General features: G+C 41.8%; 1 protein-coding gene across 3 annotated transcripts; it reads right to left on the bottom strand.

Annotated features, from left to right (window-relative positions):
• Positions 1–60,222: 60,222 nt before the first annotated feature.
• On the bottom strand, positions 60,223–125,872 carry LOC307024093 (glutamate receptor ionotropic, NMDA 2C-like). 3 transcript variants are annotated; one of them, XM_079657910.1, is made up of 17 exons: positions 125,130–125,872; positions 111,910–112,282; positions 111,073–111,171; positions 96,483–96,548; positions 95,635–95,823; positions 94,254–94,594; positions 93,107–93,221; positions 83,234–83,445; positions 76,088–76,108; positions 75,505–75,673; positions 73,816–73,969; positions 73,203–73,328; positions 71,881–72,110; positions 68,674–68,834; positions 67,960–68,147; positions 66,280–66,512; positions 60,223–64,922 (listed from the first exon to the last, which is right to left on the bottom strand). In XM_079657910.1, the coding sequence occupies exons 2-17, from the start codon at positions 112,264–112,266 to the stop codon at positions 63,333–63,335; spliced, it is 4,251 nt and encodes a 1,416-aa protein (XP_079514036.1). In that variant the 5' UTR covers positions 112,267–112,282; positions 125,130–125,872; the 3' UTR covers positions 60,223–63,332. The 3 variants fall into 3 exon arrangements, with proteins under 3 accessions (XP_079514036.1, XP_079514037.1, XP_079514038.1); XM_079657911.1 differs by having other exon boundaries at positions 76,088–76,105; XM_079657912.1 differs by lacking the exon at positions 76,088–76,108.
• Between the last annotated feature and the right edge of the window lie 18,307 nt (positions 125,873–144,179).

Genomic DNA, 144,179 nt, shown 5'->3' with positions numbered 1-144,179 from the left:
CTACTGACAAGGTGAAACGCATTAAACCATTCATCACGGTGATACAAAGCAATCACCCCAGATGGGACTCGAAACCACAATCCCTGGCTTCGGAGGCCAGTGCCTTATCCATTAGGCCACTGGGGCAAAATTGTTTTCACCAAATATGACAAAAAACGACGATTTATACTGTGTAGAAAAATATCCCAAATAAAAGCCACATTCGTCAACATTTTAGGAGAAACATTATGGAATAATTCATGCCAAATATAGTAATCCTATGGGAGAATTTATCCTCTTGCACAAGATCACTTTCACTGAAGGGTGTGCTTTAAAACCTCTGAGAAGCTGGCACTTTCTAAACTCCTGCATCACAGTGATACAAAGCAATCACTCAAGATGGGACTCGAACCCACAATCCCTGGCTTAGGAGGCCAGCGAATTGTCCATTAGGCCACTGGGGCAAAAATATCTGAACCAAATATGAGAATAAATGACAATGTATACTTTGTAGAAAAATATCTAAAATAAAAACTACATAATGTCAAAAGTCTAGGAGAAATATAATGGTAAAAAAGCCTGCAATACCATAGACATGCCTATGGGAGAACGTGTCATCTTGCAGAAGGCCACTTTTCATGAATGGTGTGAGTTCAAACCACTGACAAGGTGAAAGGCATTAAACCCTTCATCACAGTTATACAAAGCAATCACCCCAGATGGGACTCGAACCCACAATCCCTGGCTTAGGAGGCCAGTGCCTTATCCATTAGGCCACTGGGGCAAAATTGTTTGCACCAAATATGAGAAAAAACCACGATGTATACTGTGTAGCGAAATATCCAAAATAAAAGCTACATTTGTGAAAAGTTAAGGAAAAATATCATGGTAACATCCCTGAAATACTATAGACATGCATATGAGAGAACGTGTCTTCTTGCAGAAGGCCGCTTTTCATGAAGGGTGTTAGTTCAAACTACTGACAAGGTGAAAGGCATTAAACCCTTCATCACAGTTATACAAAGCAATCACCCCAGATGGGACTCGAACCCACAATCCCTGGCTTAGGAGGCCAGTGCCTTATCCATTAGGCCACTGGGGCAAAATTGTTTGCACCAAATATGAGAAAAAACGACGATGTATACTGTGTAGCGAAATATCCAAAGTAAAAGCTACATTCGTGAAAAGTTGAGGAAAAACATCATGGTAACATCCCTGATATACCATAGACATGCCTATGAGAGAACGTGTCTTCTTGCAGAAGGCCGCTTTTCATGAAGGGTGTTAGTTCAAACTACTGACAAGGTGAAACGCATTAAACCCTTCATCACAGTTATACAAAGCAATCACCCCAGATGGGACTCGAACCCACAATCCCTGGCTTAGGAGGCCAGTGCCTTATCCATTAGGCCACTGGGGCAAAATTGTTTGCACCAAATATGAGAAAAAAACGACGATGTATACTGTGTAGCGAAATATCCAAAATAAAAGCTACATTCGTGAAAAGTTGAGGAAAAACATCATGGTAACATCACTGATATACCATAGACATGCCTATGAGAGAACGTGTTTTCTTGCAGAAGGCCGCTTTTCATGAAGGGTGTTAGTTCAAACTACTGACAAGGTGAAATGCATTAAACCCTTCATCACAGTTATACAAAGCAATCACCCCAGATGGGACTCGAACCCACAATCCCTGGCTTCGGAGGCCAGTGCCTTATCCATTAGGCCACTGGGGCAAAATTGTTTGCACCAAATATGAGAAAAAACGACGACGTATACTGTGTAGCGAAATATCCAAAATAAAAGCTACATTCGTGAAAAGTTGAGGAAAAACATCATGGTAACATCCCTGATATACCATAGACATGCCTATGAGAGAACGTGTCTTCTTGCAGAAGGCCGCTTTTCATGAAGGATGTTAGTTCAAACTACTGACAAGGTGAAACGCATTAAACCATTCATCACGGTGATACAAAGCAATCACCCCAGATGGGACTCGAAACCACAATCCCTGGCTTCGGAGGCCAGTGCCTTATCCATTAGGCCACTGGGGCAAAATTGTTTTCACCAAATATGACAAAAAACGACGATTTATACTGTGTAGAAAAATATCCCAAATAAAAGCCACATTCGTCAACATTTTAGGAGAAACATTATGGAATAATTCATGCCAAATATAGTAATCCTATGGGAGAATTTATCCTCTTGCACAAGATCACTTTCACTGAAGGGTGTGCTTTAAAACCTCTGAGAAGCTGGCACTTGCTAAACTCCTGCATCACAGTGATACAAAGCAATCACTCAAGATGGGACTCGAACCCACAATCCCTGGCTTAGGAGGCCAGCGAATTGTCCATTAGGCCACTGGGGCAAAAATATCTGAACCAAATATGAGAATAAATGACAATGTATACTTTGTAGAAAAATATCTAAAATAAAAACTACATAATGTCAAAAGTCTAGGAGAAATATAATGGTGAAAAAGCCTGCAATACCATAGACATGCCTATGGGAGAACGTGTCATCTTGCAGAAGGCCACTTTTCATGAATGGTGTGAGTTCAAACCACTGACAAGGTGAAAGGCATTAAACCCTTCATCACAGTTATACAAAGCAAACACCCCAGATGGGACTCGAACCCACAATCCCTGGCTTAGGAGGCCAGTGCCTTATCCATTAGGCCACTGGGGCAAAATTGTTTGCACCAAATATGAGAAAAAACGACGATGTATACTTTGTAGCGAAATATCCAAAATAAAAGCTACATTCGTGAAAAGTTGAGGAAAAACATCATGGTAACATCCCTGATATACCATAGACATGCCTATGAGAGAACGTGTCTTCTTGCAGAAGGCCGCTTTTCATGAAGGGTGTTAGTTCAAACTACTGACAAGGTGAAAGGCATTAAACCCTTCATCAAAGTTATACAAAGCAATCACCCCAGATGGGACTCGAACCCACAATCCCTGGCTTAGGAGGCCAGTGCCTTATCCATTAGGCCACTGGGGCAAAATTGTTTGCACCAAATATGAGAAAAAACGACGATGTATACTGTGTAGCGAAATATCCAAAGTAAAAGCTACATTCGTGAAAAGTTGAGGAAAAACATCATGGTAACATCCCTGATATACCATAGACATGCCTATGAGAGAACGTGTCTTCTTGCAGAAGGCCGCTTTTCATGAAGGGTGTTAGTTCAAACTACTGACAAGGTGAAACGCATTAAACCCTTCATCACAGTTATACAAAACAATCACCCCAGATGGGACTCGAACCCACAATCCCTGGCTTAGGAGGCCAGTGCCTTATCCATTAGGCCACTGGGGCAAAATTGTTTGCACCAAATATGAGAAAAAAACGACGATGTATACTGTGTAGCGAAATATCCAAAATAAAAGCTACATTCGTGAAAAGTTGAGGAAAAACATCATGGTAACATCACTGATATACCATAGACATGCCTATGAGAGAACGTGTTTTCTTGCAGAAGGCCGCTTTTCATGAAGGGTGTTAGTTCAAACTACTGACAAGGTGAAATGCATTAAACCCTTCATCACAGTTATACAAAGCAATCACCCCAGATGGGACTCGAACCCACAATCCCTGGCTTCGGAGGCCAGTGCCTTATCCATTAGGCCACTGGGGCAAAATTGTTTGCACCAAATATGAGAAAAAACGACGACGTATACTGTGTAGCGAAATATCCAAAATAAAAGCTACATTCGTGAAAAGTTGAGGAAAAACATCATGGTAACATCCCTGATATACCATAGACATGCCTATGAGAGAACGTGTCTTCTTGCAGAAGGCCGCTTTTCATGAAGGATGTTAGTTCAAACTACTGACAAGGTGAAACGCATTAAACCATTCATCACGGTGATACAAAGCAATCACCCCAGATGGGACTCGAAACCACAATCCCTGGCTTCGGAGGCCAGTGCCTTATCCATTAGGCCACTGGGGCAAAATTGTTTTCACCAAATATGACAAAAAACGACGATTTATACTGTGTAGAAAAATATCCCAAATAAAAGCCACATTCGTCAACATTTTAGGAGAAACATTATGGAATAATTCATGCCAAATATAGTAATCCTATGGGAGAATTTATCCTCTTGCACAAGATCACTTTCACTGAAGGGTGTGCTTTAAAACCTCTGAGAAGCTGGCACTTTCTAAACTCCTGCATCACAGTGATACAAAGCAATCACTCAAGATGGGACTCGAACCCACAATCCCTGGCTTAGGAGGCCAGCGAATTGTCCATTAGGCCACTGGGGCAAAAATATCTGAAACAAATATGAGAATAAATGACAATGTATACTTTGTAGAAAAATATCTAAAATAAAAACTACATAATGTCAAAAGTCTAGGAGAAATATAATGGTGAAAAAGCCTGCAATACCATAGACATGCCTATGGGAGAACGTGTCATCTTGCAGAAGGCCACTTTTCATGAATGGTGTGAGTTCAAACCACTGACAAGGTGAAAGGCATTAAACCCTTCATCACAGTTATACAAAGCAATCACCCCAGATGGGACTCGAACCCACAATCCCTGGCTTAGGAGGCCAGTGCCTTATCCATTAGGCCACTGGGGCAAAATTGTTTGCACCAAATATGAGAAAAAACGACGATGTATACTTTGTAGCGAAATATCCAAAATAAAAGCTACATTCGTGAAAAGTTGAGGAAAAACATCATGGTAACATCCCTGAAATACCATAGACATGCCTATGACAGAACGTGTCTTATTGCAGAAGGCCGCTTTTCATGAAGGGTGTTAGTTCAAACTACTGACAAGGTGAAACGCATTAAACCATTCATCACGGTGATACAAAGCAATCACCCCAGATGGGACTCGAACCCACAATCCCTGGCTTCGGAGGCCAGTGCCTTATCCATTAGGTCACTGGGGCAAAATTGTTTTCACCAAATATGACAAAAAACGACGATTTATACTGTGTAGAAAAATATCCCAAATAAAAGCCACATTCGTCAACATTTTAGGAGAAACATTATGGAATAATTCATGCCAAATATAGTAATCCTATGGGAGAATTTATCCTCTTGCACAAGATCACTTTCACTGAAGGGTGTGCTTTAAAACCTCTGAGAAGCTGGCACTTTCTAAACTCCTGCATCACAGTGATACAAAGCAATCACTCAAGATGGGACTCGAACCCACAATCCCTGGCTTAGGAGGCCAGCGAATTGTCCATTAGGCCACTGGGGCAAAAATATCTGAACCAAATATGAGAATAAATGACAATGTATACTTTGTAGAAAAATATCTAAAATAAAAACAACATAATGTCAAAAGTCTAGGAGAAATATAATGGTGAAAAAGCCTGCAATACCATAGACATGCCTATGGGAGAACGTGTCATCTTGCAGAAGGCCACTTTTCATGAATGGTGTGAGTTCAAACCACTGACAAGGTGAAAGGCATTAAACCCTTCATCACAGTTATACAAAGCAATCACCCCAGATGGGACTCGAACCCACAATCCCTGGCTTAGGAGGCCAGTGCCTTATCCATTAGGCCACTGGGGCAAAATTGTTTGCACCAAATATGAGAAAAAACGACGATGTATACTTTGTAGCGAAATATCCAAAATAAAAGCTACATTCGTGAAAAGTTGAGGAAAAACATCATGGTAACATCCCTGATATACCATAGACATGCCTATGAGAGAACGTGTCTTATTGCAGAAGGCCGCTTTTCATGAAGGGTGTTAGTTCAAACTACTGACAAGGTGAAACGCATTAAACCATTCATCACGGTGATACAAAGCAATCACCCCAGATGGGACTCGAACCCACAATCCCTGGCTTCGGAGGCCAGTGCCTTATCCATTAGGCCACTGGGGCAAAATTGTTTTCACCAAATATGACAAAAAACGACGATTTATACTGTGTAGAAAAATATCCCAAATAAAAGCCACATTCGTCAACATTTTAGGAGAAACATTATGGAATAATTCATGCCAAATATAGTAATCCTATGGGAGAATTTATCCTCTTGCACAAGATCACTTTCACTGAAGGGTGTGCTTTAAAACCTCTGAGAAGCTGGCACTTTCTAAACTCCTGCATCACAGTGATACAAAGCAATCACTCAAGATGGGACTCGAACCCACAATCCCTGGCTTAGGAGGCCAGCGAATTGTCCATTAGGCCACTGGGGCAAAAATATCTGAACCAAATATGAGAATAAATGACAATGTATACTTTGTAGAAAAATATCTAAAATAAAAACTACATAATGTCAAAAGTCTAGGAGAAATATAATGGTAAAAAAGCCTGCAATACCATAGACATGCCTATGGGAGAACGTGTCATCTTGCAGAAGGCCACTTTTCATGAATGGTGTGAGTTCAAACCACTGACAAGGTGAAAGGCATTAAACCCTTCATCACAGTTATACAAAGCAATCACCCCAGATGGGACTCGAACCCACAATCCCTGGCTTAGGAGGCCAGTGCCTTATCCATTAGGCCACTGGGGCAAAATTGTTTGCACCAAATATGAGAAAAAACCACGATGTATACTGTGTAGCGAAATATCCAAAATAAAAGCTACATTTGTGAAAAGTTAAGGAAAAATATCATGGTAACATCCCTGAAATACTATAGACATGCATATGAGAGAACGTGTCTTCTTGCAGAAGGCCGCTTTTCATGAAGGGTGTTAGTTCAAACTACTGACAAGGTGAAAGGCATTAAACCCTTCATCAAAGTTATACAAAGCAATCACCCCAGATGGGACTCGAACCCACAATCCCTGGCTTAGGAGGCCAGTGCCTTATCCATTAGGCCACTGGGGCAAAATTGTTGCACCAAATATGAGAAAAAACTACGATGTATACTGTGTAGCGAAATATCCAAAGTAAAAGCTACATTCGTGAAAAGTTAAGCAAAAATATCATGGTAACATCCCTGAAATACCATAGACATGCCTATGAGAGAACGTGTCTTCTTGCAGAAGGCCGCTTTTCATGAAGGGTGTTAGTTCAAACTACTGACAAGGTGAAAGGCATTAAACCCTTCATCACAGTTATACAAAGCAATCACCCCAGATGGGACTCGAACCCACAATCCCTGGCTTAGGAGGCCAGTGCCTTATCCATTAGGCCACTGGGGCAAAATTGTTTGCACCAAATATGAGAAAAAACGACGATGTATACTTTGTAGCGAAATATCCAAAATAAAAGCTACATTCGTGAAAAGTTGAGGAAAAACATCATGGTAATACCCTGATATACCATAGACATGCCTATGAGAGAACGTGTCTTATTGCAGAAGGCCGCTTTTCATGAAGGGTGTTAGTTCAAACTACTGACAAGGTGAAACGCATTAAACCATTCATCACGGTGATACAAAGCAATCACCCCAGATGGGACTCGAACCCACAATCCCTGGCTTCGGAGGCCAGTGCCTTATCCATTAGGCCACTGGGGGAAAATTGTTTTCACCAAATATGACAAAAAACGACGATTTATACTGTGTAGAAAAATATCCCAAATAAAAGCCACATTCGTCAACATTTTAGGAGAAACATTATGGAATAATTCATGCCAAATATAGTAATCCTATGGGAGAATTTATCCTCTTGCACAAGATCACTTTCACTGAAGGGTGTGCTTTAAAACCTCTGAGAAGCTGGCACTTTCTAAACTCCTGCATCACAGTGATACAAAGCAATCACTCAAGATGGGACTCGAACCCACAATCCCTGGCTTAGGAGGCCAGCGAATTGTCCATTAGGCCACTGGGGCAAAAATATCTGAACCAAATATGAGAATAAATGACAATGTATACTTTGTAGAAAAATATCTAAAATAAAAACTACATAATGTCAAAAGTCTAGGAGAAATATAATGGTAAAAAAGCCTGCAATACCATAGACATGCCTATGGGAGAACGTGTCATCTTGCAGAAGGCCACTTTTCATGAATGGTGTGAGTTCAAACCACTGACAAGGTGAAAGGCATTAAACCCTTCATCACAGTTATACAAAGCAATCACCCCAGATGGGACTCGAACCCACAATCCCTGGCTTAGGAGGCCAGTGCCTTATCCATTAGGCCACTGGGGCAAAATTGTTTGCACCAAATATGAGAAAAAACGACGATGTATACAGTGTAGCGAAATATCCAAAATAAAAGCTACATTCGTGAAAAGTTAAGGAAAAATATCATGGTAACATCCCTGAAATACCATAGACATGCCTATGAGAGAACGTGTCTTCTTGCAGAAGGCCGCTTTTCATGAAGGGTGTTAGTTCAAACTACTGACAAGGTGAAAGGCATTAAACCCTTCATCACAGTTATACAAAGCAATCACCCCAGATGGGACTCGAACCCACAATCCCTGGCTTAGGAGGCCAGTGCCTTATCCATTAGGCCACTGGGGCAAAATTGTTTGCACCAAATATGACAAAAAACGACGATTTATACTGTGTAGAAAAATATCCCAAATAAAAGCCACATTCGTCAACATTTTAGGAGAAACATTATGGAATAATTCATGCCAAATATAGTAATCCTATGGGAGAATTTATCCTCTTGCACAAGATCCCTTTCACTGAAGGGTGTGCTTTAAAACCTCTGAGAAGCTGGCACTTTCTAAACTCCTGCATCACAGTGATACAAAGCAATCACTCAAGATGGGACTCGAACCCACAATCCCTGGCTTAGGAGGCCAGCGAATTGTCCATTAGGCCACTGGGGCAAAAATATCTGAACCAAATATGAGAATAAATGACAATGTATACTTTGTAGAAAAATATCTAAAATAAAAACTACATAATGTCAAAAGTCTAGGAGAAATATAATGGTAAAAAAGCCTGCAATACCATAGACATGCCTATGGGAGAACGTGTCATCTTGCAGAAGGCCACTTTTCATGAATGGTGTGAGTTCAAACCACTGACAATGTGAAAGGCATTAAACCCTTCATCACAGTTATACAAAGCAATCACCCCAGATGGGACTCGAACCCACAATCCCTGGCTTAGGAGGCCAGTGCCTTATCCATTAGGCCACTGGGGCAAAATTGTTTGCACCAAATATGAGAAAAAACTACGATGTATACAGTGTAGCGAAATATCCAAAATAAAAGCTACATTCGTGAAAAGTTAAGGAAAAATATCATGGTAACATCCCTGAAATACCATAGACATGCCTATGAGAGAACGTGTCTTCTTGCAGAAGGCCGCTTTTCATGAAGGGTGTTAGTTCAAACTACTGACAAGGTGAAAGGCATTAAACCCTTCATCACAGTTATACAAAGCAATCACCCCAGATGGGACTCGAACCCACAATCCCTGGCTTAGGAGGCCAGTGCCTTATCCATTAGGCCACTGGGGCAAAATTGTTTGCACCAAATATGACAAAAAACGACGATTTATACTGTGTAGAAAAATATCCCAAATAAAAGCCACATTCGTCAACATTTTAGGAGAAACATTATGGAATAATTCATGCCAAATATAGTAATCCTATGGGAGAATTTATCCTCTTGCACAAGATCCCTTTCACTGAAGGGTGTGCTTTAAAACCTCTGAGAAGCTGGCACTTTCTAAACTCCTGCATCACAGTGATACAAAGCAATCACTCAAGATGGGACTCGAACCCACAATCCCTGGCTTAGGAGGCCAGCGAATTGTCCATTAGGCCACTGGGGCAAAAATATCTGAACCAAATATGAGAATAAATGACAATGTATACTTTGTAGAAAAATATCTAAAATAAAAACTACATAATGTCAAAAGTCTAGGAGAAATATAATGGTAAAAAAGCCTGCAATACCATAGACATGCCTATGGGAGAACGTGTCATCTTGCAGAAGGCCACTTTTCATGAATGGTGTGAGTTCAAACCACTGACAAGGTGAAAGGCATTAAACCCTTCATCACAGTTATACAAAGCAATCACCCCAGATGGGACTCGAACCCACAATCCCTGGCTTAGGAGGCCAGTGCCTTATCCATTAGGCCACTGGGGCAAAATTGTTTACACCAAATATGAGAAAAAACTACGATGTATACTGTGTAGCGAAATATCCAAAATAAAAGCTACATTCGTGAAAAGTTAAGGAAAAATATCATGGTAACATCCCTGAAATACCATAGACATGCCTATGAGAGAACGTGTCTTCTTGCAGAAGGCCGCTTTTCATGAAGGGTGTTAGTTCAAACTACTGACAAGGTGAAAGGCATTAAACCCTTCATCACAGTGATACAAAGCAATCACCCCAGATGGGACTCGAACCCACAATCCCTGGCTTAGGAGGCCAGTGCCTTATCTATTAGGCCACTGGGGCAAAATTGTTTGCACCAAATATGAGAAAAAACGACGATGTATACTGTGTAGCGAAATATCCAAAATAAAAGCTACATTCGTGAAAAGTTGAGGAAAAACATCATGGTAACATCCCTGATATACCATAGACATGCCTATGAGAGAACGTGTCTTCTTGCAGAAGGCCGCTTTTCATGAAGGATGTTAGTTCAAACTACTGACAAGGTGAAACGCATTAAACCATTCATCACGGTTATACAAAGCAATCACCCCAGATGGGACTCGAAGCCACAATCCCTGGCTTAGGAGGCCAGTGCCTTATCCATTAGGCCACTGGGGCAAAATTGTTTGCACCAAATATGACAAAAAACGACGATTTATACTGTGTAGAAAAATATCCCAAATAAAAGCCACATTCGTCAACATTTTAGGAGAAACATTATGGAATAATTCATGCCAAATATAGTAATCGTATGGGAGAATTTATCCTCTTGCACAAGATCACTTTCACTGAAGGGTGTGCTTTAAAACCTCTGAGAAGCTGGCACTTTCTAAACTCCTGCATCACAGTGATACAAAGCAATCACTCAAGATGGGACTCGAACCCACAATCCCTGGCTTAGGAGGCCAGCGAATTGTCCATTAGGCCACTGGGGCAAAAATATCTGAACCAAATATGAGAATAAATGACAATGTATACTTTGTAGAAAAATATCTAAAATAAAAACTACATAATGTCAAAAGTCTAGGAGAAATATAATGGTAAAAAAGCCTGCAATACCATAGACATGCCTATGGGAGAACGTGTCATCTTGCAGAAGGCCACTTTTCATGAATGGTGTGAGTTCAAACCACTGACAAGGTGAAAGGCATTAAACCCTTCATCACAGTTATACAAAGCAATCACCCCAGATGGGACTCGAACCCACAATCCCTGGCTTAGGAGGCCAGTGCCTTATCCATTAGGCCACTGGGGCAAAATTGTTTGCACCAAATATGAGAAAAAACCACGATGTATACTGTGTAGCGAAATATCCAAAATAAAAGCTACATTTGTGAAAAGTTAAGGAAAAATATCATGGTAACATCCCTGAAATACTATAGACATGCATATGAGAGAACGTGTCTTCTTGCAGAAGGCCGCTTTTCATGAAGGGTGTTAGTTCAAACTACTGACAAGGTGAAAGGCATTAAACCCTTCATCAAAGTTATACAAAGCAATCACCCCAGATGGGACTCGAACCCACAATCCCTGGCTTAGGAGGCCAGTGCCTTATCCATTAGGCCACTGGGGCAAAATTGTTGCACCAAATATGAGAAAAAACTACGATGTATACTATGTAGCGAAATATCCAAAGTAAAAGCTACATTCGTGAAAAGTTAAGCAAAAATATCATGGTAACATCCCTGAAATACCATAGACATGCCTATGAGAGAACGTGTCTTCTTGCAGAAGGCCGCTTTTCATGAAGGGTGTTAGTTCAAACTACTGACAAGGTGAAAGGCATTAAACCCTTCATCACAGTTATACAAAGCAATCACCCCAGATGGGACTCGAACCCACAATCCCTGGCTTAGGAGGCCAGTGCCTTATCCATTAGGCCACTGGGGCAAAATTGTTTGCACCAAATATGAGAAAAAACGACGATGTATACTTTGTAGCGAAATATCCAAAATAAAAGCTACATTCGTGAAAAGTTGAGGAAAAACATCATGGTAATACCCTGATATACCATAGACATGCCTATGAGAGAACGTGTCTTATTGCAGAAGGCCGCTTTTCATGAAGGGTGTTAGTTCAAACTACTGACAAGGTGAAAGGCATTAAACCCTTCATCACAGTGATACAAAGCAATCACCCCAGATGGGACTCGAACCCACAATCCCTGGCTTAGGAGGCCAGTGCCTTATCCATTAGGCCACCGGGGCAAAATTGTTTGCACCAAATATGACAAAAAACGACGATTTATACTGTGTAGAAAAATATCCCAAATAAAAGCCACATTCGTCAACATTTTAGGAGAAACATTATGGAATAATTCATGCCAAATATAGTAATCCTATGGGAGAATTTATCCTCTTGCACAAGATCACTTTCACTGAAGGGTGTGCTTTAAAACCTCTGAGAAGCTGGCACTTGCTAAACTCCTGCATCACAGTGATACAAAGCAATCACTCAAGATGGGACTCGAACCCACAATCCCTGGCTTAGGAGGCCAGCGAATTGTCCATTAGGCCACTGGGGCAAAAATATCTGAACCAAATATGAGAATAAATGACAATGTATACTTTGTAGAAAAATATCTAAAATAAAAACTACATAATGTCAAAAGTCTAGGAGAAATATAATGGTGAAAAAGCCTGCAATACCATAGACATGCCTATGGGAGAACGTGTCATCTTGCAGAAGGCCACTTTTCATGAATGGTGTGAGTTCAAACCACTGACAAGGTGAAAGGCATTAAACCCTTCATCACAGTTATACAAAGCAAACACCCCAGATGGGACTCGAACCCACAATCCCTGGCTTAGGAGGCCAGTGCCTTATCCATTAGGCCACTGGGGCAAAATTGTTTGCACCAAATATGAGAAAAAACGACGATGTATACTTTGTAGCGAAATATCCAAAATAAAAGCTACATTCGTGAAAAGTTGAGGAAAAACATCATGGTAACATCCCTGATATACCATAGACATGCCTATGAGAGAACGTGTCTTCTTGCAGAAGGCCGCTTTTCATGAAGGATGTTAGTTCAAACTACTGACAAGGTGAAACGCATTAAACCATTCATCACGGTGATACAAAGCAATCACCCCAGATGGGACTCGAAACCACAATCCCTGGCTTCGGAGGCCAGTGCCTTATCCATTAGGCCACTGGGGCAAAATTGTTTTCACCAAATATGACAAAAAACGACGATTTATACTGTGTAGAAAAATATCCCAAATAAAAGCCACATTCGTCAACATTTTAGGAGAAACATTATGGAATAATTCATGCCAAATATAGTAATCCTATGGGAGAATTTATCCTCTTGCACAAGATCACTTTCACTGAAGGGTGTGCTTTAAAACCTCTGAGAAGCTGGCACTTTCTAAACTCCTGCATCACAGTGATACAAAGCAATCACTCAAGATGGGACTCGAACCCACAATCCCTGGCTTAGGAGGCCAGCGAATTGTCCATTAGGCCACTGGGGCAAAAATATCTGAACCAAATATGAGAATAAATGACAATGTATACTTTGTAGAAAAATATCTAAAATAAAAACTACATAATGTCAAAAGTCTAGGAGAAATATAATGGTGAAAAAGCCTGCAATACCATAGACATGCCTATGGGAGAACGTGTCATCTTGCAGAAGGCCACTTTTCATGAATGGTGTGAGTTCAAACCACTGACAAGGTGAAAGGCATTAAACCCTTCATCACAGTTATACAAAGCAATCACCCCAGATGGGACTCGAACCCACAATCCCTGGCTTAGGAGGCCAGTGCCTTATCCATTAGGCCACTGGGGCAAAATTGTTTGCACCAAATATGAGAAAAAACGACGATGTATACTTTGTAGCGAAATATCCAAAATAAAAGCTACATTCGTGAAAAGTTGAGGAAAAACATCATGGTAACATCCCTGAAATACCATAGACATGCCTATGAGAGAACGTGTCTTATTGCAGAAGGCCGCTTTTCATGAAGGGTGTTAGTTCAAACTACTGACAAGGTGAAACGCATTAAACCATTCATCACGGTGATACAAAGCAATCACCCCAGATGGGACTCGAACCCACAATCCCTGGCTTCGGAGGCCAGTGCCTTATCCATTAGGTCACTGGGGCAAAATTGTTTTCACCAAATATGACAAAAAACGACGATTTATACTGTGTAGAAAAATATCCCAAATAAAAGCCACATTCGTCAACATTTTAGGAGAAACATTATGGAATAATTCATGCCAAATATAGTAATCCTATGGGAGAATTTATCCTCTTGCACAAGATCACTTTCACTGAAGGGTGTGCTTTAAAACTTCTGAGAAGCTGGCACTTTCTAAACTCCTGCATCACAGTGATACAAAGCAATCACTCAAGATGGGACTCGAACCCACAATCCCTGGCTTAGGAGGCCAGCGAATTGTCCATTAGGCCACTGGGGTAAAAATATCTGAACCAAATATGAGAATAAATGACAATGTATACTTTGTAGAAAAATATCTAAAATAAAAACTACATAATGTCAAAAGTCTAGGAGAAATATAATGGTAAAAAAGCCTGCAATACCATAGACATGCCTATGGGAGAACGTGTCATCTTGCAGAAGGCCACTTTTCATGAATGGTGTGAGTTCAAACCACTGACAAGGTGAAAGGCATTAAACCCTTCATCACAGTTATACAAAGCAATCACCCCAGATGGGACTCGAACCCACAATCCCTGGCTTAGGAGGCCAGTGCCTTATCCATTAGGCCACTGGGGCAAAATTGTTTGCACCAAATATGAGAAAAAACCACGATGTATACTGTGTAGCGAAATATCCAAAATAAAAGCTACATTCGTGAAAAGTTAAGGAAAAATATCATGGTAACATCCCTGAAATACCATAGACATGCATATGAGAGAACGTGTCTTCTTGCAGAAGGCCGCTTTTCATGAAGGGTGTTAGTTCAAACTACTGACAATGTGAAAGGCATTAAACCCTTCATCAAAGTTATACAAAGCAATCACCCCAGATGGGACTCGAACCCACAATCCCTGGCTTAGGAGGCCAGTGCCTTATCCATTAGGCCACTGGGGCAAAATTGTTTGCACCAAATATGAGAAAAAACTACGATGTATACTGTGTAGCGAAATATCCAAAGTAAAAGCTACATTCGTGAAAAGTTAAGCAAAAATATCATGGTAACATCCCTGAAATACCATAGACATGCCTATGAGAGAACGTGTCTTCTTGCAGAAGGCCGCTTTTCATGAAGGGTGTTAGTTCAAACTACTGACAAGGTGAAAGGCATTAAACCCTTCATCACAGTTATACAAAGCAATCACCCCAGATGGGACTCGAACCCACAATCCCTGGCTTAGGAGGCCAGTGCCTTATCCATTAGGCCACTGGGGCAAAATTGTTTGCACCAAATATGAGAAAAAACGACGATGTATACTTTGTAGCGAAATATCCAAAATAAAAGCTACATTCGTGAAAAGTTGAGGAAAAACATCATGGTAACATCCCTGATATACCATAGACATGCCTATGAGAGAACGTGTCTTATTGCAGAAGGCCGCTTTTCATGAAGGGTGTTAGTTCAAACTACTGACAAGGTGAAACGCATTAAACCATTCATCACGGTGATACAAAGCAATCACCCCAGATGGGACTCGAACCCACAATCCCTGGCTTCGGAGGCCAGTGCCTTATCCATTAGGCCACTGGGGCAAAATTGTTTTCACCAAATATGACAAAAAACGACGATTTATACTGTGTAGAAAAATATCCCAAATAAAAGCCACATTCGTCAACATTTTAGGAGAAACATTATGGAATAATTCATGCCAAATATAGTAATCCTATGGGAGAATTTATCCTCTTGCACAAGATCACTTTCACTGAAGGGTGTGCTTTAAAACCTCTGAGAAGCTGGCACTTTCTAAACTCCTGCATCACAGTGATACAAAGCAATCACTCAAGATGGGACTCGAACCCACAATCCCTGGCTTAGGAGGCCAGCGAATTGTCCATTAGGCCACTGGGGCAAAAATATCTGAACCAAATATGAGAATAAATGACAATGTATACTTTGTAGAAAAATATCTAAAATAAAAACTACATCATGTCAAAAGTCTAGGAGAAATATAATGGTAAAAAAGCCTGCAATACCATAGACATGCCTATGGGAGAACGTGTCATCTTGCAGAAGGCCACTTTTCATGAATGGTGTGAGTTCAAACCACTGACAAGGTGAAAGGCATTAAACCCTTCATCACAGTTATACAAAGCAATCACCCCAGATGGGACTCGAACCCACAATCCCTGGCTTAGGAGGCCAGTGCCTTATCCATTAGGCCACTGGGGCAAAATTGTTTGCACCAAATATGAGAAAAAACGACGATGTATACTGTGTAGCGAAATATCCAAAGTAAAAGCTACATTCGTGAAAAGTTGAGGAAAAACATCATGGTAACATCCCTGATATACCATAGACATGCCTATGAGAGAACGTGTCTTCTTGCAGAAGGCCGCTTTTCATGAAGGGTGTTAGTTCAAACTACTGACAAGGTGAAACGCATTAAACCCTTCATCACAGTTATACAAAGCAATCACCCCAGATGGGACTCGAACCCACAATCCCTGGCTTAGGAGGCCAGTGCCTTATCCATTAGGCCACTGGGGCAAAATTGTTTGCACCAAATATGAGAAAAAAACGACGATGTATACTGTGTAGCGAAATATCCAAAATAAAAGCTACATTCGTGAAAAGTTGAGGAAAAACATCATGGTAACATCACTGATATACCATAGACATGCCTATGAGAGAACGTGTTTTCTTGCAGAAGGCCGCTTTTCATGAAGGGTGTTAGTTCAAACTACTGACAAGGTGAAATGCATTAAACCCTTCATCACAGTTATACAAAGCAATCACCCCAGATGGGACTCGAACCCACAATCCCTGGCTTCGGAGGCCAGTGCCTTATCCATTAGGCCACTGGGGCAAAATTGTTTGCACCAAATATGAGAAAAAACGACGACGTATACTGTGTAGCGAAATATCCAAAATAAAAGCTACATTCGTGAAAAGTTGAGGAAAAACATCATGGTAACATCCCTGATATACCATAGACATGCCTATGAGAGAACGTGTCTTCTTGCAGAAGGCCGCTTTTCATGAAGGATGTTAGTTCAAACTACTGACAAGGTGAAACGCATTAAACCATTCATCACGGTTATACAAAGCAATCACCCCAGATGGGACTCGAAGCCACAATCCCTGGCTTAGGAGGCCAGTGCCTTATCCATTAGGCCACTGGGGCAAAATTGTTTGCACCAAATATGACAAAAAACGACGATTTATACTGTGTAGAAAAATATCCCAAATAAAAGCCACATTCGTCAACATTTTAGGAGAAACATTATGGAATAATTCATGCCAAATATAGTAATCCTATGGGAGAATTTATCCTCTTGCACAAGATCACTTTCACTGAAGGGTGTGCTTTAAAACCTCTGAGAAGCTGGCACTTTCTAAACTCCTGCATCACAGTGATACAAAGCAATCACTCAAGATGGGACTCGAACCCACAATCCCTGGCTTAGGAGGCCAGCGAATTGTCCATTAGGCCACTGGGGCAAAAATATCTGAACCAAATATGAGAATAAATGACAATGTATACTTTGTAGAAAAATATCTAAAATAAAAACTACATAATGTCAAAAGTCTAGGAGAAATATAATGGTAAAAAAGCCTGCAATACCATAGACATGCCTATGGGAGAACGTGTCATCTTGCAGAAGGCCACTTTTCATGAATGGTGTGAGTTCAAACCACTGACAAGGTGAAAGGCATTAAACCCTTCATCACAGTTATACAAAGCAATCACCCCAGATGGGACTCGAACCCACAATCCCTGGCTTAGGAGGCCAGTGCCTTATCCATTAGGCCACTGGGGCAAAATTGTTTGCACCAAATATGAGAAAAAACTACGATGTATACTGTGTAGCGAAATATCCAAAATAAAAGCTACATTCGTGAAAAGTTAAGGAAAAATATCATGGTAACATCCCTGAAATACCATAGACATGCCTATGAGAGAACGTGTCTTCTTGCAGAAGGCCGCTTTTCATGAAGGGTGTTAGTTCAAACTACTGACAAGGTGAAAGGCATTAAACCCTTCATCAAAGTTATACAAAGCAATCACCCCAGATGGGACTCGAACCCACAATCCCTGGCTTAGGAGGCCAGTGCCTTATCCATTAGGCCACTGGGGCAAAATTGTTTGCACCAAATATGAGAAAAAACCACGATGTATACTGTGTAGCGAAATATCCAAAGTAAAAGCTACATTCGTGAAAAGTTGAGGAAAAACATCATGGTAACATCCCTGATATACCATAGACATGCCTATGAGAGAACGTGTCTTCTTGCAGAAGGCCGCTTTTCATGAAGGATGTTAGTTCAAACTACTGACAAGGTGAAACGCATTAAACCATTCATCACGGTGATACAAAGCAATCACCCCAGATGGGACTCGAACCCACAATCCCTGGCTTCGGAGGCCAGTGCCTTATCCATTAGGCCACTGGGGCAAAATTGTTTTCACCAAATATGAGAAAAAACGACGATGTATACTGTGTAGCGAAATATCCAAAGTAAAAGCTACATTCGTGAAAAGTTGAGGAAAAACATCATGGTAACATCCCTGATATACCATAGACATGCCTATGAGAGAACGTGTCTTCTTGCAGAAGGCCGCTTTTCATGAAGGGTGTTAGTTCAAACTACTGACAAGGTGAAAGGCATTAAACCCTTCATCACAGTGATACAAAGCAATCACCCCAGATGGGACTCGAACCCACAATCCCTGGCTTAGGAGGCCAGTGCCTTATCCATTAGGCCACCGGGGCAAAATTGTTTGCACCAAATATGACAAAAAACGACGATTTATACTGTGTAGAAAAATATCCCAAATAAAAGCCACATTCGTCAACATTTTAGGAGAAACATTATGGAATAATTCATGCCAAATATAGTAATCCTATGGGAGAATTTATCCTCTTGCACAAGATCACTTTCACTGAAGGGTGTGCTTTAAAACCTCTGAGAAGCTGGCACTTGCTAAACTCCTGCATCACAGTGATACAAAGCAATCACTCAAGATGGGACTCGAACCCACAATCCCTGGCTTAGGAGGCCAGCGAATTGTCCATTAGGCCACTGGGGCAAAAATATCTGAACCAAATATGAGAATAAATGACAATGTATACTTTGTAGAAAAATATCTAAAATAAAAACTACATAATGTCAAAAGTCTAGGAGAAATATAATGGTGAAAAAGCCTGCAATACCATAGACATGCCTATGGGAGAACGTGTCATCTTGCAGAAGGCCACTTTTCATGAATGGTGTGAGTTCAAACCACTGACAAGGTGAAAGGCATTAAACCCTTCATCACAGTTATACAAAGCAAACACCCCAGATGGGACTCGAACCCACAATCCCTGGCTTAGGAGGCCAGTGCCTTATCCATTAGGCCACTGGGGCAAAATTGTTTGCACCAAATATGAGAAAAAACGACGATGTATACTTTGTAGCGAAATATCCAAAATAAAAGCTACATTCGTGAAAAGTTGAGGAAAAACATCATGGTAACATCCCTGATATACCATAGACATGCCTATGAGAGAACGTGTCTTCTTGCAGAAGGCCGCTTTTCATGAAGGATGTTAGTTCAAACTACTGACAAGGTGAAACGCATTAAACCATTCATCACGGTGATACAAAGCAATCACCCCAGATGGGACTCGAAACCACAATCCCTGGCTTCGGAGGCCAGTGCCTTATCCATTAGGCCACTGGGGCAAAATTGTTTTCACCAAATATGACAAAAAACGACGATTTATACTGTGTAGAAAAATATCCCAAATAAAAGCCACATTCGTCAACATTTTAGGAGAAACATTATGGAATAATTCATGCCAAATATAGTAATCCTATGGGAGAATTTATCCTCTTGCACAAGATCACTTTCACTGAAGGGTGTGCTTTAAAACCTCTGAGAAGCTGGCACTTTCTAAACTCCTGCATCACAGTGATACAAAGCAATCACTCAAGATGGGACTCGAACCCACAATCCCTGGCTTAGGAGGCCAGCGAATTGTCCATTAGGCCACTGGGGCAAAAATATCTGAACCAAATATGAGAATAAATGACAATGTATACTTTGTAGAAAAATATCTAAAATAAAAACTACATAATGTCAAAAGTCTAGGAGAAATATAATGGTAAAAAAGCCTGCAATACCATAGACATGCCTATGGGAGAACGTGTCATCTTGCAGAAGGCCACTTTTCATGAATGGTGTGAGTTCAAACCACTGACAAGGTGAAAGGCATTAAACCCTTCATCACAGTTATACAAAGCAATCACCCCAGATGGGACTCGAACCCACAATCCCTGGCTTAGGAGGCCAGTGCCTTATCCATTAGGCCACTGGGGCAAAATTGTTTGCACCAAATATGAGAAAAAACTACGATGTATACTGTGTAGCGAAATATCCAAAATAAAAGCTACATTCGTGAAAAGTTAAGGAAAAATATCATGGTAACATCCCTGAAATACCATAGACATGCCTATGAGAGAACGTGTCTTCTTGCAGAAGGCCGCTTTTCATGAAGGGTGTTAGTTCAAACTACTGACAAGGTGAAAGGCATTAAACCCTTCATCAAAGTTATACAAAGCAATCACCCCAGATGGGACTCGAACCCACAATCCCTGGCTTAGGAGGCCAGTGCCTTATCCATTAGGCCACTGGGGCAAAATTGTTTGCACCAAATATGAGAAAAAACCACGATGTATACTGTGTAGCGAAATATCCAAAGTAAAAGCTACATTCGTGAAAAGTTGAGGAAAAACATCATGGTAACATCCCTGATATACCATAGACATGCCTATGAGAGAACGTGTCTTCTTGCAGAAGGCCGCTTTTCATGAAGGATGTTAGTTCAAACTACTGACAAGGTGAAACGCATTAAACCATTCATCACGGTGATACAAAGCAATCACCCCAGATGGGACTCGAACCCACAATCCCTGGCTTCGGAGGCCAGTGCCTTATCCATTAGGCCACTGGGGCAAAATTGTTTTCACCAAATATGAGAAAAAACGACGATGTATACTGTGTAGCGAAATATCCAAAGTAAAAGCTACATTCGTAAAAAGTTGAGGAAAAACATCATGGTAACATCCCTGATATACCATAGACATGCCTATGAGAGAACGTGTCTTCTTGCAGAAGGCCGCTTTTCATGAAGGGTGTTAGTTCAAACTACTGACAAGGTGAAAGGCATTAAACCCTTCATCACAGTGATACAAAGCAATCACCCCAGATGGGACTCGAACCCACAATCCCTGGCTTAGGAGGCCAGTGCCTTATCCATTAGGCCACCGGGGCAAAATTGTTTGCACCAAATATGACAAAAAACGACGATTTATACTGTGTAGAAAAATATCCCAAATAAAAGCCACATTCTTCAACATTTTAGGAGAAACATTATGGAATAATTCATGCCAAATATAGTAATCCTATGGGAGAATTTATCCTCTTGCACAAGATCACTTTCACTGAAGGGTGTGCTTTAAAACTTCTGAGAAGCTGGCACTTTCTAAACTCCTGCATCACAGTGATACAAAGCAATCACTCAAGATGGGACTCGAACCCACAATCCCTGGCTTAGGAGGCCAGCGAATTGTCCATTAGGCCACTGGGGTAAAAATATCTGAACCAAATATGAGAATAAATGACAATGTATACTTTGTAGAAAAATATCTAAAATAAAAACTACATAATGTCAAAAGTCTAGGAGAAATATAATGGTAAAAAAGCCTGCAATACCATAGACATGCCTATGGGAGAACGTGTCATCTTGCAGAAGGCCACTTTTCATGAATGGTGTGAGTTCAAACCACTGACAAGGTGAAAGGCATTAAACCCTTCATCACAGTTATACAAAGCAATCACCCCAGATGGGACTCGAACCCACAATCCCTGGCTTAGGAGGCCAGTGCCTTATCCATTAGGCCACTGGGGCAAAATTGTTTGCACCAAATATGAGAAAAAACGACGATGTATACTTTGTAGCGAAATATCCAAAATAAAAGCTACATTCATGAAAAGTTGAGGAAAAACATCATGGTAACATCCCTGATATACCATAGACATGCCTATGAGAGAACGTGTCTTATTGCAGAAGGCCGCTTTTCATGAAGGGTGTTAGTTCAAACTACTGACAAGGTGAAACGCATTAAACCATTCATCACGGTGATACAAAGCAATCACCCCAGATGGGACTCGAACCCACAATCCCTGGCTTCGGAGGCCAGTGCCTTATCCATTAGGCCACTGGGGCAAAATTGTTTTCACCAAATATGACAAAAAACGACGATTTATACTGTGTAGAAAAATATCCCAAATAAAAGCCACATTCGTCAACATTTTAGGAGAAACATTATGGAATAATTCATGCCAAATATAGTAATCCTATGGGAGAATTTATCCTCTTGCACAAGATCACTTTCACTGAAGGGTGTGCTTTAAAACCTCTGAGAAGCTGGCACTTTCTAAACTCCTGCATCACAGTGATACAAAGCAATCACTCAAGATGGGACTCGAACCCACAATCCCTGGCTTAGGAGGCCAGCGAATTGTCCATTAGGCCACTGGGGCAAAAATATCTGAACCAAATATGAGAATAAATGACAATGTATACTTTGTAGAAAAATATCTAAAATAAAAACTACATAATGTCAAAAGTCTAGGAGAAATATAATGGTAAAAAAGCCTGCAATACCATAGACATGCCTATGGGAGAATGTGTCATCTTGCAGAAGGCCACTTTTCATGAATGGTGTGAGTTCAAACCACTGACAAGGTGAAAGGCATTAAACCCTTCATCACAGTTATACAAAGCAATCACCCCAGATGGGACTCGAACCCACAATCCCTGGCTTAGGAGGCCAGTGCCTTATCCATTAGGCCACTGGGGCAAAATTGTTTGCACCAAATATGAGAAAAAACCACGATGTATACTGTGTAGCGAAATATCCAAAATAAAAGCTACATTCGTGAAAAGTTAAGGAAAAATATCATGGTAACATCCCTGAAATACCATAGACATGCATATGAGAGAACGTGTCTTCTTGCAGAAGGCCGCTTTTCATGAAGGGTGTTAGTTCAAACTACTGACAAGGTGAAAGGCATTAAACCCTTCATCAAAGTTATACAAAGCAATCACCCCAGATGGGACTCGAACCCACAATCCCTGGCTTAGGAGGCCAGTGCCTTATCCATTAGGCCACTGGGGCAAAATTGTTTGCACCAAATATGAGAAAAAACTACGATGTATACTGTGTAGCGAAATATCCAAAGTAAAAGCTACATTCGTGAAAAGTTAAGCAAAAATATCATGGTAACATCCCTGAAATACCATAGACATGCCTATGAGAGAACGTGTCTTCTTGCAGAAGGCCGCTTTTCATGAAGGGTGTTAGTTCAAACTACTGACAAGGTGAAAGGCATTAAACCCTTCATCACAGTTATACAAAGCAATCACCCCAGATGGGACTCGAACCCACAATCCCTGGCTTAGGAGGCCAGTGCCTTATCCATTAGGCCACTGGGGCAAAATTGTTTGCACCAAATATGAGAAAAAACGACGATGTATACTTTGTAGCGAAATATCCAAAATAAAAGCTACATTCGTGAAAAGTTGAGGAAAAACATCATGGTAACATCCCTGATATACCATAGACATGCCTATGAGAGAACGTGTCTTATTGCAGAAGGCCGCTTTTCATGAAGGGTGTTAGTTCAAACTACTGACAAGGTGAAACGCATTAAACCATTCATCACGGTGATACAAAGCAATCACCCCAGATGGGACTCGAACCCACAATCCCTGGCTTCGGAGGCCAGTGCCTTATCCATTAGGCCACTGGGACAAAATTGTTTTCACCAAATATGACAAAAAACGACGATTTATACTGTGTAGAAAAATATCCCAAATAAAAGCCACATTCGTCAACATTTTAGGAGAAACATTATGGAATAATTCATGCCAAATATAGTAATCCTATGGGAGAATTTATCCTCTTGCACAAGATCACTTTCACTGAAGGGTGTGCTTTAAAACTTCTGAGAAGCTGGCACTTTCTAAACTCCTGCATCACAGTGATACAAAGCAATCACTCAAGATGGGACTCGAACCCACAATCCCTGGCTTAGGAGGCCAGCGAATTGTCCATTAGGCCACTGGGGTAAAAATATCTGAACCAAATATGAGAATAAATGACAATGTATACTTTGTAGAAAAATATCTAAAATAAAAACTACATAATGTCAAAAGTCTAGGAGAAATATAATGGTAAAAAAGCCTGCAATACCATAGACATGCCTATGGGAGAACGTGTCATCTTGCAGAAGGCCACTTTTCATGAATGGTGTGAGTTCAAACCACTGACAAGGTGAAAGGCATTAAACCCTTCATCACAGTTATACAAAGCAATCACCCCAGATGGGACTCGAACCCACAATCCCTGGCTTAGGAGGCCAGTGACTTATCCATTAGGCCACTGGGGCAAAATTGTTTGCACCAAATATGAGAAAAAACCACGATGTATACTGTGTAGCGAAATATCCAAAATAAAAGCTACATTCGTGAAAAGTTAAGGAAAAATATCATGGTAACATCCCTGAAATACCATAGACATGCATATGAGAGAACGTGTCTTCTTGCAGAAGGCCGCTTTTCATGAAGGGTGTTAGTTCAAACTACTGACAAGGTGAAAGGCATTAAACCCTTCATCAAAGTTATACAAAGCAATCACCCCAGATGGGACTCGAACCCACAATCCCTGGCTTAGGAGGCCAGTGCCTTATCCATTAGGCCACTGGGGCAAAATTGTTTGCACCAAATATGAGAAAAAACTACGATGTATACTGTGTAGCGAAATATCCAAAGTAAAAGCTACATTCGTGAAAAGTTAAGCAAAAATATCATGGTAACATCCCTGAAATACCATAGACATGCCTATGAGAGAACGTGTCTTCTTGCAGAAGGCCGCTTTTCATGAAGGGTGTTAGTTCAAACTACTGACAAGGTGAAAGGCATTAAACCCTTCATCACAGTTATATAAAGCAATCACCCCAGATGGGACTCGAACCCACAATCCCTGGCTTAGGAGGCCAGTGCCTTATCCATTAGGCCACTGGGGCAAAATTGTTTGCACCAAATATGAGAAAAAACGACGATGTATACTTTGTAGCGAAATATCCAAAATAAAAGCTACATTCGTGAAAAGTTGAGGAAAAACATCATGGTAACATCCCTGATATACCATAGACATGCCTATGAGAGAACGTGTCTTATTGCAGAAGGCCGCTTTTCATGAAGGGTGTTAGTTCAAACTACTGACAAGGTGAAACGCATTAAACCATTCATCACGGTGATACAAAGCAATCACCCCAGATGGGACTCGAACCCACAATCCCTGGCTTCGGAGGCCAGTGCCTTATCCATTAGGCCACTGGGGCAAAATTGTTTTCACCAAATATGACAAAAAACGACGATTTATACTGTGTAGAAAAATATCCTAAATAAAAGCCACATTCGTCAACATTTTAGGAGAAACATTATGGAATAATTCATGCCAAATATAGTAATCCTATGGGAGAATTTATCCTCTTGCACAAGATCACTTTCACTGAAGGGTGTGCTTTAAAACCTCTGAGAAGCTGGCACTTTCTAAACTCCTGCATCACAGTGATACAAAGCAATCACTCAAGATGGGACTCGAACCCACAATCCCTGGCTTAGGAGGCCAGCGAATTGTCCATTAGGCCACTGGGGCAAAAATATCTGAACCAAATATGAGAATAAATGACAATGTATACTTTGTAGAAAAATATCTAAAATAAAAACTACATCATGTCAAAAGTCTAGGAGAAATATAATGGTAAAAAAGCCTGCAATACCATAGACATGCCTATGGGAGAACGTGTCATCTTGCAGAAGGCCACTTTTCATGAATGGTGTGAGTTCAAACCACTGACAAGGTGAAAGGCATTAAACCCTTCATCACAGTTATACAAAGCAATCACCCCAGATGGGACTCGAACCCACAATCCCTGGCTTAGGAGGCCAGTGCCTTATCCATTAGGCCACTGGGGCAAAATTGTTTGCACCAAATATGAGAAAAAACTACGATGTATACTGTGTAGCGAAATATCCAAAATAAAAGCTACATTCGTGAAAAGTTAAGGAAAAATATCATGGTAACATCCCTGAAATACCATAGACATGCCTATGAGAGAACGTGTCTTCTTGCAGAAGGCCGCTTTTCATGAAGGGTGTTAGTTCAAACTACTGACAAGGTGAAAGGCATTAAACCCTTCATCACAGTTATACAAAGCAATCACCCCAGATGGGACTCGAACCCACAATCCCTGGCTTAGGAGGCCAGTGCCTTATCCATTAGGCCACTGGGGCAAAACTGTTTGCACCAAATATGAGAAAAAACGACGATGTATACTGTGTAGCGAAATATCCAAAATAAAAGCTACATTCGTGAAAAGTTGAGGAAAAACATCATGGTAACATCCCTGATATACCATAGACATGCCTATGAGAGAACGTGTCTTCTTGCAGAAGGCCGCTTTTCATGAAGGATGTTAGTTCAAACTACTGACAAGGTGAAACGCATTAAACCATTCATCACGGTTATACAAAGCAATCACCCCAGATGGGACTCGAACCCACAATCCCTGGCTTAGGAGGCCAGTGCCTTATCCATTAGGCCACCGGGGCAAAATTGTTTGCACCAAATATGACAAAAAACGACGATTTATACTGTGTAGAAAAATATCCCAAATAAAAGCCACATTCTTCAACATTTTAGGAGAAACATTATGGAATAATTCATGCCAAATATAGTAATCCTATGGGAGAATTTATCCTCTTGCACAAGATCACTTTCACTGAAGGGTGTGCTTTAAAACCTCTGAGAAGCTGGCACTTTCTAAACTCCTGCATCACAGTGATACAAAGCAATCACTCAAGATGGGACTCGAACCCACAATCCCTGGCTTAGGAGGCCAGCGAATTGTCCATTAGGCCACTGGGGCAAAAATATCTGAACCAAATATGAGAATAAATGACAATGTATACTTTGTAGAAAAATATCTAAAATAAAAACTACATAATGTCAAAAGTCTAGGAGAAATATAATGGTGAAAAAGCCTGCAATACCATAGACATGCCTATGGGAGAACGTGTCTTCTTGCAGAAGGCCGCTTTTCATGAAGGATGTTAGTTCAAACTACTGACAAGGTGAAACGCATTAAACCATTCATCACGGTGATACAAAGCAATCACCCCAGATGGGACTCGAACCCACAATCCCTGGCTTCGGAGGCCAGTGCCTTATCCATTAGGCCACTGGGGCAAAATTGTTTTCACCAAATATGAGAAAAAACGACGATGTATACTGTGTAGCGAAATATCCAAAGTAAAAGCTACATTCGTGAAAAGTTGAGGAAAAACATCATGGTAACATCCCTGATATACCATAGACATGCCTATGAGAGAACGTGTCTTCTTGCAGAAGGCCGCTTTTCATGAAGGGTGTTAGTTCAAACTACTGACAAGGTGAAAGGCATTAAACCCTTCATCACAGTGATACAAAGCAATCACCCCAGATGGGACTCGAACCCACAATCCCTGGCTTAGGAGGCCAGTGCCTTATCCATTAGGCCACCGGGGCAAAATTGTTTGCACCAAATATGAGAAAAAACGACGATTTATACTGTGTAGAAAAATATCCCAAATAAAAGCCACATTCGTCAACATTTTAGGAGAAACATTATGGAATAATTCATGCCAAATATAGTAATCCTATGGGAGAATTTATCCTCTTGCACAAGATCACTTTCACTGAAGGGTGTGCTTTAAAACCTCTGAGAAGCCGGCACTTTCTAAACTCCTGCATCACAGTGATACAAAGCAATCACTCAAGATGGGACTCGAACCCACAATCCCTGGCTTAGGAGGCCAGCGAATTGTCCATTAGGCCACTGGGGCAAAAATATCTGAACCAAATATGAGAATAAATGACAATGTATACTTTGTAGAAAAATATCTAAAATAAAAACAACATAATGTCAAAAGTCTAGGAGAAATATAATGGTGAAAAAGCCTGCAATACCATAGACATGCCTATGGGAGAACGTGTCATCTTGCAGAAGGCCACTTTTCATGAATGGTGTGAGTTCAAACCACTGACAAGGTGAAAGGCATTAAACCCTTCATCACAGTTATACAAAGCAATCACCCCAGATGGGACTCGAACCCACAATCCCTGGCTTAGGAGGCCAGTGCCTTATCCATTAGGCCACTGGGGCAAAATTGTTTGCACCAAATATGAGAAAAAACTACGATGTATACTGTGTAGCGAAATATCCAAAGTAAAAGCTACATTCGTGAAAAGTTAAGCAAAAATATCATGGTAACATCCCTGAAATACCATAGACATGCCTATGAGAGAACGTGTCTTATTGCAGAAGGCCGCTTTTCATGAAGGGTGTTAGTTCAAACTACTGACAAGGTGAAACGCATTAAACCATTCATCACGGTGATACAAAGCAATCACCCCAGATGGGACTCGAACCCACAATCCCTGGCTTCGGAGGCCAGTGCCTTATCCATTAGGCCACTGGGGCAAAATTGTTTTCACCAAATATGACAAAAAACGACGATTTATACTGTGTAGAAAAATATCCCAAATAAAAGCCACATTCGTCAACATTTTAGGAGAAACATTATGGAATAATTCATGCCAAATATAGTAATCCTATGGGAGAATTTATCCTCTTGCACAAGATCACTTTCACTGAAGGGTGTGCTTTAAAACTTCTGAGAAGCTGGCACTTTCTAAACTCCTGCATCACAGTGATACAAAGCAATCACTCAAGATGGGACTCGAACCCACAATCCCTGGCTTAGGAGGCCAGCGAATTGTCCATTAGGCCACTGGGGTAAAAATATCTGAACCAAATATGAGAATAAATGACAATGTATACTTTGTAGAAAAATATCTAAAATAAAAACTACATAATGTCAAAAGTCTAGGAGAAATATAATGGTAAAAAAGCCTGCAATACCATAGACATGCCTATGGGAGAACGTGTCATCTTGCAGAAGGCCACTTTTCATGAATGGTGTGAGTTCAAACCACTGACAAGGTGAAAGGCATTAAACCCTTCATCACAGTTATACAAAGCAATCACCCCAGATGGGACTCGAACCCACAATCCCTGGCTTAGGAGGCCAGTGCCTTATCCATTAGGCCACTGGGGCAAAATTGTTTGCACCAAATATGAGAAAAAACCACGATGTATACTGTGTAGCGAAATATCCAAAATAAAAGCTACATTCGTGAAAAGTTAAGGAAAAATATCATGGTAACATCCCTGAAATACCATAGACATGCATATGAGAGAACGTGTCTTCTTGCAGAAGGCCGCTTTTCATGAAGGGTGTTAGTTCAAACTACTGACAAGGTGAAAGGCATTAAACCCTTCATCAAAGTTATACAAAGCAATCACCCCAGATGGGACTCGAACCCACAATCCCTGGCTTAGGAGGCCAGTGCCTTATCCATTAGGCCACTGGGGCAAAATTGTTTGCACCAAATATGAGAAAAAACTACGATGTATACTGTGTAGCGAAATATCCAAAGTAAAAGCTACATTCGTGAAAAGTTAAGCAAAAATATCATGGTAACATCCCTGAAATACCATAGACATGCCTATGAGAGAACGTGTCTTCTTGCAGAAGGCCGCTTTTCATGAAGGGTGTTAGTTCAAACTACTGACAAGGTGAAAGGCATTAAACCCTTCATCACAGTTATACAAAGCAATCACCCCAGATGGGACTCGAACCCACAATCCCTGGCTTAGGAGGCCAGTGCCTTATCCATTAGGCCACTGGGGCAAAATTGTTTGCACCAAATATGAGAAAAAACGACGATGTATACTTTGTAGCGAAATATCCAAAATAAAAGCTACATTCGTGAAAAGTTGAGGAAAAACATCATGGTAACATCCCTGATATACCATAGACATGCCTATGAGAGAACGTGTCTTATTGCAGAAGGCCGCTTTTCATGAAGGGTGTTAGTTCAAACTACTGACAAGGTGAAACGCATTAAACCATTCATCACGGTGATACAAAGCAATCACCCCAGATGGGACTCGAACCCACAATCCCTGGCTTCGGAGGCCAGTGCCTTATCCATTAGGCCACTGGGGCAAAATTGTTTTCACCAAATATGACAAAAAACGACGATTTATACTGTGTAGAAAAATATCCCAAATAAAAGCCACATTCGTCAACATTTTAGGAGAAACATTATGGAATAATTCATGCCAAATATAGTAATCCTATGGGAGAATTTATCCTCTTGCACAAGATCACTTTCACTGAAGGGTGTGCTTTAAAACCTCTGAGAAGCTGGCACTTTCTAAACTCCTGCATCACAGTGATACAAAGCAATCACTCAAGATGGGACTCGAACCCACAATCCCTGGCTTAGGAGGCCAGCGAATTGTCCATTAGGCCACTGGGGCAAAAATATCTGAACCAAATATGAGAATAAATGACAATGTATACTTTGTAGAAAAATATCTAAAATAAAAACTACATCATGTCAAAAGTCTAGGAGAAATATAATGGTAAAAAAGCCTGCAATACCATAGACATGCCTATGGGAGAACGTGTCATCTTGCAGAAGGCCACTTTTCATGAATGGTGTGAGTTCAAACCACTGACAAGGTGAAAGGCATTAAACCCTTCATCACAGTTATACAAAGCAATCACCCCAGATGGGACTCGAACCCACAATCCCTGGCTTAGGAGGCCAGTGCCTTATCCATTAGGCCACTGGGGCAAAATTGTTTGCACCAAATATGAGAAAAAACTACGATGTATACTGTGTAGCGAAATATCCAAAATAAAAGCTACATTCGTGAAAAGTTAAGGAAAAATATCATGGTAACATCCCTGAAATACCATAGACATGCCTATGAGAGAACGTGTCTTCTTGCAGAAGGCCGCTTTTCATGAAGGGTGTTAGTTCAAACTACTGACAAGGTGAAAGGCATTAAACCCTTCATCAAAGTTATACAAAGCAATCACCCCAGATGGGACTCGAACCCACAATCCCTGGCTTAGGAGGCCAGTGCCTTATCCATTAGGCCACTGGGGCAAAGTTGTTTGCACCAAATATGAGAAAAAACCACGATGTATACTGTGTAGCGAAATATCCAAAGTAAAAGCTACATTCGTGAAAAGTTGAGGAAAAACATCATGGTAACATCCCTGATATACCATAGACATGCCTATGAGAGAACGTGTCTTCTTGCAGAAGGCCGCTTTTCATGAAGGATGTTAGTTCAAACTACTGACAAGGTGAAACGCATTAAACCATTCATCACGGTGATACAAAGCAATCACCCCAGATGGGACTCGAACCCACAATCCCTGGCTTCGGAGGCCAGTGCCTTATCCATTAGGCCACTGGGGCAAAATTGTTTTCACCAAATATGAGAAAAAACGACGATGTATACTGTGTAGCGAAATATCCAAAGTAAAAGCTACATTCGTGAAAAGTTGAGGAAAAACATCATGGTAACATCCCTGATATACCATAGACATGCCTATGAGAGAACGTGTCTTCTTGCAGAAGGCCGCTTTTCATGAAGGGTGTTAGTTCAAACTACTGACAAGGTGAAAGGCATTAAACCCTTCATCACAGTGATACAAAGCAATCACCCCAGATGGGACTCGAACCCACAATCCCTGGCTTAGGAGGCCAGTGCCTTATCCATTAGGCCACCGGGGCAAAATTGTTTGCACCAAATATGACAAAAAACGACGATTTATACTGTGTAGAAAAATATCCCAAATAAAAGCCACATTCGTCAACATTTTAGGAGAAACATTATGGAATAATTCATGCCAAATATAGTAATCCTATGGGAGAATTTATCCTCTTGCACAAGATCACTTTCACTGAAGGGTGTGCTTTAAAACCTCTGAGAAGCTGGCACTTGCTAAACTCCTGCATCACAGTGATACAAAGCAATCACTCAAGATGGGACTCGAACCCACAATCCCTGGCTTAGGAGGCCAGCGAATTGTCCATTAGGCCACTGGGGCAAAAATATCTGAACCAAATATGAGAATAAATGACAATGTATACTTTGTAGAAAAATATCTAAAATAAAAACTACATAATGTCAAAAGTCTAGGAGAAATATAATGGTGAAAAAGCCTGCAATACCATAGACATGCCTATGGGAGAACGTGTCATCTTGCAGAAGGCCACTTTTCATGAATGGTGTGAGTTCAAACCACTGACAAGGTGAAAGGCATTAAACCCTTCATCACAGTTATACAAAGCAAACACCCCAGATGGGACTCGAACCCACAATCCCTGGCTTAGGAGGCCAGTGCCTTATCCATTAGGCCACTGGGGCAAAATTGTTTGCACCAAATATGAGAAAAAACGACGATGTATACTTTGTAGCGAAATATCCAAAATAAAAGCTACATTCGTGAAAAGTTGAGGAAAAACATCATGGTAACATCCCTGATATACCATAGACATGCCTATGAGAGAACGTGTCTTCTTGCAGAAGGCCGCTTTTCATGAAGGATGTTAGTTCAAACTACTGACAAGGTGAAACGCATTAAACCATTCATCACGGTGATACAAAGCAATCACCCCAGATGGGACTCGAAACCACAATCCCTGGCTTCGGAGGCCAGTGCCTTATCCATTAGGCCACTGGGGCAAAATTGTTTTCACCAAATATGACAAAAAACGACGATTTATACTGTGTAGAAAAATATCCCAAATAAAAGCCACATTCGTCAACATTTTAGGAGAAACATTATGGAATAATTCATGCCAAATATAGTAATCCTATGGGAGAATTTATCCTCTTGCACAAGATCACTTTCACTGAAGGGTGTGCTTTAAAACCTCTGAGAAGCTGGCACTTTCTAAACTCCTGCATCACAGTGATACAAAGCAATCACTCAAGATGGGACTCGAACCCACAATCCCTGGCTTAGGAGGCCAGCGAATTGTCCATTAGGCCACTGGGGCAAAAATATCTGAACCAAATATGAGAATAAATGACAATGTATACTTTGTAGAAAAATATCTAAAATAAAAACTACATAATGTCAAAAGTCTAGGAGAAATATAATGGTGAAAAAGCCTGCAATACCATAGACATGCCTATGGGAGAACGTGTCTTCTTGCAGAAGGCCGCTTTTCATGAAGGATGTTAGTTCAAACTACTGACAAGGTGAAACGCATTAAACCATTCATCACGGTGATACAAAGCAATCACCCCAGATGGGACTCGAACCCACAATCCCTGGCTTCGGAGGCCAGTGCCTTATCCATTAGGCCACTGGGGCAAAATTGTTTTCACCAAATATGAGAAAAAACGACGATGTATACTGTGTAGCGAAATATCCAAAGTAAAAGCTACATTCGTGAAAAGTTGAGGAAAAACATCATGGTAACATCCCTGATATACCATAGACATGCCTATGAGAGAACGTGTCTTCTTGCAGAAGGCCGCTTTTCATGAAGGGTGTTAGTTCAAACTACTGACAAGGTGAAAGGCATTAAACCCTTCATCACAGTGATACAAAGCAATCACCCCAGATGGGACTCGAACCCACAATCCCTGGCTTAGGAGGCCAGTGCCTTATCCATTAGGCCACCGGGGCAAAATTGTTTGCACCAAATATGAGAAAAAACGACGATTTATACTGTGTAGAAAAATATCCCAAATAAAAGCCACATTCGTCAACATTTTAGGAGAAACATTATGGAATAATTCATGCCAAATATAGTAATCCTATGGGAGAATTTATCCTCTTGCACAAGATCACTTTCACTGAAGGGTGTGCTTTAAAACCTCTGAGAAGCTGGCACTTTCTAAACTCCTGCATCACAGTGATACAAAGCAATCACTCAAGATGGGACTCGAACCCACAATCCCTGGCTTAGGAGGCCAGCGAATTGTCCATTAGGCCACTGGGGCAAAAATATCTGAACCAAATATGAGAATAAATGACAATGTATACTTTGTAGAAAAATATCTAAAATAAAAACAACATAATGTCAAAAGTCTAGGAGAAATATAATGGTGAAAAAGCCTGCAATACCATAGACATGCCTATGGGAGAACGTGTCATCTTGCAGAAGGCCACTTTTCATGAATGGTGTGAGTTCAAACCACTGACAAGGTGAAAGGCATTAAACCCTTCATCACAGTTATACAAAGCAATCACCCCAGATGGGACTCGAACCCACAATCCCTGGCTTAGGAGGCCAGTGCCTTATCCATTAGGCCACTGGGGCAAAATTGTTTGCACCAAATATGAGAAAAAACTACGATGTATACTGTGTAGCGAAATATCCAAAGTAAAAGCTACATTCGTGAAAAGTTAAGCAAAAATATCATGGTAACATCCCTGAAATACCATAGACATGCCTATGAGAGAACGTGTCTTATTGCAGAAGGCCGCTTTTCATGAAGGGTGTTAGTTCAAACTACTGACAAGGTGAAACGCATTAAACCATTCATCACGGTGATACAAAGCAATCACCCCAGATGGGACTCGAACCCACAATCCCTGGCTTCGGAGGCCAGTGCCTTATCCATTAGGCCACTGGGGCAAAATTGTTTTCACCAAATATGACAAAAAACGACGATTTATACTGTGTAGAAAAATATCCCAAATAAAAGCCACATTCGTCAACATTTTAGGAGAAACATTATGGAATAATTCATGCCAAATATAGTAATCCTATGGGAGAATTTATCCTCTTGCACAAGATCACTTTCACTGAAGGGTGTGCTTTAAAACTTCTGAGAAGCTGGCACTTTCTAAACTCCTGCATCACAGTGATACAAAGCAATCACTCAAGATGGGACTCGAACCCACAATCCCTGGCTTAGGAGGCCAGCGAATTGTCCATTAGGCCACTGGGGTAAAAATATCTGAACCAAATATGAGAATAAATGACAATGTATACTTTGTAGAAAAATATCTAAAATAAAAACTACATAATGTCAAAAGTCTAGGAGAAATATAATGGTAAAAAAGCCTGCAATACCATAGACATGCCTATGGGAGAACGTGTCATCTTGCAGAAGGCCACTTTTCATGAATGGTGTGAGTTCAAACCACTGACAAGGTGAAAGGCATTAAACCCTTCATCACAGTTATACAAAGCAATCACCCCAGATGGGACTCGAACCCACAATCCCTGGCTTAGGAGGCCAGTGCCTTATCCATTAGGCCACTGGGGCAAAATTGTTTGCACCAAATATGAGAAAAAACCACGATGTATACTGTGTAGCGAAATATCCAAAATAAAAGCTACATTCGTGAAAAGTTAAGGAAAAATATCATGGTAACATCCCTGAAATACCATAGACATGCATATGAGAGAACGTGTCTTCTTGCAGAAGGCCGCTTTTCATGAAGGGTGTTAGTTCAAACTACTGACAAGGTGAAAGGCATTAAACCCTTCATCAAAGTTATACAAAGCAATCACCCCAGATGGGACTCGAACCCACAATCCCTGGCTTAGGAGGCCAGTGCCTTATCCATTAGGCCACTGGGGCAAAATTGTTTGCACCAAATATGAGAAAAAACTACGATGTATACTGTGTAGCGAAATATCCAAAGTAAAAGCTACATTCGTGAAAAGTTAAGCAAAAATATCATGGTAACATCCCTGAAATACCATAGACATGCCTATGAGAGAACGTGTCTTCTTGCAGAAGGCCGCTTTTCATGAAGGGTGTTAGTTCAAACTACTGACAAGGTGAAAGGCATTAAACCCTTCATCACAGTTATACAAAGCAATCACCCCAGATGGGACTCGAACCCACAATCCCTGGCTTAGGAGGCCAGTGCCTTATCCATTAGGCCACTGGGGCAAAATTGTTTGCACCAAATATGAGAAAAAACGACGATGTATACTTTGTAGCGAAATATCCAAAATAAAAGCTACATTCGTGAAAAGTTGAGGAAAAACATCATGGTAACATCCCTGATATACCATAGACATGCCTATGAGAGAACGTGTCTTATTGCAGAAGGCCGCTTTTCATGAAGGGTGTTAGTTCAAACTACTGACAAGGTGAAACGCATTAAACCATTCATCACGGTGATACAAAGCAATCACCCCAGATGGGACTCGAAACCACAATCCCTGGCTTCGGAGGCCAGTGCCTTATCCATTAGGCCACTGGGGCAAAATTGTTTTCACCAAATATGACAAAAAACTACGATTTATACTGTGTAGAAAAATATCCCAAATAAAAGCCACATTCGTCAACATTTTAGGAGAAACATTATGGAATAATTCATGCCAAATATAGTAATCCTATGGGAGAATTTATCCTCTTGCACAAGATCACTTTCACTGAAGGGTGTGCTTTAAAACCTCTGAGAAGCTGGCACTTTCTAAACTCCTGCATCACAGTGATACAAAGCAATCACTCAAGATGGGACTCGAACCCACAATCCCTGGCTTAGGAGGCCAGCGAATTGTCCATTAGGCCACTGGGGCAAAAATATCTGAACCAAATATGAGAATAAATGACAATGTATACTTTGTAGAAAAATATCTAAAATAAAAACTACATAATGTCAAAAGTCTAGGAGAAATATAATGGTAAAAAAGCCTGCAATACCATAGACATGCCTATGGGAGAACGTGTCATCTTGCAGAAGGCCACTTTTCATGAATGGTGTGAGTTCAAACCACTGACAAGGTGAAAGGCATTAAACCCTTCATCACAGTTATACAAAGCAATCACCCCAGATGGGACTCGAACCCACAATCCCTGGCTTAGGAGGCCAGTGCCTTATCCATTAGGCCACTGGGGCAAAATTGTTTGCACCAAATATGAGAAAAAACGACGATGTATACTGTGTAGCGAAATATCCAAAGTAAAAGCTACATTCGTGAAAAGTTGAGGAAAAACATCATGGTAACATCCCTGATATACCATAGACATGCCTATGAGAGAACGTGTCTTCTTGCAGAAGGCCGCTTTTCATGAAGGGTGTTAGTTCAAACTACTGACAAGGTGAAACGCATTAAACCCTTCATCACAGTTATACAAAGCAATCACCCCAGATGGGACTCGAACCCACAATCCCTGGCTTAGGAGGCCAGTGCCTTATCCATTAGGCCACTGGGGCAAAATTGTTTGCACCAAATATGAGAAAAAAACGACGATGTATACTGTGTAGCGAAATATCCAAAATAAAAGCTACATTCGTGAAAAGTTGAGGAAAAACATCATGGTAACATCACTGATATACCATAGACATGCCTATGAGAGAACGTGTTTTCTTGCAGAAGGCCGCTTTTCATGAAGGGTGTTAGTTCAAACTACTGACAAGGTGAAATGCATTAAACCCTTCATCACAGTTATACAAAGCAATCACCCCAGATGGGACTCGAACCCACAATCCCTGGCTTCGGAGGCCAGTGCCTTATCCATTAGGCCACTGGGGCAAAATTGTTTGCACCAAATATGAGAAAAAACGACGACGTATACTGTGTAGCGAAATATCCAAAATAAAAGCTACATTCGTGAAAAGTTGAGGAAAAACATCATGGTAACATCCCTGATATACCATAGACATGCCTATGAGAGAACGTGTCTTCTTGCAGAAGGCCGCTTTTCATGAAGGATGTTAGTTCAAACTACTGACAAGGTGAAACGCATTAAACCATTCATCACGGTTATACAAAGCAATCACCCCAGATGGGACTCGAAGCCACAATCCCTGGCTTAGGAGGCCAGTGCCTTATCCATTAGGCCACTGGGGCAAAATTGTTTGCACCAAATATGACAAAAAACGACGATTTATACTGTGTAGAAAAATATCCCAAATAAAAGCCACATTCGTCAACATTTTAGGAGAAACATTATGGAATAATTCATGCCAAATATAGTAATCGTATGGGAGAATTTATCCTCTTGCACAAGATCACTTTCACTGAAGGGTGTGCTTTAAAACCTCTGAGAAGCTGGCACTTTCTAAACTCCTGCATCACAGTGATACAAAGCAATCACTCAAGATGGGACTCGAACCCACAATCCCTGGCTTAGGAGGCCAGCGAATTGTCCATTAGGCCACTGGGGCAAAAATATCTGAACCAAATATGAGAATAAATGACAATGTATACTTTGTAGAAAAATATCTAAAATAAAAACTACATAATGTCAAAAGTCTAGGAGAAATATAATGGTAAAAAAGCCTGCAATACCATAGACATGCCTATGGGAGAACGTGTCATCTTGCAGAAGGCCACTTTTCATGAATGGTGTGAGTTCAAACCACTGACAAGGTGAAAGGCATTAAACCCTTCATCACAGTTATACAAAGCAATCACCCCAGATGGGACTCGAACCCACAATCCCTGGCTTAGGAGGCCAGTGCCTTATCCATTAGGCCACTGGGGCAAAATTGTTTGTACCAAATATGAGAAAAAACCACGATGTATACTGTGTAGCGAAATATCCAAAATAAAAGCTACATTCGTGAAAAGTTAAGGAAAAATATCATGGTAACATCCCTGAAATACCATAGACATGCCTATGAGAGAACGTGTCTTCTTGCAGAAGGCCGCTTTTCATGAAGGGTGTTAGTTCAAACTACTGACAAGGTGAAAGGCATTAAACCCTTCATCAAAGTTATACAAAGCAATCACCCCAGATGGGACTCGAACCCACAATCCCTGGCTTAGGAGGCCAGTGCCTTATCCATTAGGCCACTGGGGCAAAATTGTTTGCACCAAATATGAGAAAAAACGACGATGTATACTTTGTAGCGAAATATCCAAAATAAAAGCTACATTCGTGAAAAGTTGAGGAAAAACATCATGGTAACATCCCTGAAATACCATAGACATGCCTATGAGAGAACGTGTCTTCTTGCAGAAGGCCGCTTTTCATGAAGGGTGTTAGTTCAAACTACTGACAAGGTGAAAGGCATTAAACCCTTCATCACAGTGATACAAAGCAATCACCCCAGATGGGACTCGAACCCACAATCCCTGGCTTAGGAGGCCAGTGCCTTATCCATTAGGCCACCGGGGCAAAATTGTTTGCACCAAATATGACAAAAAACGACGATTTATACTGTGTAGAAAAATATCCCAAATAAAAGCCACATTCGTCAACATTTTAGGAGAAACATTATGGAATAATTCATGCCAAATATAGTAATCCTATGGGAGAATTTATCCTCTTGCACAAGATCACTTTCACTGAAGGGTGTGCTTTAAAACCTCTGAGAAGCTGGCACTTGCTAAACTCCTGCATCACAGTGATACAAAGCAATCACTCAAGATGGGACTCGAACCCACAATCCCTGGCTTAGGAGGCCAGCGAATTGTCCATTAGGCCACTGGGGCAAAAATATCTGAACCAAATATGAGAATAAATGACAATGTATACTTTGTAGAAAAATATCTAAAATAAAAACTACATAATGTCAAAAGTCTAGGAGAAATATAATGGTGAAAAAGCCTGCAATACCATAGACATGCCTATGGGAGAACGTGTCATCTTGCAGAAGGCCACTTTTCATGAATGGTGTGAGTTCAAACCACTGACAAGGTGAAAGGCATTAAACCCTTCATCACAGTTATACAAAGCAAACACCCCAGATGGGACTCGAACCCACAATCCCTGGCTTAGGAGGCCAGTGCCTTATCCATTAGGCCACTGGGGCAAAATTGTTTGCACCAAATATGAGAAAAAACGACGATGTATACTTTGTAGCGAAATATCCAAAATAAAAGCTACATTCGTGAAAAGTTGAGGAAAAACATCATGGTAACATCCCTGATATACCATAGACATGCCTATGAGAGAACGTGTCTTCTTGCAGAAGGCCGCTTTTCATGAAGGATGTTAGTTCAAACTACTGACAAGGTGAAACGCATTAAACCATTCATCACGGTGATACAAAGCAATCACCCCAGATGGGACTCGAAACCACAATCCCTGGCTTCGGAGGCCAGTGCCTTATCCATTAGGCCACTGGGGCAAAATTGTTTTCACCAAATATGACAAAAAACGACGATTTATACTGTGTAGAAAAATATCCCAAATAAAAGCCACATTCGTCAACATTTTAGGAGAAACATTATGGAATAATTCATGCCAAATATAGTAATCCTATGGGAGAATTTATCCTCTTGCACAAGATCACTTTCACTGAAGGGTGTGCTTTAAAACCTCTGAGAAGCTGGCACTTTCTAAACTCCTGCATCACAGTGATACAAAGCAATCACTCAAGATGGGACTCGAACCCACAATCCCTGGCTTAGGAGGCCAGCGAATTGTCCATTAGGCCACTGGGGCAAAAATATCTGAACCAAATATGAGAATAAATGACAATGTATACTTTGTAGAAAAATATCTAAAATAAAAACTACATAATGTCAAAAGTCTAGGAGAAATATAATGGTAAAAAAGCCTGCAATACCATAGACATGCCTATGGGAGAACGTGTCATCTTGCAGAAGGCCACTTTTCATGAATGGTGTGAGTTCAAACCACTGACAAGGTGAAAGGCATTAAACCCTTCATCACAGTTATACAAAGCAATCACCCCAGATGGGACTCGAACCCACAATCCCTGGCTTAGGAGGCCAGTGCCTTATCCATTAGGCCACTGGGGCAAAATTGTTTGCACCAAATATGAGAAAAAACTACGATGTATACTGTGTAGCGAAATATCCAAAATAAAAGCTACATTCGTGAAAAGTTAAGGAAAAATATCATGGTAACATCCCTGAAATACCATAGACATGCCTATGAGAGAACGTGTCTTCTTGCAGAAGGCCGCTTTTCATGAAGGGTGTTAGTTCAAACTACTGACAAGGTGAAAGGCATTAAACCCTTCATCAAAGTTATACAAAGCAATCACCCCAGATGGGACTCGAACCCACAATCCCTGGCTTAGGAGGCCAGTGCCTTATCCATTAGGCCACTGGGGCAAAATTGTTTGCACCAAATATGAGAAAAAACCACGATGTATACTGTGTAGCGAAATATCCAAAGTAAAAGCTACATTCGTGAAAAGTTGAGGAAAAACATCATGGTAACATCCCTGATATACCATAGACATGCCTATGAGAGAACGTGTCTTCTTGCAGAAGGCCGCTTTTCATGAAGGATGTTAGTTCAAACTACTGACAAGGTGAAACGCATTAAACCATTCATCACGGTGATACAAAGCAATCACCCCAGATGGGACTCGAACCCACAATCCCTGGCTTCGGAGGCCAGTGCCTTATCCATTAGGCCACTGGGGCAAAATTGTTTTCACCAAATATGAGAAAAAACGACGATGTATACTGTGTAGCGAAATATCCAAAGTAAAAGCTACATTCGTAAAAAGTTGAGGAAAAACATCATGGTAACATCCCTGATATACCATAGACATGCCTATGAGAGAACGTGTCTTCTTGCAGAAGGCCGCTTTTCATGAAGGGTGTTAGTTCAAACTACTGACAAGGTGAAAGGCATTAAACCCTTCATCACAGTGATACAAAGCAATCACCCCAGATGGGACTCGAACCCACAATCCCTGGCTTAGGAGGCCAGTGCCTTATCCATTAGGCCACCGGGGCAAAATTGTTTGCACCAAATATGACAAAAAACGACGATTTATACTGTGTAGAAAAATATCCCAAATAAAAGCCACATTCTTCAACATTTTAGGAGAAACATTATGGAATAATTCATGCCAAATATAGTAATCCTATGGGAGAATTTATCCTCTTGCACAAGATCACTTTCACTGAAGGGTGTGCTTTAAAACTTCTGAGAAGCTGGCACTTTCTAAACTCCTGCATCACAGTGATACAAAGCAATCACTCAAGATGGGACTCGAACCCACAATCCCTGGCTTAGGAGGCCAGCGAATTGTCCATTAGGCCACTGGGGTAAAAATATCTGAACCAAATATGAGAATAAATGACAATGTATACTTTGTAGAAAAATATCTAAAATAAAAACTACATAATGTCAAAAGTCTAGGAGAAATATAATGGTAAAAAAGCCTGCAATACCATAGACATGCCTATGGGAGAACGTGTCATCTTGCAGAAGGCCACTTTTCATGAATGGTGTGAGTTCAAACCACTGACAAGGTGAAAGGCATTAAACCCTTCATCACAGTTATACAAAGCAATCACCCCAGATGGGACTCGAACCCACAATCCCTGGCTTAGGAGGCCAGTGCCTTATCCATTAGGCCACTGGGGCAAAATTGTTTGCACCAAATATGAGAAAAAACCACGATGTATACTGTGTAGCGAAATATCCAAAATAAAAGCTACATTCGTGAAAAGTTAAGGAAAAATATCATGGTAACATCCCTGAAATACCATAGACATGCATATGAGAGAACGTGTCTTCTTGCAGAAGGCCGCTTTTCATGAAGGGTGTTAGTTCAAACTACTGACAAGGTGAAAGGCATTAAACCCTTCATCAAAGTTATACAAAGCAATCACCCCAGATGGGACTCGAACCCACAATCCCTGGCTTAGGAGGCCAGTGCCTTATCCATTAGGCCACTGGGGCAAAATTGTTTGCACCAAATATGAGAAAAAACTACGATGTATACTGTGTAGCGAAATATCCAAAGTAAAAGCTACATTCGTGAAAAGTTAAGCAAAAATATCATGGTAACATCCCTGAAATACCATAGACATGCCTATGAGAGAACGTGTCTTCTTGCAGAAGGCCGCTTTTCATGAAGGGTGTTAGTTCAAACTACTGACAAGGTGAAAGGCATTAAACCCTTCATCACAGTGATACAAAGCAATCACCCCAGATGGGACTCGAACCCACAATCCCTGGCTTAGGAGGCCAGTGCCTTATCCATTAGGCCACCGGGGCAAAATTGTTTGCACCAAATATGAGAAAAAACGACGATTTATACTGTGTAGAAAAATATCCCAAATAAAAGCCACATTCGTCAACATTTTAGGAGAAACATTATGGAATAATTCATGCCAAATATAGTAATCCTATGGGAGAATTTATCCTCTTGCACAAGATCACTTTCACTGAAGGGTGTGCTTTAAAACCTCTGAGAAGCTGGCACTTTCTAAACTCCTGCATCACAGTGATACAAAGCAATCACTCAAGATGGGACTCGAACCCACAATCCCTGGCTTAGGAGGCCAGCGAATTGTCCATTAGGCCACTGGGGCAAAAATATCTGAACCAAATATGAGAATAAATGACAATGTATACTTTGTAGAAAAATATCTAAAATAAAAACAACATAATGTCAAAAGTCTAGGAGAAATATAATGGTGAAAAAGCCTGCAATACCATAGACATGCCTATGGGAGAACGTGTCATCTTGCAGAAGGCCACTTTTCATGAATGGTGTGAGTTCAAACCACTGACAAGGTGAAAGGCATTAAACCCTTCATCACAGTTATACAAAGCAATCACCCCAGATGGGACTCGAACCCACAATCCCTGGCTTAGGAGGCCAGTGCCTTATCCATTAGGCCACTGGGGCAAAATTGTTTGCACCAAATATGAGAAAAAACGACGATGTATACTTTGTAGCGAAATATCCAAAATAAAAGCTACATTCATGAAAAGTTGAGGAAAAACATCATGGTAACATCCCTGATATACCATAGACATGCCTATGAGAGAACGTGTCTTATTGCAGAAGGCCGCTTTTCATGAAGGGTGTTAGTTCAAACTACTGACAAGGTGAAACGCATTAAACCATTCATCACGGTGATACAAAGCAATCACCCCAGATGGGACTCGAACCCACAATCCCTGGCTTCGGAGGCCAGTGCCTTATCCATTAGGCCACTGGGGCAAAATTGTTTTCACCAAATATGACAAAAAACGACGATTTATACTGTGTAGAAAAATATCCCAAATAAAAGCCACATTCGTCAACATTTTAGGAGAAACATTATGGAATAATTCATGCCAAATATAGTAATCCTATGGGAGAATTTATCCTCTTGCACAAGATCACTTTCACTGAAGGGTGTGCTTTAAAACCTCTGAGAAGCTGGCACTTTCTAAACTCCTGCATCACAGTGATACAAAGCAATCACTCAAGATGGGACTCGAACCCACAATCCCTGGCTTAGGAGGCCAGCGAATTGTCCATTAGGCCACTGGGGCAAAAATATCTGAACCAAATATGAGAATAAATGACAATGTATACTTTGTAGAAAAATATCTAAAATAAAAACTACATAATGTCAAAAGTCTAGGAGAAATATAATGGTAAAAAAGCCTGCAATACCATAGACATGCCTATGGGAGAATGTGTCATCTTGCAGAAGGCCACTTTTCATGAATGGTGTGAGTTCAAACCACTGACAAGGTGAAAGGCCTTAAACCCTTCATCACAGTTATACAAAGCAATCACCCCAGATGGGACTCGAACCCACAATCCCTGGCTTAGGAGGCCAGTGCCTTATCCATTAGGCCACTGGGGCAAAATTGTTTGCACCAAATATGAGAAAAAACCACGATGTATACTGTGTAGCGAAATATCCAAAATAAAAGCTACATTCGTGAAAAGTTAAGGAAAAATATCATGGTAACATCCCTGAAATACCATAGACATGCATATGAGAGAACGTGTCTTCTTGCAGAAGGCCGCTTTTCATGAAGGGTGTTAGTTCAAACTACTGACAAGGTGAAAGGCATTAAACCCTTCATCAAAGTTATACAAAGCAATCACCCCAGATGGGACTCGAACCCACAATCCCTGGCTTAGGAGGCCAGTGCCTTATCCATTAGGCCACTGGGGCAAAATTGTTTGCACCAAATATGAGAAAAAACTACGATGTATACTGTGTAGCGAAATATCCAAAGTAAAAGCTACATTCGTGAAAAGTTAAGCAAAAATATCATGGTAACATCCCTGAAATACCATAGACATGCCTATGAGAGAACGTGTCTTCTTGCAGAAGGCCGCTTTTCATGAAGGGTGTTAGTTCAAACTACTGACAAGGTGAAAGGCATTAAACCCTTCATCACAGTTATACAAAGCAATCACCCCAGATGGGACTCGAACCCACAATCCCTGGCTTAGGAGGCCAGTGCCTTATCCATTAGGCCACTGGGGCAAAATTGTTTGCACCAAATATGAGAAAAAACGACGATGTATACTTTGTAGCGAAATATCCAAAATAAAAGCTACATTCGTGAAAAGTTGAGGAAAAACATCATGGTAACATCCCTGATATACCATAGACATGCCTATGAGAGAACGTGTCTTATTGCAGAAGGCCGCTTTTCATGAAGGGTGTTAGTTCAAACTACTGACAAGGTGAAACGCATTAAACCATTCATCACGGTGATACAAAGCAATCACCCCAGATGGGACTCGAACCCACAATCCCTGGCTTCGGAGGCCAGTGCCTTATCCATTAGGCCACTGGGACAAAATTGTTTTCACCAAATATGACAAAAAACGACGATTTATACTGTGTAGAAAAATATCCCAAATAAAAGCCACATTCGTCAACATTTTAGGAGAAACATTATGGAATAATTCATGCCAAATATAGTAATCCTATGGGAGAATTTATCCTCTTGCACAAGATCACTTTCACTGAAGGGTGTGCTTTAAAACTTCTGAGAAGCTGGCACTTTCTAAACTCCTGCATCACAGTGATACAAAGCAATCACTCAAGATGGGACTCGAACCCACAATCCCTGGCTTAGGAGGCCAGCGAATTGTCCATTAGGCCACTGGGGTAAAAATATCTGAACCAAATATGAGAATAAATGACAATGTATACTTTGTAGAAAAATATCTAAAATAAAAACTACATAATGTCAAAAGTCTAGGAGAAATATAATGGTAAAAAAGCCTGCAATACCATAGACATGCCTATGGGAGAACGTGTCATCTTGCAGAAGGCCACTTTTCATGAATGGTGTGAGTTCAAACCACTGACAAGGTGAAAGGCATTAAACCCTTCATCACAGTTATACAAAGCAATCACCCCAGATGGGACTCGAACCCACAATCCCTGGCTTAGGAGGCCAGTGACTTATCCATTAGGCCACTGGGGCAAAATTGTTTGCACCAAATATGAGAAAAAACCACGATGTATACTGTGTAGCGAAATATCCAAAATAAAAGCTACATTCGTGAAAAGTTAAGGAAAAATATCATGGTAACATCCCTGAAATACCATAGACATGCATATGAGAGAACGTGTCTTCTTGCAGAAGGCCGCTTTTCATGAAGGGTGTTAGTTCAAACTACTGACAAGGTGAAAGGCATTAAACCCTTCATCAAAGTTATACAAAGCAATCACCCCAGATGGGACTCGAACCCACAATCCCTGGCTTAGGAGGCCAGTGCCTTATCCATTAGGCCACTGGGGCAAAATTGTTTGCACCAAATATGAGAAAAAACTACGATGTATACTGTGTAGCGAAATATCCAAAGTAAAAGCTACATTCGTGAAAAGTTAAGCAAAAATATCATGGTAACATCCCTGAAATACCATAGACATGCCTATGAGAGAACGTGTCTTCTTGCAGAAGGCCGCTTTTCATGAAGGGTGTTAGTTCAAACTACTGACAAGGTGAAAGGCATTAAACCCTTCATCACAGTTATATAAAGCAATCACCCCAGATGGGACTCGAACCCACAATCCCTGGCTTAGGAGGCCAGTGCCTTATCCATTAGGCCACTGGGGCAAAATTGTTTGCACCAAATATGAGAAAAAACGACGATGTATACTTTGTAGCGAAATATCCAAAATAAAAGCTACATTCGTGAAAAGTTGAGGAAAAACATCATGGTAACATCCCTGATATACCATAGACATGCCTATGAGAGAACGTGTCTTATTGCAGAAGGCCGCTTTTCATGAAGGGTGTTAGTTCAAACTACTGACAAGGTGAAACGCATTAAACCATTCATCACGGTGATACAAAGCAATCACCCCAGATGGGACTCGAACCCACAATCCCTGGCTTCGGAGGCCAGTGCCTTATCCATTAGGCCACTGGGGCAAAATTGTTTTCACCAAATATGACAAAAAACGACGATTTATACTGTGTAGAAAAATATCCCAAATAAAAGCCACATTCGTCAACATTTTAGGAGAAACATTATGGAATAATTCATGCCAAATATAGTAATCCTATGGGAGAATTTATCCTCTTGCACAAGATCACTTTCACTGAAGGGTGTGCTTTAAAACCTCTGAGAAGCTGGCACTTTCTAAACTCCTGCATCACAGTGATACAAAGCAATCACTCAAGATGGGACTCGAACCCACAATCCCTGGCTTAGGAGGCCAGCGAATTGTCCATTAGGCCACTGGGGCAAAAATATCTGAACCAAATATGAGAATAAATGACAATGTATACTTTGTAGAAAAATATCTAAAATAAAAACTACATCATGTCAAAAGTCTAGGAGAAATATAATGGTAAAAAAGCCTGCAATACCATAGACATGCCTATGGGAGAACGTGTCATCTTGCAGAAGGCCACTTTTCATGAATGGTGTGAGTTCAAACCACTGACAAGGTGAAAGGCATTAAACCCTTCATCACAGTTATACAAAGCAATCACCCCAGATGGGACTCGAACCCACAATCCCTGGCTTAGGAGGCCAGTGCCTTATCCATTAGGCCACTGGGGCAAAATTGTTTGCACCAAATATGAGAAAAAACTACGATGTATACTGTGTAGCGAAATATCCAAAATAAAAGCTACATTCGTGAAAAGTTAAGGAAAAATATCATGGTAACATCCCTGAAATACCATAGACATGCCTATGAGAGAACGTGTCTTCTTGCAGAAGGCCGCTTTTCATGAAGGGTGTTAGTTCAAACTACTGACAAGGTGAAAGGCATTAAACCCTTCATCACAGTTATACAAAGCAATCACCCCAGATGGGACTCGAACCCACAATCCCTGGCTTAGGAGGCCAGTGCCTTATCCATTAGGCCACTGGGGCAAAACTGTTTGCACCAAATATGAGAAAAAACGACGATGTATACTGTGTAGCGAAATATCCAAAATAAAAGCTACATTCGTGAAAAGTTGAGGAAAAACATCATGGTAACATCCCTGATATACCATAGACATGCCTATGAGAGAACGTGTCTTCTTGCAGAAGGCCGCTTTTCATGAAGGATGTTAGTTCAAACTACTGACAAGGTGAAACGCATTAAACCATTCATCACGGTTATACAAAGCAATCACCCCAGATGGGACTCGAACCCACAATCCCTGGCTTAGGAGGCCAGTGCCTTATCCATTAGGCCACCGGGGCAAAATTGTTTTCACCAAATATGACAAAAAACGACGATTTATACTGTGTAGAAAAATATCCCAAATAAAAGCCACATTCGTCAACATTTTAGGAGAAACATTATGGAATAATTCATGCCAAATATAGTAATCCTATGGGAGAATTTATCCTCTTGCACAAGATCACTTTCACTGAAGGGTGTGCTTTAAAACCTCTGAGAAGCTGGCACTTTCTAAACTCCTGCATCACAGTGATACAAAGCAATCACTCAAGATGGGACTCGAACCCACAATCCCTGGCTTAGGAGGCCAGCGAATTGTCCATTAGGCCACTGGGGCAAAAATATCTGAACCAAATATGAGAATAAATGACAATGTATACTTTGTAGAAAAATATCTAAAATAAAAACTACATCATGTCAAAAGTCTAGGAGAAATATAATGGTAAAAAAGCCTGCAATACCATAGACATGCCTATGGGAGAACGTGTCATCTTGCAGAAGGCCACTTTTCATGAATGGTGTGAGTTCAAACCACTGACAAGGTGAAAGGCATTAAACCCTTCATCACAGTTATACAAAGCAATCACCCCAGATGGGACTCGAACCCACAATCCCTGGCTTCGGAGGCCAGTGCCTTATCCATTAGGCCACTGGGGCAAAATTGTTTTCACCAAATATGACAAAAAATGACGATGTATACTGTGTAGCGAAATATCCAAAATAAAAGCTACATTCGTGAAAAGTTAAGGAAAAATATCATGGTAACATCCCTGAAATACCATAGACATGCCTATGAGAGAACGTGTCTTCTTGCAGAAGGCCGCTTTTCATGAAGGGTGTTAGTTCAAACTACTGACAAGGTGAAACGCATTAAACCCTTCATCACATTTATACAAAGCAATCACCCCAGATGGGACTCGAACCCACAATCCCTGGCTTAGGAGGCCAGTGCCTTATCCATTAAGCCACTGGGGCAAAAATGTTTGCACCAAATATGACAAAAAAGGACGATGTATAATGTGTAGAAAAATATCCCAAATAAAAGCTACATACTTGAAAAGTTCAGGAGAAACATCATGGTAACATCCCTGAAATACCATAGACATGCCTATGAGAGAACGTGTCTTCTTGCAGAAGGCCGCTTTTCATGAAGGGTGTGAGTTCAAAACACTGACAAGGTGAAAAGCATTAAACCCTTCATCACAGTTATACAAAGCAATCACTCCAGATGGGACTCGAACCCACAATCCCTGGCTTAGGAGGCTGGTGCCTTGTCCATTAGGCCACTAGGGCAAAAATATCTGAATCGAATATGAGGATAAACGACAATGTATACTTTGTAGAAAAATATCTAAAATAAAAACTACATAATGTCAAAAGTCTAGGAGAAATATCATGGTAAAAAAGCCTGCAGTACCATAGACATGCCTATGGGAGAACGTGTCATCTTGCATAAGGTCACTTTTCATGAATGGTGTGAGATCAAACCACTGACAAGGTGAAACGCAATAAAACCTGCATCACAGTTATACAAAGCAATCACCCGAGATGGCACTTGAACCCACAATCACTGGCTTAGGAGGCCAGTGCCTTGTCCATTACGCCACCGGGGCAAAAATATTTCAACCAAATATGAAAAGAAAGTGTGTAGAGAAATATCCGAAATAAAAGCTACATTCCTGAAAGGTTTAGGAGAAACATCATGGTATAATCCATGCGATAAGATAACATAGATGTTCATATTGGAGAATGTATCCTCTTGCACAATGGCCCCATCTCAGTACCGTCCCATGGCTCTTATTTCTGCCGGAAGAGCGATAATGGAGGAGCGATAACCGAGGAACCACCAGACTATTAGTTGGGTCCAGGACCTCAATCCCGTGACCATTCTCTGGCTAACATGTTTTGACGATTGATTTGACATCTATGGACCTTTTAGAAAAAATTTAGAAACACGGTCCCTCGAAAATTTGCCGGCATTTTTTGCTAGGGGGCCAAATCCACAATGGCCGCCGGCGCCATCTTGAAAAATTTACTTTTGAACCAGAGCACCTACAATCAAGTGTAAATACACTTTTTGCACTGAATCTACCATGGGGAAACCGATTCTGACATCAGTTTGACGATAAAATGTAGTTTTGACCAAAATATCCAAGATGGCCGCCAGCGCCATCTGAAAAAGTAACTTTTGAACCCCATCACCTACAATCAAGTGTAAATACACTTTTTGCACTGATTTGACCATGGGGATTCCGATTCTGACATCATTTTGACGTTATAACATCATTTTTACCCAGATATCCAAGATGGCTGCCATATGCTGGAGTGAAAAGTAACATAAAATGAAAGCGAAGGCACCACTCGACCGAGAGCTTTTAATCAAGAATGAGCATTATATATATACGAATAATTATACTCATTGTGTATTGTACATTCAATTATACATTGTACATTTAGCTAATTGTGTCTTATTTTTATATATTTCCAGAGACAGAGTTATCAGCATATGAACAGCGTATAAACAGCGCAGCTTAGGACGATGTCAAAAGTTCCATGTGTTCTTCAGTGTGGAGGGTTTTGCGATAAAGCCGCCGGTGCCATTTCTGCAGCTGTGTGGGCCAATCTTGAACAGAAGGCGCTGTTATGGAGTGGTCTGGACAAGTTCGGGACCGTCCATTCAACCGTGGATTGGGGTAAAGGTCACAGTGGACAATGTGTCCATGATACGTGTAGGTTCACCCTATCAAGCGCGAAGAAACTGGAGCAGGCGATCGAAAGAAAGAAGAAACAAGAGGTTGAATGCCAAGCTCAGTCATCATCTGTGTCTGATGTTCCTTCTCCAACTGCACCTCCAGCAGCCAAACGACTGCGATCTACTCTAGGGGCGATACACGATAAAACCAAATGTGTTTGGTGTTGCAAGGCGGAGACGACCAAGCACCCAGAATCAAAGCTGAATCTCATTTCATATGATCATGCATGGGCGGCCTTTAAGAGTCATACAGTGGCCCTGTACGATCCGGTGATGCGTGACAGAATAAACTGCCTGATTGATTCTGCAGGTGATCAACCCTACGCACTTGAGATTAGATATCACCATAAATGCTGGTGGAAACATGTTCGTACATATCAGAAGATGACTGATGACGACAAGCTATGCTAAGCTAAGCTGGATGGTAGCGTATGACAACAATAGGTATGGTAGGTGGTTGCCGGACTTCTGGGCAATGCTGACATCTCTTCCTTCTGATCAGGTCGACTTCCTGCGTACCGACTTCACACAGTCCATCACAGGCAACCCCTACTCCAACATGGCATGGGACATGTGGATCGAGTGCACCATGAACAAGGGGAGCAAAATGAAATCTGGCTGGCTCTCCATCCTTCAGAATGAAAAGCAGCTGATGGTACACTCCAGAAATGTGAACAACGTGGCCAAGATCCGGGCAGCTCACAATGCCCTCGCCAACCGAAAACCAGCCAAGAGGAAGCACGTGGAATGTGGCCCAAAACGTATGCGAGTAGATGAGCAGTGTGTACAGGATCTAATTGCTTGCATGCAACAGTTCGACTCCTTCCCGTTTGACCCAGCATCACCAATACTTCGCACATTACAATCAGCCATGCCTGCAACTGATGAGCTCGTTGCAGACTTCAACTCAGCCCTTGCTGCAGGAGAGGAGAAGTTAACCCGCTTCTTGCGAGAAAGGGTCTTCACTAAGGATACCTCCATCTACGCATCCGTCCCTTTGAGCAAACACTTGACCTTTGCGAAGGGAACGGACACCACGACGAAGCCCGGGGAGGACCTCAAGGCTAAAGCTGCGCAGATGGAACAGGATGCGCTCAAGGCGGTGATCAACTTGGTTGAGGTCAGCCAACTAGTCGAACTCGATGAGTTGTTCGAGCATCGTGTCGTTGCAGAATGTGTACCCATATTCAACTGCAATGGAACATACCGAAAGACACAAAAGAGTAAACTCCTCCAAAAACTCTCTCTACAGGTCATAAATCTACTGGAACCCTACATCGCCATCGTCGACATGGGGATGATCTGGCGGATGGCAACTCCTTCAACAGAAGATCGACAAAAGCAAGATGGCACACCCTACAAGTGGTCGGACTATGTGGAGAAGCTTACAACCATCATCCTCTCCCGACATGGATACGCTACACGTATCATCTGCGTGAATGACCCGTATGATGCAGCATTCTCGACTAAAGATGACGAGCGGGACATGAGGGTGCAGGGCCAGGCACATATCCCTAACACTTATATGAAATTGAGCGATCCCTTCCCCTCTGCTGTATCATTCAAGACGCTGCTGTGTAGCAGTAGCAACAAGGGGCGGATGCAAGCACTGATATGCAGCCACCTAACCGACGTAGCACAGAGAGTCAACCAAGAGATTGTGTACTCCGTTGGCTCCCGCTGTACGAACTTGTCAACCGAGCAACCAATGCAGGACTATAGCTTCGATCAGTCGGAGGCTGATACTATATTATTCTCAACGTACGCACTGCTGCGGGAGTCAGGCTGTAATGACCCGGTTGTTATTGATACAGCTGATACCGAAGCCTATGTAGCGGCAGCATTTCTCTCGCATCAGCTACCCGGTATGCTCTGCATCAAGAGAAAACAGGATATGGTCTCCTGTAGTGGCCTGGTTACTGACGAGATGGCAGACTGCATTGTGCAGTTGCATTTTATGACCGGTTGCGATGCAAACTCGGGTTTCTACGGCAAGGGTAAGATGTCCCTGTATGCCAAGGTGGCGAAGAGCCCTATAGCGAGACAGCAGCTCGGTCGGTGCGGAGATGGTCTTATCATGGAGGAGGACGTGATAGAAGGACTTTTCCAGTTCACCCGAGATGTGGTCTATGGGGATAAGAAGAGCAGCTCCATGGCTGAGGCTCGCGCCGCTAAGTGGAAGACCATGAAGAAGAAGTCCTTCATCCGGCTTCCTCCGGATGGAGAAAGTCTCCGCCAACATGTGCTACGTGCCAACTACCTGGCCTACCTAGCGCGCCACCCTGCCCTGAGGAAGCATCCGTCTCCACTCGGGCATGGGTGGGAGCTGGTGGGTGGCCGCTGTCGCCCTGTTCGTCACACACTTCCTGCTCTTCCGGTGACCCTACCTGCACCAGGAGAAGCTGACGATAGCGAAGAAGATGACAACGAATGGGATGAAGACGGATCCAATGATGAACAGAGGAGCGTATATTCGTCGGAATCTGATTCTTCCGAATACAGTGCATCTGAAAGCTCCGATTCAGATTAGATTAACCATATAGTTTGGCTTCCTAAGCTACAGAACATTATCAGTGACGTTTAAGTTAGAAATGTATGCAGTACTGTGATTATTTTCATTTATGGAAGTACCATATTATGTGACAATTATACATTGTATAACTGTTTTATAAGTTTGTTTTCATTTGTTTTTAGTTACAACTATTAAAGATAGATTTTGTTATCATACACTATGAATTGCTTTCATTTTATGTTACTTTTCACTCCAGCATATGGCAGCCATCTTGGATATCTGGGTAAAAATGATGTTATAACGTCAAAATGATGTCAGAATCGGAATCCCCATGGTCAATTCAGTGCAAAAAGTGTATTTACACTTGATTGTAGGTGATGGGGTTCAAAAGTTACTTTTTCAGATGGCGCTGGCGGCCATCTTGGATATTTTGGTCAAAACTACATTTTATCGTCAAACTGATGTCAGAATCGGTTTCCCCATGGTAGATTCAGTGCAAAAAGTGTATTTACACTTAATTGTAGGTGCTCTGGTTCAAAAGTAAATTTTTCAAGACAGCGCCGGCAGCCATTGTGGATTTGGCCCCCTAGCAAAAAATGCCGGCAAATTTTCGAGGGACCGTGTTTCTAAATTTTTTCTAAAAGGTCCATAGATGTCAAATCAATCGTCAAAACATGTTAGCCAGAGAATGGTCACGGGATTGAGGTCCTGGACCATAGACGTCGGAACTAGGGGTGCGGGGGGTGCGGCAGCACCCCCTCCCGTCAGCCTCAGGAATCACAGGATTAGCCTACGTTAAAAAAATAAAAATAAAGATTCTGAATTTAAACTCAATTTGTCTGACTTACATGTATTTCTTAATACAGATCTTTTGATGTGATATGCACCCTGCCTGGCTCAATACAGCAGCCTGGCTGGCATGGCATAGCTGTTGCTATGCAGACTGCATCTGACAGCTCACTGTGACGTTGGCCTATGTGTAAAAAAAAAAAAAAAAAAGTAGCGGGAATTTTTTTTATGTTTGCTGTGTTCGCGGCTCTCATTTGTTTTTAGCATATGCATAGGCTACATGATTTGAGTTCAACTACGCCAGCTAGAACTAGCGTATGTCTCAAAAACGAATTTCAGATTTTTTTACAAATCCGCCCGACCCAGCTAAACGTCCGAGAGAGACACCTAGAGGCTGTGTGCCAGCAACCGGACAGCAGCAGCAGGCAGCCGAAGGGCCCGGCGGCCCTCGGCCTCGTCCTCCCTCCCCAGCGCCACCACCAGCACCCGGTGCTAGCCAAGAAGAGGCAATATCATGCAAACCACCACAGGATTACAATTTTCCTGCCAAGAAGTTGGGTGAGAACTTCACTCGTTCCTGCAAGGCCGCCTGGTTCAGAGAGTGGCCGTGGCTGGAATACATCGCGGTCAGTGATGGCATTGTGTGTGGTGTGTGCAGGTCAGCTGTCAAGCGCAAGTTGGTCGGGTCAGAACAAGCTGACAGTCCGTTTTTGAAAGATACGGGCTTTTCAAACTGGAGAAAAGCAAAGGAGAAAATCAGAGACCACGAGAAAACACGCATTCATTTAGATGCGACTCAAAGATTGGCTGCATTGAAAACTACGCCAATTAATGCGCTTTTGTCTGAGGCTGCTGCTAAAGAACAAATAACAGCCCGGAAAATGCTGGAGCTCGTTTTCAGCAGCGTGAGATTCCTGGGGCGCCAGGGACTCCCTCTGAGAGGAGCTGCAAATCGGGATGGGGTGTTGTGGCAGCTAGTGGTCGAGAGGGTACGCGCTGATCCTGACCTGCAAAACTGGATGAAGAGGAGGGACAATTGGATGTCGGGCAGCATCCAGAATGAAGTTCTGGAGCTGTTTGCCCATGACATCCAGAGGAAAATCGGAGCCAAAGCATCCGAAAGTCCTTTTTTCGGCTTAACTGCTGATGGGACCACCGACGTCAGTGGAAAAGAACAGTTCTCATGCAGTATACAATTTGCAGATGACAATCTTGAAGTCCAGAATTTCTTTCTGGGCTTTTACAACGCTCCAGACACAACCGCCGAGATGCTTTTTCTGTGCATTAAAGATGTCCTTGTTCGGCTAAATCTGCCGCTGGAGAAGCTGAAAGGCTACTGTTTTGATGGAGCCAGCAACATGTCAGGGAGGTTCAAGGGAGTGCAGGCAAGATTAAAGGAAACATGTCCTGACTCCTTGTTTGTCCACTGCGCAAACCACTCTCTGGATTTAGTGTTGCAAGAAGTGGCAAAAGAAGTGCGCCTTGTTGCCGATACACTGAACTTTGTTCGGGAAGTCACAGTTGTGATTAATGATTCAGCAAAGAGAAAAACGTTATACCAGTCTCTTTTTGGATGTGGAGAAGTGATCAACCTGCTTGCCCTGTGCCCAACTCGGTGGTGCGTCAGAGTTGTGGCACTGTCACGGTTGCTGGCATGCTATGGAGAGATGCTGCAGACATTTAGGACCTTGGAGAGTGACAGGATTGTCAAGGGGGAGACGCGTGCCAAAGTGGCAGGATTGCTCAAAAAGGGCACCACTACGCGCACAGTCTTTGGTTTGTTTGCCTGCGTTACCATGTTTACGCCATGTGAATCCGTGGCTCGGTCACTGCAAGGCACCAAAGTCACAGCCCTTGGATCAATGGAAGCTGCCAAACTTCTTTGCCAGCGACTGAACACACTCAGACAAGATGACACCTTCGCTGACCTTGTGGCCAAGACCAAACAATACACAGAGCGCTACAACTTGAAGCCTCCTCATCCAGTGCGCACCAGCAAGACCCCAGCGCGTTTTCGCCATACAGCGGAGGAGGAGGAACGGGAGTTGGAGAACGAGGGTAAATAAATAGGCCTAAATAAATAAATAAATAATGCCAACAGTATTTTAAAATTAATCATAAAGCTCATCGGTCTGTAATGTTGAAAGAATGCAACAAATACGCACACAGAGCGTGCTCTCCAGCATTTGTGGACAGATTTGATCTATCCATAGAAAACGATATCATAGTTCATAATAATGTACTACATCCATGTACGCTTATTTGCGAAATTAGCCTGCAATTAATAATTCATTACAACGGTATCAACTGACTAAATAACGTATAGGCCTACTTTCATAACAAACCATATTCATAATTTGAATTTAAATTGAAAATTTAAGGTTGACCCACCCAGCTTAAATAGGCAGCCCATATGGAAACTATTTGTTGGTTGTTGTTTAACTGTTATATTTAACTATTAAAGAATATCCAAGCCTGTGGAAGAGGGAATTGTTTGAGGCCCTGGACTTGGTGCGCACAGAGGTGGAGCGGCGCTTTGACCAGGAAGGACTCCGCGTAGCTGCAGGGCGAGAGCAGGCAGTTCTACAGGCGGCCCAAGGGAAACGAGTGGATGTGGGTTCCCTGGAACTGACTTCCTTTTCAAGAGAGCAGCTAAGCCTTGAGCTGGACATCCTGAGCGACGTGTGTAGGGGGCGAGAAGTGAAAACCATTCAGGATGTATTGGCCATTCTGCACACCTTGCAGCCCCAATCCCGCTCCATGCTGTCGGAAGCGGAGAGGCTCATAAAGCTCTGTCTGGCTCTGCCCATTTCTGTCGCGGCATCCGAGCGCTCGTTCTCGGCGTTGCGCAGGTTGGCCATTATGAATGCGCATAGCGACCTTCTCGATGAATGCGATGTCTCGACCCTGCTTAAAGAATTTATCAGCAGAACAACGGAGAGAAGGTCTACTTTTGGAACAGTTTAAAAGCCCTTACGAGCGCAAAGTAAACCGTTATTTTTCTGAATGTTCCATTAGGCCTATGTTCGTAAAGGCTGTATTATTCTGTTGATTTTCTGAATGCTGTAGGCCTATGTTATCGCCTATTAGGCTACAGTATGTTCCTTAATAAAGGCTTGATTAATTCATTAATTCATTTTGTTTCATACATTTTCGTAACAATTAAGATGCTGCGTGTGTTTATGTAGCCTATATCTGTTATGTATAGGCCTAGGCTATTAGGCCTACGTGTCGAGTTCGTTAATCATTGATAGTGTGAGTTTCCCCCCCGACCCTCCCAGCAAAAATCCCGCACCCCCCCCCAGAAAATAGTTCCGACGTCCCTGTCCTGGACCCAACTATATCCTCCGATAAAATCCTCAGATACTCGCCCCGCCCCCTTACTGTGTATCGCTCACTGATTGGACGATGCAGCACATGCACTGATCTGATGCTTCTTGACATGAAAGCCGTTTCCCAGCAGAGTGAAGAAAATACATGAAACTCACAACAGTCACTCAGTTTATACCGTGTTTTGTTTCAATTCATGTATCATTTAGTTATAAATATGTGATATATCTGAACAACAAAGTGGTAAAAAATCATTTTAATCATTTATTGGAAACATTTTCATGATCGCTTTTTTCGTTTTACATTTTCATTTATTGTCATTTCCATTCAGTCAGTCATTAAGTGCTATTAAAATGTTAATGTGCTACATATCCAAACAAACAAACAAAGTGTGCAATCCAATGAATGTTAATTTAACTGGGTTTTGATAGATAATATCTCTTTTTCTTCTCTCAATTATTTTATTTCTATTGTGCACTCTAATCAATATTAATCAAACTATTGTTCGTTTATACATTTTAAGAATGGCGTTTATCTTTTTTGAGAATTATTTCTTATTTTATTTTTTATTTATTGGGGTCTACAACAGATGATACAAATGTTTGTGTCAGTAAATGTGTGGCGGGGGTGTTTGTGAAAACAACGGGGACAGAGCTGGCTGCTGTCAGACGATCAGCTGTGTGGCGTCATCACAAAAGGACGTCGCTTCACGTGACGCTCCGGAGGAAAGGACGTCCCATTGCCATCTTAAAACTCATTTCCCTGCTTCTTGTGGTTTCCTTGCGTCCCTCCATGCTTCCCTGGTAGGAGGGACTAGACGCAGGGAAACGACGCAAGTGAGGGAAGCAAGGATTTTATTTAACCGACCTGAGATGGGGCCAATGTCACTTTTACTGAAGGGTGTGCTTTAAAACCTCTGAGTAGCTGGCACTTTCTAAACCCCTGCATCACAGTTATACAAAGCAATCACCCCAGATGGGACTTGAACCCACAATCCCTGGCTTAGGAGGCAAGTGCCTTGTCCATTAGGCCACTGGGGCAAAAATATTTGCACCAAATATGACAAAAAACAGCAATGTATACTGTGTATAAAAATATCCAAAATAAAACCGACATTCGTGAAAGTCTAGGAGAAACATCATGGTAAAATCCCTGAAATACCATAGACATGCCTATGGGAGAACGTGTCATCTTGCAGAAGGCCACTTTTCATGAAGGGTGTGAGTTCAAACCATTGACAAGGTGAAACACATTAAACCCTTCATCACAGATATAAAAAAAATAAAAACATTTGTCAAAAGTTTAGGAAAAAACAGCATGGTATATTATGTCCAAAAACGTGAAAATATTAACAACATGGTATTGTATGTGTACAATGTCGAACATTTCAGTGAAAAAAATAGTATAGTATGTCAAAAATATCAGGAAAAAAAGTATATTATAGCATGTAGAAAATATATATACATATAACAAGTAACATAGGATTTCATCCTGAAAATATTTTAAAAAAAGACACAATACAATATGTTTAAAATATCATTGAAAAATAACAGAGTAGTATATCAAAATATCAAATATAAGGACATTTATAGTATTTTGAAATTGTTAGAAAATATGTATTGTATAATATGCTGAAATTCATGTAGAATGTCAAAAATATCACATAACAAAAGAAAACACATAACAGTATCGTATATTGAAAAACTCAGATCTTGGTTTGTCACGAATCTCGGAAAATATCAAATATGTCATCAGCATAGTCTTGTTGCACGAGCATAACACTTCACTTGTTGTCCCTGCGATGTAACTGCTTTTATTCACAAAACTTCTGTTAAGCCATCTCCCTGAAATGTAACTACTGTATGTCTTGTGGTTGGATATTTATGTACAGTTTACTTTAATATCTTCTTCTCCCATTCACTTTTGACACTATGTTGGAAATGCCTCTGCACATTTTAGGGATAGACTGCATGTGTGAAAGGCACTTCATTCATGTTTTTTGGGGATAATGAATGGCAGTAATACCTAAAGGTCACCTATTATGCAAAATCCACTTTTTCACGTCTTTTATACATAAACATATGTCCCCTTTGTGTAAAGAGATTCTGAACGTTTCGGGAAAAAAGATTCCCTCACTTTTTGTCCTGATCCATTTATATAACAACCCTTGAAACACTTTATGATGTCATAACGATGTTTTGGCTTCTTTAACCATTAGCCAATACCTAACCAAGTGAACACCCCCCCCCCCCCATGAGTTCATGAATTTAAAACGCAGACATATTATAGAAACATGTGACAGCTGGACATAAAGACCCAGCTGTAGACAGTGGTCCCAGTCTAATGGCTGTAAAAATGAATGACTTCCTCTTCTAACCTGGAGCAGCAGGGATAAGCTCCACAGGATGATTAGTATGTAATAGAGGGGGAAACCACAGTTCATGAATGCATCCTCTTCCAGGTGCCACATGGAAATATTTTCTTTTCTTGTCATCATGACAATGAAACATATATATTAAACATGCAGAATGCCTTTAACCTTGACTGTCATCATTTCATACTGCTTCATACTATAGCCTGTGTAAATATTGTGTGCATACAGGGTATGGTTGTGGTTGTACTTACAGAAGTGCTCAAGGGAGCTCACAATAAACCAAGTCATTATTTCTGTAGGTAAGATATTTATAAATAGGGTCTCATTTTTTCTTTACCTTTAGCTCTTGATATACAGTGCATTCATTTCAACTTTGAGTATGAGTGTTTGGTTATTTGAAAAGACCAATCAGTTTAAATATGAAGTTGGGTGTTATGTCACTTTCCTTTGCCCTGTTAAAATGTTAGAGGAGTTTGTTCTATTTAATCTTACCTCTATAAATAGCAGGTTTAAACATATTCAGAATTGTTTCATTTTTATAACAGTTCAGTCTATGTTTCTCACCACTAAAAGCAGAAGATGTCAATAGTGTTGACCCATTTTACTTTTTTCCATACATTCCTTCCTGCCATCCACAAAAAGATACAAAATCTACCTGTTCCAGGCAGGATATCTGCGCTGTATGTTGGGCCAACAATGATGTCTTGATAACCAAGACATGCTGAGCCCCTTTCTGCTCTTCAGGGATGAAAAGAAGTCCAATTACCTTGAACTAAAATAAAATATAGGATCAGCAGCAGCGGAGGATTAAATAATATTATGATCCAATCTAAGGCAATGTTCCAGTAACAAAGCAGAGAGTAATGGAAAAATCTAAGCGCTCAATGTTTGGACTCTCCGACATTACTCATCTGGCCTATTGAATGGAGTCTTATCTCGTCATGACAACAGCATATAGAGATTGAGAGTAATTGCCATGGCAACAGGTCACCTTGGAATAGTAGCTTATCTTTCCTTAAACTTGCTTCAGCCGAGCGCTGACGAAGTTTAAAGATACGTCCTCACTGCTGCTCTGTCAGGTTCAACAAGCCTGACAGAAATCTTGTTAAAAGTTCAAAAGATTTCAAGAAAAAGAATAACACTTTCACCACTTGGTGCAATCTCTTTTTTCTGTCAGTCGCCAGCTGACATGTGAACCAAACCCCAGAAGCATATTCCTCCAGGATGCAGCAGCAGATGACTGACCTCCATATGACGAGACTGGAGAAGAGGGCTTTGATCATCATCCAGACCATCATTTTCAAGTACTGTGCCACTTTATGATTTATTTTCCATCTCTTCAATCCAAGAAGATCCATACCCCTCACAACTGTGTGGTAAATAAAAAGCTGCAGACAAAAGATCGTTAGGGTTAGCTTAGCTTATCATAAAGACTGGAAATAAGGGGGAAACAGTTAGGCTCACTCTGCCTAAAATTCACCTTCTAGCACATTAACAGTGTATTAAGTGTGTTTAATACAAAAGTCCCAAACAAAGACTTCAATCTGTTAACTGGCTGTAGATTCAAAATTACAACACAGACATTGGAGTGGTAACAATTGTTCCCATCTAAAAAGTAAATACATGTTTTTCCCAAAGCGTCGGGCGGTTGCTTTAAGACTCTGAGTTTTCATAAAGTAATATTTATCTCTACAAAGTAGGTATAGACCAAAAGATAAAGGCTCCACAAAGAAGAGGCACATGTGCATGTTCATCCAAAAAGGCTCTTTAATTGGTCTAAGTGGTTCATTACAGGGTGAGGGAGCTAGGTAATATAGATACTAGAATAGCTTTCATTACCTCATTCAAATCTGATCATTTAAAAGTAAGAGGAGTTGGGGAAAACAGGGATGACAGGGGAATATAAAAGAGTGGAAATGAGAAAAAATCGTAATATAGGCCAACTGATAGAGTTAATACAGTGATGACAAATATTAAAGTAAATCGGCAATAACCTTACAAAAATGAAAATTGTGCTAAAATGTGATTAGAAATGTTTAAAGAGTGACAATAAATTCCTATCATATGTAGAATACATGAATATGACACTAACCAGTCTCAAATAAGACTTCTCTATATTGATATATTATTTAAATGATTTATTCTTATTGTGAGGCCCTTTGTGATGTTGTGCTGTACTGCAGCCTCCTACTGAAATTCAGTGAGGAACACAAATGGTTTAACACACCAAGTGCTGCTCAGTGCTTTCCCAATACCTTCATCAATTTACAGATTGTGTTCATATGGACTGCTTCGACAAAGTCACTGCTACCTGTCATTATTCCCTATATATGACGATTTGAAGAAGGGTTTAGTTCCATAATATTATAAATATATTAAGAAGTCACCTGAAATGTTAACAGATGTCTCAAAAATAAATGAATTCTAGAAAACTACGGTTGTCCCTTGTCTTGGTCAAGTTTGTGTTTCCTTAATGTGTTATTTTGGAATTAAACTCTTCACATGTTCATCTTCACAATGTTTTGCTACAGTGGCTGCTTGTTTTTGGTGGCGGTATTCATAATCACAATCCCTTGTTCCCTTCACTATTTCACCCTTGTTGTAAGAGGTTAATCTACTTAACAACAACCAAGACTGAATCCCAACCACCCACAATAAAATATGTACAACATACACATGGCATGAAAACTCTGGTTATAGATTAACCATGCGCCAACACCCTGGACTGTTGTAAATCTTAGTGCACATTGAAGCACAGAAAACACAAGCATTGTAGGAAAGTAGCAAGTACGTAAAACCTGCCCACCCACAGCTTTACACAACTGTCTCAAGGTTAAATCGGTACTGTGCAGTTTTCTTATCTTATTGTAGTACAGTATACATCAAAAAAGTCCTAAACATCTATAAAATCTGCTGACCCAAACTTCTATTCTTTACCACACAAAGTCACGTAAAAAATCAACAATTACTTCAAGTTATAACTTTTCCACTTTTCATATATCTTAGCACTTCCCCCTCTCAACAGTGGCCATCTTTAAGAGTCCTGTTCTCTGATATTCCACAGTATCTATCTTCTAAGGTTATTTTGGTTTCCCATTAGACCTCAGACTCAAGACTGGAAACCCGCCGCCAGGGACGAAGTACGCAGGGGCTCCCCGCAGGCTGACCCCCTGCAGGCTGACCCCCTGCAGGCTGACCCCCTGCAGGCTGACCCCCTGCAGACTGACCCCCTGCTCGCTGACTTGCTAGGGCCTCTGATCCAGTCTGGGATCCCTGATAGATGCCATAGGCTCCGTATAGACTGTCCTGGTACAGCAGAGCCCGCTGGCTTCCACATCTCCCACCACCACAAGCCAGCAGCTGGCATACTGGACTGCTGGAGGCCTGCCTGTGGTGCTGCAGGTCTAGGGGGCCGTGGTAGAGCGGTAGTCCAGGATAAGAGTTCAGGTAGTGGGCATATTGTCTGCTAAGCAAGCTGGTGGCTCTGCGTACCATCCCCCGCCCTAAACCACTGCCATGTTGCACTGCCTCTCCGTATGTCGGGAGGTGGGCGGAGTGGGAGTAGCGCATTCTCTGGCCTTTACGCCCATTAGGCCTCCTATGGTCCTCTCTTATGTGGAGGTAGGCCTGGTTCCGTGGGAGGCACAGGTTGTTTCGAAGTTGGGCAGGGTTGTAGGGCTTTGCAGGTGCGGTCTGAGTAAGCATGCATGGGAACAGGTCCGGCAGGGCAGATTGTGATTGGCTGGACAGGGATGACAGGGATTCCTCCATCTGACGTATCTGCTCGCTGCCCCACGTTGCTTTAAGGAATGACGGGCGGCGGTGCCTTCGTCTACCTCTGAGCAACATGTCCTCCGGGGGCCAGGAGCCGTAGTTCTCTACCCGCGGACACTTCACCTCTTCTGAGTACATGTAGTCAACGCTGGGGGCGGAGATGTGGTTTTCTTGGAGGTGGTTGGCTTTGAGCTCACTCAGATAGACGGGGCTTATGTTGCTCTTTTCCTGGTCCCTGTGTTTTCTCCCTTCTACATTCCCATCCTCACACTGGAAACTTTTAGATCTTCTTTTCCGTCTGGAGAAGCCCTCATGGACTTGCTGGTTTTGATGCGGGGAGACCGGGTGAGATGCGTAGATGTCAGGTAGTTGGAGATCATTGTAGGGGATGAAGGGTGAGTGAGGATGGGGGTCTACATAGAGTCTACCTGTGGTCTGGTAGTGGTGACGGTGCTGATGAGGGAGTGGTTCACCCATAGCCAGATGGGGGCTACTGAGGCTGGACACAGGAAGTGGCCGGTCATACAGACATGAAGAAGAGCGAGTTGGGAGCGTGTAGCGTAGTGGTGTTGGCCTGGTCACACCCCTCTGGAGTTTCAGAGAGGTAACAGCGGTCAAAGGTGGGGTTAGTGGGCAGTGATTCTCCGTAATATAGGCAAATCCTCCTGGTACAGTCTCCGTGGCGACTTGTGGAATACGAACAGGCAAGCTGCCGCCATGACGACTCAAATGCTCTATGGTCTTGGTGGCGTGGTCCAGAGACGTCTCAACATTGGCAGTGGAGACCAGGTCCTTGGCAGTGCGAAGCATCTTAAGCATGTTTTGTTGAGCGTAGTTGGAGGTTAGGTCAGGTTTGGCCAAACCAGATGAACGCCCAGGTTCCTCTACTCCCTTGAAACAACTATAAATACCCTGAGAGACGAAACAGAATGATAAAGAAAGAAAGAGGATGGAACAAGAGGTGGAAAACAGACAAGAGAAAAAGAAGTAGAGTATAAATCCCCTTGTTATTTGGAATTAAATCAATAGTTAGCTACAAACAGTTTAACCTTGAATCAACCTAGCACTCCTTAGGGGACAATTTCACAGAAGAAATTTCAACCAATTTGTGCGTTTCAAAGTTACGTTCCACCTCCTAACTAATAAAAACCCCAGTAGCAGTTTAATAAAAAACTGATTTCATTAATATCTCATTTCATCACTGAGGCACTTAGTCACAAATGTATTATGCATTCTCCCGGGAGTCAAAGAAAAACTGTTTAAGCTGAGGGGATTGCTACACACACATACGCACACACACACACACACACACACACACACACACACACACACACACACACACACACACACACACACACACACACACACACACACACACACACACACACACACACACACACACACACACACACACACACACACACACACACACACACACACACACACACACACACACACACACACACATCCAAATCCCATGACTGCTCTCTGCTTACAGTTGGCTGGGAGATCCTGAAAGAGACATATTTAATTTGGCCCTTGGGGCCAGCCCGCACGGATTAATGATCAGATAGTCATTTGGCCGTTAATCTGATAAATCCCCGATCCAGGCACAATAGTGTAATTACACAGTAAGGGAGCACAGAGGCTGGTGTCCGTAGACATTTCCCTGGCTGCATCTTCAGCCGGAGCTTTTTATGCCTCAATGGCCACAGTCCCAAACAACGGTATCAACAAACCAGGCACTGATTAAGGCTAATTGCAAATTAACATTGAGCAATTTGAGTTAAATGCTAAGAGTAAACACCAGAATTAGTGCTTATTTTCTTTACCATTTATCTCTACTCTCCCCTCTTATTTTTAATAACGATGCAGTGATATGTTAGCTAATATTTTAACAAGGCCTGCTAATGATACAATGTAATGACATGCAAATACACATACATTTTCACTTATTCATCATCACATAAAATCCACTTAATTTAAAATAACATATCACTGCAAACAAGAAAGCAACCACTTAACAGTAAAAAATAATCAACCAGCCAATCTTTCAATCACTCAACAGAGCTGTTACTTAACCAATCCAATTTCAGCCAGCCAATACGCTTTTCACAAACTAAATAACCACTTTAGGAATCAGTAATCAGTCATTTCTCCCAATGAACAAGCACTCAAAATCAAACCAACCGGTACTCCATAAGACGACAAGCTACCCAAGTGAGAAAACGAAATCTTATCAATCAAATGACTTATTTGCATATCTCACCCTACTGATGGCCAACATGTAGTCAAGTTTGCGAGACTTGCGGAGGGAGTGTCTCAGTTTCCAGTAGAGCAAGTGTTCCCAGGCAAAGACCAGCATGCTGAGGCCCATGGCCACGAGCAGCATGTAGAAAACTCCCGCCATGTTGTCAATGTCCAGCTTGCTGCTCATCACTTCGTTCTTCTCGTTCTGACAGATGCCCGACAACCACACCGTCTCCAAGCGCTGCGTGTCTCCTGGAGGGAAGTAGGTTTATAAGAGTAGAGGGGGGAGAAGAAAACGTATATGAGATGACTGGTCAGAGTAATAAGGAGTAAGATATATGATAGCTTACAATCAAGATGAATATCGTGAAGATCATGGTTAATATTGGGTATTATTTAATATCGGGGGCTAAAATCCTTGTAGTGGCTTGAGTGGCAGCCATCTTCTTATTTTCTTTTTCTATTTTTTTTCTTTGTTGATCCTACCCTGGTATCCCCCATGTCAACATCCAAGTCATAAGTATGACTTAGAAACACAGAAAATATCCAAAAATATGCACATGGGCCCATAAAATCAAAGCAAAATCAAGGCTTCATGTCAGCCAAAGTCAAAGAAATTAAAAGCTAATGTAATAGGGAAAACTGATGTATCGACCTTGTACAGTGTTTTTTCTTTCAAACTAAATCATTCATACAACAGTATTCAATTGTCTGATGATAGGAACGCTTTTCACTACCTTCCATGAGGTCAGGTGACAAAATTGGCGAGACTTGGCAGATAAGACACATTCAGTTCTGCTCTTTTTCCTGCTCCATTGTCAGAACACTGCGGGACTTCAACTGTACACAAACTGAACAAAATGAGCTAAAAGTCAGTACTCCAACATTATCAACCTGACTGATCCATATTCTGCCATTTGGGGAATTGTGTATAAAATGATTGCAAAAACATAAATAATTTGTACTTGAAAAGGGTCTTTCTGGCTGCACACTACAATGAAGTGTTGAGGAATCCCAACACACAAACAAAGCACATTTTAAATGAGAATAATTTACAGCACTTGAACACCATTTCCTCAAGCTTCATTGCACCATAAGCTATTCCTCCAGCCCTCTGAACAGGTGGCCACCTCTTGGGCTGCGTTCTCCACAGCGGCCTTCAGGGAGCAAGGCCTATTTTCCCTCTCAGTCAGCATATGGTGATAACAAAGACACTTTTTCTTAAATCATCCCTGAAAGCTCGGCAAGAGTGTGTGGGGTGCTCTTAAGCTCCCAGAGGAGCGGAGGATATTAATTCCACCCTCATGGTGAGCGTGTTTGTGTATATATAGGTAGGAAGCAAACTAGTGTGTGTGTGTGTGTGTGTGTGTGTGTGTGTGTGTGTGTGTGTGTGTGTGTGTGTGTGTGTGTGTGTGTGTGTGTGTGTGTGTGTGTGTGTGTGTGTGTGTGTGTGTGTGTAATGGAGATAATCGTATCTCTAACACTCCCTGCTGTTCTCCAGGATATTAACTCTTCCCTGTAAGCCCACTTCCCTGCTGACACAGCAAACACTGAACTGGACTGAAGCCAGTTCAACAGATCACATACAGAGTGTCAGCCAGAGAAGAACAACACAAACAGATAAAATACTGCAAAGTGTACAGTGCGAGAGTGTCTTCAGTCAAGGATTGTGTGTTATATATTATAAGGTATGGATCACCGTCTCCAAGGAACTGCAGCAGAGCCAGGTCAATAAGACGCTTCCAGCGGGTGTTCTTCTGCAGAGCGATGCCGTATCCTGTGGTGGCAAATACTTTCCCACTGCCAATGGTCACCAGCTTGCAGCCCTCGTCCTTCCCGGCCATATAGTTCAAAACGGCAGCGTCGTAGATGAAAGCGTCCAGTTTCCTGCATCACAATAAAGCGTCTTTGTCTGAGAAAAGGTTTAGCTCCTAAAAAGTGTAATAGTGTCTTACACACATGTTAGATTTGTATGTCTGTCCTAAAGAAGTCTTCAGTATTAGTGGATTTATACTCAAACCATTCAATACAAATGGTGTATACCTATGCTCCGGGGACCATGCATGTGAGAGGTTTTACTGAGTGTACAAAATGTTTAATGCTCAATATGGTTAAAATAACTTCAAATGTTTTCAACTGGTTATAAGTGAAGATTTAATGTTTGACAGCTCTTTTTTATACAAAGTAAACTGCACTAGGCTTGATTTGTTTTAATCTAAAAATACACCCATCAAATCGGCCTGTTCACAAATAAATGCTACATCACAAAGGATCAAATCTCTGTTGCGTCACCCAAATGATTATCATAATGACTTGTGATATGCGTCTCAGATCTTCACTAGCAGGAGGGTCATTTAAAAATAGCCTCTTATCTTAATTGTGTAACAAAGTTAAAAAGTTAGTAAGACTGTACCCAGTCTTCAGGCTTTCTAGAGCTTCTTCCACCCCCTTCTGGTTGTATTTCATCATGTGCATGTGCATGTCGGGGTAGTTGCTGCGGATGTTCCTCTCTGTGCTCCCGTTCGGGACCGTCCCAAAGCGAAAAGGAGGATAATGCTCATGTGGTTTCTGGAACTGTAGGAAGACACGGGATGAGAGGAAAGGAAAGGGGGGAGAAGATATGAGAGATGAGGAGAAGGAGACACGAAAATAGAGGGAAGTAAGAGAAGAAGTTTGGTAGGGACAAGGGGGAGAGAGACAGAAGGGAGTGGGGATAAAATGAAAGGAGAGGAGAGAGACTGAAGGCAGCGATAGCAGAATAGGGGAAGATGGGGGCAAGAAGAAGATGACACAAAAGAAGGCAGAACAAGAGGAAAAGGGGAGGAAACAGAGGAGAAGAAGGACAGAGGATAGGGATAATTAAATAGTCAGAGAGCAAAGAACGAAAGACCAAAAAGGATAAGAGGGGAGAAAAAGGAGAAAGGAAAGGAAAGTAGAAGAGGAGAAGTGTGAACGGGAGAAAAAGATGAGATGAGTGGAAGAAAAAGGAAAAAAGAAAAGAAGAAAGGAAAGTAAAGTGGAAAGGTAATCAGAAGAGATGAGAAAATGTAATGAAGGCAAGGAGAAGACGATAAATGAATAAAGGAAAGAAGAAGAGGAAGTGAGGAGGAAAGGGGAAAGAAAATGGAGAAAATACGAATAAAAAGGAAAACAAAGAAGAAAGCAAAACACAGACGAGCAAAAACGGGACCGGAATGAAGAAATGGTTTGGAGAGGAGTAAAGAGGACGAGGGACTACTCAGTTAAATGAAATCCATTTTAGAGTCATTCCAATTTGTTTCCATGGGTGATTTAATCAGCAGCCAAACTCAATGCTGTTTGAATGGCCAGTACACCGCTCAGCTCACCTCCGTTTGATTACATCTGTTAGAATCATTTTACTGCCAACAGATGATCCAGCTCAATCTGTACCCGATTGAAGCTGCATTTCACAAGCTAACGTATGAATGCAGGATGAAGCACAAATACGTCTGTTAGAGCTCAATTAGACTGTAAACAGGAAAGATCTATTCATCTCGTATGCGGCATTGAGCTTTTGAGCCGTGCGAAAATGAATGGGCCAATCAAAACTGTGAGTTTGTGAGTGGGTGTGTGCATGTGAGTTATATAATCACTCTTCAGCTGCAACTCTAATGGATTTAGTTGAGATTCTATACATCTTTTAGTTTTTTGATAATTAGCTGTCCTAACAAAAGCAATTAAGTCAGATGTGAGAATAGAAATTAAAGGATGAGTCTTTTTTTTCAAATCTATCTTATTACAATACTCATTTCAAGATTTTAACAATGACAATATTATTGTAATTGTCCCTGCTCCTGGCGGGAAAGGGAATTCTTGGAAAAGGAAATTCAATGTAAGTGATGGGGGAACAAATTAAGTAGATATGTGTCAGTCTTTATTGAACATAAATATTGCGTTGTGTTGGGATCGCGCTACCACGGCTTAGCTAAAAAGACTTCCTGAGTGGTCAAAAGGCAGAATTTTTAACTGCATTATCAATACATTTTCAGACAAATTATTTAAATTCTCATTTCTAAATATGTGCATGGTTAATATCGTAAATTGAAACAAAACAAAAAAAAACTATTGGTTAGGAAAAAGAGTACGGTTTGGCTTGAAAGTATGTTTTATTCATTATTTTAGTTATGGAGGCAAATCAAAAAAGTAAACCTTGACTTTTGGTTTCACACGGGGCACCAATGAAAGCCTCCAGTCCTGTGTTTTTGCATCCTTCCACCCCAAACTCCTCCCTATGTTGTCTGTTTGGGTCGACTGCACTTTGAATCATATTTAATTATCTTCAGTCTATTCAGATCAGGCTCTGAGTATCCTCAGGTCCCTTATGGATTGGGTCTCTGTTTTTAAAAATATCTATTTATGCATCTAATGATTTTCCGCAGTTCTGCTTTGTAACCGGAGGTAGTCACTGGGGGGAAGCTGGAAAGTATTGAAGGTTACACACCTTGATTTTCATCTTTTCATGCCGTCTATTGACTATATAGAAAATATATAAAAACACATGCCTTATCCTTTAAACCTGAGAAGTGAACCCAGCAAGCCCACAACCTAAACCAGCCTAATCCTCTATCGTGTAGGATCTCAAAAATAAGGGGCAGCTGAGGTTGTGTTGTGCTGGGTAATTTATATTAGTCCTTTATGCTGTAGGACAAAAAGCATCTGCATAAAGTTAATATAGTCAGCTAATACAACCACAGATCACTGAGGTGGCGCTGCTGATCCCTGCCGGGGTGTTGTTTTTCACTTTCTATGAAGTATGAAATGCTTTCTTTTAAAGCTCCTCTGAGGCTCCTCTTCTAGGTTTAGTGAGTGTTTGTATGTGTATGTGTGTGTGTATGTGTATGTGTATGTGTATGTGTATGTGTATGTGTATGTGTATGTGTATGTGTATATGTGTGTGTGTGTGTGTGTGTGTGTGTGTGTGTGTGTGTGTGTGTGTGTGTGTGTGTGTGTGTGTGTGTGTGTGTGTGTGTGTGTGTGTGTGTGTGTGTGTGTGTGTGTGTGTGTGTGTGTGTGTGTGTGTGTGTGTGTGTGTGTGTGTGTGTGTGTGTGTGTGTGTGTGTGTGTGTGTTTGTTTGTTTGTGTGTGCTCGCCACAAAATTAGAAAAAGTCCCTCGGTGTTGTTTTTTCCTCTCTGTTTTTAAGCGCTTGAAATTTCACCATCTTGTTTTAACAGGGTAAGCGAGTCGGGAGATGGAGACGGCACAGGGGGAATATTGATATACGGACCCAAAGACAGACAGGACAAACGGAGACTCAGACACCATCTGTATTGACAGAAGGCAGTAATTGATTAGTCATTCATGCTACTGGGCTCCCCACTGATAGGAAAAGGACAGAGGCTTTCACAACAAAGTCCTTTTACCTGACTTCATCTTGAAGGCCTTCAGTGAGTCTTTTGTCTTTCTTCGGTTCATGGTTTATTAGTGGATGCAGAGTGATGAACAGAGAGAAAAGGAGATGATGTAGCTGGGTTCAAACACAAAGACATGGTATCTCACAGCTCCACATGCTCTCTGTATGTCTGTGAACTTTCACTGAACCGTCCCTCCTCATAATTACTGAGGTTATTATTCTAAGTATTTTTTATTCAGTCTCTTACCTTCTTGTCAGAAAGCCCAGACACTGTGTCGATATATTGCTCCTGGATCATGAAGGCAGCCAGGTTGGCAGTGTAGGAAGCCAGGAAGATGACAGCAAAGAAGGCCCAGACCAGGACCATGATCTTACTGGTCGTTCCTTTGGGGTTTTCAATGGGGACCGAGTTGTTAAAGACAATACCCCACAGCAGCCACACTGACTTCCCGATGGTGAACGTTGGGCCACCAGGAGCTAAAGGAACAGAGTGAGGAGGGAATCAGAGAGGCTGTATCTGCAAAAAAAAGGTCTTGAATATTGAGACATCTTTAGCCAACAATGAGAAAATAAGAGGCTCTGTAGAGGAATATCATAAAAAGATTGTCGATGATTCAAGTCTCAAATTAAAATGGTTCCTCTTCAGATAAGCAACAAACACTTACAGTGCAGTATTACATTTTACATGATTGTTATAAAACGGTGTCGGAATCACTAATATTGAAACGGGAAATCGTGATCATTTTTGGGTTCATACTTGAACCTAACAGTATTTCTTGTACTTTCCATCTGTGTATGCATGTTTTTCCCCAAATATTGGTAACCTGTGTCAAAGTCAGATGTATCTTTCAATCCCGCCATCCAGCCCCCACGTCCTTGTTCTTGTTTTGTAGCATCATCACACAATTTAATTCCTACTTCCTTCTAGTGATTTTTGTCTTGATTTAGTTGGGGCAATTTCTGGTAAAAAATTGTCAATTACAGTAGATATAAATGTTAAACCAAAGCTGTTTGAGTGGCCACCTTTCCTTTTGATGATTTTAGGTCAAGTTTTGCTGTTACAAAAATATGTCTACTGTTCACCATGGAAGTATTCATGAGCCACCTCACACCCTTCCGAGATCTACCAAACATCGGAACAATTTCACAGTTTCAGCCTCGCTTCCATCGCTCTCTGCCACTGTTGCTCATGTGCAGCAACAGAGGGTTCCACCGCCATCAATCAGACTTCGATTAGCGCGGCGACCAATGCTAATTAAAACAAGAAAATGACCTTTCGGACCCGGATACGAGGCACACTGTCAGTGCTGCATTCAGGGATTGATTAGCCCTCTCCCCAAAATCCTGTAGGAAACTCTTAACATTGCAGGACATGCGGACGGGGCTGGATTTAGCGGCGGGCATGCATGCTTACAGTGAAGTGCTATGAAGAGGCAATTTTTTGATGTATTTTTTCCCAGGATACAGCAGACATTGGAAAATATGCCAGATTAAGAAAAATAAATACATTCATTGAAATCGATAGGATGAACTTTACTCATGTAGTGAAACAAAAGGTTAAACACTCACTTTTGGCGCTGACCAGACTGCGGTTGTAGCCGACTGGACTTAAGTATTCAAACACAAAAACTGTCACAGCCACGACGGTCAGGCACATCACAAACATCATGACCCAAACTGCTGGACTGTAGGGCTCTGGAGGAGGGGGAGGAAGATGGGGGTGAAGAGGAAGAGGTGGAGAAGAAGAGAAAGAAAAAAACATGAAGGATTAAAGTAATTCTCTTTTGTACGTCCTGCTTCAAAACCTCGGCCTGTGATGGGGGTCACCATACGTGGTTGGAGGATAGCAAGATGAGAAGATGAGAAGACAGAATTACACTGTTCAGGATTTGGTGCTGAATTTTCTTGTTTGGGGTTTGGAAAAGGGATTTAGGTGTGTGTGCGGCACGTAAGGGGATTTAGTTGTAGGATACAGTTATCGCCGGGATAAAAGCTTAATGGGAAGTTTCCTGAAGCGTCTGCAGAGACAGAACTCGTTTAAGTAGGCCAACCTGGGAGAAAGTGTTGAGGCAGAAGATGGCAGCAACATTGGCTGACACTTACTGTACATCATACAACAGAAAAGTTATGATGGGATTCAACTAACTATTGGGTCTAAAGGAAGCAATCGTTTTTTTCTCACCAAGAAAAGCAGATGGGGAAACTGTGCCATTGCTGCGGGCTACCATGACACTAATGCCCGTCTCAACAAACGGCACGGAGAAGTCGATTATTTCCGAACGCTCCTCGTTGATAGTGAGAGAGCCAATAGCCATGTCAGCTCGCCTGTAGAAAACCTGACAGAAGAAATACAAAGAAAGGAATTCAAACACTGTGGTAAAATAGTGAGGAATTAATAAAAGTCAGTGGTCTAAAAACATGCTTTTCTTGTTTTTATTTTGCATCTGAATCAAACTATTTTGGTGACTGTATAATTCTGTAAAATATGCCTGAATGGGTTTATTTTATCACAACTTCCTTGTGTCCCGGAGGACAAGCTGCCAAGCTCTTCGTTGCTGAAATGAGAGCAAATTCTGAATTTCATGAGCAATCCTTTTTAGACGTGGAAGCCACAGTGCAGCAATGCAGTTGTCTAGGGTAAGGCATGACTCTAACAAACAGTAAGGCTGTGGCATGACTCTTATCACGACTGTCTGCTGAAATACAAAAATATTTGTCTCATCATCCGAGCATCAGAGAGAGAGCATGCTGCATCTCAGGAGTGTTTAGATCCAAGCTTTCAGACAGACAGACAGACAGACAGACAGACAGACAGACAGACAGACAGACAGACAGACAGACAGACAGACAGACAGACAGACAGACAGACAGAAAGACACACACACACACACACACACACGCACGCACGCACACACACACACACGCACGCACACGCACGCACACACGCACGCACGCGCACGCACGCACGCACACACACAAACACACACACACACACACACACACAGACTGACAAAGCGCCTGCAGGAACAGAAACACAAGCAGCAAGGCTCTCCTGAGGAACACCTGTTCAGGGTGCTTCACTTTCAGATGCATCTGCGTTTGATGTGGCTCGCTGTGTGGAAGAAAAGCGTTGTTCCATATGTGCATGCAAGGCCTCACACCACTGACCAAGCCAAAGCCCATCAAAGAATTTCTCTCCGCCATGCAGTGCTGTTACTCCAGACGCTGTGCATCGTTACTGCCATCTCCAAACTGTACAGCTTTGAAATGCTTATATCACTTCATCTGTGTGACAACGGTTAATTTATCATCAACATTTCAACATAACATAAATAATGCTGTACGTAAAACACCTGACACTTTTTAACGTGAACCTTTTCCAACATCTGACCAATTCATTTTGTATTTGAATAATGTCATTCGTGGGAAAACGCACAAAAAAACATTGATTTATTTCAGCTTTAGAATAATGTTTTGCTTTTGTTGTGTGCTTTTGTATTTTGACTACATTTTCATAAATTCGTGGCTACAGAACGTTTTTTTTAAAGATATTGTATTATTTCCTTGCTATTTAAATATATATATGTAGATCGTTTTATACTAAGTCCTTTTCGACCCCAGGATTCATTTGGAGTGATTCAGCTTTGAGTTTACTGCAAATATTTGGTGATAGCTATAGCATGCTAAACACCACTTACCTCTAATTTAATCGTTGCATGTCATAGCCCAAAGCTACATTTATTTGGGTTGGATCTATGGATAAACATTTTAAAGCACCTTGTAGATGAACACTAAGCGACTCATCCCAGCTGCACCAGCTGCTGCATTCAGGGATTTATCCTTCCTTAAATAGCTCAGCCCTCAGTCTTACCTCCCCAATCATGCCGTTCCAAGTACCACGGACCAGCTTGCCATGTTTTCCATTGGTGACTAAGTAGAGGTCATATGAGAACTTGATGGTGCGGGACAGTTTCTTCAGGATATCTATGCAGAAGCCCTTACAGCACAGTTTGGTGTAGGACTCCGCGTGGCCGATGTCACTGAAAGAAAGATGAGGACAAGAAGCGTCACACACAGTAAACGCAGTGATAGTTTTCAACATATTCTGGTAAATAAAGTCCTGTCTGGCCTCTGGGACTATATTTAGCTTTCTAGACCTAAGCTGTTGTTTTGCCTCGTTCCAGAGAGTGGGTGCTAAATAGTTGTGTGCCCTCATTCTGACAGTGACTATTGTCTACAGCAGTGAAGTGAAGGGCAGGCAATGGCTGGTTCATTAGCTAAAATCAATATCTGTTAACAAGGTGTCGATGGAGACGGAGGAGACAGAGAATAGATACATACGCACACAAGCACACATAGACACAGGCAGAGGCAGTGTGACAGAGATGCATGAGTAAATGTGATGGCCTCTAATCAAAGGCCATTAAGGTGTGTAGCATGTGAGAGACACTTACTTCATCTCTGTGTCCTCGCTACTTAATGGGGTGTAGAAGAAGAGAGCAGAAAGACAGAAAATGGTGAAGAAATAATCAAATCAAAAATGACAAGACATTAAAACAGAGGACGATGAAAGTTAAAAGCATACAGATTGAATATATTGACAAAACTACAAAGTATCAAAGTGGAGGCCTAAAACTTACAAGGGCTATTCAGTCTGTAAGTTATTTAACTTAGTGTGTGTGTTTGTGTGTGTGCAAGATAACCTCAGCATGTCAATTAGTTACCACAGGAGCCAAAGAGCATTTAAAAAGATCATTAAAAAATCATGTGAATGAATAAATGCGGGATACAATGAATGATAAAGAGTCAAACGAGTAATTAACATTCAAGTTGATTATTCTCAACAGCGTAAGAGTTCATTTTAGAGAAATTTGAAGTGTTTTTGAAAGGCTCGCTTCTTTCACAGGAGTCAATAGCTCAGATAAACACTGCGTTAATTAATTGCTGCAGGAGCTGGCCACCTGTCGTCATTATACACACAAATCACAAACAGACTTATATTGGGCCGTGTCTTCCCGGCACACAAACACATGCACACATGTAGTACAGTGTCCGTGGAGGATTAGCAGCAGTTGTGTTGTGTGCTTCATAAAGTGCCTGGAAAAAGTAGTGCAACGTGGAGGGAAGTGCCATGAGGGAGTCAGACCGGAGAGAGGAGGAATCTCAGGTGAGCAGTAGACAGGAAACACATGGCGAACAACCAGACACTGCCTGACAGGACAGGGTTCAGTTTGGAGGGAAAGGGCGTAGAGAGCAAAGGAAGAAAGATGGAGGAGGACGAGGAGAAGGAGGAAATAATTGTAATCACCACCTATGTGATAATTTAAGAATGGTGAGGTGGAAATACAGTAAACAGTAATAGGGACGTTGTCATGTTAAATTCCTGTTTCAAAAATATTCAAGCAAACTATTGTCAAAACACGACGGTGGCAATTAAAAAAAGAAGAGCCCCCATCTAAAAGAACACGCAGAAATCCAGTTTAATCAAACAAATTACTCCCAATGCCAAGAGCCAGTACAGGACGTTATGAATCTCCATTTTTGGTTTTTACTGTTTTAGTTCCTCAAACTGTTAGCATGGATTGCTTGCCATAACTTAGATCTTTCTTCAACCTTATTTGTAGTTTATCAAGATCAGCATAGTTCATAAAAAATGAACTGTTATCCAGGGTTTTGTAAAATCCTCCAGCTCATTCAATTTGGCAATAGGATTTAAAACAAGTTAAACAACTTTTGGTAATATAAAAATCATTTAAAATAAAGAAAATAGTTTCAGAAAATAGTTAGAATGACTTCAAGGAACATTCATTGTCTGATGAATTAGACCCTAGTGGACCAAAACAGCAGTCACTTTGCTGCAGCAGGGTCAGACAGTCTGCTGGCTCAGTCCTGGTTCTGGTTCTCCCGTGCCTCCCTTTCCTAAAGTGGGTGGGAAGCAACACAGCAAAGCTCTGCTCCTAAACATACTATATCATTTGTTTTTAAGTAGAGTAAGACATTTTAGGGTAGAATTCCTGCTCCCTAATCAGCACAGAGGTAGACGCAGCTTTCTGGCGAATGAGGCCATCATCTGTCCAAAGAAAAGGATTTTTTAATGAGCAAGACAACATTTTTTTTCTAATTTTGCTAAACATCTGCTCTGCTGGGAAGCTGCTCAGGCCACACAGCAAGTTTAACTGATTAATATAGCAGCCAGTCCTCTCTGCCTCTCTTCTTCTCCCTGTTTGTTGGTCAACTTCCAAATAGGACATGCCAGCCTTAGAGAAATGGTGAAAGAGAAACAGAAAGAGGGAAGGATGGGATAACATTGTCCCATGCTATGACAGATGTCCCCATGTTGAACAAATAAATCTTCTTTACTGGCAATCAATGTGCCATCGCGCCCAACAACAGCCGCTACATATCTCTCTCCATAATTAATGTGCCAGCCATGGTCAGCTCTGCAATCTGCATAACTGATACACTCTAACACACACACACTCTCAAGGATACGTGTGGACGCAATAAATGGCAAATTAACATGGCATTTACAGGCTATTGTTTGTTTTCTGTTATGCGATAAAAAGGTAATTAGACATTAAGTATATAATTGTTCAATATAAGTTATAGTGGTCCACATCATGGGACCTGCTGGATAAAAGGTTCCAACACAGTCCATAACATAACATTCTGCGTCAACATTACATTTAAATAGGTAGTTTGTCATTTTGATTAATACATTTGATTGACTTTCTTTCAATCTTAGACGAGAAGTTTTACATCTTTGTGTTTTATATGAAGATGCAGCCAGCAGCTTGTTAAATTAGCATGAAGAGCATAACCCTAACCCTAACCCTAACCCTAACCCTAACCCTAGTAGCTAGCCTGGCTTTGTCTAAAGGTTAAAGAAAATCCTTCAACTAGGACTTATTTGGTTACGAGGCAAATTGTTTGTACCTTTGGACAGAAACACGCTAGCTGTGTTCTGATTTGTGTTTCATGATAAGTTAAGCTAACTGTCCAATAATACGGCTTTATATTTAACAGACAGTTAAGACAGCAGTATGAATCTTGAGAATTTTTAGACATAAATCAATGTTTTGACACGTATTTTGTGCTTAAAATATTTATAAATGTGATTCAAGGAACTTAAGATGCAGGAATGTTCCATGTGCGGCTGGATGTATTTTGTTTTGCATGTGTTTGACAATGTGCCACAAAGCCAAATGTTATCTTCTTTTTTGGTATTATCATTACCAAAATTATCATTACTTTGGTAAGCTCTATGTGGCAAGCAAACAGCACAGCAGCAGAAATACATAACAATCAATAACAAGCACAAATAAATCCTCCAGTGAGATTTAAAGTTGGAAATAACACAACTCCTGAGTGCATAGCGGAGATATAGAGTAGGTCAAGGTTGGGTTGCGCCCTTAAATAAATGACTAAATCAGGGCACTGAGGTGTGGTGGTTCTGGCATTAAAAGGTGCAGAACTGGCACCAAAATTGCGTGTTTTCTCTGTTTTATTGTTATTCCCAAATCTCTTGGTATGCTGGACAGTATGCTCTGCTGCTTCAGAGGATCTATTAATCATTTGTGAATGTGGGAACTTTTTTCCTGGTGTGCTGTTGTCCCAACATCGGCAAGCCAAATGTACTAGTCCCAAGCAGCCACAGAAAATGGAAATTCATTGCATTAGTTAATATTTTATTCTGGTTTCCTTGAAGTCCATAATGAAAACTGTTGGTTGGTGAAGTAGATCTCATCTTTTCATTTGCACAAGTTATTGTCCAATGAAAACGCAACATGAAAGCCTTTAGAAACCTAATCTAGATGTCGTAAATATGCACGAATATCATAGAGAACACCATAAAAAGACTAATCAAGTATTAGCATTTCCTTTCACGCTAACCAACAAAGAAAACCACTTTGAAATAAATACATAGAAATAATTAATTAATGCTATCTTGGAGGATCCAAGCAGAAATACAACAATGTGTCTGTGATCAGAGACATATGTGCCATCTCTGATTCATTATTCCAACACAGCAGGTTTTAGGCACACTTTGTCTCAGATATCATTTGCAAAGAACTGATTTTCAAATGCAAATGGACACAGCAAATTCTAAGGTGTTACTGGCCATCTTATTAAATAATATTACATTCATACGTGTAACGACCACCGATCGGAAACAAGGAGACACTTCATATCTCATGCCGAAGAGAATTTCCAGCGAAAGACAGTAACTCTGAAACAGTTTGCTTCAGCACATACAGGAACAAGTCAAACATGACTAAGTGATACTTTGACATCCCATTCTTCATCTTTGAGAATAGACACGACTGATTTTAGGATTTCCCAAAGTAAAAATATGATGTTTTGTAGGAGTTATCCAGTTGTCAATGTGGAAACAATCAAGTTAAAGTGGTTGACAATAGTTTTACGACGCAATTATATTTAAGACAGTCTTGAACTTTTATTGTTTGAACATAATAAAGACATTGTGCATTCCTGAAGAGCACCAGTTGTACGTAGTTATAGGTAATAGCTGTTTAATGGCTGTCTTCTGCCATGCTGCGCTCGGTGTTTGACACCAGAGGTGTGTTTTTAAGGTGCTTAGACACTCAACACACACAATTACTCTGTGCTTAATGAAGTGTGGAGGTTTGCAGCGTCGACTGAACTAAACTGGGGCAGAGAAACAGAGCGGGAGGGTGCAGGTGTCTGTGTTTATGACTGTGTATCATTTGAAATGTTTCAGTACTCGTGAGGACATTATACTTTTTTTTTTTCTAAACAAAGATAGCATATTGGCAACTTTATCATCAAAAGTGTCATTATAATCTTAATATTTCTTATCAAATAAATAATATGATTTTTGATAGATTAAATGCAAGAGACATTTTCTTTGAGAATGCAAGGTAACAAGGGGTAACTGATTCACAAATAGTCATTTTGTCAAGGAAGTATTCCTTTTAAAAACAGCAACTAACAAAGTAATATCAACTCAAGGTCCACTCGCTCGCTTGTTCTGGAGTTTCTGGACTAAATAGACCTTGAGAGGTGATGCTAAGAATCATAGAAAGTTTGCATCTAGAACTACATCAACGGAGAAAACTGGATCTGATGATGTGGACGCTATGATTCAGTAAAAGTAATATGATATAACTTATAATACTAAATTGCACAGCTAATGGAGTAAAAATTGGGTAACACTTTATATTAAGGTACACAAATTAACCATCAACTAGTTGTTAATTAACATGCATATTAGCAGTATATTGGCTCTTTATTAGTCATTATAAAACAAGTACTAATGCCTTTTTAATGCTATTTATTTATATTTACAAAAGGAAAACTTGCGCGGCTCTCATGTCAGGGGTACTTGAGTGAGTGACATGCAGGCTCTTCATCTACAGCAAACCACCAATCACAATCAAATCTCCAAAGCAAACGGACCCGGTGATTAAAGGTAAAAACACTGAATAAAGTAGTTTCATGTGTTTCTCCAAGGCAGTTCGGCGCTGCTAACCGAGCTAGCTCAGCTTGTTGCTCTGATAACTTAAGATCCAGACGTCCGTGACTAAAATCCTTCATCTGGTTAAATATAGTTTAAAAAATACCAATTGTATAGCATTAAAGTTCAAGAAAGGATGGTTTGCTTAAAAAAAAACAGTCTTGTCTTCAACTCCTGTATGTTTTCATATCGCAATATATATCGCAGCGGGGAAAAAAAACGCAATGTCAGTTTTTTCCAATATCGTGCAGCCCTAGTGTGAAGATAGATTAAACAGCCAGCCAAACTCTTTTGAGAGCCAGGCAATGAGCAGCCATGCTCCTTTCTTGACTTATTTGCAGTCCACTGACATTCACATAAACACAATACATGTTACTAATCGTTACAGTGTAAGTGTAAGGATTACACTTACAGTCATTGCTTTCTGACGGACTTGACCCTTTTACTCTTCAGCTATAGGGACAATTAGTAGCCGCCTACTGCCATGCTATTCAGTTAACTTTCTCCTACTTCCTGTGCCCGGGTTTCCTGTCTAACCTTCAGTACACATTTCACAAAAATATAAATGTGCAAATATGAAACATACAGGTCAATATGACTTTGCTATTGGTAGCTGAACTGCCAATACCCCAAAACATATTCTTAGATATAAATACCTAATTTTCAGTTATTTAGACACAATTAACACTTATACACTGAACAAAAATTTAAATGCAACACTTTTGTTTTTGCTCCCATTTTTCATGAGATGAACTCAAAGATCTAAAACATTTTCTATATACACAAAATAACCATTTCTCTCAAATATTGTTCACAAATCTGAAAAAATCTGTGATATTGAGCACTTCTTTTTTGCCGAGATAATCCATCCCACCTCAAAGGTGTGGCATATCAAGATGCTGATTAGACAGCATGATTATTGCACAGGTGTGCCTTAGGCTGGCCACAATAAAAGGCCACTCTGAAACGTGCAGTTTTGCTTTATTAGGGGGGTCTGGGGGGGTCTAAAAGAAACCTAGGGTTAAACCCTAACCCTAACCCTAACATATCACCCATCTCCTTCGCATAGAGTTGATCAGGTTGTTGATTGTGGCCTGTGGAATGTTGGTCCACTCCTCTTCAATGGCTGTGCGAAGTTGCTGGATATTGGCAGGAACTGGAACACGCTGTCGTATACGCCGATCCAGAGCATCCCAAACATGCTCAATGGGTGACATGTTAGGGTTAGGGTTTAACCCTAGGGTTTTCAGACCCCCCCAGACCCCCCCAATAAAGCAAAACTGCACGTATCAGAGTGGCCTTTTATTGTGGCCAGCCTAAGGCCCACCTGTGCAATAATCATGCTGTCTAATCAGCATCTTGATATGCCACACCTGTGAGGTGGGATGGATTATCTCGGCAAAGGAGAAGTGCTCACTATCACAGATTTTTCCAGATTTGTGAACAATATTTGAGAGAAATGGTTATTTTGTGTATGTAGAAAATGTTTTAGATCTTTGAGTTCATCTCATCAGTGTAGTTTCATGTCTTATAAGAATAGATCATATTTGTTAAGTGTTATTATGGGAGAAACTATTATTGTGATACTACTGCCTTTTTAGGCCCATATTGAGCAGAGCATATTAAGACCAAAACTCATGTTCAACAACTTCTTTACTTGCAATAAATAAGCACTAATTAGAGGGTTATTGAGGAAAAACTCTCAACTAATGGCTTATTACTTGTAGAATATGGTCATGTAGAAAAAGGCATTAATAAGTGTTTTATAATGACTAATAAAGGGCCAATATACTGCTAATATGCATGTTAATTAACAACTAGTTGATGGTTAATTTGTGTACCTTATTATAAAGTGTTACCAACATTTGTAAGATTTTTGATTGTCACAGCATCATACTGAAATCCGCAAACTTACATTCAGGACTTAATAACCTCTTTTAAAAAATAAAAGTACACAAGAATCTTAACCTGACCGACATTCAATACAAGATTTGGACAGTTTTTGATAGCCCAAAAAGTATCAGGGTTCAATAGCCATCTCTGTGTCTAAATCTTCATGTTCGTGCAGATGTAACAAGCGTGTTTGCGTTGCTTTGCGTACCTTCCTGTTTGATTGGCCTGGCGCCTGCAGGGCACTGTGTTGCGGACACATGTGCCAGTGCCCGGGTCCACGTTCTCCACCATGACGAAGGGATGCTCCTCCAGCGTGGCCACAGTCAGGTGGCGGTCATCGGACACCTGCTCCAGAAAGCTGCCGTATCGAGGCCAAACCGGGTAGCGAACCTGAAGGATCCCTCGGGAGAACGTTCCGACCTGAAGAGGGAGGGTGAGAGACAAAAACCTCAGCGCGATCCTGCACAAGTGTTTGAATCTCACCCTCGACCTGATCTGCATATCAACCCCTTCTCTCTTTCCCTGTCTTGTCTCTCCCAACTTCACAGAATGAATGCATTTTCTATTTTATTTTAAAATGGAAATTGGCATATGTGCTGACCTGGAGGAAGAGGATTAGAAGATGAAAGAAGAGTAGAGTTCATTAATGCCTCAAAGACTTAAAAGTGTTTGAGTTAGACATTTTTAGAAAAAAAGCATATAAAACAAAGGGCATACCAACTGCCTCACATTCATTATACATCCCAATATGTGTTGCATTCAATCTGTGTTCATTTTGTTGAATGATTATTAAATTATTCATTTTTTTCTTCAAGTGAATAACAAATTGAAATGTCACTCTTCATAAATGGGAACTGTTCAAGTAATTAGTGGTGTTAATTAACTGTGTGTTTAAGTCTCTTTGCTTTTCAAATATTTGATGCTATTTGTAGAGCTACTTTCATAATTAGATATTATTTTGATAACAAAGCGTGCTCAACTGTGATTGACAAACAGATTTGCTGCCAGACTAAAATATACTGTAGCCAAGAGAAACAAGAGGTACATTTAGTTTTTCAATGTCAGAGGGAGCCACTTGGGACTAGAATTGTGGTATATTGTCACATCACACAGAGAATAATCCCATCGATGTTGACACTAAACTCAGTGAAACCCTCTCTGTGAGAGCCAGGACTGTTTGTCATATCAACCCAACCTAATGAGCCATGGTGAGCTCAGCCAGCGCTGACTTACTGCATGTAAAACTTGCTCTCTTACAGCTTTAATGAGAGCTCTTATTCATACTCTTGATTTGTTCTTCTGCTCGCTCATGCTAACGCTCTTCCTTCGTCATGCATGGATGATTTAAAAATCTGCATGAAGGTACAGTATATTGTGCGAGACGGTGATTTGTTTCACCACACCATCTGTGAATGAGGGTATCGCAGAGATGCCAGTTGTGAAGATTGTTCATTTCAATCTGTCTTGTTATGGGATTTCGCTTCCTCTCATAGAGCATCTTAAGTTGAAGCTCTGTCATTTGTTGCCAAAAATGGTATTGATTATTGGATACTGGGTTAAAAAACAGTATTAGAATCTAAGAAATGTCCCCAATACTGCATGTGAAAAATCAAAGTTAATGCATGATTACATTTGTTCTTTCTCAGATGTTAAGATTCATCCTAGGGCATCCATATTGGATGTCATAGATTTCAAATGCATGTTTTGTAGGCAAACATTTCTCAGTCATGGTCTCATCAGTAGTCTGCAGAGAATCCAGAATCCCTCTTCTCCATTCACTGAGCTGGCCTCCTGTTTGATGCAGTTCAAAACTCCAGTGTTGGCCTACAGGGCAGTGAAGGGAACCATTACTCAGAAAACCTATGGTCGCTTATCTCGGTCCTGGCTCTTCTCACTGGTGGAATGAGCTCCTTGCTGGAGTCAGGACTGTAGAGTCACTGCCCATCGTCCACCGCAGGTTAAAAATCCGCCTTATCAGACTTCATCCCAGCAACCTTTGCTAGCATACAAAAAAACAATCTCTAAGGACTTGTACTGTTGCACTGAATTTAAGTTATCCGTTTGAAAGGGATATACCCCTGAGTTTATTTAAGCAATAGCTCATGACAGGCCGTGGTATATGCTCATTATATCACAGCTAAGGGGCGTGGTTCGGCCCGACGCAAAGCGGAGGTTCGAAGCGGGGCGGAAGTTGGAGTTGCCCAACGGTATACTGTTCTCATTCATAACACTCCGTTTGATGTCTCACTATGGGATGCGCCTCAACGCGTATGCAAACAGAAGCATCAATCTCATTACGCCAATCTTGATTGGCTGGTGATCTTGACGTCTACGTCAGTGAATCCACCCACCCTTTAAGTAGCTTGCGCTACGACGCAGCGTTATTCAAACACCTCTTCTCGCTTCAGAGCACATCTCGAACATCAGTAGCCGGGCTAACTTAACGGTCCACAGACTGAACCCAAGCTAACATTCGGTCGACGGGCGCTTGCCGGTTACTTTTTTTGCTTTGCAGAAGAATTGAACAAATATTAACACACCAGTTAATATTGTAATCTGCCCCGCCGTTTTTTCTTTCGAAATAACGGTAAGGTTTGATTTTTTTCTTCAAACAGTAACATACCTGTTGCTAGTTTGTCCCTCTGCGCCGACACCACGGCGAGCGAGGACGGACTCTTCTCTCCCTCACACCAGAGGAGACGGAGATAAGAAAAATATTAACACACCAGTTAATATTTTTTAAAGAAAAATTTACCCCGTCGTTTTTTCCTTTCGGAATAACGATAAGGTTGGAATTTTTTTCGGTAACGTACCTGTTACTAGCTTGTCCCTCCGCGCCGACACCCCGGCAAAAGAGGATGGAACCTTCTCTCCCTCACACCAGAGGCGTCGGAGGCTCAGAGGCTCGGCTCTGCGGCTGCGGTTTTAAGATCTCGGGCACGGACTCACACCAGGTCTGCTCGTCCTGCCTTGGGCTGGAACACGCCCAGGAAGCTATCGATACCCCCGGTTCGTTCGGGCACTGTGCCCGCTTCACCATCAAGAGCCTCCGCCGACGGCTAGCGTGCCAAGCTAGCCTGTCGGGACAGGACCCCTTCATGTCCGTTGATTCGCCGGCCGGCAATCGGGACATGGTGGCGACCGCCGCGGAGATTGAGCCCCGCGCTGTGTCAGGCTGGGGCTCAACAACGGCGGTAGCCGCGGAATCGGAGCCCCGCGCCGTGTCAGGCTGGGGCCCGGTGGCGGCAAGAGCCGCGAGAACGGAGCCCCGCGCTGTGTCAAGCTGGAGCTCCCAGCTGGACCTCACCGTGGTTCCACCCGCGGAGGATGTCCTAGAGCTGGATTATATGGAGGAGGATGAAGAGGATGCCTCTGAGTTCCTCTTATCCGACTCGGATGAGCACGAAGATGACATCTTCGTTTCATCTGCCCAGGCTGCCAAGCCGGAGGGGATGTCCGCTCCCCCGGGCGAAAGCACACCAGCTTCGCCCTGCCTCAGTATGGACTTGCAGGCCGTGTGCCAACGCGCTGCGTCCAGGCTGGACATCCCCTGGCCTGAAGTGGCCAAGGAGACCTCCAGATCTCGCTGTGAGGGGAAGAACTTGCCCCAAGCAGCGAGGATGAAGAGGCAGCTTCTCCCAGTCTTTCCAGAGATGCTGGACGAGGTGTCGGTCTCGTGGAGAGACCGCCCTTTCAGCAACAAGGCCCTAATCCAGGGTGCCTCCTCTTTGGACTGTGACGGCATGGAGAAGCTCGGCCTGCTCCGCAAGCCTCCCATGGAGCCGCTGGTGGCAGCCCACCTCCAACCGCGGCTGGCTTCGGCACCGAGCAGGAACCCCACACTACCGGTAAAGGCAGACTACTTCCAGTCAGCAATGACCGAACGAGCCTATAAAGCCGCATCTTTGTCCACCAGGGCGCTCAACGTCTCCTCGCTGCTGACCGCCTACCAGGCGGAGTTCTGCAAGGACATGACGAACAAACCTGAGCCTGTCGTGTGGGATGAAATCGCAGCAATCACGGACATTTGCCTCCGTGTGCAGGGCTGTGTAGTCCAAGCCACGGGCAAAGCACTGGGGATAATGGTGGCACAGGAGAGAGCCAGGTGGCTTAACCTGACGAACCTTCCAGATCGGGAAAAAGAGGACGTCTTGGACATGCCTATCGTTCCCAAGGGCTTATTTGGTTCCGCTCTAGCTTCGATGCAGCAGCACTGTGAATCCAAAAAGAAGGAAGATGAGGCTCTCCAGCTTTGTCTTCCCCGAAGGGTCCAACCGCCGCCTTCAACGGCCCCGCGGCAGTCCTTCGCTCAGGCTGCCTCACGTCCTGCCCGTTTCAAGATCCCGAAACAGCAGAGACCACAGCCCGCCCCGGGTCTCCAGCCCAGACACGAGGCGAGGACGAGCTGGCCAAGAAAGTCTCCGGTTCCAGCAGCAGCCACTCAGGCACAGCCGGTCCAGACTTTCAGCCACCAGACGAGGAAGAAGAAAAGGGCGGCCTGACAGCCCCCTCTCCTCTCCTCGATAAAAGAGCAGGAAGTTCCCTGTTCTCCAGCTCCAGAACACGTTCCAGTGTTAGATGCTCATGTGTTTCCGAGGTGCAGCCATGCCCCCATCTTCCCCCGGCCTCGAGTGATGTCAGAACGTCCTCCTCAAGTTCAAGCCATGAGGGAAATGGACTTAACATCAAAGACAGCAAGCTCCGCTGCCTGTTTAAGTCACACAAACACATGTGATCACTATTGTTTCTTAATAAATCATTTTCCACTGTCTTTTCCAGGCTTAAAGCCAAGGGCGCAGTCAATAAAAATGAAAAGAAAAACAATAAAAACAATAAACAGTCTGACGTCTACCCCCCTTCTAAGAGTGGCTGCTGCCTCTCTCAGAAGGCGGACGATGGACGGGGCTGTGAAGGTATCACCGCCACGCGCATGCGTAGTGTCGACCGGGGTTGTCAACCTGGGGTACCACCGTGTTCAGACACTAGAGGGCCCCATAACACAACAAATAAAGACAGAGGGCAGACGACAGGGATGTGACATCTCCACTCACTTTGAGAAGCTCACAGATTCTGCTTGGGTTTTCAAGACAATAGCACGGGGTTACAGACTCCAATTCGCTGTCGCCCCCCCTCACTTTTCGGGCATTCTGCATTTGCAAGCCCAGGGAGAGTCAGCCCATATTCTGGAGCAAGAGATTCTCTCGCTACTAGAAAAGAAGGCTATATCTATAATACCCTCTGAACAGAGTCAGAGCGACTTTTATTCCAAGTATTTCCTCGTTCCCAAAAGGGGAGGGAACGGAATTTGGCCTATACTAGATTTGAGAGCTCTGAACAAATATCTCAAAAGATACAAATTCAGAATGCTCACTTACACATCTCTGTTACGTCTCGTGCGCCAAAACGATTGGTTCACATCAGTCGACCTGAAAGACGCGTATTTCCACATCCCAGTATATTATCTACACAGGAAATATCTGGGGTTCACCTTTCAGGGTGTCTGTTACGAGTACAGAGTACTTCCCTTCGGTCTCTCTCTCAGCCCACGAGTGTTTGTACGGTGTACGGAAGCCCCGATAGCCCCGTTAAGGCAACAGGGTATTCGCCTGGCAACTTATCTGGACGATTGGGTCCTTCTCGCACAGTCGGAGCAATTACGCAGACGAATGTCCTCGTAAAACACCTGCTCGACCTGGGTTTCGTAATAAACATAGAAAAGAGCATGTTGTTCCCAGCCCAGACTGTACTCTTCCTGGGCCTACGCCTGAATTCGGTGCCTTTTACAGCCTGTCAGCAGAGAGAGTGAAAGCCTTCAGGGCTTGCCTCGCTCATTTCCAGCCACGCAAATATGATCGTGTCTGCGGTTACTGGCGCTCATGGCGTCAGCCATCCTGTTGGTACGACTGGGATGATTACACATGAGGGAGTTTCAGCGCTGGGTAGCTGCCCTCAGACTGGACCCCGTGCGTCATGGCGCGCGGAGAGTGATGGTCACTATGAAATGCGTAATGGCACTGCGCCACTGGCTGCACCCGACTTTTCTAGTACGGGGCATGCCTATGGGTGCTGTCCTATCGCGGAAGGTGGTCACCACAGACGCATGTCTGACGGGCTGGGGGGGTATATACGAAGGTCGACCTGTGAGGGGTCTCTGGAGCAAAGACCTCCAACGGTCATACATAAATTATCTGGAGCTTTTAGCGGTGTTCCTTACCCTGAAACGCTTTCTGCCTTTTCTCAGAGGACATCATGTCCTCGTGAGGACAGACAACACGACCACGATATCGTATATAAACCGCCAAGGGGGTTTGCGTTCTCTCCAGTTACACATGCTGGCACGCAAACTGATCTTATGGAGCTGCGGACATCTCCTCTCTCTGAGAGCGACGCACGTACCAGGACTGATGAACCTCGGGGCAGATCTGCTGTCCAGAGGTGCACCACTATATGCAGACTGGACTCTACATCCAATAATTGTGAGTCAGCTGTGGCTGCGTTACGGCCGGGCCGCGGTGGATCTGTTCGCATCAAAAGAAAATGCTCAATGTCAGCTGTTTTTTTCAATGCGCGATTTAAACGCACCGTTAGGCGTGGACTCGCTCGCTCACGTTTGGCCTCCAGTCCTTCGGTACGCGTTCCCACCCCTGGCTCTGATACCCCCAACTCTGGCCAGAGTGAGAGAACAACGCCACACACTGATCCTAATAGCTCCACACTGGCCTGCAATGTACTGGCAAGTGTACTGGCAAGTGTACTGGCTGGCAACACTCTCGTTTGCCCCGGGGCAAACGAGAGTGTTGCTGAAGCCCAACCCTGCCTTTGTACCTAAGGTGGTTGGCTCATGTACCCCCATTGACATTGAGGCATTTCCTCCGCCACTGTGTTCCTCTGAGGAACAGCGGCCGAATTTGCTGTGCCCAGTTCGTGCTTTACGCACCTATATGGACAGGTCAAAAGAGTTTCGATGCAATGACCAACTCTTTATATCCTGGGCTAACCCTCAGAAGGGCAAGCCTATTACCAGGCAACGGCTCTCCCACTGGATTGTGGAAGCGATTGCTCTGGCTTATACGAGTCAGGGTTTGCAGGCACCAACGGGCCTGCGTGCTCATTCTACTCGTGGACTGGCTACATCCTGGGCTTTGTTCAAGGGTGTTTCCATCCAAGACATTTGTGCAGCAGCGAGCTGGTCCTCACCGCTCACTTTTGTCCGCTTTTACAGGCTAGATGTCTCTGCTCCAAGTGTGGCCCGCGCAGTGCTGGGCCCCGTGTTGAGACAGGGTTTTACCTGTTAAGTTCTGGTTGTTTTGGTGATTTTCGAGATAAGCATGTCTAGCAATACGGGAGTTTCAATATCCCATAGTGAGACATTGAACGGCGTGTTATGAATGAGAACTATAAGTTACTTACGTAAACCCAGTTCTCAGAGTAACATGAAGTGAGATGTCTCACCAGACAGCCCTTCTTGCTAAGGCGAAACGAGAAGAGGTGCTTATTTTGAATGACGCTGCGACGTAGCGCAAGCTACTTAAAGGGTGGGTGGATTCCCTGACGTAGACGTCAAGATCACCAGCCAATCAGGATTGGCGTAATGAGGTTGATGCTTCTGTTTGCATAGGCGTTGAGGCGCATCCCATAGTGAGACATCTCACTTCATGTTACTCTGAGAACTGGGGTTACGTCGTAAGTAACCTATAGTTTTTCTCAGACGCGGAGGGATACTGACTTGTTGTGAAAAGTACTTACAATTCTACCCGTGGTATACGCTCAGTATATCACGGCTAAGAACCAATCAGATTGCTTGATTTGACTTGTCCGTTTTATAATGTTTATTTGACGTGATCTGCCTTGCCATGGCTGTAATGTTACGTCAAATGTTAATGTTTCATGAGATTGATATTGAGTCATGATATTTATTGTACCGCTGTTGGTGTGGTACTAACCTGAACAAAACGAATTTCCCCTTTGAGGACAATAAAGATCACACCTATTATATATGTTGACTTAGCAGTACAATCACCTTGTGCAACAATTCAACTGTGCAAAACTCTGTCCTTAATTATGCATTTACTTATTTATATTCGTTTTTTTTTTTCATTTCACTTAATCAAGGATCTCAAGGAAAAAGGAGAAAAGACAGGACAAGTTCCCAGAGAGCGCCAGAGCAGAAAAAGGGGTCATTCCTGCCAACGAATGACCCCCAGCAACACCCTTCAAATAATGCTTGGGAACAACATCATGTTAAAGTGTCAGGGTCGATATTACGGCTGAGTAACATGACAAGAAGACACTTGTTTAAAGTAATCTCCTGTTGTCGATAGTGTGTGTGTGCGTGCGTGCGTGCGTGCGTGCGTGCGTGCGTGCGTGCTTGCGTGCGTGCGTGCGTGCGTGCGTGTGTGTGTGTGTGTGTGTGTGTGTGTGTGTGTGTGTGTGTGTGTGTCCACAACAGCAGTATATCTACACTTCAACATGAGGACATAAGGAATAGATGAAGTGCTGGCTGCTACCTTCAAATCTACACTCACACCAAAACAAAACCCCACTTCAACACAATTACATGTCCATGTTCATACACACACGCAGACTTACACACCAGCCAGGAGGTGACATTGATGAAGTATAGGTTGGTCTTTCCAGGCCAGAAATAAATGAGTTCAACTGTAGCTGTGAGATTACGTTCAGGTCTCTCTATTTAGTCTAACTTTTTCAATACACCCTCAGGCTTTGAAAAATTGGTGTGTGTTTGTGTGTGTGTAAAAGGGAGTGAACATTCTTAAGAAAATTGCAAAGCATGGTGACAATAAAACCGGAGTAAGAGGGCTTCAAGAGGAAACACACAGACACAAAACATTATTGATTATAATGTACGCCTACACTTGTACCTTTCAAATACCATCTATTTGTGAGGTTCAGAGTGATTGGGGAGTTATCTTTTGACCAATTGTTCAAGTCAAAGACGCTGACATCTCCACTGTGACAGAAAGAAAAGGGGTGGAGGGGTTGGAGCAGGGGTGTCAAACTCAAGACCCGGTGCCAAATCCGTCCCGCGACCTAATTTTATGTGGCCCATAAAATTGGTTTAATTGTTGAATAGAATAGACTTCTAGAATAGAATAGAATAGAATATCTTTATTGTCATCACACATCAGTGCAACGAAATTCAGTTGGCATCTCTCACTGCAGTACATAAACGAGAACACATCCATAAAAGCAGAGATAGTAGCAATAATCAGGGTCTTCTTTCAGAAGTAATTATTTAGGAAGATATTACCAGAACTGATAATAATCCAATGCAGGGCCAACAATGTAATATAATACATTATTTAATATATATTATATATTTACATATGTATATTTATATATAATTAAAATTACAACTGGCCCTTTCAGTGCAACCATAATGCTGATATGGCCCGGGATGAAATTGAGTTTGTCACCCCTGGGTTAGAGGGACAGATGTGAGGAAAATATACTGTGTGGGGTTAAAATACAGGTTCACGCTGGGGTTCTAAAAACAACGGGAAGATATTGTTTTGTAGTTTGTCCTGCTGTTTGTGCCGGTTCACCACTGCGGTCAGCACAGTTGGAGCAGCAGCAGTGGATGTGACACACAGTATAAAGAAGCAATCAAGACACTTAAAAGAAACCTTAGTGCCCCGGTGATGTAATTTGGGTAAACAATTGTATAACTCAGTCAAATCTGAACACAGACATGATACACATATTCTTATAAATATTCAATGTGACTTACACTTTCCGAGAATATCATTATTTTTGATGTCGAATACAACTTCACATTTAGAGATCATAAAAAAGATGCTCCTACGAACGATTCTATCAGTATCAAAGCACTCCAATGGCAGTTATTTGATCATACCTGGGTGCATTGCTAACAGAAAATGTTAACTGTCTTTGCAAATGTCACTCTCAGCGTAATGAATCTGTAAATCCGTTATATATCTTGTTATACAAGTCCCTCTGTATATAAACTTTATATGGGCACATAACGGGACAAACATCTTATTGTTCGTGGGCCGTCATTTCAGCTTGTTAGTGTGATTCAGTATCTGGTGCGCAGTACCTTGTCCCAAAGTCTGTCACGGTCCAAAGCGACGAGGACCATGGAAGGATTGGTGAGGAAGCCTTGGCTGTTGAATGACAGATCTTTCCTTTCCCACGTCACATTCAGCATGTGCCTGCAACCCACACAAACATAGAGTCATACAAAAATGATGTTGAACACAATCAAGGACTTTGATATATCATTTTGAGAATTTGCATTTTCGCTTACACAGATAAACACACACAATGATCACCTCCTAATTAAACCTAAAGCTCCACTGGAGGGCTTAATCTAACGTGGGAGGCTGGAAGTAGCTCATTAGTGGAAGAGGGAGGCGGCTGATTGGCGGAGAGTGTTCCTACTGACTGATTTCATTCTGTTAAGATACACATCCTTGACAGACAGGGTCTGTGAATAATGAGTCTAGGTCAATTTGCATTTCAGAACATGTGAAAAAGAGTCGCAATATACTTTCACTTCATGCTTTTCAGCTGAAGTTGACGTTTTGCTCTTCCGTACGTGCCACAGTAATGATCACTCTTATAAGAATACAGTGCTGCAGGAATGAGTCCCAAAACCCCAAAGTGAGTCAACACTTTTGCACTTCCAGTTCCCTTGTTTGGAGGTCAATTTTCATTTCTGTATGGTCTGTGGTTAACATAGTTAATAACGTAAGTTCATGTTTGTATGATGCTGAAAATGTCAGTAAAAACCCAAATTGGGAATTTGGAAGCTTTTACATGTCCTAGAAGTTGCGTTCGCTGACTACATGACACAAAAGAGGTTTTGGGGGACATTGAACTTCATCACGTAGCACAGGGGGGGACTCATGTACTTCATGATGTCGACATTGAAGACATGTGACCGTGGTGTACAGTAGTTAGTTAATAGCATTACATCAGCTTTGACTTGTGGCAATCGTATTTGAACTTCAACAATTATAACAATTGTGGTAATTATCTTGTTGAGCAAAACTAAGTAACATAAACATTTGTTTGCTTCAAAGCTTTTCTCTCTGCACTAGGCCAAAATCCAATGAAAAAATCCTGTTGACTTTTTGTCGGGGAAACCATTGCGCTGCAAACTTCCATTTTGTCCTATAGAAATATCTCATCCCTGGCACAATTTATTCAAGTTGTGTTCACTGAAAGAAATTGTTACTCACCTGAACAAAGTATTGTTGTCTGAGTGTTTAGCCAGTTTGGTGCAGTCACCTTGTCCCTCAGGAATAAACCCGTACAGCTTCTTGAAGCTCTCAGCCCCTTGAGCTACAATGGCGACACCCTCCCTCACCCTCTGCCTTAGGCTCTTCCTCCACTGGTCCGTAATCACACCGATAACACCAATAGGGAAGCTGGCAGGTGGAGGGCTATCAGGGTTGCCCACGGCCTGACTGGTGGTGATCCAGATGTATCCTGGCCCCAGCAGACCCACCTCAGCAGCCTGTTGAAACAAGTACTGTGCCTCCTCATAGGAGCAATACGCCATCAGGACCTGAGAATCCACCTGCGGAGGGAGAGAACAAGTCCGTCAGAGAGAAAACACCCTGAACATGCTGCAGGTCATTAACAGCCTGCAGCACCAGCTGTTCCCCAAACTTCAGCCTGCTTCTAAACTTTTTGCTGTTTCAGATTTAAGTTTCACAAAACTAATGCCAACCAATTACACAATAAATACAAAGATTGCCTCACACAGACTAGTTCTTTCATAGACAAATATTGTTACCCAATATTCACTCCCGGTAACTGCTAATAAGACGGTTGCAACGGAACCAACGGTAGCAGTAATGTTAGCTCTCTAAGATATAACACATTAAGTCTGAATAGTAAAAAAGGCATGGATAATGGTCAATATGTCCGACCCAAGGGGCAGTCAATGAAGTGAACCCAATGTAGAAGTGCCCGAAACCTGCATTCTTTCTGATATCAAGCCGACTTTACTGACTGCAAACATGAATCTGATGGTTAAGACATCTATGAGAAAATTACAGTACTATCCATTTGAATTATTGCCCCAGTAAACATGTCCCTCATATAAATAATAGTGACAATAATACATGTTATTTATATAGCACTTTGCATGGTACTCAAAATGAGTCTGCTGAATGTTTTTCTTTTAAAGTCAATGTGTTTTACTGTATAGTTTGTACATTGTTAACAATTGTCGTGTTATGGGAACTCAGGCAACCAACCTGCGGCTCTGCTTCAACTGTGCAAGAGCCTGACATATACGACATGTATAAAATGTCCACCTGTACAACCATTGTCAAGCTTTAGAGTAGAAAAAATTACATATTTATCATTTGAATTGGAAGATAGTCATTCGTAACGTAATACATTCCAATCAAAGCTCCAACACACACTCAACCTGAGTAGAGGTCGAATCATCCAGAGTAACTGAAAACACCATGTAGGTGTTCAGAGACTAATGATGCAGTAACCCCATTTAGTACAGCACTTATTTGTAAGAATTGAGCCCTTCACAGAAACTAAGTGATAGATTAAAGCTGGTGCCACCCAATATGGGATTTCTATAGCTCATTGTACCTGCTGCAACATGCGCTTCGTCCTTGCATCATTTGACCCAACGGACATTTCCAGAGACAAAACATTCTGCAGGTTCCACAGGAAATAGGAGGTATCTGTGTAGGACTGAACTATATCCACAAAAGTGTCGTAGCCCGGCAGCAAACTGGTGATCACCGCAAACTCGCCCCAGTCATACTCCTCCATGAGCTGAAACAGGGACATATAGAAATAAAGTAGCAAAATGATAATGGTAATGAGGTTATCAGATGAAGGACTTAAGAATGATTGGAAGTGGAAAATTGTGATGGACTGATGATGAGAAAATCAGACCTCTTGTATTATGTGTATTTTGATACCTGTTTGTTTTGGTATTCAGTCTTTATGCTAAGCTAAGCTAAATGGCGGTTTTCTCCGTTTGGCTCTCTTTTGATGGTACAGACACGATAGTGGGATCCATTTACCTTAAAAGAAATGTTTTGTCATAAATAACCCTGTCAATTGAGACTGCCACTAAATGATGAGCATGGACTCTACAGTTTGATGATGATGAGGATCTAATGTTTTGGTTTCACAGACTGAACTGAGATCATCCCTTTGATTGGCAAAACATCAGTGACATTAAGCCCTATGATCTCATGAGAATTGTTTGTACAATCATAAACACAGATTGTATCAACTTGTAGAAATTGGGGCCATGACTTCGGGTCAGGGATTCCCTTGTAGCCGGTTGTTGTCCTTACAGGACTTTATCAGCCTGGGTCGTCCCAGTTGTCTAGATTGACCCAACAACCAGATTTGAATCCCAAAATTGGGTTCAGATGAGGTTGGATTGTCAGTTATTGTAACTCTGAAATGTTTTACTCTACCTTGAACATGCAGACGATCTGCTGCTCAAGAGACGCTCCCATCTGCAGGAATGAGGATCCCTCCGCCTGTAAAGAGTAAGAGTCAAGGATTCAGGTGGGGGAGGTTATTCTCCTGAGCTAGTCTTTAACACAGGCATCAGCAGTTTGGGGTTTTTACTTTCAGGTTGATGAGTTTTTTTTAGGCTAAAGTTCATTTTTTCCACTTCTGAAAATGCTTTCATGAGTCGGAAATCAGTTTCAGAAACTTAGAAACGAACATCTGAGTATAGTGCTGAACTTTCTCCCACAACAGAAGCAAACTGATGAAAGCTTTTTCCAATTAACTCGGCTGCTGCTGCTCAATTAAGCAGCACCTTTAACATCTTTACTGCTGCAGAACAATCACATTTGTATAAAACTTTTCCACTACTAGGACACTGCATTTTAATAATCTGTCCACTTGTTTAATAAGCATTTCAATTGTTAAAACATCACTTTAAAAGTCATAAGAAAGAGGAGAGGCACTAAATCCAATTAATTTAATGAGCAATTACAAATAAAGAAAAAGGAAAAAGGACTACATTTTAGGTGATGTGCTTGGACAATGGCACCTAACATAGCTTTTTAACATTTACATTTTCATCTATATCCATGATTTACTAAAAAGTGTCTCTGAAAAGAGAATTTAAACAATAATTGATTGATGGAAACCACTTTCACCTCCACCCTATAGTACTATGATGCCGAACCTTTATTGAGCTTTGCTTGTCCATATTCTGCCTAGATCTGGTAATAGTGTTTCCAATGTGCAGACATAAGTCCTGCTGCTCTCTTTCTGTCAAGAAGGGGTGGTCCACTCTTACATTTGTCTTTGCCTTTTAGCATACATTTGCATACCGACTCATTGTGCGCTGATGGATGGACATAACACTGAACCCATGTCCTTCAAATATCATTTAAATAAAGTAGGCCATCGCGAGGAGAGGAGGATGTCTATTGAAAAGTTTAAAGTAGATCAAATATAGACACAAGAGCAGAAATCCTCAACCAGTAAGGAAACAATTTTCTTTGTATGTTAACCTTGAACCTCAAGGTCAAAATGTTTTAGCAGTCTTATGACTGAATTCAGTCATTAAAATAACTATTAGTAGGATTTATCTATCTGCAAAGACCCTGGCCCCTGCCTGCATTTGATCTTTTCTTTTAATTTAGAACAAAATAAATCCATTCAAGCCACTGTCACAGTTTGTACGCACTGTCCCTGGCCTTTTTGTAGATGTAACTGTGCAACAGAGCTTGGAATAAAGATCTGAGGGTCCGTAAAATGCTGCAGGGCACAAGTGGACCTGTGATGTAAGCAGGTGCAAGACTCTGCAGGGCTTTAATATGAAGGAGTAATATTCTGAATTTAACTGGGGAGCAAAAAGGTGAAGATCAGGGTAATATTGAGGTTTTTTAACATGGGAATACAATGCAGCAGCATCCAACACAAGTGGAGACAGCTAGTATAAAATACATTGACATACATGCGTGAAGAGAGTGAAGCAGGAGTATAGTGAGAGAGAGAGTAGATAGTGTTAAACTGTCAAAAGCCATTTGGGAGCAGGTCTCAGATCTCCTCAGTCTGTTCCCGTCTCTGAGGTGACTAACTGTCATATCTCCTTCCTGTTGCTCTTCCCTCTCCCACAGCTCAGACGCTGCGAAAAGCCCCAGAGAGCCGTGCAGCCTGAGGAATACCACAGGAATATCACAACTAGACTCTCCCTCACTCAATTTGACCAGTTTTATCTGTCTGAGCTTGTTTGAAGCTCACCTCTGGAGGCTCAAACTCCAACAGACCACTTACTGGGCTGACTACCAGAATAACATTTTAAAATAGTAGTAAACAACCATGTCAAGCTGTCGCTAAATTAAAAAAAGAAATACTCTGAAATGGCAGCCCCGGTCAGCTATAGTGTCCCACTTCGTCTTATGTAGAAGTGATGAGGTGCATTATTTGAAGAAGTATAATTAAAATCCAATTAATTTTGTCCGAGCTATTAAACCAGCAAATAATGTAGTGACCTCCCTCGAGCCAATAAGTGTTTCATCATCCAATTAGCAGCATCTTATATTGTGAAATATTTTACAAACTCGGAAGCAAATGTGATGAAAGACGTCAACCTTCCTCATCACAGTGAAATCAAGCAAGAATTACAACAAAATGACGTTCTTTTCCCATGTCTAACTCCCGCGCTCATGAGAAGAGAGTCACCCTCCCCCCTGCGTCCGCCGCTTTCAAGCCATCTTGTTCTCACCACCTTGGCGGTGTGGCTGTCACACACAGACGTAATTAGCAGTCCCACTGCAGGAGCGTATGGTAATGTGACAGGAAGACAGTTGACATGGTGGTTGCTCGCACACTCCTCCTCTCCCACAGGGAGAACTCTGTGCCGAGCTCCCTGTCTGTGGAGAGGCTGGTGGGTCAAAAACGAAGCAGGTCGAACACACAGTAGCTCACTCACATCATATGGACTCAGATACGTTCACACATGTACAGTAAAATGCATTCTTCCAATCTAAAGGTTGTACCTTTGTAAGCTTCCATCTGCAGAGGTGGAAAGTATAATTACTCAAGCTTATGTTGTTGTTAGTTTTATACAATTGTCTGCCAATCATTTCTTATACTGTACCTCATATCAGTTGTAATTAGTGTACTTTGTACTCCACTGCATTTATATACTGGCCACAATTACTTTGCAACTGGAGGTGATGCTGATGATTAGCAGGTACAAGCAGTGAACACCAGAATTAAAGCTGATGGTTGATGGGAATTTATTGTAATATTGGATCTGTAATGGATGCATCGCCTGATTTAAATATTGGTTATTCACAGCTTAAGCTTTGTATAATACACTTAATAGCTCTTAAGGGTTGATTTTTTCCACATTGAGTTTGACCGTATGTGCATTTCAGAAACATCAGAACGCCTAGTTCATACAAAGCTTTTGTTTCATACAACATACACACAGTTAATTTACTATTGTTGGCATTACATTAGTTATTGTAGTGCGCACATTTAGTCCGCACATTATCCTTTTGCTTCAAGTTGATATAATATTTATTACTTCGAGTTACCAGTTCCACAGCTAGAGAGTAATCTTGTCAGGCTGGAGCAAAATACGCACCACCTAACTGAGCTCTTAAATACAGAAAGTGACCACACAACATGAGGGGGACTTGGATTTGGAAATTTGTGAAAAACAAATAAATAACTGTCTTGCAAAAACACAAATGACGGTGTATATCAGTGTATACAATGTTATTATTTAGTTACAAACAGTGTATGAGAACGGATGGGGTTTGGTGAACTGACTATTTCAATCAAAAATAATCCCATTTTTAGTTGGTAAATGAATGTAGTTTTCTGTCAACATAGTTTTAACAGTTAATGTTGCTGTATTGTTGGCAAAGGAAAATGTTGTGCCCTTTATACGTTGGCCAGAAACTGTAAAAGGGTGAATTTCAACAGCGAAGGTAAACGTACTCCCTAGAAGTTTATAAAAAAACACTCACAAACAATGTACTTCTGTTTGGCCATGTTGGGAAGCTTTGAGGGAGCCAGGCTATTAACGTTTCATCATTCCCGGCGATAAAAAACAGTTTCCAATGGGAATACTGGCTAGCAAATGTGGGCTTATAATGACCTGTTTATGGAGAGTCTGGTTTCTGGACCATGAGGCCAAGAGAGACAGAAGTGAGGAGGCGAAGAGAAGAGACAGAAGCACAAATAGAGAAAACGGGTCAGTCTGGCCACAGAAACAAATCCCCAAAAAAGAAACCTTGATCCAATGAGACACGTCTGGCTCATTGTATCACTTTGGTCGAACATCACAAACACAGTGTGACCTTAAAGTGCAGCCAGGACTGAGACTGTAACTCCAGAAATATAATCTTCCACCGACAGCTTCAAATTGTAATAAATGATGTTATACGCTCGAATACTCAACGTCAACAGTTTCTTTGCTTCTAAAATCTATCATGTGCATACAATACTTAAAAGGGTATTTTGTTCCTGTTTACTGGCAAACACATAAAGCTGTCAGCTTTGTTTAATCTGGGCGTTATCAGCATCTAAAACCATGATCACTCATTTGTTTATGTTTGTAACTGTGATGAACAAAAGACTGGTTTGTGAATGATCAAACATGTTCAACTTTTGAGGCTCGATGCTTGGCATCAGCCAATCAAATCCCGTTTATGCAAGCGCTAGCCAATCGAACCGCGTGCATGCTGGGAGAGCCAGACCGCACTTCATTTCCTCATATTCCAAACGAGATATTACGGTAGCAAATCACCCGGTTCTTTACGACCAGAACTATTTACCGGGATACAAACCGGAGGAACCAGGCATGGAGGGAGGTGGCAGAGACAGTGGGTGAAACTGGTTGGTTTTTCGCCTGTTTGGAGAGTTTATATCCAGTTTACTTCGTTTTAACATTGCTATTGCTTTGTATGTCGGGGGCGGGAGATTCATGTGATTGGTTGTTGGTCGCGTTGCTCGCAAAAAAATTGCCAAGCTTCAGACACGCCCAGCTTCAAGATTTTTTTATGCCTGTAGTGTAGACGGGCCGTTTTTTGCGAGCAACCAATCACATGAATCTCCCGCCCCCGACATACAAAGCAATAGCAATGTTAAAACGAAGTAAACTGGATATAAACTCTCCAAACAGGCGAAAAAACTATCAGTTTCACCCACTGTCTCTGCCACCTCCCTCCATGCCTGGCCCTGGTTCCTCCGGTTTGTATCCCGGTAAATAGTTCCGGTCGTAAAGAACCGGGTGATTTGCTACCGTAATATCTCGTTTGGAATATGAGGAAATGAACTGCGGTCTGGCTCTCCCAGCTTGCACACGGTTTGATTGGCTGCGCTTGCACTGGCGGGATTTGCATAAACGGGATTTGATTGGCTGATGCCAAGCATCGAGCCTCAAAAGTTGAACATTGTTCAACTTTTGATGCCGATAGATGCTCTTGATGCTTGCAAAGCCATGCCATGCTCCCCACAATGCAGTTCGGCGAAGATTAAAAATCTTCTACGTCACCCCATTCAAGTGAATGGGCGAAGCGTTGAAAGCATTTTTTGATGCCTGTAGTGTAGACGTACCGACACACACATATAACAACAAAGACTAAGGCCCGTCTACACTACAGGCATGAAAAAATCTTGGAGCTGAGCGTGTCTGAAGCTTGGCGATTTTTTGCGAGCAACCAATCACATGAATCTCCCGCCCCCGACATACAAAGCAATAGCAATGTTAAAACGAAGTAAACTGGATATAAACTCTCCAAACAGGCGAAAAAAAGACCAGTTTCACCCACTGTCTCTGCCACCTCCCTCCATGCCTGGTTCCTCCGGTTTGTATCCCGGTAAATAGTTCCGGTCGTAAAGAACCGGGTGATTTGCTACCGTAATATCTCGTTTGGAATATGAGGAAATGAACTGCGGTCTGGCTCTCCCAGCTTGCACGCGGTTTGATTGGCTGCGCTTGCACTGGCGGGATTTGCATAAACGGGATTTCATTGGCTGATGCCAAGCATCGAGCCTCAAAAGTTGAACATTGTTCAAAAGTTGAACATTGTTCAACTTTTGAACAAAAAAGAACATTGTTCAACTTTTGATGCCGATAGATGCTCGTGATGCTTGCAAAGCCATGCCATGCTCCACACAATGCAGTTCGGCGAAGATTAAAAATCTTCTACGTCACCCCATTCAAGTGAATGGGCGAAGCGTTGAAAGCATTTTTTGATGCCTGTAAAACACTCCTGTTGTGCATCGCTAGTTATGTGCAATAATACTGTACTATATATATATATATACCCTAAATGGCTGTGCAATTTATTCTACCACTTCTTGTGCTTTCACCAGGCTGCTATATCGCTAAATTGGTATTGGATGTGCGTTTTGTGTATTGTGTAATTTCTAGTTTTTTATCTTTAATATTAATATTTGTTCTTATGCATGCTTCTTGAGAGACATTAAGCTGTCTTTGGCTCTTTGCTTTAACTATTGTAAATTTCCCCTCTATGGGACGAATAAAGGTATTCTGATTCTGACTCACTTTAGTCCAGCCCGAAAGGCCCCTGCATTCAAACGCGCAGAAATGTACAAATTGGGTCACAGAGGCTTACTTTAGTTTGTTCTCCTTTATGTAATACTATTTTCTAAAACAGCTGGGTTCTGTTGTTTTTAGAAATTGTTCGCCAAACTGGACTAAGTAGTGGATTTGTTGGTGACTATTTTTGGCGAGGATTAGGTGAGTATTTGCGGCATCAGGTCATTTTGTACTCCAAAAAATCCACGGTGCTGAGGTTGCATTGTAATGACGAAACATGTCATCCTGTGCAACAATGTAGCTCATTATTGTATTTTACATGTTTATAAAAGACAGGGAAAAGTGGATTTTGTAAATAGGTCACGTTTAAGTAAAATATGTACATATAGCATGTAGCATGAAAAGACCTCCATCCACATACTTTAAAAAACCTTTACAATGGCGCCTTAGATTCCTATCAAGGGAAGTGTTAATGATGAACACAGTATTTCAGCGTGCCACCAACTTTGTAGTAAAAGTTTGGGTAATGGGTGTAATGTTTGGGTGTCCACATTCATTTTACCAGCCAGTCAACCAAAAACACTTACACGCACACAGACAGATGCACACACAAAGACAAAACGCTCTCAACATCTGATTTCCAGCTCCTCAGAGACACGTCGCAGTATTTTTTCTCTTTACCTCGCAGGCCCGATTGAGCAGTCTTTATGCTTTTTCTCAGCCGCTGCTCGCACTTTCTCATTTCCGCCTCTTTGCCTTTGCTTGATGTGTGTGTGCCATCCGACAAAAGACACACTTCCTCTCCTCCCTTCAATCTTTTCATCTTTGTCTCATTCCCCCTCTTCCTTGTTGTTTGCCATAGAGAGATCACTGAGACAGGAACCATAAATAGGCGGCTCGGGCGGGTACTGCTTCTTTTAAACCCGCCATCAAAGATATTCATCGTCATCAGGCTATTGATAATCAAGCACTATTGAGCTCTTTTATCCCTTAAGAGAATCATGCACTCGCACATATGTCTTTCTCCGTCCAATCCACCTGTCCCATTGTGCCTGACGTCTCTGACAAGCTTTTTTCCTCCTTGCTGACAACAAAGGAGTGTACAAGAGAGAGAAAGAGACTGAGGGGGAGCGTGAGGAGGGCTGAGAGAGGCCTTGACAGGCAGGCCTCAGAGGAGAGGGCTTTACTCTATGTGCTATATAGAGAACTGTCACTCTCCACTTTGGGCTCGTCAGACAAACGGTCGCTCAGTATGAGAGATAACGTCCCAGCTGTGCGTTTGTCTTTTGCCGCTGTCAAGCAAAGAGGTTAAGTAACCCAGACAAAATTCGCCGCGATCAACGGTGAGAATCCCAAAACAGGGATAGTTGATAACTGACAATCTTTGCCCCAAATATTTTCGAGGCCCAGATACTTTACAAAGTTAAGGGACTGCCTATCAAAAGCACATCCAGGGTAAATACGAACACCTTCTCGCCAATTTAAGGTGAAGAAGCAACGAATAGTGCGAGAGGGAAGTTATGAAGGCAGCAAAACAGAAAGATAGAAGGAAAAGAAGAGTGAAAGGTTTTTTATTTGTGGGTGAATGATGAGAGCTGTGGGTGGCTTCTACCTCCTGAAGGGTCTAATTAACAGTTTAATGGGGTCCTGGAGCTCAGAGAAAGCAGAAAGGAGAACAGGCCACTCGCTTCAAGCCACAGCCCTAATGGATTCAGCCAGCGCACAACAGAGCCTGGATGGAAATGCTTTACTAAAGGTGATGGAGGGAACCAAACCAGAAATATGGAGAGGAGGGTGAACAAATACATGTTGAGAAGTGGATAGAGAAAAGGAATTGAAAAAAATTTGGAAACAAGAATGAGTATTTAACTATTGAAAGACTGAGAAACAGAGCCTCCAGGCGTTTGTCAGCCGTGCTTCATCGAAACATTTTTCACCCGCTCTGTCTCTTGCTAACTCACTCAAATCAATCGCACTCCTGCAGCTACCCCTCCTCCTGTTTAATACCCATCTATGACGTGACGTGACGTCTGCAGATACCATTTGATTAAAAGGAAGATGATAACATTGCTATATGGTTTACAAAATGTGGCCCGGGGGTGAAATCCAACACTTGCAACCCCACAGTTACAATTTTGCATTCATTTTGGATGCTTCCTGTGGTGGATAGGTGTATGAATGCATCCATTTGGCTCTGCGTGCTCTAATATGTGAGGGTTTTCATTTGCATGTGTGTTTCTACGTGTGAGTGTTGGCTCTATAAATACAAGGTGTTGATGATGGCAGTTAAGCAAGTAAATGAAGGAAGGGAAGACAGGCGGAAGGCGTGGAGCGTGAGCGGAAGGAGGGATGAAGCCATTTTTGAAACTCAAAAGAAGAGAGAAAGTAAAGATTAAGAATCCGGTTGGTTTCATCAATCTCCTCTTTACGATCTTTCCACACAGCTCAGTGCTCTCCATCTCTATTCATCAATGAGATACATGTTAAACTATAGCGCGAAAAACCTGCCGCTCTTCAAGTGTGCAGGGATGATTGATCGAGGCATAGATAGCCCGTAGCACTTGTCTCCCATCGCAAAGTTTCCCTTCCCACAACTCAGACTTTTCCCACCCAGGGATTAGAGGAGTTGACGATGGTCGATGCCTCATTCCTCGCTGCCAGGGATTAATTCTGTATACATGTTTACCTTTTGCCCTCTGACGCAGATGCTCCAACCTTGAGCAGCCGCTATCTCCCTTAAGAAGGGGTTGCCCCAGCATTTAGTTGTTGTTACCAGTTTATGACCGGGCAACTTTCGGTCAGAGATAGTTATTGTTGTGGGACACCTGGAACCAGACCCGGCGGCAGACACACATCTGTGGGCGGGCATTTGATTTACCAGGGCGAGCCCACCCCCCGACCCCCAGACCCCACCCCATCTTAACGTAACATATGTGCATATAAAGTTGCCGACAGATTTAGGAGTTCAAAAATAACACCACTTCAGCACCATGGAATGGACAGCAACGCTAAACATCAAACAAGCAGAACCAGCATACAGCTGAGTCATATTCATATACAGGACTGTCTCAGAAAATTAGAATATTGTGATAAAGTTCTTTATTTTCTGTAATGCAATTAAAAAAACAAAAATGTCATACATTCTGGATTCATTACAAATCAACTGAAATATTGCAAGCCTTTTATTATTTTAATATTGCTGATTATGGCATACAGCTTAAGAAAACTCAAAAATCCTATCTCAAAAAATTAGAATAGTTCCTCAGACCAAGTAAAAAAAAAAGATTTATAACAGCAAAACACAATCAAACATTTGAAAATGTCCATTAATGCACTCAGTACTTGGTTGGGAATCCTTTTGCACGGATTACTGCATCAATGCGGCGTGGCATGGAGGCAATCAGCCTGTGGCATTGCTGAGGTGTTATGGATGCCCAGGATGCTTCAATAGCGGCCTTTAGCTCATTAGCATTGTTGGGTCTGGTGTCTTTCAGCTTCTTCTTCACAATACCCCACATATTCTCTATGGGGTTCAGGTCAGGGGAATTTGCAGGCCAATCGAGGACAGTAATGCCATGGTCAGTACACCAGTTACTGGTGGTTTTGGCACTGTGGGCAGGTGCCAGATCATGCTGGAAAATGAATTCCTCATCTCCATAGAGCTTTTCAGCAGACGGAAGCATGTAGTGCTCTAAAATCTCTTGGTACACAGCTGCATTTACTCTGGGCTTGATGAAACACAGTGGACCAACACCAGCAGCTGACATGGCTCCCCAAACCATCGCTGACTGTGGGAACTTCACACTGGATTTCAAGCAACTTGGATTTTGCTCCTCTCCAGCCTTTCTCCAGACTCTGGCGCCTTGACTTCCAAATGAAATACAAAACTTGCTTTCGTCTGAAAAGAGGACTTTGGACCACTGTGCAACTGTCCAGTGCTTCTTTTCCTTAGCCCAAGTCAGACGCCTCTTCCGTTGTCTTGAGTTCAGAAGTGGCTTGACCATGGGAATACGGCTATTGTAGCCCATTTCCCGGACACGTCTGTGAACAGTGACTTTTGATACCTGGACTCCAGCTTCAGTCCACTGTCTTTGAAGCTCCCCCAAATTCTGGAAGCGACTCTTCTTCACAATGCTGTTAAGGCTGCGGTCATCTCTCTTGGTTGTGCAGCGTTTCCTGCCACATTTCCCCCTTCCAACAGACTTTTTGTGGATGTGCTTTGAAACTGCACTCTGTGAACAGCTTGCTCTTTGAGAAATTTCTTTTTGTGTCTTACCCTCCTGATGGAGGGTGTCAATGACGGTCCTCTGGACAGCAGTCAGATCAGCAGTCTTCCCCATACTTGTGATTTAGTTTACTGAACCAAGCTGAGTGTTTTTCAAGGCTCAGGAAACCCTTGCAGGTGTTTCGAGTTAATTAGACGATTCAAGTGATTCGTTGAACACCCTACTAGTATACTTTTTCATGATATTCTAATATTTAGAGATAGGATATTTGAGTTTTCTTAAGCTGTATGCCATAATCAGCAATATTAAAATAATAAAAGGCTTGCAATATTTCAGTTGATTTGTAATGAATCCAGAATGTATGACATTTTTGTTTTTTTAATTGCATTACAGAAAATAAAGAACTTTATCACAATATTCTAATTTTCTGAGACAGTCCTGTATATACCTAAAGTAATTTAAAACCTTACTATGTATTCATTACATTACAGAAACAAGCTGTGAGAATGTTGCATACTGTAATACCTAGAGAACAAACAAACAATGTATTGAGTCAAGGCTGTTAACATTTAAAGATTTCATAGAATATCAGATGGCTTTAATTATGCAGCAAAAAACAGAATACTGCCAGAAAATATACAAAACTAATTTGTTTTAATTTCAGAGGATGAGCATGAGGAGGAAATTGTATGTTAAGTATCAGTTTGCACGTACTACTTTAATGTGTGTCTCTTGGCGTAAAGAAGTGGAATCAAACAAATAACAAATAAACAAATAACAAATATATTGGTAAACATACAGTGAAAAAAACACACTGAAAAACTACCCAATATTTTTGTTCACTTTAAAGCTTAAAAACAACAGCTTAGCCTACATCGTGATATGATTGTTTGCTACTTTCATGATGTACTCAGGGTGAGACTAATAAAGCTGTAGCAGACGTTTCCCAGATGAATGGAACCTCCTCAGCAACATGTCTTTCCACTCAATCTTGCATTTTATTGTCAGGTCCCTTCGGTGCTCAATGAAAACGTTTTTCAATGTGGAAAAAGAGTTCTCACATAAAGCTGTCGAAGCTCCAAAGGTAAGTGAGACCTTAAATGCGGTGAGAACACTTGGCATTGTCTCAAGCGTCGTGTGGAGATGACCAAGTAAGGTTTTCAATCTCCATTTCCCATCCTCTGGTGGTGTGAAGCTGCCCATGTGTTTTAGAATCAGCTTTTTGGTCACAATGAACTCAGCATCAACGAGCGTGGTTCCAGTCAGTTTAAGCAACGGTTCCACTTTTTCGGGCTCCAGGAAAAAGCTGCTTTCCGGGTTGAGTGAAGCAATAGCCTCCATTAATGCGCTGTTTCGCTCTCCAAAGCGGCGCGCAATTTCTCCCGTAACTGCATCAATGCAGATGTTAAACAGCTGCTGTTGCTCTGTCATCTGGTGGTTTTCTTGTGTTCCCACTCCCACTGTCTCTTCAACAACATAATCCTCCAAAGTTGTGTTAAGAGTTTGCCTTCTCTTGGTGGGACCGGGATGGATAGTATCATCCTCTCTCTCCAAATCTCCGTGAACACCTTTTCGGTGCGCGGGGCCTCAACACACTCTTTGGCAGTGTTGACAAGCTGGCCTGCCGTTGGAAAGTCCATTTCCTCTGACTGGAGCATCCTGTTAGCTGGCTCAAGCAGGGACAATATCTTGCATATCATCTGGCTGTGGAATTTAAAACTTGGCTTTAAAATTCTGCTCAGCAAGCCTGCTGCCTCCATCCTTAAGTCCGCTGGAAATGATGCAGAGTTTTCAACGTGTCGTAGTAGTTCCACTATATCCTGAAAAGATTTCAGAATAATCTGAACAGTGGCCAGGTGCCCTGTCCAGCGCTGTTCGAGTAAACGCTTCAGCGTGTTTCCCTGATAATGTGCAGCAATAGTGGGCTTTCGTGTGAACTTGTAGAGGACATTACAGATGTTAAATAAATCCTCAATGGCTCTCTCACCGGACATGGCGTGAACATCGACCAAGTGCAGCTGGTGGTTGAAGCAGTGCACATGGGATTTCTCTGCCCAGTTCATCTTGAAGGAGTATTTGAACCCCACCGTGTCTCCCCGACATAAGACTTGCCCCATCGTATACCTGGCTGAGAATTTTGTCTGTGCTCAGGCCAACTTTGCGCATTTCATCAATGAGTGTCTGTGTGAGGGTTTTTGCATCACCTGCAACTGCTGTGGCGATTGTCAAGAGCCTTTCTTTTATGACATAGTTCTCATCAACAAAACGCAGTACAATTGAAATGTTTTCACAGCCTGTTGGGTCTCGGGTTCCATCCATTTTGACAGTGTAAAAGGAGTCGCCTATTTCCTCAACAATATGCTCCGTTACAAGTTTGCTCATCAGGTCAATTATGTCGTTTTGTATATCATGGCTTATGTAGGTAGCATTTTTGGGAATGGTGGGGGCAATTTCCACGAGTTCTGGGTCTTTTTCGATGGTATACTCAAACAATGACAAAAATAACCCACTGCCAGACTTGGACATACACTCTAAAGAGTTGTGGTCACCTCGGAAAGGAAGATTGCTGGTAGAGAGAAAAGTCACAATGTCAATAATGGAGCCCACGTAATATCTGTTACGAGCCAGCTGATCTTTGTTGACAAGTGTTGTGATTTCCTGACCAGTCTCGATGCGCATTTGTTTTTCTCTCCATAATTTCTCTGTAGAGCTGTTTTTGCTAAGACCCGTTTCCTTTTGTAAGGCATGCTTCCAGTCTTTGAAGCCTTTTACGGTGAAAGATGCGTCATGATGATGAGCCTTAAACTTTCTGCATGGGAAACAGTACGCAGCATCGCCTTTCACAGAATATTCAAGCCAGGGTCGGTTTTGGCTCGCAAAACTACGTTTTTTCCCGGAGAAAAGCAGAGATGGAAAACTATCCAGGACTACCTGTTTTGATATGTTCACGCCAAGGTCCTCTAGAACTATAAAACTAAAATCTCCAAGATCAAGAGCGTTTAGAATGGGAGCTGGGCCTGGGCTGCTAAAGGATTAATTGCTGCTGCCCGGCTCCGAAGAGGCTGCGTCTGAATCGGGTCCTGGTGGAGGAGAAGGTAGAAGAGATGGCGGGGGACACGTCAAGTTGCCAGCATCTGGTGCTGAGTTGCCAGTGCCACAATCCTTTTGTGAGCTCTTTTTGTTCGTGAACCACTTCCTGATATCCATTGTTGCGATACATATAAAAAAGGATAATAGCCATTGGCCAAACTAACCTAGCCTAGTAAACTGACAGGCTGCTGAGACACATCTCACTTAAAAAAAACACACACACGACTCAATCCCGCGAAAAACCAGTTTCGCGCGCAGAGATTAATTCAGAATTTCATAGCAAAATAGAAAAAAATGATATTATACGAATGTTTCAACATAGTTTAATACAAAAATAAATGGTATGACAAAGCCCTACAAATAACAACAATAAACATAATAATAAAATATATTTATATATATATTTGTATATAATTAAAAAAATGTATCAGCCCTGATTTCTCATTGGGCCCGCCCATGACGCCGGGTCTTCCTGGAACACATCCTTCTCGGGGTGTAGATGACCTTGAGCCATAAGCGACAACAAATGTGATTCAGTGTCCCTCAGCTGTTTAGTCTATCTATTGAAGAATGTTGATTATTACACTCTGAACTAGTTCAAACCTGGAGCTACAGGAGAGTTCTTCAGAATTGATTCTGGCATCTCAACCGTGTGGTCAAACCGTGGCCCGTGACATGTCTTGTGAATTCTCCGGCCGAAGTTCCAAATAAACCATCAGTGTTTGCCATCAAAGCTCCAGCTCTCCTCGTGTCTCTCTGAGTGTTGACTCCAATTGCTTCAGAGGTTTCCCCCACAATCGCTGATCATTCACTCATCTGTATTGCTCATATCCAAATATTTGCATTCAGTGAGTTGCTTGCCAAAATAGTTTTCACCTCTCTGACCTACTTAAGTTGTTGTAAGCTGAATGACGCCGGTTGGAAGAGTTCTGAGTAAGACAGGAGGCTCTGCTGCTGCTGACAGGGTTTAGACTGCAGATTGTTGTTCATCATTACTACGATCTGCTTTTCTTACTTCCTAAATTGCTAATTATACTGTTTGTGAAAAATGTTGTATTAAAACCTCTAGGACACACATTGTATTTGTTGTGTGGCATCACTGTGACATAGCAGGAAGGAAAACTACTCTAGCTCTGTTTCCAGCTCCAGGGTGGTGATGGGTCAATGCTGAAGTGATGGGCTCATTATTTTTGACAGTACCTTGAATGGTATGACAACTGCAGAGCCGCCACTGATGCCAACGATTGGCAGAGCTGTCTGAGTGGAGAGGAAGTCCAGGATCTGTGCCACTTCTGCTACCTGGAGATGAAACAGACAGATTTAGTATTTGCCTAAAGAATGATTTTGTTTTTCCTGCACCAGTGATACAGCACAAATTCAATCAGTTTGAACAGTTAGATTAAATTCAGAAACTTACATGTTTGCCAAAGTGAAACAACCAGTCAAACCAATGGTTTTCCAATGCAACCATTCATGCCAAAGGTGAGACACTGTTAAACTAATCTAGGTAGTTAGGCCATCCAGTTATTTTAGCCGGCCCGGCTAAAATGATTGGTCGTGCTTTTTACAGCGCTACGGCTTCCACAGATGACATTTTTTTATGTATTTATTGTCAAAGCATTTAATATATTCATTGCTATCGGGATGTTAAGAGCATTCCATGGAATATAACAAAAAGTGTTTTCTGAAATAAGTTACATACCCTACCTTTAAGTAATTTAAAAGACAATTTTTTTTATTTTTTTACTGACAATACTTAGTAGGGGGACTGTTTAGGGTTCTAATAACTGTTACGATTTCATATCACTTCCTCCCTTTACAATCAAACCATACAAGCAACATCATTTACTTTGAGCAAACACGTACATTCTTGGAATCTTAATTAGTACTTATTTTTTAACTAGACAGCATGCCTTTTTAAATAAAAATGTTGTCTTGTGCAGCTTTAAGTAACTTGGCTGTGGGTGACTAAACAATGTGACACTGTATGGAATGTTATATCAGAAAAAAAACACAATTGCATAAATGCATTTTTACCTGAGTGTCGTCACCAACACCCACATCATCCTCAAACACGACTCCGTGCAGCTTCTCCGTTGCCATGGTATCGCAGAGGCGAGTCAGCAGGTCACGGGGGTTAGTGTCGTTGACCAGCACGGTCACTGGGCTGACCACCACGGGCATGTCCACAAAGTTCTCCCCGCTGAGACGACCTCTGACCTCATTCTGGTAGCTGGAGCCGCTGAACACCACCGCCACGTTGATTGACTGCTGGAGGAGGAGGGGCCGGGCCTGCAGGGGGGGTAGGGAGGAGATGAGGAGGAGGTAGAGGAGGAGGAGGAGGAAGAGAGGAGGCCAAGGAGAGGGAGGAGGCTGACCCCTGGGAATGGCCATGTTGGCAGCTTACTACCTGGAAAGGAGGGGTAGAATATGGGCGAGAGAGGATGAGAGAACAGAAGGAGAGAGCAAAAGTCAGACACACAAGCTACTTTACTTCATGATCTTTTTGACATGATTCACGATTATCCGTAAGTATCTGTCCCTTATTTGTACCTCCTGGCCTCCTCTCTGGCCCTTTTTGTATGACACTATTAGCCCTACAAACTGTGTGTGTCTGTGTGTGTTTGCGTGTGTGTGCATGCATTAGCGACAGTGTTTGCAAGTATGCATGCATGTAATCCCCCTTAATCCAGCCCCCAGTGTCATGACTGTAATCATCTCTCCATCTCTACACATTTTGGATTCAGCGCACACACACACACACACATACACACACACACACACACCCCCACACACACACACACACACACACACATGCACTCACACAAACCCAAACACGCAGGATGCCAAAACTGCCTCACAGGTCTCCACCCTCATCACTGGGATTACATTATATTAAATTACTTCAGCCTCACATCAAGTGGGCTGATGTCATCGTTCTGTCCGAAAATACTTTTTAAAAAACCTTAAATTCCTCCTCCTTCTAAACAGAAACCTGTAACAGTCATTTTCGTTTCCATTATGATGTATATTATAGTTTTGCCTTATAATTTAGTGGGAATGCTGTTAACAGCATTCCAAGAAACTGTTATTCTACGGACGAAAAGTTTATTATTCCGCCGATTTATTTTGCCGTGCTTCTCCTCCCGCATTGAACATCGCAGAAACTCCGTTCAAACATCAAACCGTTCAGCTCGGTCGGGAATCGATGGCTATTACTTTTCTCATTCATAACTTTCATAATTCCAGAGATACATCCCATAATACATCACATTTTTAACCATTGAAGTCAATGGAGAAATTCTTTAACTTCAACAAATCTTCATGCGACTTCAACTGCTAACTGTTCATTCGTACTTTCACTCAGAAACCTCATTCTAACTTTAAAATGTTACACATTTCTGACATTATTCGTGTAAAACAACTTTTAAATCTGATTCTTACTTTTAGAGATATTAAACATTGTTCAGACCTTGTTTTAGAGGTTTTCTTCAGATTTTAACATTAACTAGAGTGCGTGATGTCACAGCTAGAGGGTAGAAAATCTTGAAATGTGCCTTAATATATATTTTTAAAACGGCCATAATTCCCAAACCCTACATTCCTGAGACATAAGTTATCATGACAAATCTAGGAAAACATCTCGTAGCTTGAAAAATGACAAATAATTAAGCAAAATAATTAAACAAAATGCCTCTTGAGGGCATGAAGTGACAACAACTTTCAACATTCCTCCATTAAACCCCATTGTAATTTCAGGCAGATATTTCCTCACGGTAGCAGCCGCACACCTTTAGGTAAACTGTCAAAAAGGCCACATTATTAACCCGAAAATACACAAAAATTACACTTCAGATACTCAACTTCCTTGACATGCTTCACGTTTTGAAATTTCACAGATATCTGTTACGGTTCTAACACAAAACGTTCACATGTAAGAGGTTTATCTCTCATTCAGAACAATGAAGCCTTTGATCTCTGGACGCCTCGTTAGCTCAAATATAAACACCTGTGTAATGGAACACGATGATGTCATCGCTACAACTGACATGCTCAGAGCAGCAGACTTCAGATAGCAGTATGCTAACAGTCCAGCCGTGAAGACATCTACGGGACAGTTTTGAGATTTCTTCAAATACCGTTGCCATGGCGACACAATGCTCGCCTTGAAAAACGGTTTTCTCATAACTTCAGTGAAAATACTCCAAACAGCCCAGAACTTCACAGGTTTGGTAACGATGCAGCCATCAACGCATCTAAGCGTAGTATGGGGTGTCATCAAATGCCGTTGCCATGGCGACAGACCACTCGCTATGAAACACGATGTGGCTGTAAGTCCCATCGACACGGTCCAATCGTCCCCCAATCTTCACTTGTATATCACCGGTCCATGCCTCAACAGCTCTACGCCAAATCTGAGATCTCACTATATGCCGTTTCCATGGAAACGCATCCCTCGCCATAAAACATGATGTCGCTATAACTCCTATGAAAATGTTCAAAAAGTGCTCAAACTTCACGTGTGCTAACAGTCCAGCCGTGAAGACATCTACGGGACAGTTTTGAGATTTCTTCAAATGCCGTTGCCATGGCAACACAATGCTCGCCTTGAAACAAGGTTTTCTCATAACTTCAGTGAAACTGCTCCAAACGCCCCAAAACTTCACAGGTTTGGTAACGATGCAGCCATCAACGCATCTAAGCGTATTATGGGGTGTCATCAAATGCCGTTGCCATGGCGACAGATCATTCGCCATCAAGTTAGTTCAGAAGTTTGCAGTTCAAATATTCTGCTGCTTTTCCAAGCCTTTTTACTGTCTTTTCTTCTCTCATCACACATTCAAGCCCCCAGTGTTCATGTATCATTTCAATCTCAAGTCATCACTTTCTTCTTACACATTACATTTCAGCATAGCAGTTTAGCGTCAGATTTTCAGCATAAAGCATTCCCACTAGCAATTTCTTCAGGAATTGCATTCTCTAGTTTGATTTGTTAATCTGAAGCTCCAAAGTATTAAAAAGATTATATAATGCTCATTTTTAAATGCACAAACCCCTATATTACACACTACAGGTAAGGGAAAACCTGAAAAAAGGATAATGGGTACCTTTAGCTTAAGTTATCAAATAAACAGAGGAGTTGTCAACATCCGTGTAAAGTGATGATATGTTTACTGAGATTCGTGAAATCAACAACATTCATAGCTGAAGGATGTCCCAAAAATGTTTTATGTTGCTGTCTCCTAAAATGGGTCACTGCCATAATCAACATCTGATATTTGGAGTGCGTTCAACACACATCTAACAGAACAAGAATCTTCAACATTTTCATCGAGCAAGCCACTTCAATCAAATGTGAGCAGTTTGAAGATCTCTCCTTGTAATGAAATACCGTTGAAGGTGTTATAAATGCAGGTGGTCTTTCTTTATAACAAATAAAGATCTCCACATATTTGGTGGGGGGTTTTATATTGAGGGTCGGTCTCATCTCTGGCCATCAGAGACCACCCTGATAATTAACAAGACCTCCCTGCTTTGATTCAAGGCTCCTTTCAAAACAACACTATAGGTCAAACGTGTCCCACCTCTCCTCACTGTTCATGCGCCTGGCATATCAATCATTCATCTTTAATAAGGCATTCTGCTCCTGGGCTTTAGGTACCTTAAGAAATACATATCTAATTTAGACCTTCAAAGGCAATGTAATCCTTTTATTAGACTCTTCTGGAATCAAACGTCAGTCAATAAAGAGTTATACCTGCAACAATTGACATGAAGCTGCCTTTATTAAGGATTACTTCATAAATCTGTGTCGCGTGGATGGTGTTTGGTTTCATTAAAAAATATATATATATATATTTGTAAAATTATGTTGTAAATGTTCCTCTAGTAAAACTGAATTACGTAATAAAGATATTTTGAGCATTGTCATCTGCATAAAGTGACACCTTTACCATTTGGCCATTTATATATAGAATCAAGTCAATATAGACATGGGTTTGTTTGAGGTCAGATATAAAACATATCATTTGGAAATATGATTTATGCAGAGCACCCCCAGGAGTTTATAATGATTTGATCTACGGCCAGGCTGTTTTCTTTCTCGTGTAAATCCTGGGTTCACTTTATTTGTATCCAATGAATTATTATGTCTCCATGTGAGCATAGAGCAGCCACTAACCCACCACCCACTTGTGCGAGGTGTAGATTATAAACAAACAACTCCCCACGCAGCACAATTCAAAAAGGAACAGATCCTAAGTGGCAGACATGAGACGGAAGATTATACTTTGAATATTTCTTAGAATAGAAGATGAAAAATTAGTATTGTAGATTCTCTGTGTACAGCTAAAGCAGAACAACAAGGTAACACGTATAATCCTCAAACCACTCTTTTATTTACCAACCGCTGTGCTGAATAAAGCTAATTTTACATGGGCAGAACAGAGAGGCTAATATTTAACACAGAGACAACCTGGGGGGTATACTACGAACTAGGATTTTCGCTTAGCCGGCTAACTTCAGGGACAACTTGGGGTTTCCGGTCCTACGAAGCTGGTTCTCTTTTTAGCAGGCTAGATCTCCATGGTAACTCATGTTGTGCGGCTAACCTGCCCCGGAGCAGGTTAGGTTGCAGGCTAAGAGCTCAACTCAGTGAAAGCACTGCCTGCTGACCAATCAGAGCTCAGTGTGCAGAGTTTAAAGCGATCAAGTCATATTACAGGAGAAAGGAAATACAGAAAAGCTGCCGTTGCAGGAAAGACGGCCGGCAGAAATCTCCGACTGTGTGAATGTGAACATTAATAGAATATCACCTCCCATCTTCAGAGCAATCTGACTATTATAACATTAGCGTTAAGAAAGCTTACTTAAATATCTGCCACAACATAAGGAACCGGATCAGAGTAACATTAAGTAGGCTACAGTCCGCGGCATATCACATCATGTATCATATATTTCGTTATCTGAGTCAGCTGAGCCGTATCTGGCCTCGCAACACTTACAGTGTCACATACTGTATGCAGAAGTATTATTTTAAGCAACACATTAAGTTGACGAAACACTCGAGACAAATGTAATTATAGTCAGATCCACTCGTGTCTTAGACGGGGCAGTGATATCATAAACCTGTTAATGTACGCATTCAAACACTTTTCTTTTACCAGCTGTATTCACCTTGCAGGTGCAACTATGTGGCTTTTATCCTGGATACAGTGTTTAAGTCATGGATGTTTAAAGTTTAACTTCTTCACATCTCTAATATTATAGTTTACTTTTCATTCAGGAAGTATGACGCTGCGCTGTCAGTATGCTTCTCCATGTTTGTGATTGTTCGAATGCTCCAAATACCACCCCTTTCATGTGAACGCGCACCTAACTAGATAGGGCACGGCTGGCTTGAGCGTTCCACTTGATAACCCGCGTCGTAGTACCGTTTAGCTAGAGCGCGTATGTTTTGGATTAGGCCAACCGGCTAACTCAAACATATCCAGGTTAGGTTGAACCAGCTTCGTAGTACATGCCTCTGATGTCCTTAGGTTAGTTGTTCAACATTGTTAAAGAGTGTGGATCAGAGGTGGAGGTAGATTTATAAAAAAAAAAGCCACACACTATACACTGAATGTGTGCTGTCTGGAGTTAGGCTGGGAGTCTTGGATATATTACCATATCAACATTTTACATCTGATTGTCTTCAATACAATGGTTCATGCATATTAAATATGTTACTGCTTTACTAAGGATATTTTTTAATCAAGTCAATGTGTAAATGATTGCTTATTTTTTAAACAATCTGAGGAAACGGAGAACAGTTTTTTTGTTTGTTATTAATAATTCACAATCCCTGCATTTCAAAATAGTTATACACAAATGAGTTTCAAGTGTGAGATTGAAAGTAGAATGAGATTCCCACAAACGATCTTAAAGCAGAAGTTATTGTTTTTTAAAGTAGGTAAATAAATTCAAACTTAACATTTAAACAAAAGGAGTGGGAAAGGGTAATTCTAGGGAGGATGATTGCAAACAACAGTCTGAGAACAGACTCACTTAATGGGCATATGATTGGAGAGAGGGTCAAGAGTTCATTAAACAGTGTAATCGCTGGGATGAGGCAGCATAATGGGGCTTCAGATTAGCTGTGTGTGTGTGTGTGTGAAAACAGCCTTCAAGGGTCAATCTCTCTCTGTCTGTGTGTGTGTGTGTGTGTGTGTGTGTGTGTGTGTGTGTGTGTGTGTGTGTGTGTGTGTGTGTGTGTGTGTGTGTTTTAGCTCCAGATTAGCAGCAACATGTGTGTAATGTGCAGCATTTAAAGCACAGTAAGGAATGATGTGACACAATGTGTTACAAGTGAATTTAAATTACACACTAACACGCAACAATCACCTGATTCACTTCTTATCTTTTTAACTGAATTTAAAATTAAATAAATGGAAATAAACAACTGACTGGCAGCAAACGACTGAAATTCAGAAAAAAAATGTCACGATTCTCATGTCATGTCACGTTTCTATGTCTAGGTTTGGGTGTTTTGCTGTTCTCCCTGTCATGTTTTCCTCCTGTGTTATTGTCTGGTCCTTTCCCTGTGTTTTTCCTCCTGTCGTTAGTTTCCCTGGTGTGTCTAGTTGTCTGATTGTGTTCACCTGTGGCCCTTGTGTTTCTCCTCCCCTGCCCGGCTGTTTCTCATCTTGTGATTACCCCTCCCTGTATATAGTCTTGTCTCTTCCTTGGTTGGTTCGTCTTTTGTTGGTGAAGGAGTTCACCGTGGAGTGTTTTGTTTGTCCATGTTATATATTAGCCCTTGAAATAAAGTGTTATCTGCGTTTGGGTCCTGCCTGCTTCACTCCTCGTATCATAACCAACCAACCGTGAAATGGGCCCGGAAGATCCGTTCGAGCTGGAATTATTGAATTTTTCCTTTTTTTTGGCTAACTGCTCGGATCGATGGAAGAGAGCGTCCGGAGTTCAGCAGCGAGAGGCTGTGTTGTCAGAGGCGCGCCAGATGGCTATGGAGAAACCAGGTTTGGTGAAATTCTTACCTGGCTGGATTTAGAATATCTTCTCGCTGTGTGATTCCCGGCCTGCTAGCCCCAGGCATGCTAGCTCCCTGTCTCCCAATTCCCAACCTGGCACCATACGCCTCGGTGGGTTCCATCTGGAGTCAACCCGTGCTTCTGCCCCAGTTCCTGCTCCTGTCCAGGAGTCGTTTTTTGGAACTCGTATGGCTTTTGGAGGTCCACTGAGCCTTCAGGCGGCTTCTAAGAGAAGGAGTCGCAAGGCCAGGCTAGCAGCCCGAGCCCCAAGAGCCATGATTCCGGTCCCAGTTCTGGCCCCAGCGGCCATGGTTCCAGCCCTGGTTTCGGCCCCAGCAGCCATGTTTCGGGCTCCAGTACAGGCCCCAGCAGCCATGGTTCCGGCTACAGAACCAGCCCACACAGCCATGGTTCCGGCCCCAGTCCTGGCCCCAGTAGCCATGGTCCCGACTCCAGTTTCGGCTACAGGACTGGCTCTCCAGCCGACGCCAGCTCCCCGAGCCCTGTCGGCGTACCGGCCAACTCCAGCACCTCGTCTCCTGCTGGCTCTCCAGCCGACGCCAGCTCCCCGTGTCCTGTCGGCGTACCGACCGACAAAAGTTCCTTCTCAAGTGCCGTTGGAGGTTCCGCTGGGGGTCCTGCCAACTCCATGTCCTGTCCCGTTGGGGGTCCCGCCGACTACTCTTCTGCCGGGGGTCCTGCCAATCCTATGGCCTGTGCCGTTGGAGGCCCCGCCGACTGCTCTCCTGCCGGGGGTCCTGCCGGCCCTGTGTCCTCTTCCGTGGGGGATCTTGCCGACACCTGTCCCACCGGCTCCGGATCCTGTCCGGTCAACAACGGCTCCTGCCCGGCCTCCGGAGCTGTCCGGTCTTCGCCCTCGAGCCCGGCCCCCTGAGTTCGCCCACTGTGGTCTTCGCCCCTCCTCGAACTCTGCCTGTCCCCCGGGCTGTCCGCCCAAGATCCCCTCCTCGAACTCTGCCTTGCCCCCGGGCCGTCCGCCCGAGACCCCCTCCTCGAACTCTGCCTTGCCCCCGGGCCGTCCACCCGAAACCCCCTCCTCGAACTCTGCCTTGCCCCCGGGCCGTCCGCCCGAGACCCCTTCCTGGTCCTCTGCCATGCCTTGGGCTGTCAGCAAAGGCCCGTCCTCCGGACCCCCTCCACCCACCCTGCTGGACATTGTTGGATTTATTTTGTTTGGTGTTTAGGGACGTCTAGAATCCGTCCCTTGAGGAGGGGGTTCTGTCACAATTCTCATGTCATGTCACGTTTCTATGTCTAGGTTTGGGTGTTTTGCTGTTCTCCCTGTCATGTTTTCCTCCTGGGTTATTGTCTGGTCCTTTTCCCTGTGTTTTTCCTCCTGTCGTTAGTTTCCCTGGTGTGTCTAGTTGTCTGATTTTGTTCACCTGTGGCCCTTGTGTTTGTCTTCCCCTGCCTGGCTGTTTCTCGTCTTGTGATTACCCCTCCCTGTATATAGTCTTGTCTCTTCCTGTGTTCAGTATCGGTTTGTCTTTTGTTTGTGACTGAGTTCACCGGTGAGTGTTCTGTTTGACCATGTTTGATATTAGCCCTTGAAATAAAGGAATTATCAGTGTGATCTGCGTTTGGGTCCTGCCTGCTTCACTCCGCGTATCAAAAAATGTCAAAGTCCATGTCATCAGAAATTGTGCAATCCTTAAATCCTCTTGTGGTTGTGCGTTTAACTTTCAAAAATATATTTGTGTTTGCGCATTGAGTGACACAGGTTTTTCTATTATTATAGAGATTTCCAGATGGAGTGCAGCCCTGCCATTCAGGATACACTCTCTCACTGGGACCCACGTCATACTGTACATACGTCAGCATAAAAATCACTACACACATACAAATTCCTCGTAGAATGTAATGGTTGTACATTTGGCAAGACAGGATGGGAAAATAGAACAACTTTAGATTACTGTTACACTGCCGGGAAATGAGTGAAAGAAAGTTGAACAAGAGAAATTGAAAATGTGTCATACAATAAGAGGAGTGCTGTTCATTGTCCAGCTGCAGCATCAATTCTCCAACAAATGAAATGCTAAAAACATACATCATACAATTGTTCTCTTTTTTTTTTCAGCAGTACAATTAATCTTCTAAGTCTCTTTGCCTCAACATTTATTTAAAATATTTCCTGTAAAAACTATCTTTCTTTCATTGGGCTGTTCACTTGCAGCTCAGGAAAAAAGTAGCAGGGCTGGACATTTTGTAGCAAACCGGCAGGCACTTAAATCCTACTTGGCAGGTGATTGGATTAACCATTTAACATTATATAAAGACACTTGAGAAGACCGAAAACAATACAAATGTTCATTGCCTTCAGCTGTTCTTTGCTCTTTTAACAAAGCAATAATTTTCATTTTTTATTAACTTTCAGCCTGAAAGGTAAGGATTACGTAAGAAATTGAATAGAATGCAAATTGTCTGTTAGCCAATTAAGATGTTGCAAGCTCTGGGGTCTAAATGAGAGAATAATAATATATTTCCTTTTAACTTCATAACGATGGGAAGATGATCTTTATAAACAAAACGAATAAACAGCAGCAAAACCTGTTACTCTGCATGTTTAGATGGTGCATTACTTCTACTAAAATACAACATACCTCCTTGGTAATACAGTATATACATTAGGTAGCATTTAACTTAGCTGGGACATGATGGAGTCCCCACAGGGTGAAGAGGAAATGAGCCGAGAGGATCTACTTGATAGAATAAGCATCCTCACCAGAGAATTATTAACATGTCTTCATTGAACCTTGATTTTTAAAAGCACCTTGGAAGCTGATTTGATTGCATTAATTAGGGAGCTTGAATTATTGGGCTGGTAATAATGTAGTAGATGGCCTGCCTCTCATCAACTTACTGCAGGCGGCATGACAGCCACATGAAACGTCAGGATTCTTTAGAGCCTCATTTATGCAGACCCGAGATCAGTCCAAGAATTCCCGGTGTGAAGACTAACTCTGCGGCAGTCATTTAAGTTTCTGGTTTGATTTTGAGAGTTCACTTTTTCTCTGCTCTGATGACTGGAAGCTATTTATTCAGTGGTGTTAGAAGAACTCTTACTGAAGTAGAAAGGTATAAGCATCGAATAGTACCAAAGTTAAAGTAGTTATTATTCTGAATTTTTGAATTATTGATGCATTAATGTCAACAAAATATTAGTGTTGCAGATGCTAAAGCTAGATTTAACTTGAATTACTCTATATGGTGCTGAGTAGCTGCTGATTTAAAGCTTATTTTAACAGATAAAAATACATTGTACTTATTTTGTTGTATATATGTTGTAGTATAAAACCAAAACTGCAAAACAGATCATTTATAAATTGTGAAATAAATTGTAGGGGAGGACTAAAGAACACAATCTGACTCCAGCAATACAGATTTAGGCATATCGAATATGGTCTTTAATACAGCTTCCAACTTAGAATGGCAGCACTGAGTACAGTGTTGCTGGTCAACACTCAATGAAAGATAAAATGTTACACCATCTTGGTTTTTGCACATATAGTATCACCTGCATTTTATCTCGACAGCTTGTTTTTTATACTCTTAACCAATGATTCCATGTTAGCAATGGATCAAATGGACTGCATGTACTGTATGTGAAGAAAGTAATTTTTAGTGACAATCTCAATTAATACCAACTCTACAGTTTCCCTCAGATCTATGGAGCCTTTGGAAAAGTATTGTTTGCTTCACACAGTCCTCTAATCAGCATCATCAAACACTCATATGTCATGCACATTATACGTACTATGTTAGTGTTAGCATTTAGCAGCTAAAGAGCAGGACAAAGGTATAGTGAATTTAATGGAGCATTCCCCTCAAGAGTTGGTTGAGACCAAAAATAAAGCTACTGTAAAAGGAGAGTTCATTGTGGACTTACATTCATCAGGCCTTTAGAAATAAAAAATAAAATCCATCACTATCTGCTAGATATTAAGATAAGGTTGTTGTTTTTGCAAACAATGTTGCCTTTGAGGATGATGTGTTACTACTTGATTCTGCTACTGCCCCCAAGTGGCCAAAAAAAACGTGCCTTTAACACAAAATGAAGTGAAAATTAAATGGCAACTCAGTCTTATTATTTAGCTACACCTTCCCATTGGTGAGTTTATTCCACTACATGTTCAACATTCTGCAATAAGCAAACCTTATAAGTAATGGATATGAGTAATGGCTGTGTGAAATGGGCGGGTTCCCTCAGAGGCTACATTTTTTTGTGCTCTTGTGGACATGTGGTTACAAAAAAAACGCCTAATGAACCAGTTTAGAACTTCAATACGAGTCAGTACACAGGGAAAAAAGACTTCAATCACACGTTGGATTAATGAGACTCCACTCAATGAAGCACTTCCATCGCTCTTCCCTAAAGTCATCATTAAAACAGTTACATTAACAGTTATGTGCCAGTAAACACACCGTAGAGACACTCTGTCAACGTCAACCAGCTCAACTGCTCCACCCTTCTTTTCCTCCTTTTATCTCTCCATCCCTGTCTCGCCTCCATATGGATGGATTGTGAAACACAAGGTGATTTGTGAGTGCAGCTTTAACAGGTAGCCTATATGCTCATGTACACACACAGTTGATAAATCTTCCACACACAAATTAAACTCACAATATGACTTAACCCAGAGCTTATAACGAATCCTATCACATAACATCTGCCACATACATTCATCATAATAAGGGGTTTAACTGCTAACTTTGCCACCCCATCTCTCTGTGGGTTCCCGCTCTCACACACAAAGACTTGACAGCTTTACAGGAAATCATTGCAGACCGGACGTATCAGCCGAGATGAGTGACTTTGACAGGACGGGAGCATTTCTAGATCGGCTTGGCCCCTCGTCAAATCAAACGTAAAGCAATGGAAATCCCAGTATGTTGACAGATTTACCAAAATATACATGAAGCGAAGATAGTATGGCTTTTCACATGGTGACATACATATTCCTGGTTGTATGTCGGCAGTTCCCACCCCTTTTTGGTTTGTCTCTCGTAATACAAATCCTTGTTTCTTCACCATATTAGTGTGTGCATGTGTTGGGAACAGCCCAATTGTCAGGTTGTTTAATTCAAACTGAGAAAAATACATTTAGTTTTATGTGAAAGAAATATGATTTTCTGCGATTTTACCATCCCCACATCTTGTGATCCCCTATATCCCCTATATCAAGGACCATGGGTCTACTGGTCTCTCTTGCAACATTATACATTTACAAATATTTCAGAAATCTGAAAAGTTTAAAGCTGCCAGTATTTTACAAGAATTAGACAAAGGTCAGATATCAATATAATTGTGTCCCATATAAATAGGATTTTTCTACCCCTTCTAATCATATTGAAACTGTTTAGATCCATCTGATGCCACATGGTAAATTATGATCAAAAGTTTTTCAAAAGCCTGAAGGAAAAATTATCTAATTAGACACAATAATTCATTTAAATTTAAAATAATTATATCTTTCACTTTTATTTTCCTGTCAATCAGCTTGTGACCCCTCAGGTGTATCTTGTGAGCCTTTCAGGGGGCCACATACACCCTGCTGGGACCCGCTGATCTATGTTAATGTGAACTATGGGGCTCAAAGAAACTGTGTTACATTATGCTGCAATATGTTATGTGCAAACTGGAAAAGAAAGTCACTAATGAAGAAAAATGAGAGCTGCTACATGCAGCTTATGGGACCAATCAATGAGCATTACCAGATAACTGATATGACAGTGAAACACTGATAGTGCAACATCTATAATCCATAAGTGATTTTGAAGGTATGAAAGGATTTTGCGCACACACACACAAACACACACACTTACACACACACTCTAAACAAGCAGCTTACCGCCAAAACTCAGAATGAAATATCCTATGTCCTCTTGTTATAGTAACAACTGGCTGTTCTGTTTCTGTCAGCAGCAGATGGGAGCTTTCTCTCGAGGAAACTCTTCACTTATGGAAACTGAAAGTATGACTGGACTCATACTGTGGGTCTATCCTTACATTCCCCCTGAGCTGCTTGTGCTAGTGTTTGTTTATTCTGTCTTCATATCTTATATATAAACAACCATTTCCTGACGATTGATCAGATAAAGTGACAGAATAAGTGTGTGATGCAGTGTGTGTGTGTGTGTGTGTGTGTGTGTGTGTATGTGTGTGTGTGTGTGTGTGTGTGTGTGTGTGTGTGTGTTTGTGTAACTTACCTGTGCTTTCTGCTGTCATCCAACTGCTCCATCGTTCCCCGGCTGGTTTCCTCCAAATGACTTTCTTTTTCTGTTCCACCTGTTTTTCACCTGCCTCTCTCAGCACCTGTAGGAGTACGCATTTAGACCAGGTCTCTGTGTGAGAGCGAGTGTGTGTGAGCTATCATTGACTGTGTGTGTTTGGCAGCTTTGGATGTCTGCACACCCCCCCTGGAGAACTTCACAACGTGACAGCAAGTGTTTTTCCCCCCCCAAAAAACTGTCTTTTCTAACTCCTCTCTTTCTTCACTCCTGCTTGCACTTCTTCCTCTGTTCCAGATTTACAACTGGTCATGAAGGTGAAGACAGGACATCAAAAATGGGGAAGGAAAAGTGAGGGAAGAGAAGGGTGTTGAAAGGTGCGGGAACAGCCAGTGTGTGTGTGCATATGTGCATAAACCCACAGTGTTTAGCTCTCTGTCTGTATCCCTCAGGCTCCCTGCTGCTCGGATGAGGAGAAGGGCTAAAGGGGGGTGTGGGGGGGTTGGAAGAATGATAAAATGCCTCTTGAGCGGAGGAGCACAAACACCGGTAACACTTCAGCAGCGGTGGCAGTGACGCTTCCCCGCTGTCTCCTCCTTTCTCCCCCTCTCCCCCTCCTCTGTCTCCCTTTCCCTCTCCTTACTCGGGGGTACAAGACACGACAGATCCATGGGAAGTTAGAAAAATCTCACATAGCGGTAAAAAAAAGGGTCCTGTGCACGCCTCTGCATGTTTGGAGCAAAAGTTTTCCTACCACCCCTGCCCCCCCCCCCCCCCCCCCTCTGGTCTGGGTATCAGCCCCTCAGGTGATACTCCAGGGCAAGGGATCCCCCCGGTGACGATGAGCGTCCTCAGGTCCTCTGTGATGAAAAAGGATGAGGGGATTAGAAGATTTGGGTTTTCTGGCCCCCCGTCGCCCTATTTCCCATATGGATGGGGGTTGATCCAGATGTTAGTGGATGGTGGGAGCGTCAGGAACGCAGAGAGAACGCCGGGACAGATGGCAGGTCTGCGGGGTTGGGCCGCCTGTGCACTAGCAGGTCTTCATCCTGTTGCACTGATTTGGTTTTTTTTCTTTTCCCACTAGAGTTTCTCTCTCTCTCTCTTTCTCTCTTCACCGCTGCGCTGACGCTCATCTGCCGGTGCTGTCACACCAGTAATCCTGCTTTCCACTTCCTTTTTAACTCCATCTTTTCTTTATCTCTTTCTATCTCCTCTCACTCCTTCACAGGAGCGGCTGCATGTGAGTCCTGATAATAATGGTGTGAGGATTTAGTCTGCCTCCCTTCCTCTCATCCCTCCCTCGCTCACTTCAGCGCAACCCCTCCTCCTCTCCCAGCCCACTTTTGCTCCCGTTTTCTCAGTATTATTCACCTTCATCCTGTCATGTATCCTGCCTTCTTCCCCTTAAATCACCTCACTGTAATGCTCGTCTGCTTCCTTCCCTAGTTCTGCCTTTTTTTTGTTTCCTTTACCCTCAACAGGTCCAAAATGCATCCCATTAACAGCATTGTTTTTCCAGGCTGGACCCCTCGGGCTCTGTCCATTGTTTATTAGTGTGAATACATTTCCGCATTGTCAATAAGCCAACACACATCTCATTTACCCTGGGCTGTCGACAAGAGGCACACAAGCCAAAATTCCAACAAAGAGATAGAGCAAATACTGCAGTGATCTTTGTTAAACAGTCCATTATAGGGGAGTTTCAACAATTGTCCACATCAACTTCAGCTCACTTATCACAAGAAGTGTTCAAACTGAATAATAAGGAGATTTTTCTGCCTTGTGTGATTTGCATAAAGTTCTCTGGGACCGTCTGTATAGTCTGTGTTTGTCTGTGTTATATATACCAACTGTGCAGACATTTGCTATGCCTAGCTAGCAACATACGCAGTGTTTGTGTGTGTGTGTGTGTATGTGTGTGTGTGTGTGTGTGTGTGTGTGTGTGTGTGTGTGTGTGTGTGTGTGTGTGTGTGTGTGTGTGTGTGTGTGTGTGTGTGTGTGTGTGTGTGTGTGTGTGTGTGTGTGTGTGTGTGTGTGTGTGTGTGTGTGTGTGTGTGTGTGTGTGTGTGTTTTTTTGATTGGCAGCTCAGCCTCTGACTGATCTCAGAACTCACCAAGTTGAAAACAAGTTTTCTTCGCTCCAGTTAGCGTCACCTAGCGAAGAGCTCATTTGTGTCTTGTATTGCATTTTTTTTAACAATCATCCCAGCTAGAAATGTGTGGTTCTAAAAACATTCTGCGAATGTTACCATTCACTGTTCTAGGAATGTTTTCAGAGGGAAGTTTTCTTTTGATTCCCAGAATGTTTTTCTGAAAGGTAGGATAACGTTCTCTAAAAACATTCTTAAAATGTTTGGTGATAACTTTCTTTAGATGTTTTTGATAACCTTCTTAAGATGTTTTTGATAACATTGTTCGAACATTATGCCCTACTATTCTTAAAACGTTTTCAGCTGGACATTTTATGTTGGTTCCCAGAATGTTCTTCTGAAAGGTAGGATAACGTTCTCTAAATACATTCTTAAAATGTATATGATATTATGAATACTGTAGGCCTACATACCTTAGTGTGATTATAAGTGCATGTGAGGGAATATTGGCATGAAAATTCGTTTGTATACGTCCTATTCATTTGTCTCAATGCGTTCATACATCTTAAGAAAGTTATCACCAAAAATTATAAGAATGTTTTTAGAGAACGTTATCTTACCTTTCAGAAGAACATTCTGGGAAATAAACTAAAACTTCCCGCTGAAAAGGTTTTAAGAATAGTAGGGCATAATGTTCTAACAATGTTATAAAAAAAATCTTAAGAAGGTTATCAAAAACATCTTCAGAAGGTTATCACCAAACATTTTAAGAATGTTTTTAAAGAACGTTATCCTACCTTTCAGAAGAACATTCTGGGAACCAAACTAAAACTTCCCGCTGAAAACGTTTTAAGAATAGTATGGCATAATGTTCTAACAATGTTATCAAAAACATCTTAAGAAGGTTATCAAAAACATCTTAAGAAAGTTATCAAAACCATTTTAAGGTTATCACCAAACATTTCAAGAATGTTTTTAAAGAACGTTATCCTACCTTTCAGAAGAACATTCTGGGAACCAAAATAAAACGTCCCGCTGAAAACATTCCTAGAACAATGAATGGTAACATTCTCAGAATCTTTTGAGAACCAAACATTTCTCCCACATGCCACCGCAAACATGCAATATCTGCTTACAGCTTATCATGAATGATGTGCTTGTTTTTTTTTTTCAAAAAGAAAATATGGTGACATCAGATTTTTTTTAAATCCTTTTCAAACAGATGTAAGAAGTTTGTTTTTTCAAGCGCTCTAGAAATAAATCTGACGTTGACCATGACCGTGTTAATATTTGCCATCACACCTCCTGAAAACATTATCCGAATGTTGCTTTGAAAATGTTCTTCTTTTGTTTACATGTAACATTGAGGAAATGTTTTATAAAATAACATATGTAATGTGTTACCCCAACAATGTCCAAAACACATCCTTAGAATGTTGCAGGCAAAACGTTCCACCTTTGTTAACATATCACATTAAAGGAACGTTTTATAAAAAAACTTTCTGTCATCTCAGGCCTTAATAATATCCTCAAAACATCCTCTGAATGTTGCAGTTAAAACGCTATGTCTTAGCTAACCTTATAGGAACATTATTTGAAATAATAAACATCCTAAAAAGGTTCTTTGAACATCAGATTAAAACGTTTCTTTAAAACATTATTAGAACCTGTAGGTAATGTTATCCAAAGTTGTAAGAACGTTCCCCGCTAGCGGTGATGTCACTTCTAAATGTACTTCATAATCCTGAACATAATGAATTATGCTATCGAGTTGAAGAATGTTTGTAGAAGTTTCCTAACTTTGTGAAACTATAATAATAAACCTGTGATGAAACTCTTTATTATTCGTATAACTGAAAAAAAACATAATCAATAACAATTTTGATTATTTGTATTGATTATTGATGTTTAGGCTATGTTTACAGCAACTACCTCACTGTTTCCTATATCACAAATGTTTTTTTTTGTCTGTAGTGCATCATTTTTTATATATACATTTTGAATTATCAGTTTGAGGGTTGATTTAAAGAAAATACAGCAAATAAATAAAACGTAAACAAATACATTCACCAAGGGAAAGCTCAAAATCACAATGAAAAACATGCTGCAAGTTCACAAAGTCTGCAAGTGATAAACAAATACCAATTTTGTTCTGGATGATGTGCACAAAACACAAAATATGAGTTATAGGCAGTTGGGAAATTATGGACTTTTTTTAGCACATCCTGAGATGTGTTCAAAAACTCATAAATCCCCTAAATTGACTTTTGAGATGAGATCATTTTGCAAATTAACTTTCATATTCTCAGCATATTGATATTAATGGAGATATTTGAGATGTTTTTTCTAGGTACACCTTCTGTTCAAAACAGTATAGAGATTGATAAATTAGAGTCAACACATCACATTTACCCTGAATTATGTCAAGCTAACACATGCAGTTAAAGCCAAAGAGACAAAGCAAAATGACAATGAACCTGGAAGTGCTACTCCCATACAAATGTGTCTCTCCTTATTTTTTGCTGTCCATCTCAACTAAGATCAAAGTGAACATAGTAAGCCATGTGCCCAAGGGGAAACATAAAAGAAAATCACATTTTTAAGTAATGTTGACTGGAATCGTGTTGACATACATCAATGTGTGTCTGTGTAGTGAAAGGAGAAGGTAGAGAGACTGCCTTTCACTTTTTTCCTCTCTTCATGGCCGACTTGTAACAGTTATCTCGCGAAGAAGAGACAAACAAATTCCACTTTTCTTTGTCGGACATGTGCTTTTAGTTTTAAAGAGCTCTGTCTTTTGCAGGTTGCCATCACTCCCAATAAAAGCTGTTTTCTTCTTTTTGTTCATTAGGCAGCTTGGTCAGGTGACAAGCCTTTTAACACAGCGCTATAAATACAGACGAGTGTTAAAATAGAGTGTTTGAGATGTGAGACATGTGACTGAGGCGTCTATATCTGTGTGGGATGTGTGTAGTAGATACAGTGGTACAGCTGATGAATGGAACAGACAATAGAGGACAGATGTTTTAAAGGGTAGTCTCTCTGACAGCAGCAGGGGACATATGTTCTCTGGCCCACAGCCCGATCACATCCACAGATTAACTCAGATGGATTCACTAAGATGCTAAATTATGTTTACTCAATGCTTGCTAATAAATGAATAATTCTACAATTTGACTAGTATTTAGGAGGATTTATGTTACATATGTCATGTGAGATGTGGATTTTGTCCAGCAGTTCTTTTCTGGAACATCTGCAACTCTACAAGTAAAATATTCATTGTATAGTGTTAATATATCAGAACAGAAGATTTACAATTTAGACGAATAAATGTATCTTGTAAGTCACTTATAGGTCAAACATTAAGTTGATGATCTGTCAATTTTTCTTAAATCCTTGTCAATTTAATGTAATATACAGGCTTGGATTTTCGTCATTTTAGGGGCAAGGCCATTTGGCCTTTGGTGTCACACGTTTTTTCAGGGTACAAAGGCCACATGCCAGGGCACAAAGGCCATTGAGGGAAACATTTGGATTTGGAGCTTACAAATAAATAACTTCACTTTCTGATAAGAAAAACACACGAATGACATGGAAAACAAATCACTTTTTTAATATCAATAATGTCAAACATTATATCATCATATACTGTAGGCCTATTTCTCCTTAGTATTACCGTATATAAAATGAAATACTCTACTTTGAAAAATTAGTGTTTGGTATTTTTTCCATCTGCTACTTCTCCCATTCACAAATCCAAAATCCAAAAATCTAAAATTCTAACAAATATATTCCATTTCAGAACAGAAGAAACAGCGTTCAGGGGTCAAACTCTCTCTTTCTCTCTGTGTGTGTGTGTGTGTGTGTGTGTGTGTGTGTGTGTGTGTGTGTGTGTGTGTGTGTGTGTGGGGGGGGGGGGGGGTGTGTGTGTGTCTGTCTCTTTAATCAACTCCTCACAGCTCCTCATATCTGTTCTGAAACTATAGACAAAAGTTAAACATGTACAAACCACAGACTGTCTGTGTCATGGCGAATACTTCACTGCTTTAATTCTGTCTTTAGGACGTTGTTGTGAGTTTGGACGGAGCAGATACAGGTAGTTTAGCCTGATCTGATCGAATGGAGATCGCTCCAGTCAGAGAACACGCATTTTAAAAGTTTTTCGCCTGCCGTCTTGTCTGCACACTTGCCAAAGCATGGTTTTTACTAACCGTTATCAGTATTTAGTTACTTCGGCATCATTTTGAAACGTGTATTACAAATTAAACCACGGTAAAATAGGTTAATTTTGTCGTAGTTGGTTTCCATCACAGTATTTACATGGATATAAGCCCCGCCCCCTCTCCAGCGCGTCCTGTTTGAATGACAGGAGTAAACACAGCTGACAGTAGTGATGGGAATTCCGGCTCTTCTTGGTGAGCCGGATCATTTGGCTCGGCTCACCAAGAAGAGCCGGCTCTTTCGGCTCCCAAACGGCTCTTCAGTTTACCACATATTATACCTTTTATAATTAAATCAAATGTAGCCCTGTTTTGACTAATGATTTATGTGTGCACACATCACTTAAATTATTCAATACATCCTTTGTACTGAAGTATTCAAAAGTAAAAATTACATGTTTAATAAAAATGATTTGCTGTGGCCAAATGTTTTCATTGCATTTACAGACCCTTGTAACTCTCTGATACCAACCGATAAATGCACTGACTTGCTTGTAGAACCACGCTACACAAAGCAGATAGCAACACCTATAAAAACTTAAGCATAGACATTTAAAAAAGGGGGCTACTGTATCGACATTTTAAAATTATATTTAAAGAAAAGGCCCTGACAAAACAGCAGGGCTCTATTTCAGTAACTTAACTATAGAAAAAAAGACAGCAACAGCTGACATCAAATCTTTGTTGAGCCTAAGGATAATCATAAATAAATAACATAATACAAATAAATGTATTGCAATGCTCAAAACAGCAGCAATCCAACCGTCTATAATAAAAAAAAAACATAATAAAAATAAATGTATTGCAATGCTCAAAACAGCAGCATCCAACAGTCTCTAATCTATTGTCACTGCATGCATGCACGGAGCAGCTGTAGCGCAGAGATCATCATATCATTCTGTCTTGTATTACCAACCTCTTAAGCCCCACGGACCCGGTTCCGGGGCCGAAATCGCGTCATTTACAGGAAACAACGTCTAAGGAACCTTAATATTTAATAAACTATGAATATTTTTTATCCATATATCGGGAAAAAATAATTTAACTGATCTTTTTCATTTTTTTTTCAAAAAAAACACACAATGCTAACAGTGACCCTCTGAATTAGCCCCGAGCGAAAAATGCTAACCTATTACTGCACCGAAAATCACTCCTAGCTCCTTTATTACTTATCCTAGCTGCACATCCAACACATCGTTTATGATCGTAAAGACACAGAATCTAACGGTGCCCACCTCAACACTGAAAGATACAAAATCGCAACGTTATCAACAAAAACGTACATCAAAACATGTGGCGGTAGGTAGCCTAAAACGCTAACATGGCTTACCTTGGTTTTGTCTGGTCAAAACTGGTCTTCAATGGCATTAAAACGATAAAAACGATGCTGTAGTTAATCCATAGGTTAATATCCAATGTGACTGTGTGTCCTTTGAAATGTTCTGATAATCTATAAGCAATAAAACTGCAATTCCGTTTTCAAATATGAGAGCAGGCCATTCCTACGCTCTGTAGCAAGATTGAATGCCCAAAGACGTAACCTTTTTTTTAACATGAGTGTGTGCGGGACGATTTCCCTTCGATTCTATTGGCTCTAACGGTCAGAAAGTGATGTCACATGTCAAAATCGAGCAAGAGGGGCCAGAGATAAGGAAAATCCACCCTAATGGCCCCAGAAGAGGTTCTTTTGGCTAAATCTGTCTAAAAAGGTCAAAAATCACTTGGTTTGCATCAATCTTGATACAGGGTACTTATTGTATGTTGTACTTTGGATTACTAAAGCTTTTAGTCTACTAACCCATCATCCAAGGTTAGTTTTCACTATAAGTACAAAATATGTTTTGGACGGACACTATAATTTACAGTTTTTACCATGTTCAATATGAATATTCTTTAAAATAAAAAAACATCTATATTGATTCTGACTTTTCTACATCCAACTCACAGGTTTATCATTACTTTGAAAAAAAAGATTATTAATTTAACTCTTTTAGAAGGGAAGATATGGTCATTTGTTCTGGGAATGTCATTTTCGAGCCTGAAACCTGAAAAACAGACTTGGGGCTTTTAACCAAAAAAAAAAAAACGGCTCGTTCGCGGGCGCTTGCCGGCTCCCATCGTTCACTTAAAAGAGCCGGCTCTTTGAGCACATGCCTATTAACATTTGCATGTGACAAAGAAATCAACCAGCGGCTGTAGAAATGAAGACACTTGGAATACACTGGAAGTCTTAACCTTCAGCAAATTGTTTTTGTCCCTAAGCCACCAAAACTTTAAATACAAATATGTCGTAATCAAAAAAAAGCTTGAATTCCTTTAACAGTAAATGTGATTTTTCACAGGTTTTAACTGAACTGACATTTCATAGACCAAACTACTCATTAATCACACAAATCCTAAACTGATTTATCCATTGTCGAAATAATCCTTTCATCGCAGACCTCACCATGCGGAATAAGGACGCTGGCGTGTTTGTCACCGCTTCACTCCGTAGCCAAAATCGTGTTTGCTGTGCAGTTTGTCCGTGCTATTTTGTTCTAAAAACCACAAGATCCACTGCAAATAGTCTGCTAAAGCTATCATAACTGTCTGGATCTGTCTACTGTGTACCTATTACACTTAAACATTCTCCGATGATCAGCTGTCACTGCTAGCTGACGATCGGCTGTCACTGCTAGCCGCCGATCAGCCGCTAGCTCCTGCGTAGCTATCAGCCATCCTCTTCAACCTGGGATCTCTGGAGCTCCATGTCCTTCTCCACATCCCCAGTCTGTCCCCTCAACTCAGCTGCTACCCAGTTTCTTGTTAGCATTTTGCTGCTAGGCGCTGCTGGCTTCTCAATTTAGCTGCCGCCTAGCCTCTGCTTAGCAGCTCGCAGCTAGCCGCTGCTCCTCTGTGCTGCTGACATGGCTCTCCGGAAATACTCCGCTCTGCAAATTTGGAATCTTGTCTGCCACAACACTCCCAATTGCCTCACTACAATAAAATCACTTGGAATCCTTTGCTGTCCCCCCAATGGCATAGGGCTGCACGTCGCAAGTTTGTCAACTCCGATCATGACATCCCCAGCTAGCAGGGAATGTTCTCACAACTTTGGCTAACGTTACCTACAGGTCCTAATAATGTTTTAAAGAAACGTTTTAATCAGATGTTCTAAGAACCTTTTAAGGATGTTTATTATTTCAAATAATGTTCCTATAAGGTTTAAGGTTAACTAAGACATAACGTTTTAACTGCAACATTCAGAGGATGTTTTGAGGATGTTATTGAGGCCTGAGATGACATAACGTTTTTTATAAAACGTTCCTTTAATATGATATGTTAACAAAGGTGGAAGGTTTTGCCTGCAACATTCTGAGGATATTTTTGGGACGTTGTTGAGGTAACATATTATAGATGTTCTTTTATAAAACATTCCCTCAATGTTACATGATAACAAAAGAAGAACATTTTTAAAGCAACATTCGGATAACATAACATTGGAGGTTATTCTTTTTTTATAAAACGTTCCTGTGATGGCAAATATTAACCGATCAACGTCAGATTTATTTTTAGAGCGTTTTAAAAAACAAACTTGTTGCATTTGTTTGAAAAATATGTTTGAAAAAATATGAAGTCACCACATTTTCCTTTTGAAAAAAAAACAATAACATTCTTAAGATGTGTTTGATAAAATTGTTAGAACATTATGCCCTACTATTCTTAAAAAGTTTTAAGCGGGATGTTTTATTTTCGTTCTCAGAATGTTCTTCTGAAAGGTAGGATGACGTTCTTTAAAAACATTCTTGAAATGTTTGGTGATAACCTTTTAAGATGTTTTTGATAACCTTCTTAAGATGTTTTTTATAACATTGTTAGAACATTATGCCCTATTGTTCTTAAAACGTTTTCAGCGGGACGTTTTATTTTGGTTCCCAGAATGTTCTTCTGAGAGGTTGGATAACGTTATTTAACGCTGCACGTTTGCCTCTGAATTCCTGGCACTTCTGGACTGCTTCAATTTTGAACAACATGTCTATGTTCCCACCCATGCCAAAGGCCACACCCTGGATTTGGTATGCACGACTGGCACAACTGCATCCGACCTGCACTGCCTCAACCTGGCTGTCTCCGACCATATTGCCATCCTCTTCACTGTGGACAATCTCCTACAGGAGCTTAAAATCAGTGAGCGCACCAGCCATAACCACCCTCATAGCCCCCCGACACCTCGTTTGGCGGCCTGGTAGCCCAGTACAACACTGCTCTTTCCCAGAGTCTCGACTCACTTGCTCCCCTCAGTACTCGTACTGTCTCCTTCACCCACTCAGCCCCCTGGTTCACCACCAGTCTCCGTGCCATGAAAGCCTCTGGCTGCCAACTGGAGCGGTTCCACAGAAAATCTGGCCTCACAGTCCATCTAGAGGCTTACAGACAGCATGTCAGATCATACAAGGAAGCTCTCTCAAAAGCTAAGGCACAATACTACTCCTCTCTCATCAGAAACCAGCAAAACCACCCCCAGTATGCTCTTCTCCGCCATAAACCGCCTACTCCACCCAATTGACCACCCCAACCCAGCAGACGCCCCCGAGCTCTGCACCAGGTTCCTTGACTTCTTCGAGGACAAAGTCAACTCCATCCACCAGGAACTCCGGGCCCCTGCCCCCTCTTATTGACACGCAACACCACCTCTGGTCACTGTTCCCTCAACTTCACACCTGCCTCAATGTTGCCTCTCCTCCTTTGCACCAGTGGATGCCCTTCAGGTCGCCAAACTTGTCTCGAAAGCTAAGGCTGCAACCTGTTTCCTCGACCCCATGCCCTCTGCCCTGGTCAAGACTTGCCTGTCCATCCTGTTTTCCACCATTGTTAATATTATCAACTCCTCCCTGGATCAGGCAAGGTTCCCGCCGTCTTCAAGTTAGCAGCTGTCACCCCCATCATTAAAAAACCTGGTCTTGACCCTGAGGACCCCAGCAACTACCGGCCGATCTCCAACCTTCCTTTCTCCAGCAAGATCATGGAAAGAGCTGTTGCTGCCCAACTCCACCATCATATGTCCAACCATGAGCTCAACGAACCCTTCCAATCAGGCTTCAGATCCAACCACAGCACAGAGACTGCCCTCATTAAAATAACCAATGACCTCCACATAGCCGCCGGTTCAGGCCTTGTCAGCATCCTCATCCTCCTGGACATCTCTGCAGCATTTTACACAGTCTCCCACACCATCCTACTCAACCGCCTATCCCTCTACCTTGGCCTCTCTGGTACAGCCCTCTCCTGGTTCCATTCCTACCTCTCCAACAGGCAACAGTTTGTAACCATCAGAAAATCCAGCTCTCCCCCAGCCCCTGTCAACCAAGGTGTGCCGCAAGGTTCGGTGCTCGGCCCCCTTCTATTTAACATCTACAAGCTCCCCCTCTGTGAAATCATCTGCCAACATGGTCTCAACTTTCACTCCTATGCCGACGACACCCAACTCTAAATCAGCACCAATCCATCATCCCAGCTACCCCCGCCGTCAGTAGTCAACTGCCTCCGCCACATCAAAACCTGGATGTCAGCAAATCTACTGAAACTAAATAAAAACAAAACAGAGCACATGGTTGTGGCCTCAAAAACACTGCCCCGGAAGGTCGGAGATCTCATCCTCACCGTTGACGGCTGCTCCATCCACTCTTCCCCTGAGGTTTGCAGCCTGGGCGTCACTCTGGACTCTAGCCTCACCTTCAATTCCCACATTAGGTCTACTGTCAAAACTGCTTTCTTTCACCTTCGAAACATCTCCAGACTCCGGCCCTCTCTCCCCGACCCCGTTGCAGAAACATTAATACATACCTTCATCTCCTCTCACCTGGACTACTGCAATGGAGTTCTGGACGTGTTGGAGCCTGTCCAGGGCTTTGCTGATGACCAGAACTCCATTGCAGTAGTCCAGGTGAGAGGAGATGAAGGTATGTATTAATCTTTCTGCAACGGGGTCGGGGAGAGAGGGCCGGAGTCTGGAGATGTTTCGAAGGTGAACGAAAGCAGCCAGGCTCCTCACCCTCACTAAGCCCTGGCAACACATCACCCCCACCCTCATCCACCTTTACTGGCTCCCGGTCAGGTCACGCATCCAGTACAAACTCCTCCTGCTAACCTACAAATCTCTCCACTCCCTAGCCCCTGCATACATCGCTGACCTCCTTCATCCCTACACCCCCTCTCGTCAGCTGCGGTCCTCCGACAAAGGGCTGCTCTCCATCCAGCGCTCCAAGCTGAAAAGCTTTGGCAACAGAGCCTTCCGTGTCGCAGCCCCCACTCAATGGAATTCTCTCCCCTCTGCTATCAGGAATGCCGACTCTCTGGACACTTTCAAACAACAACTCAAACATCATCTGTTCACTCAGGCCTTTGGCCTCAGCTAAAATGCAGTACCCAGCAACCTGTCCTTTTTCAACCTGTGTATCTGTGTGACTATTATTATTTTTGTTGTTTTGTTTCCCATTGTAAAGCGTCCTTTGGTTTCTTGAAAGGCGCTATAAAAATTGAAATTATTATTATTATTATCATGTGTAAAGTAACCTGGCAACGGATTTAGCACCATGGACACCCCAAAGACTTGAGGCCAGACACAAGTCCTCAAGGTCTTGGCATGTTTGGTGAATCATCCTCCTAGTTGACAATTCTGTTATTGTGCCAGAGGTCAGGCTATTTTTAGGGTTAGTTGTGCAACTTGTTTTTCATTGGCCCTCTGTAAAACTGCAAACCAGATCAGACACTTCAAGTTCATTCCACACATAATCAATGCAATCTTTACCATTGGGGTCAATTTGAAGCAACAGAGTTTGGGGAAAAAAATGTATAAAACATATTTCTCAAAATTGAAAACTTTCCAACAAGACACTCAAATACTAAGAAATCCTCCAAACTAATCTAAAAAATATATTTAGGAGAGACTTCAGAAAACACTAAGATTAAGAGGCACCTAACGTCAAAGCAGTATTGATTAAATATAGTGTTTCGCCTTTATCTGACTCTTGTCATAAATAGATGCCTTAGTCTCAGAGTAATGGACAGGCCTGTTTTCTTTCAGAGGCTGTCGATGCATATTTGACCTCTTCACACAAATTATAGTTTGTTGTTACCTTCTAAAATATCGATGTTCTGTATCCGACGCCTTTATCGGAAAGATAATGTTTTCTAAATGTCTTCAAAAACATAACAACAAAAATGAATTATATGAAAACTGTTTTAATATGCCACAGTTGTGATTACGTTTTTTAACTGTGCTTAACTTTTTTTGGTAAAATTCCGGTTAGGGCCATGACGACCAACTTCAACAATATTACTGTGCTGTATTCTCATGTTTATAATCTTTATATAAAGAGACAGAAATAACCTAATTGAGTTCAACCTCAAGTTTGGGAGCTAAAGGATCACCATTGTACAATAAAAGATTGTAATTGTGGACCCATTTAAGCAGTGCCAAATGGGAAATCACTGCAATAAAGGACTATAACAAAAATGAGTAGATACAAGCTAAAAAGGGTTAAAACTTAAGAATATTAAAGTTGAACAGAAAAGGAAAAACGTTAATACCCTGCCTACTAAAGCCTTGTTTCTCTGGGTCTTTAATCTGCAGAAGCTCCTAAACTGACCGACAACTAGAAAAAGAAAGGCAATGATGCAGAGATCTATGAGTTAGATAAAAGCTTCGCAGGGACGAAATGGCTCTGATAGTATGTAGTGCTGGAAGCTAGAACAGTATATGATTTAAGATAAAGCAGAGGAAACGTTCTAGAGTTCAGCCTTAGGATGAAACCCCTGATTTCAGAGATGTTCTATAACAGAATACTGAACAGCAAACTCGACATGACAAATAAAACAAAGGCTCAAGCCGACAACGACAAGAGCCTTAACTATTGAGACTGTAGTGGACATTGTTACTGGTGTTGAACATTAAGAATTGTTACTGAGCTGAAGGAAGTTCTGAGAACTCCAACTTAATATCTGAACAACAAAGCCAGCATCATTGTGTTGCAGTTAGACAAAGCGGTGTCATCTGCATTACAATTAGAAACAATTTTGTGTTGGCAAATGTTCATGCCTACAAATGATGTGCCCTACAGGAAGAATGCAAATGTAATACAATGAATCCTTAATATGAGCCCCAGGGAGCAGAGACAAGTAAAAGGGAAACAGGGATGAGCAGCCATATCCAAAACTCTGACTCATGCAAACAGGAACATACAAGTGTGTGTTTCTATCACATTGTATGCAGCAGCTGATTGTAAGGTCAGTTGTAGAGACATTATAATATAAGTTGAGAAAGGAATTGCAGAATTCTCTGTGGATTTGTCACTATTAGCAACCACTTTTACATTGTACGCAGTTATTCAACAAAACATTTTAACTGTCATTTTACAAAGTTTTCCTTTTCCAAATACAGGCCCTGAGGACAAAAGGTGTCTGCTCAACAGAGACAGCCTTGAGGCACATTTGTGATATTGGGCTATATAAATAACAATGTTTTGACTTGACGATTGCTTGAGTGAAAATTATAATTTATGCAGCTCTAACTTTAGTTATTTTTTCTGCTGTGTTTTGTTTTTGTTGAAGTAATTTGTCATTCCTAAAAAATGGCACTGAAGGTCGTTCTTGTTAGTCGAGGAGAGACAACTTTCCTTTGACTTTCATCGCTTGACTTGTAGAACATGATGGAATTGAATATCCAGTCGGAGAAACAACATTACAAGGTTAATTTGCAGGCAGTATGCAACTATAACAAATTCTAATTTGATTCAGAATAAATTAAGAGAAAAGGAATATGCATCAAATGTATGAATCTAGTGTTCCAGTGCACTGTTATAAATGTAATTATAACCGTGAGGGATATTATATCTGTTCATCTTAAAGTCAAGTAGACACTGATGTTACTGGCCGTCTGGGATACAATCAGATATGGCACTGTTTGTTTGTTTGTTTGTGTGTGTTTGTGTGTGTTTGTGTGTGTAGCTGTGTACACTGGTGTAGACAGATGTTTAAGCAGGCAATCATCACTCAATGAGTAAACAGCTCTGGAGATTGGACTAATATGTGTGACTGTGGAGGTGAATACTAAGAGGAAGAGGAAATAGAGCAAGGGGGAAAAGACAAAAGCAGAAGACAGAGGGTAGAGTAAAGAATCAGCTCATGTTAGAAAGCAGCCATCAGGGCTGAATGCAGATTTGTGATTAGCCCACATTTCTGGTATTTTTATCACCCGATGCAACTCTTTGATCACAGCTGTGTCAGGACAGGAGTGGAATAACCATCCTAAGGGACATTTTACCCCAACTGTGGGTTAAAATACCAACTCCTCAGGGCTTCACTGGCTGATCTCCTCTGTTGCACACACACACACACACACACACACACACACACACACACACACACACACACACACACACACACACACACACACACACACACACACACACACACACACACACACACACACACACACACACACACACACACACACACACACACACACACACACACACACACACACACACACCTACCTTTCCCAGCACTCGGTCAGTTTGTCCGTCTGCATCTTCATCTACGCCCCTCCTCCCCTTCTTCTTCCTCGTAATTCTAAAGACACACTTTGAAAACCAAAATAGCTCAAGAGCAGAAGACATGAGAAGTGTCAGATCCATAAATAAATTGGCTCTCTGTGCACTTTGTTTGAGTCTGGCTGACATTTTAAAGCCTGCCAGGTATTAATACCATTTCTCATGAGACAAAGATAGTATGCGTGGGTGTGCATAAATGTGTGTGTGTTTGTGTTTGTTTGTGTTTGCTCTTATTTGTACAATTCATGTGCATGTGTGTGCATATTTTGAGTCTGTGTATGGCGAAGAGAGAGAGTGGTTGGCTGGTTTGTTATTCTTGTGAAACTTCGCCCTCCGGCATAGCTGACAGAGATTTCACTGTTTTATTCTGGCTGAAATTCACCTAACATTTGGACATTGTCTCTCTCTCTCTTTTCAATTTACATTATTGCCAAGGCTTACCATATTATTGGATATTTAAGTTTTATATAAGTAAACAAAATATCAAAAGATAACAAATACACCCAGTCACTCTATCAAATTTGCCAAATAAATAAAGTGGAATACGTATTTGTATGTGTGTTTATCTTTTTATGTATGCATTAGCCATTTTAGCAACTTCCCAATCACAAGGTAGCCCTGCACTAAAGCATTAGCTACATTTACCTTGTTAATTATCATAGACTGTGTAAAAGGAGCGGCCATGTTGATGTCACCAACTGGTTTGTGGACTACAATTTGAAAGTCTCGACATTAGAATTTTAAGTAACCAGCTAGCGCTAGCTCTTGGTTAGTTAAATTCTTAGGTTAACTCGTTAGCCAATGCTAATTTGGACAAGAAAAAAACATGATTTAAACAACTTAACAGAAAAAAATGACAGCTGACTCTTTAGTATGTCTTTCAGCGCAACCTAAAGCTGAACAATGTGGTAGACGATTTTAGCAATTTATCGATCACATGGAAGCCCTGCCCTAAACCCTCCCCTACTTATTTATTTGTATGTAGATGACCGTAATTTACCAAATTAAGATTATGCTTTTTAAGAATATTGGTGGCATATGCTTCACTTCTTAGACACGGATATGTTCTTGTCATTATTAGGTATCCATGGATACGAGGTAGTATCCAACGTCTTACCTAAATAGAAAGTCGGCTTTAAATACTGCATATAAATGATAGGCTATTACAAATACATTTTATGCGTACCTGTGTTTACAGGGTTTGGCATGCCGAATTGAATCAGCAGAATATGGCTCAGATAACTATCAGAGTCCTGCAGTAGGCTACAGATGAATAGAAGAAGAATAAAAGGTTGTAGGCTAACAAAAGGGAGAATAGTAGGTGTGAAAAGGAGGCATAAAAGGTGACCTAAATATAGTTCAAGTTTTAAGGTCATTTCTTCTCTTCCTCTTCATCGATGCTCGCTTTCTCACCTGGTCTGATTTTACGACGTGGGGGGTCCTTAGTAATTATCTGCTCTTATCAAACCTAGGAGGCTCAGCTAGACGCCAGGTCACCTGTGATTCTGATTGAGGTTCTGGGCACACACACACACACACACGCACACACACACAAACACATGCATGCTTACATAGGGAGGTAGCAGCAGGCGAATGTGCGGCGTTTCATTACGCTTCTGATTTGGTCATTCATCATGTCACAGCGAGGTCACACGCGGCGGCCGACACATGTTTAGGTCTGCCGAGACTATGTGTGTGTGAGTGTGTGTGTGTGTGTGTGTGTGTGTGTGTGTGTGTGTGTGTGTGTGTGTGTGTGTGTGTGTGTGTGTGTGTGTGTGTGTGTGTGTGTGTGTGTGTGTGTGTGTGTGTGTGTGTGTGTGTGTGTGTGTGTGTGTGTGTGTGTGTGTGTGTGTGTGTGTGTTGGCATGAAAAGGATGCTTTGTTTTCCTGCTTGTCCTCTTCATGTTTCCAATTCAGGTTATACAAAGAGGAACTAACTGTTTGATTTAAATCAAAGTGGCGCAGGTGAAGGGGATTTTATGATTTTTATTTTACATCTTGTATTATTTGTATATCCTTAAAGAATGCACATATTGTACAATCTTTTTTGTAAGAGTGAGTTAAGAAGCTCCATATGTGTCTATGAGAGGGAGCAGGGGAAAACTGCCTGGCTCTCTTCCAACGTGTAAAAGTGCTTACGAATATCCATAACGGTGGGTTCAGTGTGAATTAGACTTCTAGATTACAGTAAAATACAGACTAAACAAAAGAGGTACCACATGTTTATTAGTTAGCTTACAAGGAGCTGCTAGCTGAGATAGGCTAGTGGTTTCCCTTCGCTTTTAGTGGTTAGGCTAAGCTAATTGCCATGGACTCAATCAATACCTCGTATCCATATTATCATCTAATGCTCAGCCAAAAAGGTTGTGTAATTAGTAAATGTTTTAACTATTGCTTAATTGAACATAAGGGTGATTTCTAAAGCTTATTGACTCATCATTTAGTGTATAAACAGATGACCTTTTTATTTTACATTTTAGTTGTAATTTCCTTCTTATAAATAGGCTAGTCTATTTCATTTGTTTTCTTCTTTACAGATGTTATTCCAGCCATTGTTATAAGAAAAATAAAAGCGTAAAAGGTAGAGTAGCCTACAGATATTTGACAAATGTACGAATCAAACTGAGTCTGTGTGCCTGTTAAAAAAAAACAACAACATAAAAACATGATAGGTGCATACCTCATTCAGGTGTAACACCAAACACCATGAAGGGCCTTATTAAAAGATGCTTGCACGCAAATATATTTTAATATATGCACACCTCAAATGAATGTTAAATGCATTGCATAAATTCCCTCTGCCTTGGAGAGCTAATGTATGAATGGACTGTGTGTCAATGTCCCTGTGTGGCGGGTATTGCGAAATAGCAATTGGATGGTTGCGCGCGCGCGCGCACACACACACACACACACACACACACACACACACACACACACACACACACACACACACACACACACACACACACACACACACACACACACACACACACACACACACACACACACACACACACACACACACACACACACACACACACACACACACACACACACACAGAGATCAAAGCTATGCTCCGTCCTCAGATAAGTAACCTTGGTGTACGCATACATAATGTTTACTAC

The sequence above is a fragment of the Notothenia rossii genome (assembly GCF_949606895.1).
Source record: "Notothenia rossii genome assembly, chromosome: 11".
Taxonomy (NCBI): domain Eukaryota; kingdom Metazoa; phylum Chordata; class Actinopteri; order Perciformes; family Nototheniidae; genus Notothenia; species Notothenia rossii.
Note: the sequence above shows the minus strand (reverse complement) of the source record. Positions and strands in the feature narration are given on the sequence as shown.

What these genes read in the sequence shown, in the direction of transcription:
- LOC307024093 (XM_079657910.1), bottom strand. Translation starts at nt 112,266, where the DNA reads ATGGCCATTCCCAGGGGTCAGCCTCCTCCCTCTCCTTGGCCTCCTCTC. An exon ending in AGATCGTCTGCATGTTCAAG is followed by an intron (nt 95,824 to 96,482) that starts GTAGAGTAAAAC and finishes TCCCTGTTTCAG; the next exon opens with CTCATGGAGGAGTATGACTG. An exon ending in GGAACGGCATGATTGGGGAG is followed by an intron (nt 73,970 to 75,504) that starts GTAAGACTGAGG and finishes TTCTTCTGTCAG; the next exon opens with GTTTTCTACAGGCGAGCTGA.